Source organism: Oncorhynchus mykiss, chromosome 12, assembly GCF_057628025.1.
Source record: "Oncorhynchus mykiss isolate SJ-2025 chromosome 12, ASM5762802v1, whole genome shotgun sequence".
In the NCBI taxonomy this organism is placed as follows: Eukaryota; Metazoa; Chordata; class Actinopteri; order Salmoniformes; family Salmonidae; genus Oncorhynchus; species Oncorhynchus mykiss.
Window position 1 is genome coordinate 81,885,767 of NC_143033.1, and position 141,245 is coordinate 82,027,011.

The following is a 141,245-nucleotide window of genomic DNA, read 5'->3' on the forward strand; positions in this document are numbered from 1 at the left end:
AAGTGTAAAGGGATAAAGAATATGTACATAAGATATATGAATGAGTGATGGTACAGAACGGCATAGGCAAGATGCAGTAGATGGTATCGAGTACAGTATATACATATGTGATGAGTAATGTAGGGTGTGTAAACATTATATTAAGCGGCATTGTTTAAAGTGGCTAGAGATATATTTTTTCCATCAATTTCCATTATTAAAGTGAGTTGGATTTGAGTCAGTATGTTGGCAGCAGCCACTCAATGTTAGTGGTGACTGTTTAACAGTCTAATGGCCTTGAGATAGAAGCTGTTTTTCAGTCACTCGGTCCCTGCTTTGATGCACCTGTACTGACATCGCCTTCTGGATGATAGCAGGGTGTACAGGCAGTGGCTCGGGTGTTTGTTGTCCTTGATGGTCTTTATGGCCTTCCTGTGATATCGGGTGGTGTAGGTGTCCTGGAGGGCAGGTAGTTTGCCCCCGGTGATGCGTTGTGCAGACCTCACTACCCTCTGGAGAGCCTTACGGTTGTGGGCGGAGCAGTTGCCGTACCAGGTGGTGATTCAGCCCGACAGGATGCTCTCGATTGTGCATCTGTAGAAGTTTGTGAGTGCTTTTGGTGACAAGCCAAATTTCTTCAGACTCCTGAGGTTGAAGAGGCGCTGCTGCACCTTCTTCACAACGCTGTCTGTGTGGGTGGACCAATTCAGTTTGTCCGTGATGTGTACGCCGAGGAACTTAAAACTTGCCACCCTCTCCACTACCTCTGCTGTTTCCTGAAGTCCACAATCATCTCCTTTGTTTTGTTGACGTTGAGTGTGAGGTTATTTTCCTGACACCACACTCCGAGGGCCCTCACCTCCTCCCTGTAGGCCGTCTCGTCGTTGTTGGTAATCAAGCCTACCACTGAAGTGTCGTCCGCAAACTTGATGATTGAGTTGGAGGCGTGCATGGCCACGCAGTCGTGGGTGAACAGGGAGTACAGGAGAGGGCTCAGAACGCACCCTTGTGGGGCCCCAGTGTTGAGGATCAGCGGGGTGGAGATGTTGTTAACTACCCTCACCACCTGGGGGTGGCCCGTCAGGAAGTCCAGTACCCAGTTGCACAGGGCGGGGTTGAGACCCAGTGTCTCGAGCTTGATGACGAGTTAAGAGGGTACTATGGTGTTAAATGCTGAGCTGTAGTCGATGAACAGCATTCTCACATAGGTATTCCTCTTGTCCAGATGGGTTAGGGCAGTGTGGTTGCGATTGCGTCGTCTGTGGACCTATTGGGGCGGTAAGCAAATTGGAGTGGGTCTAGGGTAGAGGTGATATGGTCCTTGACTAGTCTCTCAAAGCACTTCATGATGACGGAAGTGAGTGCTACGGGGCGGTAGTCGTTTAGCTCAGTTACCTTAGCTTTCTTGGGAACAGGAACAATAGTGGCCCTCTTGAAGCATGTGGGAACAGCAGACTGGGATAGGGATTGATTGAATATGTCCGTAAACACACCAGCCAGCTGGTCTGCACATGCTCTGAGGACGCGGCTGCCGTCTGGGCCTGCAGCCTTGCGAGGGTTAACACGTTTAAATGTTTTTCTCACGTCGGCTGCAGTGAAGGAGAGTCCGCAGGTTTTGGTGCGTGCCGTGTCAGTGGCACTGTATTGTCCTCAAAGCGAGCATTGTCCTCAGCACCACCCCATCCTCAGACGATCCCACAGTTGAAGAAGCCAGATGTGGAGGTCTTGGGCTAGCGTGGTTACACGTGGTCTACAGTTGTGAGACTGTTTGGATGTACTGCCAAAATCTCTAAAATAACGTTGGAAGCGGCTTATGGTAGAGAAATTAACATTCATTTCTCTGGCAGCAGCTCGGTTGCCAGTTGCACCCTCCCTCAAAAGTTTAGACATCTGTGGCGTTGTGTTGTGTGAAAAAACTGTACATTTTAGTGGCCTTTTATTGTCCCCAGCACAAGGTGCACCTGTGTAATAATCATGCTGTTTAATCATCTTCGTGATATGCCACATCTTCGTGATATGTGTATATGGAAAATGTTGGGGAATATTATTTATTTCAGCTCATGAAACATGGAACCAACACTTTGCATCTTGTGTTTATATTTTTATTTAGTATATATTATTTAGATTATATTATAAAAAGGGACATGACACCATGCCTGGAGTTTGAAAAAAGGCACATGAAAGATTCTGAGAGCATAAGGCAAAATATTCTATAGTCTGATGAGACAAGAATTTAACCCTTTGGCCTGAATGGAAAGTGCTATGTCTAGAGAACCAGGTACAGCTCAACACCGATCTAACACCATCCCTACCGTGAAGCATGGTGGTGGCAGCATCATGCTTTTTAACAGCAGGGACTGGGAGACTTTGCTTTTTTTTACCTTAATTTAACTAGGAAAGTCAGTTAAGAACAAATTCTTATTTTCAATGACAGCCTAGGAACAGTGGGTTAATTGCCTTGTTCGGGAGCAGAACAACAGATTTTTACCTTGGGGATACAATCTTGCAACCTTACAAGTCCAACGCTCTAACCGCTAGGCTACGTGCCAACCTGTAAGGATAGAGCGAACAATGAATGGAGAAAAATACAGGTAAATCCTTGATGAGTACCTTCTTCAGAGTCTAAATTACCTTAGACTGGTGCAATGATTTACGTTCTAAAAGGACAAAGACCACAAGCATACAGCCAAAGCAACACTGGAATGGCTTCCAAACAAGAATGTGAAAGTCCTTCCGTGGCCAGCCAAAGCCCTGACTTGAATCCCATTTAAAATCTGTGGAAAGACTTAAAGATTGCTGTTCACCGCCACTCGCCATCTAATTTAACAATACGTGAGAAAATCTGCAAGGAAGAATGGGAGAAAATCCCCAAATCCAGATGTGCAAAGCTGATAGAGACATACCTACGAAAACTCAAAGCTGTAAGTGCCACCAAAAGTGCTTCTACAAAGTATTGACTCAGGGATGTGTATAAATTGCAAGTGTATAAATTGAGCAGTATTTTAAGTGCCTGGTAGCAGCAGTTGTGATGTGTGCTAAGGTGCAGAGAATCGGCAGGTGATCAGTCTAGTTCACGTGTTCAGCAGTCTGATGACTTGTAGATAGAAACTGTCTCTGAGCCTGTTGGTATCAAACCTAATGCTCCGATACGGTCTGCCTGACGGTAAGGGAGAGAACAACTCGTGGTTGGGGTGTGTGGGTCCATGATGATGCAGCGTGCCTTCCTCAAGCACCGTTTCGAGTAATGTCCTGGATGGGTGTAAGCACGTTCCCAGTGATGTACCGGGCTGTCTTCATCTCCCGCTGGAGGGTAATTCCACGATCAGTTCCTTCGTTTTGTTGAGGGAGAGGTTATTTTCCTTAGCAACTGTAATTTAGAACAGCGTAGTACACGAAGATTATTGTCTGCTAATGTGTCTCTGACTTCGAATCAGGAAAGGGGATATGAGAAGGGTTACTTTGCAAATGAGAAAGATGACATTGGTCATTTTACATACAGTATAAGAGCAGGAAATGTTTTTAAAAAATCTAGAGTATCGGCTGTTATTACAATACTACACTTATTAGATTACCATGATACAATAAACAGGTCAGTTTAGGGGCGTGTTTCATAGAAGATGAAGTATTGTAGCACACTAGTATGTTATGTCATCCTTTAACCAACTTTTAAATCTTGACAAAGTGGGAGCTGTAAAGCTTTCCATTTAATTCGAGCATTTATTTGAATTAGAATGAGTCTGGCATGTCCTGAGCAGCAGAGGCGTGAACTGAAGTGCTTTCATCAATGATGATGGGGAAAGGTGGTGATGGGAGGGGGCTTGGGGAATCAGTATCTATTTGCTCAGACAAAGGAATGGGTAGACAATTTTGGTAGTGTGATGGACTGTATAGGCCTAAACAGATTGTTTCTGTGGTAGCCTACAGCCAACCTTGACATTGATGTTATTTCGTAGATCCAAGCAGTGGTACACCACTCTGCATATTAAACCTGATCACATACAGTGCCTTCAAAATGTATTCACACCCTTTGACTTTTTCCACATTTTGTTGTGTTTTACAGACTGAATTTAAAATGGATTCAATTTAGATTTGTGTTACTGATCTACACACAATTACCCATAATGTCAAAGTGCAATTTTGTTTGTAAACATTTTTACAAATGAAAAACTGAAATGTTTGGAGCCAATAAGTATTTGTTATGGCAACCCCAAATAAGTTCAGGAGTAAAAATGTGCTTAACAAGTCACATAATACATTGCATCGACTCACTCTGTGTCAAATAATAGTAGTTAACATGGTTTTTGAATGAGTAACCCATCTCTGTACCCCAAACATACAATTATATGTAAGGTCCCTCAGTCGAGAAGTGCATTTCAGTACAGATTAAACCACAAAGACCAGGGAGAATTTCCAATGCCTCACAAATAAGAGCACCTATTGGTAGATAGGTGAAAATATAAAAAGCAGACACTGAATATTCCTTTGGATGGTGTATCAATGCACCCTCAGTTGCTGGAGAGGAAGGAAACCACTCAGAGATTTCACCATGAGGCCAATGCTTATTTTTAAAACAGTTACAGAGTTTACTGGCTGTGATAGAAATGGGATTTGTTTGATTTGCCACAAACATAATGCTTGTATTCAGGACAAAAAGTGAATTTCTTTGCCACTTTTTTAAAAAGTTTTACTTTAGTACCTTATTGCAAAAATGATGCAGGGTTCTGAATATTTGTATTCTGTACAGGATTCCTTCTTTTCACTCTGTCAATTAGGTTAGTATTGTGGATTAACTACAATGTTGTTGGTCCATCCTCAGTTTTCGATCACAGCCATTAAACTCAGTAACTGTTTTAAAGTCACCATTGGTGAATACTTTCGGGAGGCACTGTAATTAACGGCAGTAGTCTATTAAAGGCATTTTAGTGAGAGAAAAAATATAGACAACTGACCCAGAACTATACTAACAAGTTCGGAGGTTAGGGACTTTTTACTGTAAATCAACATTTTCACATTACAGAGTAGCTTTTCCAATTAAAAAAAAAAACCTTAGCAGTCTATTATTCATTAAAAACATGACATTATTAAGTGGCTTTAGGTCTACCATCTTTTACGCTAAAGTAATCAGCGGAATTCTAATTTTAGGGAGATTTTCCTGCAAATCAACTGCACTAGTTTGAGACTGCCGTCTAGCCATATTTTTTTTTCACTGGATGTGCTTTCTTTGAGCTCTGACGTCACTTATGGTAAAAGGATCAACCGGATCACAACTGTTTCTTTTTTTTTGTACATATGCTTTCGCCAACAGGTTCCATTAAATAATCCCAAGTGATACACCCAGAGAGCTATGTCTAAATATATCGCTCTGATACACCTAAGAGCGAGAATTTGTTTATTTGTCAAACTGCAGTCAAGCATCATGTCACCAGAATTAGACCCTCAATATTTATTGGAAAGGAGCATCAAGATCACCGTGCACTTTTACCAACCGGTGAAGTTCATAATAATTAATTTCATATGTAGCCCAATAAACTGAATGGTTTCCCGAGTCATACCATATCGTCGCGTGAATTTCTCACATAAATAATTGTACGGACACACCGTCGGCATTTATATCACAGCTGTTAATACGGTATGAATTTACTCGTGTAAAACTGGATGGAAACGTGGTTATTGTGATACAGCTGATAAAATGTGATAAATTGACAATACAAAATACCTAGCTAAATGCCATAAGTTGTGCACAATAGCATTCTGTCGTATTAGAGATTCAATTTGGAATAGCATTTGTTTCAACAAAAAAAAAATTATAATGGATTTTCATATGGGATACATATACGTTATCTATAAGGCGCCTTTAACATCCATTTCACACCATTTTCAAAACATAGACGCAAAATATGCACGTTTTCCTTCCAAATAGCTTTGAATGTGACGTTACGCAATGTGCTGCGGTGTAGTCAGTTCACGGCGGATTAATACTTCACTCAGACCGAGCGTGACACTTCCTCATGCAATAAAACCCGAATCTCTTTTTTGAGTTCACCGGCATTTCAGCATCATCACGGCAGTTCGGGTTTGATATCGGATTTTCAGGCGTAGTTTATTTATCGTTTTTATTTATACACTTTGTTTACAAGATGCCTGGATTTTCTGACAGAGATCGTGGTAGAGATAGAGGGTAAGTGTATGAATGAAATAATTTTTGGCGAATTTAACACCTCGTGTTTTCTCGCTAGAAATGGCTGACATGACGCACAGTAGCTACCTACATATATATTTTTTTCCCTTAAGAGTGTCGTAGTTTCCATTTTAAAAAGTTAATATCGACATGTTGTTGCTTTGAAGTTCACCGGCATATTCAGAATCAGAAGGGACAAACGTTTTTAAAGGCCTCGTTTCGTTATGAAACTAGCAGGAGGCCTGACCTGAATCCGAAAATTCTTAGATGGAGGCCTGTTTTATTAAAATACGAACCAGTTAGTCAGCTGTTGTGTTTTTCTAATTTACGTTATCACATTTTCATAACGTTAATCTTAACATTAATATTGTGCCTCTTCATACAGCATGTGTCCGATAACCGGCAAGCTAGCCGACTAAATGTACTTGTACGCCATGTGGCATCATTGCATGCGGATACAAAATGCCGGCCGGTTTTTTTCCACCCATTGTTCCTCTGCTGGATATACTTAAGATGGCTGTTTTAACGTGACGCAGAGTCCAATAAGTCAAGCATTTCTTCTAATTTGTATAACTTAAATCGCTGTCAGTACCTTCTGCATTGTATTGAAGTTGGTAATGTGTACGATGACGATTTTCTGTTAAATCTAAAATGTAAATTTCTTTGCTTGGCTTTTATTCAGGCGAGTAGATCCACTGGTAACCTATCTCTTTTACATTGGTTGGCATGACTAACATTACACCATTCACTTCCCCAGATATGGCAGTGGACCACCTCGTTTTGGGGGTGGTGGAAGAGGTGGTGGCGGTGGGGGGAAGTTTGGTAATCCCGGTGATCGACTGCGCAAGAAGCACTGGAACCTTGACGAACTCTCTAAATTTGAAAAGAACTTTTACCAAGAGCACCCAGATGTTACTCGGAGATCTCCGGTATGTATTCAAGTGGTCAACATCCAGATGCAGCTGATTTACATTAAATGTTAGGTAATGGCTACTGGCATGTGTTCTTGCACATGTTCCTGTTTTCCAATGGCCATTTGCTGTAGTTGTCTTTTGCATTGCCATGCCAATTGATCTGAGTCCATGTTACATTGCAGCAAGAGGTTGCACAGTACAGAAGTACTAAAGCGGTTACTGTGAAGGGGAGGGACTGCCCTAATCCAATTATGAAGTTCCATGAAGCCAGTTTTCCAAGTAGGCACATCCATTAATATCTGACACATTCAGTTGATATATTTATTTCTGATCAAAACTCGTCTTCAATCTGGGCTAGTTTTCATGTACCCCCCCCCCCCCCCCACACTTTTGCACAGCCTACGTGATGGATGTCATTAACAAAGCAGGCTGGTCAGAACCAACACCGATCCAAGCACAGGGTTGGCCACTGGCTTTGAGTGGCAAGGACATGGTTGGTATTGCACAGACGGGCTCTGGGAAAACTCTCTCGGTAAGTGTTGAGAATATTATCATTGACTATTCCAACAACTTAGAATTGCTCATAAAAATAAGAGGACTGATGGTCCTTTTTACTGTAATGCAATGTCATTATTTCTCCTGCAGTACTTGTTGCCAGCAATCGTGCACATTAATCACCAGCCTTTCCTGGAACGTGGAGATGGCCCTATTGTAAGTACCCATGGTTATTCAAAGACTTGTATCTAACCTCTCATCCACCCACCATGGGTTTATGATATTCAACCTTTCTTTCAGTGCTTAGTGCTTGCCCCGACCCGTGAGCTGGCTCAGCAGGTCCAGCAGGTGGCAGCAGAGTATGGCAGAGCTTCTCGCCTGAAGTCTGTCTGTGTTTATGGGGGTGCGCCCAAAGGGCCACAGCTCCGTGACCTGGATAGAGGTAAGTTCCACAACTGCTCTATGCATTTGGCTGATTTGAATCTATGGAATTTGGTGCTCATGATTGTTTATTATAGGTGTGGAGATTTGCATTGCCACACCTGGCAGGCTTATTGACTTCCTGGAGGCAGGAAAGACCAACATGCGCAGATGCACTTACCTGGTACTGGATGAGGCTGACCGAATGCTCGACATGGGTTTCGAACCACAAATCCGAAAAATTGTGGACCAAATCAGAGTGAGTTCTGTTGTGATGTCTTAGTCTACTGATCTCACTTGGGGACAGTTATCAAGGGAAATTCTGACATGTTCCTTCTCTCCAGCCTGACCGACAGACGCTGATGTGGAGTGCCACTTGGCCCAAAGAGGTGCGCCAGCTGGCAGAGGACTTCCTGAAGGACTACGTCCAGATCAATGTGGGAGCTCTGCAGCTGAGTGCCAACCACAACATCTTGCAGATCGTGGATGTTTGCAATGATGGCGAGAAAGAAGACAAGTGAGTCCTGTCTGACCTGTCATTTCTGTATATGTAATGGGTGGAAAATAAAACTTAGACACTTGTTTTGACAAGTCACTAATTGAATTCTTCCCTGCCTTTCCAGACTCCTCCGCCTTCTAGAAGAGATCATGAGTGAGAAGGAGAACAAAACCATAATCTTTACAGAGACCAAGAGGAGATGTGATGAGATCACTAGGAGGATGAGGCGGGATGGGTAAGTGGCATCAATACTTAGTTCTTTAAACTCAGGGTAATCATTTGTTTCTCTGGACTCAATTGACACTTGCTCCTTTTAGTTGGCCAGCAATGGGCATCCATGGAGACAAGAGCCAGCAGGAGAGGGACTGGGTGCTCAATGGTGAGTTTATCACAAGAACCATTTGTGACACGCCCTTTTATGGCTAGCTATCAATTTCTTTTCCTTTTTCAGAGTTCAAGTTTGGAAAGGCGCCAATTCTCATTGCCACAGACGTCGCCTCCAGGGGTCTAGGTTAGTTTCATTCTGTCCTTGGTCCCTTGTACCAACTTTTTTTCTGAAAGAAAGTGTTTCTTTCTGTAACTCTTCTGCCTTCTGAGTTTCTCCCCTATCTGAAGGAGTGGTCTTTTGAGGCAGGGCCTTGGCATGACACGCCCAGGTCTCCAGAGGGGGAAGGAGGACTCTTGGAGGTGTCCTGACTGGGACATCACCCAGTCACATACAGAGGTGGCGGGGCCCGAGTGCTGAATATCACGCTGGGCTGCCCAAATGGGGGCCTAAATGAGGGTTAGCTGCCGCACCCCTGTAAATGCAGCTGTTCTCTGGCATCGGTTTGGACTGCTTCACACCCAAGCTCATGGCTCCACCAGGCTCTGCTGTTTCCATGTCTTGCATGTCGGTTTGGGCATTGTATTGCAAGTCATCGAATTCTGGAAGGTGTCGCTTTTCTCAAAGCATGTGTGACAAATGTGGCAGTTTCCTAAACTTCTGTTTTGAGACCAGTTGTAAGTCCCATTACACGTTCACCTCTGTAATGATATGGCTACTGGCGCTTAGTGTCAGTGGGTCATGTCAGTTGGCTGGGGACAAAATCCAAGCTCGCACTCCTCCCTCACCTGTGTTTCAAGTCATGTCGAGACCTGCCAACGAGAGACATTTGATCACGTGAACACTGGTTCTGGGAATATCTTGCCTTGAGACTGGGGGTACTTTTGTTATGGGTCACAGGAGTAAGTGGCTCCATTTTTAGCTTTCCCCAATTGTTTATGGTCTTGGCAAGACGTTGCCTTTATAGCGAGCTTCTTATGAGTGTGTGGGAAGAAGGGGCCTTCATTATCACCATAAGGCCCTAGTTTTGGCACATGAAGAGGCAACAGGGCGCATAGTGGCCTTACTGTGTAGAAGCACCCTGCAGTCACTTGACATTGTGTGGGGAGTTTTCTGCAATGGGAATGGACTAGTGAATGCATACTCCTTTATGGTAAGACTTCTGATCCTTTTTGGGGGGAGGGGGCTGTTGAGAATTGAGGGGTTATCTGGATTGGAAGCATTTGGAGTGTGCATCGTTTCTCTCTTCCCACCGTAGTATCCCCATGGATTTAGTCTTTCTGGAGTTATCTAATACTATTCTTTACAGCCTAGTGGAAAAACCAGCTACATCCAGTGACTGGTTGTACTAACTTTGCTCTTTTGGTCTGGCTGTTGTGGTGTGCATCTTTGTGCGCTCCTTTTTGTTTTTTTGCCACACTGCAACACATCCTACAGATGTTGAAGATGTGAAATTTGTCATCAACTTTGACTACCCCAACAACTCTGAGGACTATATTCACCGCATCGGCAGAACTGCCCGGAGCCAAAAGACTGGCACAGCCTACACCTTCTTCACCCCCAACAACATGAGGCAGGCCAGTGACCTCGTTGCTGTGCTCCGTGAGGCCAACCAGGCCATCAACCCTAAACTCCTCCAGATGGCGGACAGAGGAGGTAAATCTAATTGGTGAGATACAGGAACTGTGGTTCAGCTGCAGCCATTTTTTTTCCCCCCTTTTTTTGTTGACGTGGATGGGTTTGGCACAGTCAAAGCTATGGGATCTTGATTCATTTTTGTTAGCCATTTATTTACCCCCTACAGTGTTTTCCCATGTACCCATTTCATATCACTCGAACTAGCATGAAAGCCCAGTCTAATTTGTTCTTGTTTTTCCTTTCAGGTCATTCAAGGGGAGGCAGAGGTGGTAGTGGATTTAGGGATGACCGCCGGGACAGGTACTCCTCTGGGGGCAGGCGTGACTTCAGTAGCTTTAGGGACAGGGAAAACGATAGAGGTTTTGACAGTGGACCAAAGAAAGTCTTTGGCACAAATTCACAGAGCGGAGGTTATGGGGCAAGTGGCTTTGACAAAAGCGGCAATGGTTTTGGCGGCGGCTACGGCACCAACGGCCAGTCAAACTATGGTGCCAGCCAGGCCGGGGTGTTCCCAACACAGAACTTCCAGGCCCCACAGTTTAGTGCCAACCAAGGTGGTGCACAGAGTGGCATGAGCCATCAACAGTTCCCCTTCACACAGCAACAAGCACCACAGCCCATGGTGCCTTACCCAATGCCCCCTCAATTCCCACAGTAAACATGAAAGTAAAGATGGTAAATTATTGCTTTTTGTCTTGTTTAGTCCTACACTCTATCCAAAATTGTACTGTTTAATTTTTTACACCAGGTTTCAACCAATTTTTGAACCTCTAAAGTCCCTGTGGCGGGGTGGTCCTGCAGCGCAGCAATAGCGATGGCGCACAATTTTGCTTTCTTTTACTTATTTAATTTGTTACATTCCTCAGTAACGTTTAGTCTTTTGTACTAGTTATTGCAGATGTATTGTTTTGTCCCACCTGTACCATTTAAAGTGATGTCAAGATCTTAACTGGGAGGCACTGCATGGCCTTTCGCAATAAAAACCAAAAATACCTATCTTGTCTTATTCTTTACACCATTACATGAGTTTCAGAAAATGCTTAAGTCTGTTCCACTTTGCCTCAATAGGTAAATGGATTAATTCTCAGGTGCAGTATGGAATGACTATTTTGTCTAGAGGGATATATGATCATGGTCAATTGCTTAAATTAGTCAATGCTCACGGTTGACTATTACACTTGACTATGTAGCACTTATGTTGAGGCTTGCAGTTATGCAACATCGGTGTACTTGGATTTAAAGACTTCATCCAGAGATTTAAAAAAAAAAAAATTTCAAGGCGTTCTGGGTATTCTCATTGGCCTCATGATAGAACACCCCTTGTGCTATTGTGACTTTGTCAGTTTGATGTGCCTTTTATGTAAATAAAGTGTGAATCAAAGCTTAAACAACCTCTGCCCTTAGTGGCAGGTTGCAGACAGTACCCAGTTCAATTTCCCTCATTTACCAGATGGCTAACACTGCGCAAGGATGTCTGCAGATACCCATTTTGTTGTGCTCGATATGCTGAGGCAAATATGCACATTGTAAAATGTCACCCATCGGTCTTGCGTCTGCTTTCCAATTCTAGGAAAGGCTCTGACCTGGCTGATTTCATTAACATTTAGTTCGGCTTCATGGTTTCTTCCACTTAGTAGTGCGGTGTATATAATACTTAATGCAGTAAGAATCTGTACTGGACACACTGTACTAGCTGTCTTGAACACAACCTAAATATTGATTGGAGTGGTTGCTATTGGAAGGAAAAGTGTCAGTCAATTTCATGAGGCCATCCCATCCATGAAGGCTTTTTATGGCCTGGATTTACTCATTTACCAAACATGTTTCTCTGCCTGCTTTTACTGCACAGCACATGAAACCATCCTCTCCCATCCCTCTTAGCAAGCTGGTGAGGGTTGGGTAACTGGTTTGCCCTGTCTGTCTTCCCAAAGGTGTTGACAGGGACTTGTTTGGGTGGAGTGACACACATCTATTAAAGCTCAACCCAGCTCAAACTGTATTAAACATGTTTTGACAGCTTGTACTGTATCCGTTCTAGATGGCAAACAATGCAAGCAGATAGTGACTATATTGTGATGTCTGACCCTGCTGGAGAAAAGCACTGAACTCATGGACAAATTTTCACAGCCGTGATCTGACAAAGTATGTGGACACCTGTTCTTCGAACATCTCATTCCAAAATGCTGGCCGTTAATACGGAGTTGGTTCCCCCTTTACAGCTATAACAGCCTCTACTCTTCTAGGAAGGCTTTCCACTAGATGTTGGACCATTGCTGTGGGGATTTGCTTCCATACCTCCACTAGAGTATTAGTGAAGTTGGCCACTGATGTTGGGCGATTAGGCCTGGCTCGCAGTCGGTGTTCCAATTCATATCAAATTTATTTATATAGCCCTTCACATATCAGCTGATATCTCAAAGTGCTGTACAGAAACCCAGCCTAAAACCCCAAACAGCAAGCAATGCAGGTGTTGAAGCACGGTGGCTAGGAAAAACTCCATAGAAAGGCCAAAACCTAGGAAGAAACCTAGAGAGGAACCAGGCTATGAGGGTTGGCCAGTCCTCTTCTGGCTGTGCCGGGTGGAGATTATAACAGAACATGGCCAAGATGTTCAAATGTTCATAAATGACCAGCATGGTCAAATAATAGGTCTGGGACAGGTAGCACGTCCGGTGAACAGGTCAGGATTCCATAGCCGCAGGCAGAACAGTTGAAACTGGAGCAGCAGCACGGCCAGGTGGACTGGGGACAGCAAGGAGTCATCATGCCAGGTAGTCCTGAGGCATGGTCCTAGGGCTCAGGTCCTCCGAGAGAGAGAAAGAGAATTAGAGAGAGAATACTTAAATTCACACAGGACACCGGATAAGACAGGAGAAGTACTCCAGATATAACAAACTGACCCTAGCCCCCCGACACATAAACTACTGCAGCATAAATACTGGAGGCTGAGACAGGAGACACTGTGGCCCCATCCGATGATACCCCGGACAGGTTCAAACAGGAAGGATATAACCCCACCGAATTTGCCAAAGCGCAGCCCCCACACCCCTAGAGGGATATCTTCAACCACCAACTTACCATCCTGAGACAAGGCTGAGTATAGCTCACAAAGATCTCCGTCACGGCACAACCCAAGGGTGGACACCAACCCAGACAGGAAGATCACATCAGTGACTCAACCCACTCAAGTGACGCACCCCTCCTAGGGACGGCATGAAAGAGCACCAGTAATCCAGTGACTCAGCCCCTGTAATAGGGTTAGAGGCAGAGAATCCCAGTGGAGAGAGGGGAACCGGCCAGGCAGAGACAGCAAGGGCGGTTCATTGCTCCAGAGCCTTTCCGTTCACCTTCCCACTCCTGGGCCAGAATACACTCAATCATATGACCCACTGAAGAGATGAGTCTTCAGTAAAGACTTAAAGGTTGAGACCGAGTCTGTTTCTCTCACATGGGTAGGCAGACCATTCCATAAAAATGGAGCTCTATAGGAGAAAGCCCTGCCTCCAGCTGTTTGCTTAGAAATTCTAGGGACAATTAGGAGGCCTGCGTCTTGTGACCGTAGTGTACGTGTAGGTATGTACGGCAGGACCAAATCGGAAAGATAGGTAGGAGCAAGCCCATGTAATGCTTTGTAGGTTAGCAGTAAAACCTTGAAATCAGCCCGTGCCTTGACAGGAAGCCAGTGTAGGGAGGCTAGCACTGGAGTAATATGATCACATTTTTTGGTTCTAGTCAGGATTCTAGCAGCCGTATTTAGCACTAACTGAAGTTTATTTCATGCTTTATCCGGTAGCTGGAAAGTAGAGCATTGCAGTAGTCTAACCTAGAAGTAACAAAAGCATGGATTAATTATTCTGCATCATTTTTGGACAGAAAGTTTCTGATTTTTGCAATGTTACGTAGATGGAAAAAAGCTGTCCTTGAAACAGTCTTGATATGTTCTTCAAAAGAGAGATCGGGGTCCAGAGTAACGCCGATGTCCTTCACAGTTTTATTTGAGACGACTGTACAACCATTAAGATTAATTGTCAGATTCAACAGAAGATCTCTTTGTTTCTTGGGACCTAGAACAAGCATCTCTGTTTTGTCCGAGTTTAAAAGTAGAAAGTTTGCAGCCATCCACTTCCTTATGTCTGAAACACAGGCTTCCAGCGAGGGCAATTTTGGGGCTTCACCATGTTTCATTGAAATGTACAGCTGTGTGTCATCCGCATAGCAGTGAAAGTTAACATTATGTTTTCAAATGACATCCCCAAGAGGTAAAATATATAGTGAAAACAATAGTGGTCCTAAAACAGAACCTTGAGGAACACCGAAATTTACAGTTGATTTGTCAGAGGACAAACCAATCACAGAGACAAACTGATATCTTTCCGACAGACAAGATCTAAACCAGGACAGAACTTGTCCGTGTAGACCAATTTGGGTTTCCAATCTCTCCAACAGAATGTGGTGATCGATGGTACCAAAAGCAGCACTAAGGTCTAGGAGCACGAGGACAGATGCAGAGCCTCAGTCTGATGCCATTAAAAGGTAATTTACCACCTTCACAAGTGCAGTCTCGATGCTATGATGGGGTCTAAAACCAGACTGAAGCATTTTGTATACATTGTTTGTCTTCAGGAAGGCAGTGAGTTGCTGCGCAACAGCCTTTTCTAAAAAAAATTGAGAGTAATGGAAGATTCGATATAGGCCAATAGTTTTTTTTATATTTTCTGGGTCAAGGTTTGGCTTTTTCAAGAGAGGCTTTATTACTGCCACTTTTAGTAAGTTTGGTGCACATCCGGTGGATAGAGAGCTGTTTATTATGTTCAACATAGGAGGGCCAAGCACAGGAAGCAGCTCTTTCAGTAGTTTAGTTGGAATAGGGTCCAGTATGCAGCTTGAAGGTTTAGAGGCCATGATTATTTTCATCATTGTGTCAAGAGATATAGTACTAAAACACTTGAGTGTCTCTCTTGATCCTAGGTACTAGCAGAGTTGTGCAGACTCAGGACAACTAAGCTTTGAAGGAATACGCAGATTTAAAGAGGAGTCCGTAATTTGCTTTCTAATAATCATGATCTTTTCCTCAAAGAAGTTCATGAATTTATTACTGCTGAAGTGAAAGCCATCCTCACTTGGGGAATGCTGCTTTTTATTTAGCTTTGCGACAGTATCAAAAATAAATTTAGGATTGTTCTTATTTTCCTCAATTAAGTTGGAAAAATAGGATGATCGAGCAGCAGTAAGGGCTCTTCAATACTGCACGGTACTGTCTTTCCAAGCTAGTTGGAAGACTTCCAGTTTAGTGTGGCGCCATTTCCGTTCCAATTTTCTGGAAGCTTGCTTCAGAGTTCGGGTATTTTCCGTATACCAGGGAGCTAGTTTCTTATGACAAATGTTTTTAGTTTTTAGGGGTGCAACTGCATCTAGGGTATTGTGCAAGGTTCAATTGAGTTCCTCATTTAGGTGGTTAACTGATTTTTGTCCTCTGACGTCCTTGGGTAGGCAGAGGGAGTCTGGAAGGGCATCAAGGAATCTTTGTGTTGTCTGTGAATTTATAGCACGACTTTTGATGCTCCTTGGTTGGGGTCTGAGCAGATTATTTGTTGCAATTGCAAACGTAATAAAATGGTGGTCCGATAGTCCAGGATTATGAGGAAAAACATTAAGATCCACAACATTTATTCCATGGGACAAAACTAGGTCCAGAGTATGACTGTGACAGTGAGTAGGTCCAGAGACATGTTGGACAATACCCACTGAGTCAATGATGGCTCCGAAAGCCTTTTGGAGTGGGTCTGTGGACTTTTCCATGTGAATATTAAAGTCACCAAAAAATGTAATATTATCTGCTATGACTACAAGGTCCGATAGGAATTCAGGGAACTCAATGAGGAACGCTGTATATGGCCCAGGAGGCCTGTAAACAGTAGCTATAAAAAGTGATTGAGTAGGCTGCATAGATTTCATGACTGGAAGCTCAAAAGACGAAAACGTCATTTTTTTTTGTGTAAATTGAAATTTGCTATCGTAAATGTCAGCAACACCTCTGCCTTTGTGGGATGCACAAGGGATATGGTCACTAGTGTAACCAGGAGGTGAGGCTTCATTTAACACAGTAAATTCATCAGGCTTAAACCATGTTTCAGTCAGGCCAATCACATCAAGATTATGATCAGTGATTAGTTCATTGACTATAATTGCCTTTGAAGTAAGGGATCTAACATTAAGTAGCCCTACTTTGAGATGTGAGGTATCACGATCTCTTTCAGTGATGACGGGAATGGAGGAGGTCTTTATCCTAGTGAGATTGCTAAGGCGAACACCGCCATGGTTAGTTTTGCCCAACCCAGGTCGAGGCACAGACACGGTCTCAATGGGGATAGCTGAGCTGACTCTACACTGACTGTGCTAGTGGCAGACTTCACTATGCTGGCAGGCTGGCTAACAGCCTGCTGCCTGGCCTGCACCCTATTTCATTGTGGAGCTAGAGGAGTTAGAGCCCTGTCTATGTTGGTAGATAAGATGAGAGCACTCCTCCATCTAGGATGGAGTCCGTCACTCCTCAGAAGGCCAGGCTTGGTCCTGTTTGTGGGTGAGTCCCAGAAAGAGGCCCAATTATCTACAAATTCTATCTTTTGGGAGGGGAAGAAAACAGTTTTCAACCAGCGATTGAGTTGTAAGACTTTGCTGTAGAGCTCATCACTCCCCCTAACTGGGAGGGGGCCAGAGACAATTACTTGATGCCGACACATCTTTCTAGCTAATTTACACTCTGAAGCTATGTTGCGCTTGGTGACCTCTGACTGTTTCATCCTAACATCGTTGGTGCCGACGTGGATAACAATATCTCTATACTCTCTACACTCGCCAGTTTTAGCTTCAGCCAGCACCATCTTCAGATTAGCCTTAACGTCGGTAGCCCTGCCCCCTGGTAAACAGTGTATGATCGCTGGATGATTCGTTTTAAGTCGAATACTGCGGGTAATGGAGTCGCCAATGACTAGGGTTTTCAATAAGTCAGAGCTAATGGTGGGAAGCTTCGGCGTCTCAGACCCCGTAATTCATCCCAAAGGTGTTGAATGGGGTTGAGGTCAGGGCTCTGTGCAGGCCAGTCGGGCTCCTGAGTGGCGCAGGGGTTTAAGGCACTGCATCTCAATGCTAGAGGCGTCACTACTACTGGTTCAAATACGGTCTGTATCACAACCGGCTGTGATTGAGAGTCCCAAAGGGCAGTCCACAATTGTCCCAGCGTCGTCCGGGTTTGGCTAGTGTTTGCCGTCAACTGACTTGTCTAGTTAAATAAATGTTGTTGTTTTTTATCCTATGATGGTGCCACCTTGAAAGTCACTGAGCTCTTCAGTAAGGCTACTGCCAATGTATGTCTATGGAGATTGCATGCCTGTGTGCTCGATTTTATACACCTGTCAGCAACAAGTGTGGCTGAAATAGCTGAATCCACTCATTTGAAGGGGTGTCCACATAATTATGTATATTTAGTGTATGTTTGGCACGTTAACTGTAAATACTGCCTGCTTTTTCCTTTGTTAGTAGCCTACGAAAGCTGGTTATATTTATTTATCTTTCCTTGTTTGCTGCAGCCTCGCCTCTCTTATGGCAGGTGCTTTCTCATGATCCAGCAGTGAGAAATAAACAGTGGCAGGTTTAGAGGTCCTGTCCCAAGCAACAGGACACAGTGAATCACAGACACAGGTATTATGTTCTTCTGCATCCATTCATGTCTCAATTTGTAAATGTGCAATTAAGAAGTGTTTCAAAGAGAGCGATTCTTTAGAGCTCTTTGTCAGGGTTGAAATGACACGTTAGCGGAGATGGCGCCTACGAACATGGTCGCCGTGTTCCTCGCTCTTAACCAACTTTGCAGTATATTTTTGTGTGTGTTATTTCTTACATTATTTGCTCAGAACGTTTCTTGCATTATTACCTACAGCTGAAAATAACGTTTGGTTATATCGGCGGTCTCTCACCAGCATTTGGACCAGAAATTCAACGTTCCGAATTCTGACATTGCTCATTCTAATATTTCTATATTTATTTTTTATTTATTTTTATTTTGGGGATTTGAGTGAATTGTTTTGTATTGTCAGGTATTACTCCACTGTTGGAGCTAGGAACATGAGCATTTCTCTACACCCGCGGTAACATCTGCTAAATACAGTGCGTTGCGAAAGTATTCGGCCCCCTTGAACTTTGCGACCTTTTGCCACATTTCAGGCTTCAAACATAAAGATATAAAACTGTATTTTTTTGTGAAGAATCAACAACAAGTGGGACACAATCATGAAGTGGAACGACATCTATTGGATATTTCAAACTTTTTTAACAAATCAAAAACTGAAAAATTGGGCGTGCAAAATTATTCAGCCCCTTTACTTTCAGTGCAGCAAACTCTCTCCAGAAGTTCAGTGGGGATCTCTGAATGATCCAATGTTGACCTAAATGACTAATGATGATAAATACAATCCACCTGTGTGTAATCAAGTCTCCGTATAAATGCACCTGCACTGTGATAGTCTCAGAGGTCCGTTAAAAGCGCAGAGAGCATCATGAAGAACAAGGAACACACCAGGCAGGTCCGAGATACTGTTGTGAAGAAGTTTAAAGCCGGATTTGGATACAAAAAGATTTCCCAAGCTTTAAACATCCCAAGGAGCACTGTGCAAGCGATAATATTGAAATGGAAGGAGTATCAGACCACTGCAAATCTACCAAGACCTGGCCGTCCCTCTAAACTTTCAGCTCATACAAGGAGAAGACTGATCAGAGATGCAGCCAAGAGGCCCATGATCACTCTGGATGAACTGCAGAGATCTACAGCTGAGGTGGGGACAACAATCAGTCATATATTGCACAAATCTGGCCTTTATGGAAGAGTGGCAAGAAGAAAGCCATTTCTTAAAGATATCCATAAAAAGTGTTGTTTAAAGTTTGCCACAAGCCACCTGGGAGAAACACCAAACATGTGGAAGAAGGTGCTCTGGTCAGATGAAACCAAAATTTAACTTTTTGGCAACAATGCAAAACGTTATGTTTGGCGTAAAAGCAACACAGCTGAACACACCATCCCCACTGTCAAACATGGTGGTGGCAGCATCATGGTTTGGGCCTGCTTTTCTTCAGCAGGGACAGGGAAGATGGTTAAAATTGATGGGAAGATGGATGTAGCCAAATACAGGACCATTCTGGAAGAGAACCTGATGGAGTCTGCAAAAGACCTGAGACTGGGACAGAGATTTGTCTTCCAACAAGACAATGATCCAAAACATAAAGCAAAATCTACAATGGAATGGTTCAAAAATAAACATATCCAGGTGTTAGAATGGCCAAGTCAAAGTCCAGACCTGAATCCAATCGAGAATCTGTGGAAAGAACTGAAAACTGCTGTTCACAAATGCTCTCCATCCAACCTCACTGAGCTCGAGCTGTTTTGCAAGGAGGAATGGGAAAAAATGTCAGTCTCTCGATGTGCAAAACTGATAGAGACATACCCCAAGCGACTTACAGCTGTAATCGCAGCAAAAGGTGGCGCTACAAAGTATTAACTTAAGGGGGCTGAATCATTTTGCACGCCCAATTTTTCAGTTTTTGATTTGTAAAAAAAGTTTGAAATATCCAATAAATGTCGTTCCACTTCATGATTGTGTCCCACTTGTTGTTGATTCTTCACAAAAAAATACAGTTTTATATCTTTATGTTTGAAGCCTGAAATGTGGCAAAAGGTCGCAAAGTTCAAGGGGGCCGAATACTTTCGCAAGGCACTGTATGTGTACGCGACCAATAACATTTGATTTGATATTCACTAGACAGTTCCCTAAAATAGGGGCCTGGGCAAACATAAGTATTAAACACCTATTCTTGGGGACCCTTTTGATATTTTCAACGATTAAGAGGATGCCATTGTTTGCTTTGTTCCCATAACCCTTGTAGTTCAAGCCCTGCTCTTCAGTGTTACTTACCTTGGCTGAAATGTGTTCTCTCTGTAAATTATTTGTGTGTTCTTGGCTGAGCCTCTCCCAGATGAATGGCAGCCGGGCTTGCACAATGTGCAATTTAACCAGGTATGTGTTCTGCCCTGTGGTGTAGTGTAGTGTAGTGGGATAGGGGAGGGGTCTGGTGGGGTTTCATGTTAAGTCAGTAAATGAGATTGGACATTTACAATGCAATAATATGCAGCCCCGGTAGCCCACACCTTATGACCACATTAGGAAAACCTGAACTTTGAAAGATGCTGCTGCTGCTTTACTCAGAGTGAGTATTTTTTAACTGGGATTATGAAGTGAGATAGGCCTACATCTTTTTTAAATGAATGATAAACGGACTAATCTGGGTTTGGCGGATGCCAGGAGAACGCTACCTGCCCCAATGCATAGTGCAAACGGTGAAGTTTGATGTAGGATCAATTATGGACTGGGACTGTTTTCATGGTTCGGGCTAGGCCCCTTAGTTCCAGTGAAGGGAAATCTTGATGCTACAGCATACAATGACTTTCTAGTCGATTCTGTGCTTCCAACTTTGTGGCAACAGTTTGGGGAATGCCCTTTCCTGTTTCAGCATAACATTTCCTCATGCACAAAGCAAGGTCCTTACAGAAATTGTTTGTCGAGATCGGTGTGGAAGAACTTGGCTGGCCTGCACAAAAGTCCTGACCACAACCCCATCAAACACCTTTGGGATGAATCGGAACGCTGACTGCGAGCCAGGCCTAATCGCGCAACATCAGTGCCCAACCTAACTAATGCTGTTATGGCTGAATGGAAGCAAGTCCCCGCAGCAATGTTCCAATATCTAGTGGAAAGCCTTCCCAGAAGAGTGGAGGCTGTTGTAGCAGCAAAGGGGGGACCAACTCCATATTAATGCCTATGATTTTGGAATGAGATGTTCGACAAACAGGTGTCCACATACTTTTGGTAATTTAGTGTATTGCAAAATATAGAAAACCAGTATAGTGTCTAAATAGGGTGTTTGGTCACCACGAGCTGCCAGGTTCAATGCGCCTTGGCATAGTTCTACAAGTGTCTGGAACTCTATTGGAGGAATGCGACATCATTCTTACACGAGAAACTCCATTATTTAGTGTTTTGTTGATGGTGGTGGAATCAGGAATCTCTCATAGGTGTTCAATTGTGCTGAGATCTGGTGACTGAGACACACACACCCCCTTTAAACCCCCTATGTATCTTTGAGACCCCTCTTAAAAAGTAATGGTAACCAAAATAATAAACAGGCCTTTTTATACATGACCCTAAGTATGATGGGATGTTAATTGCTTAATTAACTCAGGAACCACATCTGTGTGGAAGCACCTGCTTTCAATATACTTTGTATCCCTCATTTACTTAGGTGTTTCCTTTATTTTGGCAGTTACCTGTAGTTCCCTCTTCATTCATCACTCTTCACTTTTTGTATCTTTAGTATCTTGCATGTTTCTCCACTGGCATGTTGCCGTTGGTCAGGAGAGTACTGTACCCAATATGGATGTGAGCCAGACACACCTACTTCAAGCCTGATGCTCAACAGCAGGCTAAACCACAGCTTTGACTCAGCCATAGACATCACATTATGAGTTAGTAGCGTTAATATAACTCAGACATAAACTCCCACCTCCCACTTTTCTATTAATTGCACATGCTTGTGTAATTATATACCAAGCGGTGTCAGAAGAAGGTCCTAAAAATGGTCAAAGACTCCAACCACCAAAGTCATAGACTGTTCTCTCTGCTACCGCATGGCAAGAGGTACCGATGCACCAAGTCTGTAGCCAATGGGACCCTGAACAGCTTCTACCCCCAAGCCACAAGACTGCTAAATAGTTAGTTAAATCACAAACTTTTTTTTACTCATTGCGTATGCTGCTGCTATTGTTTATTATCTATCCTGTTTCCTTGTCACTTCATTCCTAGTTATGTGTACATGTCTACCTCAATTACCTCGTACTCCTGCACATCAACTCAGTACTGGTATAGCCAAGTTATCTTTACTCATGGTGTATTTATTATAACTTGTATTATTACGTGTTATTATTTTTATATTATTTCTCTATTTTCTTTCTCTCTGCGTTGTTGGGAAGGGCCTCTCAGCATTTCACTGTTGTTTACAAGCATGTGATGAACACAATTGTATTTGATTAGATTTTTTTGATTATGAGGGTACAATGCACATACACTCATAAATGTTTATCTATCTACTGTCAGCAGAGGACCCAGCTCTTCCCTCAGCGGTAAGTGTACTCTGCATTCCTCTCTGAGACCTTGACTCCTTATACTAGGGGCGGCAGGTAGCCTAGTGGTTAGAGCTTTGGACTTGTAACCGAAAGGTTGCAAGATCCAATCCCCTGACAAGGTAAAAATCTGTCGTTCTGCCCCTGAACAAGGCAGTTAAGCCGCTTTTTCTAGGCTGTCATTGAAAATAAGAATTTGTTCTTAACTGACTTGCCTCGTTAAATAAAGGTAAAAATATATATATATATAAATACCAAGAGTGGTAATTCAACAGGGCGTGTGTCTGATAATCACTCATACTCAGAAGCCTGGGGAACTTTAGCCTACTGTACTGATGTCTGATGCTGTACCCGATGGCTAAGCTACAAACAACAATGCAAACCAGCACGACCACTCACTTTGGTCTGCACAGTTTTGACTTCCTAAAATAAAGGATCAATGGTGATGTCAAATGCTTGTCACGTTTGTCACATTTTGTTTATTATCTCCGGTAAGGCCTGTTTTAACTTGTCCAGTTTCACTGCACCCTTTCTGTCTTTCTGTAGTGGGCTAGCGTGTCAGGCTAACACAACATTTAAATAGGTGTCATCATAACTACTACAAATATCTATTACATTTTCCTTGCATATTTTTGTGATATTATTACTACCCACAGATCACACCCCCTTAGTCTGATACTCTCTAAACATTATTGACCTTCACTGTTTGCTTGTTGGGTGGATAGCACAGTTGGAATGTGGTGTGCCCAACCTTCAATAAAGGTGTATGTAGTAGTAACTATTACGATTCTTGTTGGATATGTTTTTATGCAGTGTGAACTTTGGGCATTGTTTGGCATTACACTACAGCCTTTTGGTGTTCTGGCATTTCATCCCAAATATGTCTAGAATCTAGATATTCTGTTTGTAATAACAACTAATCAGTGGTTTAATGTCATTACTAGATAATTCAATCTCCAATGTTTCAAGGTGGGAATGAATTTAGATTGGTTTGATTGAAGTCAGTAAATGTGAGTGAGTAGCACCCTGGAATCTATCAGGGGACTGGCCCTGCCACATTCCAGTGTTTCTCCATTGGAAGTCTACCAATGAGGAATCACACTGTTATAATAATGTGTATCTCTTAGTGTTGATTCCCTTGATTTAGAAAAGCAGTGCCTATTCAACATTGTCTATAACAAAACTATCTTTATTGATTATGCCCAGGTAAGGCAAAGTAAATATATTAAAAGATAGGAATGCAGGTGTGTAGGAATGGAGAGAAAGTGAGAGAGAGACAGAGAGAGCGAGAGAGAGAGTGGGATGGAGAACAGGAGAGAGGAACAGGTCTACCCGGTCTGTTCCTCTGGTCTAGTGCCTTCATAATGACACACCTGTTCATTGGGGTGGAGCTGAGGCAGGTGGCTGCTCTTTAACTAGAGAGAGGAGACACGGCTAGAGAGAGAGGTACAGCGAGGAGAGGGAAGTGAGGAGTAAGGTAATTGCACTGGGACTGACAGAACACACAGCCTCCCAGGATGTTTAGCAAGAAGAAGGAGTACGACCTGGTGAAAGTGGCCCAGTGAGTTTGCCCTCCGTTGCCTGAACTTTGATGTGTCATGTTTCCTTCTCTTTGCTTCTCTTTTCTCTGTCTCTTATTTCTCTTTTTCATTTCATCTCAGCCTGCTTGTATTCCCTGTTGGGGCAACCTGGAATCTAGTCCACTGCACATGGGGGCATTTGTTGACTGGTCTTTTCTATGTCCAACTTGGAATGATAGTGTATTTTAAGAGTCTGCAGTTTTCCATGAAAATGCAGGAGATGATTTAGATGAAGTATCAGATTTGATCTATGAGCACTTAGTATTGGTAACGCCTCATTGCTACCTTACATAAGTGTAAAATCAATCTTATCTGCCACTGATTGATGATGACACAAGACAATAATTTCTGTAGTAACTGTCACAATTTGTTAACTTTACTGAGAAAAGAGTAATTTCACTGGTTTTTGGACTGTGTTGTATGTAACCACTGATGTGTGCCTTTAGCAATGGGGTGTGACATTAAGGTGCATTGATCTTCCACATTGCTCTCAGTATTCAGTAGATGGCTGCTCTGACTAATTATGTAGACAGAGCAACAATAGCTCTGATGGATAATACTATGTTACACTAAAGTGGCCTGGCCCGGTAACAAAGAGCCCAGAGCACATAAAAGCACTGTTTGAAGAAGTGTGATCTCACAGAAGTGAGTGACAGACAGCAGATGTGGAATGTGTTTCGGTACATCGCTGGAACACTCAGGATTTATGTTTATATAGAGAAGAGGGTATGTACTGTGTGTTCTGTTGCTTAAACAGGTTCTATCAGATTTGTGTATCTACAAAGTTGCGTAGAGATTAATAGATTATATGTTTTTGTGAAATATGTGCTATGTTCCTTTCAAGTGTGCCTTGATAAATCAATAATCTGAGCCTTATCTTTCAGTTCCTTTACATCACTGAACACTGTGTCACTCACCACATGCAGGAACACCCTCCACATCACTCCTACACTGGGGTGTGTCTTGGAGCGACAGGGTGTATAGTCTGGATCCTTTTCAGCTCTCTATCTTATAGAACCAGCAGGGTGACTTTTAGGCTTCCCTTTAGTGTCTGCCTGTCACACTCCTACTCACCCTGACATGTATGTGTGCTGTTTGCTTTGGTACGGTAGCTATGCATTATCTAACTCCTTTGAACCTTTTTTAGGATGTGACAGGGTATGACAGGATGTTTCTGCCAAACCTAGATGGCTTCTACAGCTATGTGGACTTTGTCATTTTACCACATATACTAACAGAGATAAGCAGTTGCCTAAAGTTGCCTGACTCAGAACTGTCAACAAGGCATGTATGAGACACTGGATACCACAATGTTGAAACAGTAAATCTCTCCCCCACTATCACTATTCATTTATTGTCCCATTGGAATGTAATTGCATTCATCAGCTATTAACTTGGATCAAAGCGATTCATGGGGACATCAGTAGAATTCCATGTGCTATGTCACCCATTCACTGTAAATTCCTGAGGACACTCCTCAATAATCCATCAATGTGAGGGTGTGTACGAATAAATAGCTGACTTTCATAACAGCGACTACGAGTAGGAATGACAGAACAATAAGTACAAGAACATACAGACTTAAAGATTTGTTGATTGCTAGATGAGTGTAGATGATTGACAGTCCTTTGTGGAGTTGTTCTGCCTGAGTCTGGTTCTCATTTGGATTATTCTACCAAACCTGGAGTCTGGTTCCTGAACATTCAGGTTGCTCTACTGATCTCTCTTAGATAGGCCTACTGGTTTCAACAATGTGCCAATTACACTGATGTGAATGGAGGTTTGTCTTTTCTCTTCCCAGGAGCCAAGGTAATGATGTGGCCGTGCTGGTGGCACGCATGCAGAGCAATGCAGACCAGGTGGAGAAGAATGTGCTGCGCTCTGAGGAGCTGATGGCTGTGGTAAGAGGTCCTACCATCCCTACCCACACACTGCCTGTGTATGTAATTACACAGTTATACGTACACTTTTACCTAACACGTTACAATGCCCAACTTAATGAAATACGCATCCCTTAATTCCACTTGATCAAGTAAAAACTTTTCAATCCCCCCACAGATATTTTATCAATGTGCAATTCAACACAAATGTGTCATGATGAGTGGCTTTCCGTTTCTGTTCCAGGACACAGTGAATGACAAGAAGGACAGGCCCTTACTGCACCAGAAGGAGAATACAGAGATCCTAGCTGAGGCTGAGGGGCTGCTGAAGGATCTGTTCCTGGATGTGGACCGGGCCAAGAAGATTTCACACCCACAGGCTGGAGAGATAGAGATTGAGTGAGTTCCAGCAAGAACACACACACACACACACACACACACACACACACACACACACACACACACACACACACACACACACACACACACACACACACACACACACACACACACACACACACACACACACACACACACACACACTCACACTCACACACACACACACACGTTCTCCCTTTCCCTCTTTCAATATGCCTCTTATTTCTCATTTTTTTCTGGTCCTCAGTGTGAGAAACCTCCATGACCGCTGGTCTAAGGACTGTACCATGTACCGGGACCTGTATGAGGCAGTGCAGGAGGTGGAGCTCACTCCCAGGATTGACTGGTCTCAGGTGCTGGAGGAGAAACAGGTGAGCCTGCCATATCCTTGGTAACACTCTATTCAAGACCAGTATGACCGTAGACGGTACTGTCCTGCCATTATATAACAACTTTGGTTGACCACTGCTTTCTGCTGGTGCAACCAAACCTTTGGTATTACCTCCTAGTTGCTTGGAGTAACATATCTTTCTGAATGTAGTAGTAGTGGTACAAAGCTGTATTATCCCCAGAGGGAAAACAGCCAAACAAAGTTAACAAGACATGTGGTTGAGGTAAACATACAGCTGAACTCTAGAGGATTTACTATACCTGTGTGTTGTGTTGTGTGTTATAGAAGCAGATAAGTGCAGAGAGGTACGGGCCCAACCTGTCTGATGTGGAGAAGCAGATTGCCTCTCATAACATCCTGCACCAGGAGATCGAGGCCTACGGCTCCCAAATGAACCGCAGCAGCACTGGCTCTCCGGTAACGACTACAAAGCCCTCGGCTGCTTTCTTCATTCTGAATCTCACCAAAACTAGGGATAAACTCGAAACAATGATTATCATGGTTTGTTTTCTGTCCACAGTCAAAGTTGTCTACCATTCAGAGACAGTACACAGATCTCTTGGTGAGTCCAGAAGTTATTTAATACATCTGTGTGTGCATTAAAGTATGGCTCTGACATGTCAAAGGGGCTCAGAATGCTACACTGTTGTGGTTGTATTTGAACCTTTGTGCCTGTGCTATCTCTCCATCGTTGACTATAAGATAGTCCAGGTGTGACTGATCTGTCTCTCCTCATGCTGTGTGGTGCAGGAGGCATCCCTGTGGAGACACAGGTACCTGGCCTCTCTGTATGACTACATGCAGGGCTGCAGTAAGGAGCTGGTCTACCTGAGCGAGTACCAGGAGAGGATCCTCAGGAAGGACTGGAGCGACCGCATGCTGGACCCCCCAGGGGTGCGCATGGAGTACGAGAAGTTCAAAAACAACACTCTGCTAACACATGAGAGCGAGACCAACCAGCTACAGATGGATGGGGATCGTCTCGTTGAAATGAAGCACCCTGCCAGCTCCACAATACGGGTATGTTTATATGGCTACAAAATATAAACCTTTCCCATTGTAATAGCTTAAGTATAGGACTCACATTGAGTTACACATGTGTTACTCACCTCATCATCTACTCTGATCTTCCATGGGGCAACATGCTTGGTTTGTCTCAGGCACACAGCGACGCATTGCAGAACGAGTGGCAGAGCTTCCTAAACCTGTGTATCTGCCAGGAGGTACACCTTGACAACATAGACAACTACAGGAAGGTACATCATCTCTTAACCCTGGGAAAGGACGTTTCTTATGGCTCGTTGTCATGGCTCAATGTAACATTACTCCCATGTGTGTTCCTACCCACAGTACCAGCTGGATGTAGAGACCTTGTCTGAGTCCATGAAGAGACTCAACTCTAATCTGGACCCCAAATCACTGAACAACAAGAACAACCCAGAGATCCTGCTACAGCTTGAGGTGAGATTTGGTTTATTCTTTGTATCTAAGTTCAGTCGTTTCTATGACGTACAGCATTATTTCAATCTGTTCTCTAATATCTTCTGTACCTCATATCCTCAGGGTGATGAGAGAGCGATAGAGAGGAACGAACAGCGCCTCGTAGCCCTGAGGGAGTTCAGCAGCACCATCGCCCCTCTGAAGCTGCGGCGTCTCCGCCCCACCAAACCCACCCCTGTGGTGTCCCTGTGTGAATGGACCAATGGAGAGGTAGAAAATAGCTTCATAGAATAGCATTGTGAGAGTTCTGAGAAATTAAAGGGCAAGCTAATGTCCTGTCAATTGACAGCTGTAGCATAATATAATGATGCAAACTCCTGTCACCCTTAGGACTCAGTGTCTCAAGCAGAGAAGCTCATGCTAAAGTCCAACTTAGACGATGAGAACTGGGAGGTCCAGACCAGCACTGGGAAGACCAAAACCCTGCCTGGGGCCTGCTTCCTGGTCCCACCGCCAGACACTGAGGCCCTTGAGAAAGTGGAAAGGTAAAGAGAGAAAACAAGACTCCTTATTACAATGACCCAAAACTTAACCACCATCCCAGGCGAACTGTAATGACATTGTGTGTTTGTGTGTCCAGTCTGGACAGAGAGCTTTCTAACCTGAAGAGAAAGAGAACTACTCTGATGGCCTCCCTGAGGAGCCCCGGTGTGGAGGTGGTGCGCTCAGTGAGAGCAGGTGAGTGGAACATCCCCCCACTTGCTAAGAACTTTAGCAGAAATCACTTAGTTTGAACTCACAGTGGGACCCTAGTCGATACAGGGGACTAGACTCAGTGTGGCCCTCTCCTGTCCCCTTATTTCTCACTGTACCCTCTGCTTGTCCTCAGCCCCTGTGGCTAATGCCCAAGTGGACCCAAAGACCACAGTGCTGGCCAGCCAGCTGGACAAGATCAGCAAGAACCTGGACCACAGTGAGAAGGACATTCTGAGCCGGCTGAGGGCCCCTCTGGATCGCAGTGACCCCACATGTGACCTGGCCAACAGGCTGAAGGAGCATGAGGTGAAGGGATTGTTTTTTATTTCAGACCACTGCAGCCTGCTACATAGCATCATTATAATGGACAGTGTGGTTCCAGAGTGTGATATCCATGGTGTGTTTTGCCCTGCAGAGGGCCACCCTGACTGTTAGGAACCTGGAGGCAGAGAAGACAGCGGTCCAGAGAGATATGGATCCCATCCTAGCCCAGAAGCCCCTTGAGCCCACCACCTCCGCCCTGTCCCTCAAACTGAGTGGTCTTAACAACAAGTTTGACGACACCAACGTCCTCTGTGACCTGTACAACAAAAAGTAAGAATTTAGTTTACAATGTGAAATAAATAAAAACCTATGTAAAGGTTGTGTTAGCTATATGTTCTGATTTTTTACCTGTTTTTATTTTATTTACATCCAATTGCTCAAGATTATTCTCACTCACTAATTTGTTTTATCTTGACCAGAGCCACAGCTTCCATGTTCTTGGAGAGGCAGATCAATACGGTGGACAACTCAGTCTCTGGCTTTGAGGAGCAGCTGGCTGAAGATGCTGCCATCCCTGATGTTCCCAATGTCCTCCAGACACGCATCCAGAAGCTTCAGGTAACAGTATTTCAGTCATATGACTACTTAAAGTTCATCACACATCATGTCATTGTGATGGACTCTTACAAGTTGCAGTGAGTGTTTTGCTTTGATTGACCCATCCTCTTTGATCAGTCCCATGTGTTTCTCCCTTGTCCTACAAACAGAACATGCGCAAGGATGTAGCGTTAAAGCAGGACGAGATGCTGAAGCTGAGCAGGGACTTGGAGTCCACAGAGCAGCTGAGCAGCTCCCTGCAGAAGGGCTTCCATGAGTACTGCCCAGACATCCGCCGCCAGCAGACAGAGGTCAAACACCTGAAGAACCGCTATGCCAACGTCAACAGTCAGCTACAGGAGAGGTGAGAACCCCATCTGTCACACAGCTAAACTCAGCAAAAAAGAAACGTCCCTTTTTCAGGACCCTGTCTTTCAAAGATAATTAATAAAAATTAAAATAACTTCACAGATCTTCATTGTAAAGGGTTTAAACACTGCTTCCCATGCTTGTTCAATGAACCATAAACAATTAATGAACATGCACATGTGGACCGGTCGTTAAGACACTAACAGCTTACAGATGGTAGGCAATTAAGGTCACAGTTATGAAAACTTAGGACACTAAAGAGGCCTTTCTACTGACTGAAAAACACAAAAAGAAAGATTCCCAGGGTCCCTGCTCATCTGCATGAACGTGCCTTAGGCATGCTGCAAGGAGGCATTAGGACTGCACATGTGACCAGGGCAATAAATTGTAATGTCCGTACTGTGAGACGCCTAAGACAGCGCTACAGGGAGACAGGACAGACAGCTGATCATCCTCGCAGTGGCAGACAACGTGTAACAACACCTGCACAGGATTGGTACATCCGAACATCACACCTGCGGGACAGGTACAGGATGGCAACAACTGCCCGAGTTACACCAGGAATGCACACTCCCTCTATCAGTGCTCAGACTGTCCGCAATAGGCTGAGAGAGGCTGGACTGAGGGCTTGTAGGCCTGTTGTAAGGCAGGTCCTCACCAGACATCACCGGCAACAACATCGCCTATGGGCACAAACCCACCGTCGCTGGACCAGACAGGACTGGCAAAAAGTGCTCTTCACTGACGAGTTGTGGTTTTGTCTCACCGGGGTGATGGTCGGATTCAAGATTATCATCTAAGGAATGAGCGTTACACTGAGGCCTGTACTCTGGATTGGGATCGATTTGGAGGTGGAGGGTCCGTCATGGTCTGGGGCGGTGTGTCACAGCATTGCAGGCAACCTCAACGCTGTGCGTTATAGGGAAGACATCCTCCTCCCTCATGTGGTACCCTTCCTGCAGGCTCATCCTGACATGACCCTCCAGCATGACAATGCCACCAGCCATACTGCTCGTTCTGTGCGTGATTTCCTGCAAGACAGGAATGTCAGTGTTCTGCCATGGCCAGTGATGTCTCAATCCCATTGAGCACATCTGGGACCTGTTGGATCGGAGGGTGAGGGCTAGGGCCATTGCCCCCAGAAATGTCCGGGAACTTGCAGGTGCCTTGGTGGAAGAGTGGGGTAACATATCACAGCAAGAACTGGCAAATCTGGTGCAGTCCATGAGGAGGAAATGCGCTGCAGTACTTAATTCAGCTGGTGGCCACACCAGATGCTGACTGTTTCTTTTGATTTTGACCCCCACTTTGTTCAGGGACACATTATTCAATTTCTGTTAGTCACATGTCTGTGGACCTTGTTCAGTTTATGTCTCAGTTGTTGAATCTTGTTATGTTCATACAAATATTTACACATAAAATAAACACAGTTGACAGTGAGAGGACGTTTCTTTTTTTCTGAGTTTTTATGTCACAGTTATACAGTGCCTTGCGAAAGTGTTCGGCCCCCTTGAACTTTGCGACCTTTTGCCACATTTCAGGCTTCAAACATAAAGATATAAAACTGTATTTTTTTTGTGAAGAATCAACAACAAGTGGGACACAATCATGAAGTGGAACGACATTTATTGGATATTTCAAACTTTTTTAACAAATCAAAAACTGAAAAATTGGGCGTGCAAAATTATTCAGCCCCCTTAAGTTAATACTTTGTAGCGCCACCTTTTGCTGCGATTACAGCTGTAAGTCGCTTGGGGTATGTCTCTATCAGTTTTGCACATCGAGAGACTGACATTTTTTCCCATTCCTCCTTGCAAAACAGCTCGAGCTCAGTGAGGTTGGATGGAGAGCATTTGTGAACAGCAGTTTTCAGTTCTTTCCACAGATTCTATTAACTTAAGGGGGCTGAATAATTTTGCACGCCCAATTTTTCAGTTTTTGATTTGTAAAAAAAGTTTGAAATGTCCAATAAATGTCGTTCCACTTCATGATTGTGTCCCACTTGTTGTTGATTCTTCACAAAAAATACAGTTTTATATCTTTATGTTTGAAGCCTGAAATGTGGCAAAAGGTCGCAAAGTTCAAGGGGGCCGAATACTTTCGCAAGGCACTGTATATGTCTTGTGTCTGTGGTTACTTCTGTGGTCTATGATATACTGATGCTTAATAAAAAATCTATTGTTATAGAACGGTTCTGCTACAAGAGGCAACCAATAAGAATCAAGGCTTCCAGAGCTCTGTCCAATCATTGAACTTATTTTTGACCAACCTGCCTAATAATACGATCAATCCAAGTGATGGACTTTCTCAAATTAACTCCAAGCAGAACTCTCAGAAGGTTTGTGGGTTTATTTTTGTGTTATTTTATCTCAAAAATTGTCCCTGCTATGAACATCGTTAGTTTTCTGCAGTACATTATCTTGTTCTTATTGTGTGTTTGCTTTCTTTTCAGAGAGTGGTGGAGGATATAAAAAGGAAATCAGATGATGTGGGCCTAGCAGTGAAACAGTCCCGTGACTTGCAGAATGTCCTCAATGTGAGTAGAAAAAAATTAATATAAACAGAGCTACCATTAAAAATGTCCTTATCCGTTGAAGGGTTTTGGTCAATGTTGTTCTTAAAAGAGAAAATAAATATTCACCATGTCTCGTAGGAGTATGAGGCCAAATCTGATAAGTACCGTGGTACACTGAAAGATGTGGATGATGAAGATGCCAAAAGACGTCACACATCCGCCATGGCTGACGCTGTGCTTAAAAAGGTATTGTGGACCTGGGAGACTGCAACAATCCTCATCCTATAGTTGACTTAATTTGCATTCAAGTTTGGGCATTGATTCAAGGTCCATGATCTGACTAGAGACTGTATTTTTCTGTTTCAGGAAAGAGCTCTACTGAACCTCTACTCAGAGGTGTCTGCAGAGAATGATCAGCTTCTCAACAAGATGGGATTCGCTAAGAATATAATTGCCCAGGTATGACACAATTACTTTGTAAAACATCAACACAGTGGATTCTGTAATTCCTTATAAAAAAACACTAGTATAGGTTAAACTATATTGTCCACTGTTACCTGCTCTGAACAGAATGAAGAGAAGGTGAGCCAGGTGGAGGTGAAACAGCAGCGGCAGCTGCAGAGCCAGCAGAAAGACCTGGAGGAAACAGACGTTCTAAAGAGAGAGCTGGCGGATGAGACCACCAGGCGCTCCCATGCTGAGAATGACCTAGCAACATACAGAAAGAGGTTTATTTCACTGAAAAGCCGTAGAGGTGTGGAACGAATGGAGGAGAGGGAAGTTGTGCAGTACTACCGTGACCCCAAACTAGAGGGTGACCTGGTGTCCCTGAAGAGTCGAATCCAAGATGAGACTATAAAACACTCTGGCACCCAGACAGAGATAAAGGTTGTCAATGAGAATATCATCCGCCGGGAGACTGAGCTGACAAATGTCACACCTAGGCTGTTGACCAGGGTGTTGACTGAGTTTGAGAGGGACCCCCAGCTTGACAAGGAGGCCACCAAGCTGAGAGAGGAGATGCGCAAGCTGGAGCAGGAGGTCCAGGTGAGAGATACAGAGACGGTCCACATGAAGACTGAGATCACAGTTCTGGCACAGAAGAGACCGACTATCAAAGAACGAGTAGTGAAAAAGGAGGTGGTGAGACTAGAGAAGGACCCGGAGATGCTGAAAGCAGTTCTGACCTTTCAGACCGAGATCTCAGAGGAGGGGTTAAGATCCAAGTCCCTCAATGATGACATATTCCGCACTAGGAGCCAAATCAACACACTTGAGAGGATCATTCCCACTATCCAGCCTAAGATTGTTACCAAGGTGCTGAAGAGGGTGGAACAGGACCCAAAACTCATTGACGAGGTTAAGACTATCCACACCAGCCTGGAAGAGGAGAACAAGATGAACAGTGATTTGATGAAGGAACTCACCCTCCTCCAGATCCGCTACAGTGAAGTGGAGAAGGTGCGGCCCAAGCTTGAGGTCAAGGAGATCGTCAATGAGATCTACAGGGTGGACCCTGAGACAGAGGTGGAGCTGGTGAGGCTAAGGAAAGAGCTGCACGACTCTAATCGAAACCACACTGATCTGGAGAAAGAAATCAACTCAGTTATGGTAGATCTTAAAACTCTGCGTTCCCAGAAACCCAAGTCGGAGTACAAGGAAGTGACCCAGGAAGTGATTAAAGAGGAGAAGAGCCCAGAGGTCATCAGGGAAATCAAGAGGTTGAATGACCAGGTTTCACTTCTGCGGGTCTCATATGACAGCACCCTGGATCTGCTGAGCCGCCTGCGCAAAGAGAGAGATGAATGGAAGGTTGAAAAGTCTAAGTTAGAGACAAAGCTTGTAAACAAAGAGGTAGTCAAATACGAAAATGACCCCCTACTGGAGAAGGAGGCTGACCGTCTGAGGAGAGATGTGAGGGAGGAAATCCAGCAACGACGCAACATGGAGGAAACTGTCTTTGACCTGCAGAACAAGTACATCATGGTGGAAAGGCAGAAACCAGAGGAGAAGATTGTGATGCAGGAAGTGGTGCGTCTTGAGAAGGATCCAAAACAACTCCTGGAGTATGAAAAGCTGAACAAGAACTTGGATGAAGTGGTTAAATCCCGTAGAAAACTGGAATTGGAAGTTCGACAGTTGAGAGCCCTGGTTGAGGAGAAAGAGAGAAACTTGGCACTGATGGACGACCGGCAAAAGAAGATCCAAGTAGAAACAGAGCTTAGACAGATCAAATCTCGCATCCTTGAGCTTGACAATACCCCTCAACCCATTGCGGAGAAGATCATTATTGAGGAAGTTCTCAAAGTGGAGAGAGACCCCAAGCTTGAGAAACTAACCAGTGGCTTACGCACAGACATGGATATGGAGGAAACCAACATCAGTCGGTTGGAAAGGGACATCCGAAACCTGAAGATCAAGTTAGACATCTTGCGCAAGGAAAAGTCCATTGAAAAGACTGTATATAAAGAGGTGATTCGGGTGGAGAAGGACCAGAATGTGGAGGCTGAGAGGGACCATCTCAGAGATCTAGTGTTGCAGGAAAGAAGTTCCAGACGGGATCAAGAAGATGAAATCCAGAGGCTTAATACCAAAGTGACCCGGCTCCAGACCACAAAGTCAAGCACCTCTCATGAAGAAACAAGCATCACCCTCAATAGAGATTCCCTGATGAGAGAGAAGGAAAATTTCCTCAAAACACTGAGGACTTTGGAGTCTGAGAAACATGATTTAAGCATATCGTTCCAGCTGCAATCCAAGCTGATGAGTGAGAGAAACCAGATTAACAGGCAAAGGGGCTTCAAGATGGATTCTGAGGTACAACGTCTAGAGAAGGACATCCTGGATGAAAAAGACCGGATACACCAAAAGGAGACCTACATTATGGAGCTGCAGAACAATCTTAAGAAAGATGACCACTCTGAGACACACACCAGAGAGACCAACCTCTCCACTAGAATCAGCATCCTTGACCCCGAGACTGGCAAAGACATGTCACCATATGATGCCTACTTAGAGGGTCTGATTGACCGCAACCAGTACATCCACCTTCAGGAGCTAGAATGTGACTGGGAGGAGATCACCTCAACGGGTCCAGATGGGGAGACCTCGATTCTGCAGGATCGCAAGAGTGGAAAGCAGTTCTCTGTCAAGAATGCTCTAAAGGATGGCCGCTTGACTCAGTCCGATCTGCACCGCTACAAGGAGGGTAAAATGCCTATTTCAGAATTTGCTCTCCTGGTCGCTGGGGATTCCAGACCAAAGCCTTACATTGGTCCAATCGCAACACCAAGGACACCGACAAATACCACTGCAGCATCTTCTTTGAGCACAATGCCATCATCACTAAGGTCTTCCTACTCAAGTCTCACAAACAATAGATACGGCAGCAATAGCAACCTGAATATTTCTAGCGGTGATGAGCTCTTCCCAATCTCTGGGGTGCTGGACTCCACCACCAACAGTCGTATGTCTGTACGTAGTGCCCTGACTCGAAACCTTATTGACCCAACCACAGCCCAGAAGCTCCTGGAGGCACAGGCAGCCACGGGTGGCATCGTCGACCTCAACAGAAAGGACAAATTCTCTGTTCACAAAGCAGTTGAGCTGGGTCTCATTGACAAAAGTCACATGCATCTGCTGCTGAATGCTCAGAAGGCCTTCACTGGAGTGGAGGATCCTGTGACTAAGGAGCGTCTCGCAGTAGGGCAAGCGGCTGAGAAAGGCTGGATACCTCAGGATAGTGCCGTGAGGTACATGGAAGCACAGTACCTGACTGGGGGGCTGGTGAACCCCCATAAAGCTGGTCGCATCAGTGTCCAAGATGCTCTTAACACCAAGATAATCGACAGCACAGTAGCCAAGAACCTCCAAGACAAGTCTGCCCACACCAAAGAGTTGATTGACCCCATCACGAAAGAGAAGATCTCATACAAGGAGGCAATGGATCGCTGCAAAAAAGATGTCACTACAGGGCTCTTGCTGCTCCCTGCAGCCTCCAGCGGTGACTCCAAAGATGCACCATCATACTCCAACTATCGATTCCCTGGCTCCTACAGCCAAGTCTAGACATGTGGCTGACACACATGCCAGATCTAGAGAGATGCTACAGCTCCACGTGCTAAATAGAAATTCACATCACAACAACACAAACACATGTTCTTATGTCTTTATGGTAAAGGTAGAACATTTTTATAGTTCTGATTGTTTAAGTCAGAAAATGTCTAGGTTGTACTGTACACATTTACCTGTTCTTTATTGATGCTATGATTCTCAAGAGTTGATGTACACATAATTTAAATTCATGTTGGGTGAAGAGCTTTCTTTGATTTGTTTTTCAGTATTGTGAGAGCCATTTCTTCCAATAAACTTCCAAATAAGCACTCATTACATTTTTCAAAACAAGTGTTGGTCTCTGTGTATGATTACTCCAATATGGTGGTAATTGTTGAAGTTCAAGTTGTTTTTTGTCATATGGACAGGAACACATTGTGGTGTACTGTACACAGTACATGGACATTCTTACTTGCATGTTCACCTTTAAACAATGCAACAATAATAGAAAAAGTGAAAAATGAATAAAATCAATTTCACTTCTGTGACCCAGCTGAGACCACATGATAACATGAGAATGTCCGTGTTTTGACATTCTCACGAGATGGCAGAACCATACAACAAGGTAGCATGCTAATGAAATACACAGTGGATTTCATCTGGAGAGCTTCTGCGCTGCTGTGTGTCCAACCGAAACGGGCCGTTATGCCAGTAACTAAGGATCTACAGATGTAAATGTCCCTCCCCTTGTCCTGGTGAGAGGTGAAAGGTGTTGTGGGGACTGGTGAGAGTCCCCTCTTATGGGATGTCTAGTAAACAGATTAGTTGGTTACAGACAGGGCTTTATGGGATTACTGGACATGAGCCTGCCTGGGGGAGGAAATGGCCCCCTCCTGTAAAATGAGGTTGTAAAATTAGTGACCTGGTGCCATAACTGGTTAAAATGATATAGGGATTAAAAACAGAGCGATTACAAAACACAGCCTAGCTATGAGAAGAATGCATTTGACAATGGTGAATTTTTCCAATAGGTCCAAATGTTACATTGTATTTTGCACTGGTTGGTGAAATGACTTACTGTGGTTCCATGCTGAGGTAGATGATCCCTAAATTCCAAAATTGAGAAAAATACATCAGGCAACAACTTGAATGCCCTGGTTGGCAGATTGATCATTGTAATATTGTTCTTTTAAACAGCAGTCAAAGGTCTAAGGGACCACTTTGTTGATTTGTCCATGCTGTCTGAATAACTGTCATGACTGAAACGACACAAATTATGGTGTACATTAGGACGACAACTCACTCATTCACTAGCAGTACGGAAGTTGGTGTGGCATGGAATCGTCCGTCCACCTCAATGAAAGTACAGTAAGTATCATGACTCAGGAGAAGATCCAGATGTAGACAGTTCGAAGTAACAAAGGTTTATTACAAAAAAACGGGGCAGGCAAACGACAGGTCAAGCAGAGGTCAGTAATCCAGAGCAGAGTCCGAAACGTACAGAATGGCAGGCAGTGTCCCGATGGAATAAAGGGATCGGGAGACAGTCGCAGGAATGCGTAATAGGTTTTTTTATTGACCCAAATTACAGAGTGCCATGTAAAGGCACGGGGACGAAGACCAAACAAACACATATACAAAACACAGGGTAGAAACCCAAACAAAAGAGCGAGGAGTACCTTGAATAAATACACCGGGACGGGACCCGTAACATACACGCACACAATGATACCACACGGGATGAGACCCGTAATCATCTGTGCAATACAAGCGGCACGAAAGCCAAAACACAGCACAGGTACTCACACGACCAACGGACATTGGAACAATAACCGACAGCCCAATGGTGTGAACCAAAGGGCACATTTATACAATTACAATCATTGAAATGGGCACCAGGTGTGCGTAATGACACGGTTCCAGAGGGATCTGTGACAGGCAGGCTCAGGGCAAGCAGAGGTCAGTAATCCAGGGTAGTGTCACAAGGTTCAGAACGGCAGGCAGAATGGTCAAAACCGGGAAAACAGGGACTAGAGCAAAAACAGGAGTGTGGGAAAACCGCTGGTACGCTCAACAAGATGAACTGGCAACAGACAAACAGAGAACACAGGTATAAATACACTGGGGATAATGGGAAAGATGGGCGACATCTGAGGAGGTGGAGACAACCACACAGACAGGTGAAACAGATCAGGGTGTGACAGTAAGTTGTTTTCAGTCATTGTAAACAAAGCATAATGGATGATGAAAGTAATTGCAGGCCCTTTTGTATTACTGTGTGATTATTGCCATAATGCCATACAACGGTCTTTGGCACTGATCCTGTGCCCACTGCACACAAGAGGAAGCATTTGCACCACTCTGTTTCCACTGTTGGGATGAATAGGCGTCACTGACACCTGTCTTTCATTGAATACAATTTAGTGCCGCTCATGCTTCTAACTCTGATGGCTGGGGGAGTCGACCTTCTTTCATTGCTATGACCTCAGCAAACACATCATACAGCAGCACTCCTCACTAACGGCTAGAAAATATCCCAACACTATTACATCCAGAGCAGCAAGGGGAAATGCACACATTTCTAAACAAAAGGATGGAATTAGGTGATCTGTGGCTAGAATTAGTTCAAACACACCATAGCAGTGTTTACATGGCTTTGTTGACATGTATGGTGGTGGTTGTCTTCCCTTTGTAGATGGGATTTAAAGAATTTGTCATGATAAAATTTTAGGATGAAAAATCGGATCATGTTATAATTGAGCTCTATTTGTAAATTTGGTTCTAAATAAATGAGTGAGGGGAGTTTATTTCCTTGTGCCAGATTTACCCTTCCGTGTGGGTTCAGCTGTTCACCTGGCAGGTCTGTGGATGAAGACTGACAGGGTGACAGTATGCCTTAATTGGGGAAAATGTACTCTGGAAGGCTTTGTCTAATAAGCTGCAGGGGTTTGATGGCACAAGCGGGGAGCCCAGTCAACAGTGAGTTGCAGTAGTCCAGACGGGAGATGACAAGTGAATGGATTAGGACCTGCACTGCTTCCTGTGTGTGGTAGGGTCATACTCGATGGATGTTGAGCATTAATCTGCAGGAGCGGGTCACTTCTTTGATGTTTGCAGAGAACGACAGGGTGTTGTCCAGGGTCACACCAAGGTTCTTTGCACTATGGGAGGGGAACACCGTAGAGTTGTCAACCGTGATGGAGATGTCTTGGAGTGGGCAGGCCTTCCTTGGGAGGAAGAGCAGCTTCGTCTTGTCAACGTTTAGCTTGAGGTGGTGGGCCGACATCCAAGCTGAGATATCGGCCAGGCATGCAAAGATGCGTGTCGCCACCTGGGTGTCAGAAGGGGGAAGGAGAAAAGTAGTTGAGTGTCATCCGCATAACAACGATATGAGAGATCATGTCAGGATATGACGGAGCCGAGTGGCTTGGTGTATAGAGAGAAAAGGAGAGGGCCTCGAACCGAGCCCTGGGGGACAACAGTAGTGAGAGTATGTGGTGCAGACACAGATTCTCTCCATATCACCTGGTAGGAGCGGCTTGTCAGGTAGGATGCAATCTAAGAGTGTGCAGAGCCTGAGACGCCTAGCCCTGAGAGGGTGGAGAGGAGGATCTGATGGTTCACTGTGTTAAAGGCAGTGGACAGATCTAGGAGGAGGATGAGAACAGAGGAGAGAGAGTCAGCTTTGGCAGTGAGGAGAGCCTCACTGATACAGAGGAGAGCAGTCTCAACTGAGGGACCTGTCTTGAAGCCTGACTGACATTCTGAGAGAGCTAGCGAGAGAGTTGGTCAGAGACAGCATGCTAAATTTTATTGGAAAGAAAATAAAGAAGGGATACCAGTCTATAGTTTTTGATGTCAGAGTTGTCAAGTGTTGGTTTCTTGAGGAGGGGAGAGACTCCGGACATTTTTAAGTCAGAGGGGAGGCAGTCAGTGGCCAGGGATGAGTTGATGAGGGAAGTGAGAAGGTCTCCACATAGATGTTCAGGAGAAGGGAGGAGGGGATGGGTTGATCGGGCAGGTTGTCGGGTGGCCGGACCCCACTAGTCTCAGGACCCCACTAGTCTCAGGATTTTATCTGGAGAGAGAGTGGAGAAAGAGGTCAAGGCGTAGCGTAGTTGTTCTGTGTCAGTGGGACCAATAGACTCAATAGGCTGAGTGGATGAGGAGCTGATGTCATCAACCTTATTTTCAAAGTGGTTGACAAAGTAATCTGCAGAGAGGGATGAGGAAGGGGTGGAGGATTAAGGAGGAAGGAGCAGGTGGAAAATAGTTTCCTAGGGTTAGAGGAAGAAGCTTGAAATTTGAAGTGATAGAAAGTGACTTTCGCAGCAGATACAGAGGAGGAAAATGTAGAGAGGAGGGAATGAAAGGAGGATTGGTCCTCCAGAAGTTTAGCTTTCCTCGATTTTCGCCCTGTTCTGTATGATCACAATGATTTTCTCAATGGAACTGGAGGGGAGGGCTGAGCCGGCCGAGAGGAAAGTGGACAGTACGAGTCATAAGATACGGAAAGGGAGGAAACTAGGGTTGAAGAGGCAGAATCAGGAGACAGGAGGGAGAAAGATTTAGCAGAAGGGAGAGATGATAGGATAGATGAGGATAGAGTAGTGGAAGAGAGAGAGCGAAGATTGCGACGGCACATGACCATCTGGGTAGGGGCTGAGTGGGTTGGGTCAGAGGAAAAGGAAACAAAATAGTGATCTGAGACCTGGAGGGGGGTTGCAGTGAGATTAGTAGGCAAACAGCCTCTAGTAAGGATTAGGTCAAGCGTATTGCCTGCCTTGTGAGTGGGAGGGGTCCGGGAAAGGGTGAAGCCAGAAGAGGCAAGGAGAGGAAGAAGGAGGTGGAAAGAAATTAACCGAAGGTAGACGTAAGTAGGTTGAAGTCGCCTGGAGATATCAGGAGTCCTCTAGCTATAGATTGAAAGCTGCTGTCCAGTAGTCTTTGCTGTCCAGTAGCTGGCCATGTTCACGCAAGCTTTAGTTCTGGGTCGTGACAAATGGTAGGCTGCGTTTACACAGGTAGCCCAATTCGGATCTTTTCCCACTTATTGGACCAATAATTTTGCAAAAGAACAGAATTGGGCTGCATTTGTAAACACAGCCAAAGTATGCGTATGATGTTGTACATTCTTATGAATAAATATAGTTAAATGAATCAACAGTAAATTTAATTATTATACTGAAGTCATGCAAATTGAACATGCTCAGAACGTTAATACATTATCATCTTTATTATATTTTTGAATAACAAAAACAGTACAAAAACATATTTATTAAAGATATGATTGGTTTCAAGGGTAAGACAGGTTCTGGTGGAGTAAGAGAAGATATTACATGGTTTGATTAACGCTCTGCACATGTGACCCAAAGGGAAATGAATAGACAAACAGTTTCAGTAACAAATGAATCCAAATTGGTGTGGATGTAGCCTACTTTTCTCATCGTATGAAAACAGGCTTGTTAAGTCACTAGATCTACTGGCAGTCCAATGAAAGGATCCTCTTGTAAATCCTCAGATGTTTACAGTATACCTAATGCCCACTAATAGAGATAAAGAGGCACGGTTGAGCTGCTAAAGCCTGGTAGTCAGTGACGTCAGTCCATATACCGTCAGAGAGGAGGGGGCTTGCAACCCAAACCTTCAGACAAAACTTCCAATAAATAAAATGGGAACATTTGCAGTAAAAATATAATCTCACACAGACAAAAGTCACACAATATATGTTCTAACATTCATTAGCATGTAGCTAGTTAACATTGAAATATTCACATATTAAATAACGTTAAATTAAAACATTGTAATAAAGCTTAAAGACTCATGGTCATGCTCATGCGTGTATGGTGTGCACTTTAGACTACCATCTTAGATATAAATGTAAATGTTTACATCACTTTATTTTACATCATAGTTGATATGTACAACAGGAATCTAATATCTTACTGAGTAAAAAAAGATTTACACATCAGCAGGCTCAGGCTCAGTCCTCTGAGTCTGTTCCTCCAATAACAATGCAGACTCACTCCTCTGAATCGGTTCCTCCAATAATAACACAGTCTGAGGAAAACCAATAGCTTCACTGTTGCGCCGCATCAGTGCATGGCCCCTCACAGGGTACTGCATCTCTGTGAAGGTCAGTGATGCCACCGTGATGGAACAGCGGCCCTGCACCTTGAAGCCAGACTTCTGGTAGAAGGGAACCAGGAAGTCCTCGCACATGAGCACTGCACGGCGCACATAGGGCAGGCAGCGTAGGTACTGCAGGTAGCGCCACATCAGGATAGGGCCCTTGCCCTGCTGCCGGAAGGTCCGGTGGACCGCCAGCACATGGATATGAACTGTGGAACCTTTGGGCTTGTGAAGAGTTAGGGCGTCCTGCAGCAAAGGAAAAATGCAAATGTAGCTCAAGTAGAGTTCATTCAAGAATATGTATGGTGATGTAATACAGAGCACCTGATTGAGAAAAAATATCAGTGAGCGAATAAAAACACAGTAAGATATAGAGTAAATTACCTATGAATCAATACGAAATTATATAACATCATAGAAGTGTCTTACTAGGGTGAGTCTGTCCTGGTCCCATTGGGACCCAATGATGAAGGCTACTAGTCTCCCCTCCTCAAACCAGCCCATGGACAGCTCTGGACACAGCGTGAGGAAATGACGCACCTCATCAAGATGGAGCGGGCAGTCTCCTGACACAGATATAAAGGCTGGCGGAGGAAAAGAGAGACACGTTTTCATCATCCTTGGACTCACTGTATTTAAGAATGCCAAGGCGGATCCGTATCAGTGCATTAAACCTATAACAAGGGATTAATACAAAGTGTTATGGAAAGGAAGAGACAGACTGGCGCGCCCAGTCAACGTGCGTAAAGCCCAAGGAGAGGCTGTTGGCACGAGTTTTACGCGCGATTTAAGTACCCCTGATAACGCTCATACATTGTATATTCGTACCATTAATTCATAACACATAATACATACACACATTTATAACTGAATTTATGGACAACTTACCCTCTTTCTCGATTTCGAACACGCTGATGGCATCTTGCGTGTTGAGCGGTCGGAACTCGCTTGCTGGCAGTGTGTGTCTTCTTTGGCGCCCAGGAGAAACAGAAGGGGAGAGGCGCGGTTTCAGGAAAGGCAAGGCGCCCACTAGAGACATTTTACAACTTTTATAACTCCAGTTGGATTACTTCGATATTCTTCTGTTCCTTCTATTGTTGTTTGTTTGCACAAGTCTTCTCTCTTGGCTGTTACACGAAGGGTAATCTTCAGTTTCCTCCTCTTGTTGGGACAGCCTGTGCACAGATGACCAAGAGGGAGTAGAATCCGTATTTATAGGATGTGGTCCATGTAGATGTGAGTCATTTTACAATTTAGAATATGAATAGTACGACGTCGGTGCTCATGAATGAAATAATAGCATTTGAAGCGAGGGAGAGTGGAGAGCAATTAACTAGAACCAGAAATTAAGCGACCTGAGGTCAGCTGCTTTACGCACAAATGGCAGTGTTGTGACAACCTGTTTATTAATTGCCTAGAGAATTAATGTACCACAAAATAGAGAATTAACCCACTGAATGTAATGAATTTACAATATGTTTTTTCCTCTGCCATTCGATATTTGTTTGCCATGATATGCAGATACTTATATGCAGATACTCTGAATTTATATGGTAACCAACAAGAGCACTGTAACTGAAAATAACGTTGCTTTACTTACCTGATGCAATCTCATCCGAACACTCTCTCTACCTGCCTTATTGTCTTATCTCACCCTCTCTTTCTCCTCCCTCCTCTCTCTCTTGCGTGCCCTGAAAGACGTCCACCTCTTCATTATAAAGCCAGTGACTATTACTATGTCACGTGACAGATTATAGAAGTTGTTTCCACAACTCGGCGTATTAGCTTCTATCTTCATCCCTTGAGTTTGACTGACACATGGCAAAGTGGATATTCTCCTGTATATTTGGGAGATATAGTAGGCATGGGGTAATTGTGGTCAACTGTTGCTCCAGCCAGGTTCTCTATACCGGTCTGGTAAGTATAGGCCTACAAATTATATTATTTAGTGGTTACTCTCTCAACAGGTGGATATTTAGAATGGGTATCCATGGTTAGAGGGAGAGAAGCCTTCAGCAGTACTGACATTGGAACACTGCTGTCATAAAGATAAGATTAGTCTGGTCCTACAAGCAGAAGTTTAATACACCCTCAAATACACAACACCTGTAATGGACAATATTAACCACTGGGTTATCATTTTCACTTTATATAAAAACGAAAAAGACAATTAACAGTGTTAATGCTCTCTGGAAAAGATGGCTGCTAATGATGAACAAGACAGATTCTCTTGAAAATTTGGGAATTTTATTACAATTCAGACAGTCGATACTTCATGATTCATGTATTTAGCTGTGGTTCTTACTAAATGAAACCCTGGAAAAATATAGATCTCTCTCCTACACGGGAATGATGACATAAAAAATGACATGAATGCAATGAGAAGACCACAGCAGTATTTGAATATTAATAACAGTACTATGATGTAGTCACTCCATAGTCCACCCTACCAGCCAAGGGTACAGGATAGAGAAGATAACAGTAGTTCAACACAATTGCAATTACTCCACTCAGATGTGTTGAGACCAGTTGTTTTTTATACATATTACATAACAGTCACTAGGGTCAACAATGGATGTCCGCTTGTCTGTTCGGTTGAGGAGAGATTATATTCGACTGAAGAGAGATGATACTCAGTATACACAGTCTAGCATGAGCTACCTGAAGTGATTCAAATGGAGGTTTTTGATATTCAGATGGCAATAGGCAATATGATAAGTGATTGTAGTTTAATTAAAATGGCTTGTAATTGTTTTCATAACCTGGATACCAGTATGCTAGTGAATCAATGCAACCAAACATACAAATAATGAAAGTGAGCTATCATAATATTTTATACAGTACTACTGTTGTACCATAGAAACAAATGTGCAAGTACTATGTCAGAACTTCCACCACTTGAACTGCAATGACTGGTTAAGGTAAATCCACTAGGGGGACCCCTCCCACTGCATAAAGAGCAGTGAGGTGTCCCAGAACGGGCCACATTGAAAGAATTTGCATAGCTAATCTCTTAATTTGGATATGTGCTTTAATTTGTGTATGCATGGTCTATGACCTTGTCAACACCACCAGCAGAGCCTGACAAATGAGGATTAGGTAGGTAGATAGGTATGTATGGGGTAAAAGGTAACATACAGTATGTTTAATATTATAATAACAAATGATTTATCCTGCTTCCAGTCCCTTTCTCTTAATCCCTGCCTACATTTTCCTATCTACCTCAATACTCCAGTATCTCTGTACGTTGTACATTTGGCACTGACGCTGTATATAGCTTCCTCTCTTCTTTCTTATTTCTTGTGTTTTTTCCCCCTTGTTGTTTTTCTTATTATTAATTATAATTTTTAAAATATATATACTACTGCACTGTTGGGTAGGGCTTTCTGGTTAAGCATTTCACTGTATTTGTGCATGTGACAAATAAAACTTAAACTTGTATTTATCTAAAGGCATATCAAAGTCAGGTACAGGCACAGACATGGAAGATTGAAATCAGAATGGGAGAAGTTAATGTTACATCTGCAGTCAGCATACCTTCAAGTAGAGTCATTTTAAGCATACTTTTAGATTCATTATACAGTAAATTAAAACCCTTCAACCCATATGGCATTTTGAGCCAAACCAAACCAAGTGTGTGCTCTAGGATTAGTTAAACCAGTAATTATTATATCTCTGGGGTGAACCCGACCTGGCATGAACTGGTGCGAGTAGAACTGATGATATAATGCTCACATTTGTGCTTGTCTCTGCTCCAGTGCACTAATGCTCCTGTGCACTAATGCTCCTGTGCACTAATGCTCATCATCTCCACCCCGACAAGAAAAAGGCCCCAGTAGAGAGCACAGCACTCTGGCCTGGTCGCTCCAACTATTATTGATCGAGTCAATGTGCAAAACACACTGACCCATGCAGTGCTGCGTAGTGCAAAACCCTGTTTCCCTTCTTAGTGTGTGCTTGGACAGAAAACAACAGAAATATTTATATTATTTTATCTACAATAGAACCGTTCATAAAAATCGACAATGGTTCTGTATCTTCTTCAACTGCTTGTAGTTCCATCAGCTAGTATTTTTCATTCGCCCATAAAGCTTCAGAATAAGGACACATTAGGTGCTGATGGCTCCAACATCTTGTGAAGGAGGAGGGAGTACAACCTTAACACAGCTAGAAGAAAGGAATCATATGTAGCAGACGAGACCATCCCCCTCCTTGCTGAGTGCTCCAGATCTGAAAGGGAGTGTCAAGCCTGTGTGTTTGTGTCAGGAAGAAGGTGGTCCAAGAAGCTGGTTGGTTTGAGCTGCAGCAGCAGCAGGGTAGGAGATAGGCGAGATATATAAGAAGGTAACCTCAGCTGGCCAGGTTCCTGAACCTCCATGCTGCTTTAACACGACCTCACTAGCACCTAACCCCTTCCACCCCATCCATTAAACACAGAGGTAAAGGGGAGGTTTTCACTGGTGAGAGGGAGAAGAGTAACCTAATATCATTGGTGGAGGTCTACAATGCTGCATTCTCCAACGTTGTGCTTCTCCATAGAGAACCTACACCCATGACTCGAACAGTATATCCTGAGGGGGGAAGGCCTACATGTCAGGCCCGTGTCTCATCCTCCACAGAATGATTACCCCGGGGCTAGATAGCGGACGTAGAGCTGGTTGCCTGCCACATCCTCGCGGGACAGAAGAATGTGCTTCTCTTCACGTGTGTCACACTCATTAAGTCAGACAGCGGAGCACACAAGGTACTCCTCAGCAGTGGGCCCCTCCCTACTAAACACACCGCTCACAACACACTATCATACACACACTGTCATACACACACACTCTTAGCTGAGACCAGCCAGCTGCAAGAACATCCATGGCTTTGACCCTGAATGAAGCATGGAGAGGAAAGGGAGGGATCTCTAAACAACAGGACACAGAGATAGATACTGAATGTATCTGTAGAAAAAAAGAGGGGGGATTTTCCAAAGGCTGATATAATGTCTTTGGCACTTTGTATATACAGTAGACAGAGTAAGAAAGGGGGCGAGAAGTCAGAGCTGTGGGGAGGACAAACTCTCAGAGTAGATTCTCAGCCTGAGATGAGCCTGGCGATTCCTTCATGAACCTGGGCCTGTACTGGCCCGTACTCCACCATCTCCCCGTCCACAGTGATCGCTCCCTCGGGGGACAGAGGCTCCAGGCGAAAGGCCTTCACCCTCTCATACACAAGGTGTGGGCAGCCAATAGCCAGGTGCCCCCCCTTCTCCATGGTCATGAAGAGTGTGAGCAGGGCTAGTCTGGAGATGCCTGCACGCACATACAACAGGTGGATGAAGCCGTCGTCTGCTGCGGCCCCAGGGGCGGCAAACAGGTCCTCAGCCAAGTGGGACTGGAACATGGCCAATACCAGTACAAAGTCTTCCTCATTCACTACTGTCCAATGATCAGGCACCGGCTGCTCCAGGTCTGCTAGGAGCGAGTCAGGAGGCCCCTTCTGGTTGACTGGTTGGGGCTCGGTCCTCATGGTTGTGATGGCAATGTTGGAGGAGTTGTGGGCGGTGTTGTGGTTGGAGTTTGTGCTGTGATTGGAGTTTGTGATGTGGTTGTGGCGAGAGTTCTGATTGGGGGAGCTGTTGGGCCCACAGGGTAGAGAGGAGCAGAGGGAGGAGTTCTGGGGTGTGAAGGGAGGAGCAGGCAGGTATGCCAGCCTACCCTGATATACCTTGAGGGAGGCCAGGCGCATCAGCGTACCAACCAGGAATCGCATGGGGCCAACGAGGCGGTACTTCTCGCTCTCAATGTCGACGTCGGCCACGAAGCCCCAGGCCAGGGAGAGGAAGGAGAAGATGCGCTGGCTGGAGGCCAGGTGGACAGAGACCAGGTCCAGCTGAGTCACCAGGCCTTTACACAGCAGGAAGCCACAGCTCAGCAGCAGCTCCTTACCCCAGACCGGGGGAGACCTGAAGGGAGTAGCAGTCAGCTCACAGTAGACTGAGGCAGTTAGGTATCAGTCTGTGGTTCAATTGAGCCGGAGCTACTCCTTCACTTAAAAGTAATGATCCTAATCCTAACACTAGAATGGTAATACATTGTACTTACAGCAGTAACCCTAACCCTCGCCATAACCCTAACCCTAGGTTCATGTCCACACGCCGGTTAAACCCTAATCCCATTGTTTTAAAGTAACTGTCTAGTGAAAATCTCACATTTAATTTAATTCATATTCATACCCAAATAATGTTGTTGACTCGTCCTATACTCGTTTCAGTGGCCAAAGTATAACTGGGAGAAAAACTTAAACTGACCATTTCAAAAATGCTTGCCATCTCCTCATAGAGTATGATGTCATACTCCTGAGGAGGATGAGCTGGCCAATCAGCAGTCTAGAGGAGGATGAGCTGGCCAATCAGCAGTTTACTCACATTCATATTTTTAATGACCGTACACTGTACACCCATTTATTCCGTTGTTGGGGTATGCCCACACCATTCCGTTGTTGGGGTATGCCCACACCATTCCGTTGTTGGGGTATGCCCACACCATTCCGTTGTTGGGGTATGCCCACACCATTCCAACACAGAACAGCTGCTTTTTAACATTCTTAATTACAATTATTTTGGAAGGAACACTATTTAACTCAGATAGTAATTAATTATAGGTCATATTTCATAGAGATCTGGAAACACTGGACAGTTACAGTACTTTAAACATAACCATCTGCACTGTCTGACAGTAAGATAATGGGGTTAGGGTTGAACTGGGGTGTGGACATGAAGCTAGGGTAAGGGTTGTGGCTAGGGTAAGGGTTGTGGCTAGGATAATGGTTGTGGCTAGGGTTAGCTTGGTTTGAGTTGAACAGGGGTGTTAGGGTTAGGGTTGTTCATAGGCTGCAAAGCTTTATTCAACTGTGATAGATATCTGATGTTATACAACTCGCTGTGTATTTTGTTGTTGTTTTTCTGTTGATGTTGTACATGTAGGGGGCTCATATTTCACAAACAGCAGTAATAAAGGCGGTCCAGACACTACCTCAGTAGTAGTCCACTGAATTTCCAGTTGCTCTAGAACCCATTACATCACTCCATTAAAAGTAGCTATCAACTACCCTCAAATAATGACTCTTCTTGGACTTTATGAAGTGTGAAGCTGAAGCAGACACTATCTCTCTCCCTTGTCTCTGGAGAAATGTGCCTACTCTGCCCAGTCAGCTAATGTGATAATTACATCCATAGAAAAGGGATAAATCACCTTCTTTGTCGCATTCCATTCTACTGTACTCTATGCATTTAAATGTCTCATTAGTGGACTTACTTAGTGTAGTGGTGAACAGAGGCTGCCAGGGCGTTGCCCGAGCCCCCCGGTAAGATGCCCAGTGGGGTCTGGATGGCCTCCTCCCAGTCCTCTCTCTCCAGAAGACCATTCAACACCTGACCGGACAGGCAAACACACACAAACAGCATCAGGCCACGACCCTCCAACTGAGAGTTGTACCCCACAAACCCCACTGCTTTTTCAGTCTTAGGGAAACTTTAGACAAGTTAGCTATGCTGGAAACGTGTTCATGCAGTGTCTATACTTGGCGCACCTCGAACAGCAGCCCGTCCCCTGACAGGATGACCAGAGCGTCCCACTGTGACAGATCAGTCTCTCTCACCAGGTCCCTCGCATGGTTCTGGTGCTCTATGGGGGACAGAGAGAAACGCCATGAGAGAGAGGGACAGGGAGGAAAGAGAGAAGGAATAAGGTCCGAGAGATGGCATCCCTTCACCAGAAGCCCCCAGGGAGGGATCAGTGGGATGGGAGAGAAAAGGGATTCAATTTCCCTCTATCAGTCCATACATATCACATTAGACCGTGCAGTAAGCACACTGTCTAGCACCATTCTGCCAGCTGAGACTTGTGTTCTGCAGCAAATATCAGCTCTGCTAAAGGCAGTACTGTGTTTGTTTGTTTTTGCAATTGTGTGTGTCTATGCCTGTGTCTCTATGGGTTTTGTTGAGGCATTGTCATCACAAGGGCATTACTTTTCTGCTTGAGTTACCGTATGTGTTGAGGTTTGAAAAATGACCAGACACTCCATTACTACATCCACCCCCCCTCCTCCTCCTCCTCTTCTCCTCCTCTCCTAGCATAACATGTACCTGTCCCCTAGCCCTCCCTCACCCACTGAGTTTCCTTTAAGTCCATGCTGTTTGGTATGTATGAGGAGACTGAGAGCGGAGTGATGTGGTCCTGTGCTGTCAGGCAGAGGGAGGCTGCTGCGGCTGACTCAGCACTCTATGCTGCTGGCTGGAGGCTGAGGCTGCACTTCCCAGCCCTCTCCTTATTCACGGGGTCACTGCCACACACAAACACACATAGACAGGGGCTACCTCACTATCTCTTGACTTTCTGGATTTTATGTAATCCTCTCTTCTGATGAGCTATAGCTTGGTAGCTACTCTCTGTTAATGTGATATGAACCAAGGTCCCTTTTTGGTTAGGATGATACATATCACATTAGATGCCCAATATAACGTTTTTCTGCTCTCAGTTTCTGAATTCATACCTACTTGAACATTGAACTGTTTTCCACATGAGCTCCCTCAGTTTCTGAGGGAGACAAACATGCAGGTGCACACAAGCACATGAACACACACCACAGAAAACCCCAGATTTACTCGCTCGCTGAAAGACGATCCTCTCAGTGTGCCTTAGTCCTCTGGCATAGACTAGTAGATGACATGATAGTTCTGCAGGGCTCCATTCTCTAAGTGGAGGCAGGCAGGGCAGCGAGGTGGCGCTGGTTAATCCACTCAGACAGGCTAGCTACAGTACCCAGGCAGTGGAGGGGAGTGCCGTGCTATTCTCCCAGTCCCAGCTCCCAGCAGTCCCAGGTCGGCATCGTCACGCCGACCATCGGTAATTAGACTGTCTTTTTTCATCACCACCCAGATGCTAACCTGGGGCCTGGGTCCCCTGGGACTGAACTCACACTCTTTCTCCTCTCTCTCTGTTCTCTCCTTTTTCAGTTGTTTCAAAGATTAAGAAGGCATTGAACAACTCATAGGTGTCTTGGTGATGGTTTGTAACGCTGGCAGAGATAGCTTATTGTCAGCTATACTGGGTGATGGTGAAGTATAGGTGGTGGTGTTAATGTGTAGCTGAAGTGATTTTTAAAAGTCTTTCTGGCTCCTTGGATTGTTCCTGCTGCTCAAAGATACCTGACTTTTATTCAGTGAAAGGTTATGCAGAGTTCAGTGACTTTGAACTCATTGCTACTGTTAGTGAAAAGCAGTTGAGAGTATATAATACTGGGAGCAGGGGATCCGACAAGGCAGTGCAGAGTCAAACACTGTGTGTGTGTGTGTGTGTGCGTGCGTGCTCGTGCATGCGTGCTCGCGTGCGTGCGTGTGTGCGTGCGTGTGTGTGTGTGTGCGCAATCAGGACAGTGAGATAATAGGGCTCAAGCAGGTAGGTGTGTAAGGGACTGAGTGTTGACCAGTGTGTGTAGGGGACTGAGTGTTGACCAGTGTGTGTAGTGGACTGACCAGTGATGACCAGTGTGTGTAGTGGACTGACCAGTGATGACCAGTGTGTGTAGTGGACTGACCAGAGATGACCAGTGTGTAGGGGACTGACCAGTGATGACCAGTGTGTGTAGGGGACTGACCAGTGATGACCAGTGTGTGTAGGGGACTGACCAGTGATGACCAATGTGTAGGGCACTGACCAGTGATGACCAATGTGTAGGGACTGACCAGTGATGACCAATGTGTAAGGGACTGAAGCCTCGGTGAGCATGGGCTCGATTTGCCCGGAGAAAAGCTGGAGAGCCTGGCCCCGCCCACTCTGGGGGTTCACCAGAACCATGACCCTGCAGGGCCGCCGTACCTCATAGTACTTCACATCTGAGAGAGAGAGAGAGAGAGAGAGAGAGAGAGAGAGAGAGAGAATAGAAAAAGAGAGCAATGGAGTGAAAGATGTAGATAAACAGAAGAGGGAAAAATGAATAGTTTGTGAGTTGGTATTCTCAAGTTGTCATGGGAATAATTGCTCCACTTAATTTTCTAGTATCAAGGAAACATCAATCATGCAACTCTCCATTGTCTTCCAAAATGTTTTTCTGACATGTCAAAGAGGTTATGAAAGGAGTCTCTACCCTCTCGATCCCTTGGCAGAAAACCATTGTTCAAAAAGATAGCATTAAACAGTGATACCAAGCGAAGTGACACCATTCACTCACAGATGGTGCTTAACGTTATTGTTTTTGTGATCCACTTATTTTTCCCCAGAAATTTAAGTCTAACAAAACACATGCCACCTCAACTCATTCGCCTAATGTTATAGTTGAAGATATGCTCCGGAACTTTTAAACCTCCCGCTTTGGGCTGGATGTGTCAATCTGCAGTTTTACCTAAATTAGCCACAAATCCCTAGTTTTAAAGCGACAGTTTTTCTGTGCTGCGCCATTTTCCCTACATTTTCCCACACGTGAGCCAGACACCTAGCAATTTGAGTTTCAGCCAATGAGCTTCAGCCCACTGCAATATGAGTGAAAGCTAGCAAGATGCACACAGAGCAGAGCGAGAGAGAAAGCAATGACATGGTGCACATATCTGCACATATGTGAGGTAGTACACCATTTTCGGGGACCACTTTTGGCTCATGAGTGCTACTTTCAGAACTACTGGCTAAAAAGTATACACAAGTACCGGATAATTTCTTTAAGTAATGCTACTCTGTTATGATCTGTGTGGTTATCTTTAGAATTATTACCAGACACCAACGGAATAATTAAAAGTTGGCAGAACTTGTTCAGATGTTGCAGAGTGCCATGAGAGATAATTTCAGAGACAGTTGTTTTTAACTCAGGATGAACTCCTAGCCTCTGATACTGTAGTTACTGTAGATGCCCTTGTCTTTCTGCACACTGTCTTCTAAATCATAAGAGAGATTTAGGGCTGTCCCCGACAAAAACAAATCTTAGTCGAGAGTCGTCTGTTCTTTCGACCAATAGATTGTTCCAAATTTAAAAACATGTATTTTTCCATTTATAGACACACCCTATGTTTGAATAAAAACAACTATATGCAGGCTACTTAGCTTGTCTGATGCTTTAAGCACTGCGATTAAAAATGAAGACACACAAATTACTGAAGAGGAAGCCAGAGATTAATAAGCCTAACCTGTTCCTGACCCTCCTCTTCTCGCTGCTGCTGGGCTTCGCAGATTCTGCCATTATGCTCCTGAAGTTGCCAGTAATAGAATACACCAGCGGTTGGCAGCCTTTTCCATTTGGAGTGCCAAGTTATCATACCATTTCTCCTGATCTGCGTGCCAGTTATGATTTTCATATGCACATATTCGTGGAAAAGTTTCATTTAATTTATATTAAAGTCCTCGTGTCTCAAAATCAATGTCATGTGGTTAATCACAATTCTATCTAAATGAAAATTAATCAAATAAAAAAATTACTTCTATTGCCATTGCCAATATGTAAAAATATCCTGGGCTCTAAGAGTTTCCCAAACAGACACAGCTGTAGGCTATTTGCGCAAGGGATAAGAAGTAATCAGGCAGGCCTATTTTATGACGTTTCAACTGGATCAGAGCATGAGATTTTTTCACCCTTTCATGCTGAGTGGTTATCAAAAGGGAGCGAATTTCTCAATTAGGCTACGTTAAGGAACTATTGTGATTCTCAATGGATGTAAAAACAGAGTGTTTATTTGCTGTTTGAGGCGAAGGAAAGATGACTTTGAGAAGCTCCACAGTGATTGTGAGTTAAGACAATCAGAAATAGTATCAGATCCCCAAATGGGCACATTTATAGGTCTACATTTGTGTGCAGGCCAGGTAGCCTAGGCCTACTTCTATGTGTAATCAGGTGCATGTCCTTACTCAAGATTGACAGGAGCGCTTCAAACAAAAGACAGTGAATAAATTGACAACTCGGAAATGGAATGAAATAAACCAAAACTTAGGATGTGCATTCTGCCAACAACGTTTCCACTCCTACAATGACAACGGTAAGACTGTAATAATAATATAGTTTTTAGCACCTGGTATTCCCACGCGATCTCCCGTCCCAGTACTAACTAGGCCCGACAGTCACAAGCATATTTTTTTTACCCCGTTTTCTCCCCAAATTAGGTCCCTTGGCTCCTCAATTGGCTCGGGAGAGGCGAAGGTCCTCCGAAACATGACCCGCCTGGCCGCCTACTTCTTATCACACTGCTCACTTAACCCGGATGTCAGCCGCACCAATGTGTCAGAGGAAACCCCATTCAACTGATGACCGGAGTCAGCTTGCAGGCGCCCGGCCCTGTCACAAGGAGTTGCTAGAGCACAATGAGCCAAGGGAACCCGCACTAGTGAAACCTTCCCATACCCCGGATGGCCAATTGTGAGCAGTCCTATGGGGCCCCGGTCACGGCCGGTTGTGACACAGCCTGGGATCGAACCCCGGGCTGTAGTGATGTCTCAGTACTGCGGTGCAGTGCTTTTTGACCGCTGTGCCACCCAGGACCTGTAATTATGATAAGATATTGAATCTATTAACATAAATTACCATAAACAAACAAACATTCCAAATGAGAAATTATGGTAATTAATACTGTGGTCTGCCATCCCTGAGGCCTCAAAATGGATTAGTCCACATAATTTATTTTAAATGTATTTTCCACTGCTCGACTAAAAAAATCTTGGTCAAGCAACAGCCTATCGACCAATCGACTAATTGGGGTCATCCTTACAGAGATTACACTTGTTTGTGGTTATGAGTAGTACTTCAGACTCAAATGAACCCTGTCAGACATTATCAATACCGGATCAAGGTTGGCAGTTGAGCATTATCCTCTGAACCCTGCATGTGCCACATGCGGAAGCAACTTCTCACCAGTGAGTGTGAGTCCGGTTCTGCTGGGCATTGGGACCGGTCCCATGGGCCTAATTGGACCCCTGGGAGCAGTGAAACAGCCATCGCGCTGCTCTGTGAATTCCATCCTGTAGCCTCATGCCAACAGGACTGGCACCAGTACACCCTTACCCTGCTGTGCCACTGTCCCTCCACACAAGGCCCCTCTGTCTTGTTCATGCCCAGTGCCGTCTGAGCGGAAATGGCCTCCCCTGTCCCTGCCCAGAAATCCAATTACCAGCCGGCTGACCTGGAGTGGCACCTCCTACTCATTTGGCTCCTGTGCAGGGACAGCAGAGGTACCAAAATATCTCAAAGTGAAGTGTGAAACCATCAGAAAGAGCAGTATTAAGACAGTATCAAAACACAGTCTTGCTAACTCTTCCCCATTCATACAAAGGGTTGCCATTGTATTTTTTTCTTCACACTACACAATGTGGCTTTTATACACAAAAGGCTCTGACTACATGTCTTTCAGACACACTGGTGGATGCTGCCTTTTGGTACATAACTTTTAGGGTCCGTTTTTCCACTCAAGTGAGGTCAAATGAGCTCTATAAAATGCTCTCAATACAATGAGCCAAATAAAGGCTTCGATAAAACAGTTCAGGGATGACAGAACAATCGCTGCCTCCTCAGGGGTCAAAGCCAATGCTGTAGTCCTTGTGCCTCAAATACAGAGGCGGTTTAACATCCTCCCCTGACAGCTTGTGAGTAGGAATTCAGTACCGCCTTTACCACCACAGAACATGAGATATTTCCATGTAAGCAATATCATGCTCTGCTGTATTCTGCTGTGTTTCCTGTCTCCTGACTCCTTCAGTCTCCTTTAGCAGTACATTAATGGTTGCTTGGGGCTAAAACTAAAGACGCAATCTGACGTTGGTCTACTCATTAACTTGGTAACGTTACTTTCAAACATAGGGCCTCCCATTGTTCAAAAGCCTTCAGCTCCCAGAAGCCTCAGAGTATATGTCAAGGAAGCATTTCCATGGTTCCTGGGTCAATAAGAGGTGGGCTCTAACATATGTGCTCACAGGTGATCTAATCAGTCAAAGACCGGTTATCATTATTAGGTCTATCTATGGTAAAATTGGGTATAGAAAACATATCGAGTTGACATTAAAAGAAGTGTACGTTTGTGCACCTATGGACAGCAACTAGAAATACTGTATAGCTCTGTATTTCACTTATCACAGGAAAAAAACTCCTTCACATGGATACAGCACGAAAGCAAAGCTATCCGAATTGAAGTTGGTTATCAGAGCTTGATAGTTACAAAAGTTTCAGTTGCAGTCATACATGGTTCATTATAGCATTGTTTACACCTTGCGCTAACATGTGATCTGATCAATATGATCCAATAACTATGTGATCAAGGTTTGTCGTGTCTACACATTGTATTAAAATGTGTCTCTTATCCGTTCACTGTGTCCGCATTGTGACCAGATTAGCTGGTGCCTCCCTGTAAGCTAATTATTTGACAGATATTCTTTCAAAATAACATGAATGTATTTATTTTAAGACAATTACTGATGCCGTAAATCAATGGTGGTATCTGTCATTGATGTTTGAGGCTGGTATATTGATCATTTAAATAGTTTGACCATTCCAGATCTGTTTACACTTGACTGATATCCAGACACAATCCGTGCCTGACTACCTCAGGAAGATCTGATTACAATCAAATCACAATGTGTCTTTTCATCGTCTACACCTGTCTAAAAATGTGGGCACAATCAGAATGTTGACAAGATCAGGACAAAAGGCGCATGCTAGAACTAGGTATGAACAGGGCTTCTGTTGCAGGCGGTGATCTTCACCAGTCAAGTTGGTTACAGAAACAGTGTGGACCCTAAATGCTAAGTCATATTTTGTAACATGCTGCCCAGAGTCATTTCTGTGGAAACAACCTTTTAGGTCCTGTGTGTGTGTGTGTGTGTGTGTGTGTGTGTGTGTGTGTGTGTGTGTGTGTGTGTGTGTGTGTGTGTGTGTGTGGTTAAGTGCCTGTGGGCAGATGTGACCCTGACTCATGCTGAAGGGCTGTCTGACAAGCAAGCTAGTGTGTGTGTTTCTCTGAGGAAATGGGTAAACAGAGAGGTGAGGTGGCTGAGTGTGAGTACTAACAAGTACTGAGGCTGGGATCAAATGAATGGAACTGATTAGCTGATCAACTTTGCTGTGTATGTTCAATCTATTACTAAAGCAATAAATATAGCATTACTAAACACATGAATTTAGAACATAATATCTCTCATTATGTCCACACATTATTGCATTATTGGTATGACACATCACTATAAGTGAAAACTAGCCAGAACACTGAGGAAAACAAAAGACAATGCTGGTAGAAATGGCTTTAAGTGAAAGCTTGCTGTCTCAGGTGTCCCCAAGGTGTAACACTACCTCCATGACTCAGACATAGCTGGCATATCTGCAAACAAGCTTGAGTGAGTCCAAGATTAGGGTTGGGGGTTAGACACCCAGCCCACAGAGGTAGAGCCAGGGGCCCTGACAGCCTGTCACCGGCAGGCCTGTCTGAGGGAGCAGAGCAGGAGATGAGGGCTCCGGGGGACCAGCCTGGCTAGGGTGAGAGGCCACTGATGTAGCAGGGGCACCGTTCAGCTCTTGTCTCCATCACTGAGAGACACTGTGGCGTCAGAAGAGCATTGGGCCATAGAGCGATATCACAGTGACAGATACATACCCTCTCCGTGGAACACACACAGAGAGACAACATTTTGACGTTTTAAAGCTAATTTCCTGCAATTTTACACATTTTGCCATGGCTTATGTTGTGTTCTTATGCTATCTGAGTGACTCAAACATTATAACAAAATCAATGGGGGCCATGACATTTTTTTTACATTTTAGATTCTCCCTGACTTTTTATTTTGGTGATTGTTAGTTCTCAAAGATGATCTTATTAAAAAATATATAGGTCCATTATCTTTTCTATCTGGTTTTAGTCGTTTAAGTTCACACTGAAAACATTTTACCTTCCTGAAAGTCAAGACAGACTGAATTTCCTTACAAAAATGCAGACATTCATTTTATGGTACCTCTAAGCATTGCAAATAGCAGGATATTACCTTCCATGGCCTTTGATGTGCAAAGGTACATCACATTGTTTGAGGATTTCATTATTTACACCTCATTCAGTCCGATATGGCCTGGCTGCGACAGGAACTGAATGGTAGACTATAGATACGTAAACACACACTGTGCAGTCCTTACCCAGTCAAGCTGTGACTGAACCACAATAAAACAGCTGGAATATATCTACAGTCTCAACAAATTGATGTGGTATTACGCACCGAAAGTGTCTGATAGCTTTCCCTAAACATTAACCTTATAGGAAAAAAAGAAATGACCTTCTTAATCCAACCTATCCAGCTGCATCACCAGATAAAATGTAATTAATTAACATAAATATCCCTTCAGGGATTAGTCGGTCCCTCAGACGTTCATACACCCTCTAGAACAGGGATTAGTCGGTCCCTCAGACGTTCATACACCCTCTAGAACAGGGATTAGTCGGTCCCTCAGACGTTCATACACCCTCTAGAACAGGGATTAGTCGGTCCCTCAGACGTTCATACACCCTCTAGAACAGGGATTAGTCGGTCCCTCAGACGTTCATACACCCTCTAGAACAGGGATTAGTCGGTCCCTCAGACTTTCATACAACCTCTGACTTTCATACGCCCTCTGTCCCTCATACATTAAGGTCACTAATTAGTAAAGAACTCCCCTCACCTGGTTGTCTAGGGCTTAATTGAAAGGCAAAACAAAAACCTGCAGACACTAGGCCCTCCATGGAATGAGTTTGACACCCCTGCTCCAGAACAAAAATTAATGTGGCGTATTTTGTTGCATCTATTAGCTTCCCAATACTCATTTAAAATACATTATATATTCTGTTGAATACTGTATTATTGTCTGGCCCGAATCTTGAATGCTAAAAAAAAACATATCAATTAATGATATCATTGCATTATGCAGTAGTCACTGTACTACAGATGGGGAAGCCTTCTTGTACTAGAGCAGGAATCCTGAGTCATGCCACAGTTCATCAATTGTTAGCATTTCAATGGCTTATGATCAGTAGCTATCGAAAGACACTTCATTAATATGTGCGAATTGACATTTAAAAAATGTTCTTTGGTGGCTTTTGAAGTCCAGTAGGCCAGAGAGAATGCTTCCAGTTACCTCTCAGGTCAGGTTACCATCTGTCTTCTTGGCAAAGCTCTGAAACTCCAACTCCTGATGGCTCCAAGCCTAAGGTGCAACTCACACAAAGACCCTTGTCTCAGTTGCCTTGGACACCTAAAGGGCAATTCACGGGGCGACCTCATTCCTTATTCCACCAACACCTGACTCCATTTCTGGCAACCAACATTCCAAATCCGTCACTGCCAAATCAAATATCCGTTTCCTCTAGAACTATGCCACTGAGGGGTCTAGAGAGTGCCCCTAAGCATGGGCCCCTAAGCATGGGCCCCTAAGCAGATAATAGGCAGGCACCCCTGTTTTATGGACAATTATCTTCACTCTGTAATGGGAAATATTTAAGATGAATAAAGTTGCTATTCAGTTAAGATAATTAACACAATGCTTAGCATATGTATATGTTTTCCCGTTCTGTAATACATGATTTCCAGTTCTCTATTTATGATACTCATTTGTGTAGGGGTTGATGGTCACTAGACCTGTCACTGAATGTTATGGATTGTTCTCATATCGTTCGATAGTGATTGATGCCAGAGCTACTGAAGAAACAAGGACTAGGGACACAATGACATTATGAACACTGTGTGATTCTGTAGCAGATGGCAAAGTCACTGTCTTTTATTTTGACTTCATTACAAGGCTCCCGGGCTGATGTTTAGAGAATATTTGCTACTGTTTGATTAATATATAAGTGCCTTCCCAGAGAAGGACCGTTAGAAGTTTTTTATGTTTCTATGCTGGAGGGTGTCTCCTTCTTGCAACTTAAACCGATTAGATTTATGATTGACTATATCCTCGACAGCTCTCCTTTTTGTTCAGATGGAAATTCCCTTACATTCTGCCTATTTAGGCCCATGGCACATTCACTCCTATCTTATTTGTGTGACTGTTCTTGTCTATCAGCGTATCAGTGTTTTGTTCCTTGTCATGTTCTATGTTTTTGTGTGGAGCCCAGGAAGAATAGCTGCTGCTTCGCAAGAGCTAATGGGGATTCGAATAAACTAATAAAACCAATCTAATAATGCAATTTAACGAAGCACACATTAATGTGAGACATTTCATCTTGTAGCAATAACTTGGATAAACTCAATTCAAGATAATGTGCGATATTTTGACAGAATGTCATATGCATAGTATTTTGCATATGGCTCTCCCTATGGCAGCTTCATCCACACCAAATGATCTCCTCAGTGAGTGATAACTGGGTAACTAGCATCAGCAGCACTGTTTCATGTTCAGAACTGATTCAGTAGGGTCAGTCGGGTCTCTGCACATGGACCTAAGTCTATGACATGGACTGAAGATTTCAAAAGCAGGCATTTGAATACGGTTGTGTTGTAATAAGGGTTTTCCTGATCCAAGACAACCGGCATACTAGATGCATATTAGATGAAAAACTATGAGTTTAATCACTTGAGTACTTGGGTTCAGCTATGTTGCTTTTGCGATGACTAATTTACCCCTGACAAATTATACAGAAATGTCACAGTTGCAAATCTATGCAAATGATTTCACTCTTGAGAAAGGTAACTGGCAGTCATCCTCCCACAGCAGGTAATGCTGGTTCTTGGGTGTGAGAGATGAACAACATTCCATTTCTAGGACATTCCATTTCCTTCTCCAAGCTTGCCCAGTCAGTTGGCACTTAAGCCTATCATATTCTATAGAAACCGAGTAAGCAGGTTGTGAATTACTGGACCTTAGGTGCAGTATGGGATAAAGGGGATGGAAAGTTACCCTCACATTTTGAACTGAATTTATAAGCCCCATTTCCCTGGGCAAAGTATACAATTCCTCCGAAATAAATGAGGAAACATATAGACCCACAGTATATGGCAATGATGACAGACTTTTCAGGTTATTCATATAAATAGCCTAGAGTTTGATGCCATTTGGCAAAATAAATTAGAACCTACGCCCTCATCAAACATAACTATACCAGAAAGAAACAACTGTTTTATTTAAACTATGCAGCCTTGCTTCTCACCATGTCGTCGGGGTATCTGGCGGATAGAAGCCTCTCTGATGGCACGCGCCCATCGCTCTGCCTCTTGAAGATTAGTGAGAGGGTCCTGGACCAGTGCGACCCGAAAGCACTGCTCTACTTTCTGCCGGGCCATGCCTGTGCTTATCCATCGCCTCTTGAACGGGTAGAAATAGGCTGTAAAGAACGCCCCAACGTCCGCTTCGTCCTCCACTTTATAAGCCCGGCAGCCAAGACAGTCAGCTAAATGGAAAACCACCTCATCCTGTCCAGGTGACGATGAGATCTTTTGTATAGTGAGAGCACTCTCAGTCAAGCTCACAGAATATCTGACCTTTGAATTGAGCGAGTCCGTGAATTCTCCATAAAGCCCTTCCACGACACCATTGCGCTGACGGGATGGGTCCGGTTCGGCCATGTCGTTATCCATCCCGTGGACGATGTGATCCGCAGATCGACGTGCGGTTGATGAGGATGACTGCGGCTGGCTGCCCCTGCCTGTTTGACTGCTGTTGGACCCGGAGTCAACCAGCTGTTTTCCTTGTTGAAAGGTCTCTCCCTAGTGACTAAAGGGGGAATCACACACTGAGAAATTAAAGTTGGACAAGGTGCCCCATGTCAGGAATCCACCTTTTCTCATGGAATATAATAAATGTTTAGCATCTTGAGCAAATATTAGCAAAGCGGTAAATAACCAATTTTGCTGCAGGCTAATGGTTACATTGTTAATCAGTTAGGCCCAATTACTGCTTTGCTATTTACCTCGTGGAAAATGAATAGGCTAGGCTACTTCAAGGCCCTATTTTACCAGTAGCAAATAATATGATCTATTGATGTTAGAATATTATTAGGAAAGACGAGATGCAATGCTTTAGATTGATTACTATCTTATAGCCTCACCAAATGCAATTAGGTATTTTCAAACCAAGGCACTCATTTGTCTATTTGAAGGCTATATGGTCAGAATATCCCATGTTGTTCAATCATTTAGGTCTAGACTACCGGTATATATATTTCCATTATTATTTCACAAAGTCGGATATATGCCTGCTATGTCCTGGAGTTTATGCCCCCCAGTGTGCCAAACGTGCATAAATGTGCACCAAGGGACACTGGCTTGCAACAGAGGGCAAAGAAAGAAGAAAAATATGGAAATGAAATCACAAATATGTATTAATAGGTGCATTCACTGAGACCGATTGCAACCACTGATTAAAACATGAAGTCACCCAACCCAACGGCTGACTGAGTAGCCTTCCTGATATGTGCTCCACTTGAGGTCTGCCCCTGGAAATTCAAACCCCACTCCCTACTGGTCCAAGATTGGTCACAAGATTGGTATGACGTATGAAATGTATAAATACCTACCCTAAGCACAATTCCAGTCTTTCGAACGTATGTACTGTAGAGAATATGTGAGAATATGTGGCGGGCTGAATTTTTTTTTTTGGGGGGGATAACTATCTGCACCAACTCATAGCAAAATGCTTAAAAGACACTACGAACTCCAGTGTCAACCAGCCACCATGAGTGTAAATTGTAAGTAACCACTGTTAGCCATGTGCAAAAGGAGGTAGCTCGCTAACTGCTAGCCACATGGCTAGCTAACTTTCTGACAACGTCTAGGCCTGGCCTGTTTAAATTACATTCAGAACCCTGGTGTTTCTGTAGATCAGGTTCGAACATACGTTACCTGATTTTCCTTATCACTTAACGGGTTTTAGTTAGTTGGGGTTTTTAGTAATCACTGGTGCAGGTCGCCTGAGGTGTGGGAACGTGGTCTGCGTCAACATTTGCGGCAGACTTATGATTAATTTACTAGCGCGGAAACATTGTTTCCACTGTAGATTGTATGTGGTTAGCTATGTATCCGTCTGATCTTTGTCGGCACCTTTCAGAGCCGTTTGAACGGCATTTGACAGTTGTGCTAATTCGAACCAAACATGGTAATTTCTTTACAGGTCTGCCAACCTGGGTGTGATCCCATAAATGTTCCAATGAAGTCACTCCCATGTGAGCAGGTAACCACTACTTTTGACATTAAGTGGTCAGATTGGTGTTCAATCTGTGGGGGGTGTAGTAACAAGTCTGATACAAGTTATCCCTGTCTGAACAACAGTGTTGACCTATAGAAACCCCTGAGACTTGATGGGAGATTCATATTGTAGGATAATGATTCATTAAAGTATTACCATGATGAACATGTATTAAAATTTCAAATGTTTATAGTGCCGGTGGGTCAAGAGGACAGTTAATTGGTAAGTGCTCAACTAGGTTTTAGGTTTACTTTACAGTGGATATAATGGTGACTGTGGTTTCAGAGATGAAATGGCTGCATAGGAAGTGCCGTCTGATGCGATAACTGACGCTGGATAAAGCTGCTCTGAGAAATTCACAGCCCTGAATGTCACCATGCTTTTGGCAATTGTAGCATTGAACCAAATTAATGTAACTTCTTTACAGGTCTGCCAACCTGGATGTGAACCCCTGAAAATACAGCAAGTAATGCCATTGGATCAGGTAACTAACTACATGAACTGAATTAGTCTTATGGTATGATTAATGGTGGCGCAGATGTGAAGAGGGTAACAAGCCTGTGATGAAACATGTTATCCCTGTCTGAACAGCAGTGTTGACTTATAGAAACCCCTGAGGCTTGATGGGAGATCATATGTATTCACTTTCTGGTTTTATAAGGTAACAGTTGCCTGTTGGAGCCCTTCCTTGGCTTACTAGATGTTTTTATTTATTTTAGGTAATGGGGTCAAAGACGTGCCAAGGACCCGACTCAAGAACTGAAATTTACCAAATGAATGATCAGTGACTGACTAAAAAACTAGTTCAATGCAAACATTAGAAAATGTCAAGTTTAATGGCGTACTTAAAACCAGAAAGTCACAGGGCTTTAAGCTCCACAGTTAATCAGTGTGAAAGGCTGAATTGTAAGGTGCTTTGAGTGTGTCCAGGAAGAACTGCTCGTCCTGCAGAAAGTCACGATCCTAAGAAGATAAATCAAGTACATTTATCTACAATAAAGATTTGAAACTAATCTGCTTCCATCTTTACTAGACCATCAACAGTAATTTAAGCTGACTTCTGTTGTAAACTGCGTTGGCCCTCAAATTGGCTCAAACTGTCCGTAATGTAAGCACTCGATTTGGTTAGTAATGTATTACCTTCTCTGCTGTGTGCCTGAGCAGGGCCAACCTGGCCTGGAGAACGGGTGAGGGCTGGCAAATAGCCTTGGTGGAGGCCATTTGAGGTACTGCCAACAACGGTCTGAAGTCTACAGTATTGAAAATATTGTAAAATGTGTTCTGTGTTAATTTGTCGAATTAACAATTTGTTTTGTAAAAGGCTCAGCCCACCTGTGAATATAGGGGCCATATATTGAGGGGAAGAAGTGATTGGGAGGCTGTGCTTGAGTCTCCATTGCTCTACGCTGCTCAGTCATCTTCACGCTCTCCTGCAGAAGGGGAAATGGTTAGTTGATACACTAACATTTCCATGAGTCTGGATATGATTTGTACACAACTCAAAGGTGCTATAGGAGGGCTGGCTGGAATGAAACCATTCCATCTGGGAGTGGATGCTCCTCAGCCTGGTCTGATGCTCAGTCTCTACCTGTCTGGACTCCTGTAGGGCCTTCTCCCCCTCATATTTTTCTGATGCCAGCTGCAAATACCGCCGCAGGGCACCCAGTCACAACATTGTGCTACCTCCACTATCGCATACAACAGTAATGTATATAAATCATTGGTTGTCAACCCAATAGCTAGCTAACAGTGATGAGGTTGTGGTCCAGACCTTGCTGAAGGCCTCTACCTCCTGGGCACGTGTCTTCAGCTGCTGGCCTGTACCACTCAGCCTGTCCAGTTCCTCCTGTCTCTCCAGAGCCCCCCTCTCCCGTGCTACAGCTGCTTTAGCTCCCCAGCGCGCAGCTTCAGGTCCACCTGTTCCTGGTGATTACAGAAGACAGCCTGTTTCAAAACTCTGCAAATCTCAATTGCTTGAGATCAAGTGAGTGAAATGTAATGACGATTGGGTTAGGTAAACTCCATTGCCTGAACATGGTAAAACTCTGGCATTTTGCATGCGACAATGCTAGACATACAAGCCTCTTTTCCTATCTTAGCCCCTAGTCTGCAGTACCGGTGCCATGCTGATGATGGAGCCCTCTCTGTGAGCATCCCTCTCCAGTGCCCGGCTGGCCTCCTGCTCTGCTCGGTCCTGCCTCTGCTTCTCCTGGGTGTGGAACTGGGTCCACTCAGCCGCCAGCTTCCTTCTCTCCTCTGCACAGCATTACATTACCTGCTGCTGCTCCTCCAACAAGGCACTCTAGACATGGAGGGGTCTTCAAAGTCTGTTTCCCAACCCTGGTCCTCCAGTACCACCAACCTGACACATCATTCAGGGCTTGATGATTAGTTAAATCAGGTGTACTGTAGGGGGTACTTGAGGACCAGGGTTGGGAAACACTTGAGTAGGGATCTGGTGGATGTCTTGAACCACTTCTCCCTCAGTATATGTATTTTGCTCTCTCCATGCTGAATTAAAGAGCGTCTCTCCTTGTCCAGGCCTCGCTGAGATGAGTCGGCCTTAGCGTGCTCTGCATTCACTCTCCAGCGCTCCTACAACACAATCGTCATATTTAACATTCTGGAGAAATGGAAGGAAACGTTAACTATTTATGCAACTCAAGACAACCTCTCGTGAATATAATATTGATTTGGCTGTACAAGTACATCTTATTGGTGGCACTGGTGTGAGCTGCACATTCTACCTGGTCACCTCAATCAAAACATTCCATTTTGGGGTGGATAAAACCATGAAGTTGTTCAACAGTGAAGTGCATTAACCTCATGTCTGCTGTGCCACTGGATGCTGTAATGAACGAACCTCATGCATTTGCGGTGAAAATCACGTTGGAAGCAAGCTAGTTATGTTAAAAATGGAGGGGTCTCTGCTTTCTGTAGGTATAACATTTAATGATCATTACTGAGCTCAAAGTGCACTGTTTTTTAGGACGTTACCTTTACTGTTAGATGAATGCATGCTTCTAGCAATAGGTGTGTATTTAGATCTAGCTAATGTGTTTTGGGTTTCCTTAGGTGGTGAATTAGCGGCAATTGAATTAGGCCTACATAATATTGGCGCACAAAGATGAAGGTACATTCATGTCTATATTCTGGAGCCCTATTTTGACTTGTGAACCAACAATTCATGACATCACTGGATTAGGCCGCATATAAAACATTTGAATCCTGCTTGGACATGTAACTTATTGAATAACATGTCTGTTACACTTAAAGTTATCACATGTGCAGAATACAACAGGTGTACAGTCATGGCCAAAAGTTGAGAATTACATTCATTTTCGAAGTCTGCTGCCTCAGTTTGTACGATGGCAATTTGCCTATACCCCAGAATGTTATGAAATCATCAGATTAATTACAAAGTCCCTTTTTTGTCTTAAATGAACTGAAACCCCCAAAAAACATTTCCACTGCATTTCAGCCCTGCCACAAAGGGACCAGCTGACATGTCAGTGATTCTCTTTTTAACACAGGTGTGAGTGTTGATGAGGACAAGGCTGGAGATCACTCTTATGACGATTCAGTTCAAATAAGACGGGAAGCTTCAAAAGGAGGGTGGTGCTTAGAATCATTGTTCTTTCTCTGTCAAACATGGTTGCTTCTCAGCCAAGAGAGCGGGCTCACTCACAATTTTGCCTAAGAACACAGCCATGAATAAAGAATGGTACCAAAACATCCTCTGAGAGCAACTTCTCCCAACCATCCAAGAATAGTTTGGTGACAAACAATGCCTTTTCCAGCATGATGGAGCACCTTGCCATAAGGCAAAAGTGATAACTAAGTGGCTTGGGGAACAAAACATACAGATACAGTGCCTTGCGAAAGTATTCGGCCCCCTTGAACTTTGCGACCTTTTGCCACATTTCAGGCTTCAAACATAAAGATATAAAACTGTATTTTTTTTGTGAAGAATCAACAACAAGTGGGACACAATCATGAAGTGGAACGACATTTATTGGATATTTCAAAGTTTAACAAATCAAAAACTGAAAAATTGGGTGTGCAAAATTATTCATCCCCCTTAAGTTAATACTTTGTAGCGCCACCTTTTGCTGCGATTACAGCTGTAAGTCGCTTGGGGTATGTCTCTATCAGTTTTGCACATCGAGAGACTGAAATTTTTTCCCATTCCTCTTTGCAAAACAGCTCGAGCTCAGTGAGGTTGGATGGAGAGCATTTGTGAACAGCAGTTTTCAGTTCTTTCCACAGATTCTCGATTGGATTCAGGTCTGGACTTTGACTTGGCCATTCTAACACCTGGATATGTTTATTTTTGAACCATTCCATTGTAGATTTTGCTTTATGTTTTGGATCATTGTCTTGTTGGAAGACAAATCTCCGTCCCAGTCTCAGGTCTTCTGCAGACTCCATCAGGTTTTCTTCTAGAATGGTCCTGTATTTGGCTCCATCCATCTTCCCTGTCCCTGCTGAAGAAAAGCAGGCCCAAACCATGATGCTGCCACCACCATGTTTGACATTGGGGATGGTGTGTTCTGCTGTGTTGCTTTTACGCCAAACATAACGTTTTGCATTGTTGCCAAAAAGTTCAATTTTGGTTTCATCTGACCAGAGCACCTTCTTCCACATGTTTGGTGTGTCTCCCAGGTGGCTTGTGGCAAACTTTAAACGACACTTTTTATGGATATCTTTAAGAAATTGCTTTCTTCTTGCCACTCTTCCATAAAGGCCAGATTTGTGCAATATACGACTGATTGTTGTCCTATGGACAGAGTCTCCCACCTCAGCTGTAGATCTCTGCAGTTCATCCAGAGTGATCATGGGCCTCTTGGCTGCATCTCTGATCAGTCTTCTCCTTGTATGAGCTGAAAGTTTAGAGGGACGGCCAGGTCTTGGTAGATTTGCAGTGGTCTGATACTCCTTCCATTTCAATATTATCGCTTGCACAGTGCTCCTTGGGATGTTTAAAGCTTGGGAAATCTTTTTGTATCCAAATCCGGCTTTAAACTTCTTCACAACAGTATCTCGGACCTGCCTGGTGTGTTCCTTGTACTTCATGATGCTCTCTGCGCTTTTAACGGACCTCTGAGACTATCACAGTGCAGGTGCATTTATACGGAGACTTGATTACACACAGGTGGATTGTATTTATCATCATTAGTCATTTAGGTCAACATTGGATCATTCAGAGATCCTCACTGAACTTCTGGAGAGAGTTTGCTGCACTGAAAGTAAAGGGGCTGAATAATTTTGCACACCCAATTTTTCAGTTTTTGATTTGTTAAAGTTTGAAATATCCAATAAATGTCATTCCACTTCATGATTGTGTCCCACTTGTTGTTGATTCTTCACGAAAAAATACAGTTTTATATCTATGTTTGAAGCCTGAAATGTGGCAAAAGTTCGCAAAGTTCAAGGGGGCCGAATACTTTCGCAAGGCACTGTATTTTGGGTCCATGGCCAGGAAACTCCCCAGACCTTAATCGCATTGAGAATTTGTGGTCAATCCTCAAGAGGCGGGTGGACAAACAAAAACCCACAAACTCATTGATTATGCAAGAATGGGCTGCCATCAGTCAGGATGTGGCCCAGAAGTTAATTGACAGCATGCCAGGGCAGATTGCAGAGGTCTTAAAAAAGAAGGGTCAACACTGCTAATATTGACTCTTTGCATCAACTTCATGTAATTGTTAATAAAAGCCTTTGACACTTATAAAATGCTTGTAATTATTCTTCAGTATTCCATAGTATCATCTGCCAAAAATATCTAGACACTGAAGCAGCAAACTTTGTGGAAAATAATGTGTCATTCAACTTTTGGCCACAACTGTAGACCTTAGAGCCTGTAAGTAAGCATTTCACTAACCAATAGAGCAAAACTGTATTAGGTGAATAATAGGTAAGTAAAGAAAGGCTATAAAAGTAGCGAGGCTATATACAGACACCGGTTAGTCAGGCTGAGGTTGTATGTACATATGGTTAAAGTGACTATGCATACATGAAGAGAGAGTAGCAGTAGCTTAAAAGAGGGGTTGGTGGGTGGGACACAATGCAGATAGCCCGGTTAGCCAATGTGCGGGGGCACTGGTTGGCCAGCCCAATTGAGGAAGTATGTACATGGATGTATAGTTAAAGTGACTGCATATATGATAATAAAGCATTGTGAATGATTTTATAAGATGGTGCCAAATTGTAAAAAATTAGGGGCGTGGTGCCACCAACAGAAAACGTTAGTCTGGAGCCCTGTGTTGACACACACAAGACCTCAAATGAAGTCACTCAAGACATGTTTTCCTTTACAATCCTATTTTCTTCCAGAGTGACATGGCAACATTTGTATTTATACAAGTCAATTAAGAATCGTATTTACAATGACGACCTGTCACAGAAGCACAGTCAACAAAGACCTAACCTCAGTGACTCCTGACCTTCTCTAGTTGCCTCTGCTGCTCAGCCAGCTGGGTGTCCATCTTGGCGATGACTTCTTTGAGCCTTGTTCTCTCTTCTGCCATGGCCCTCTGCTGCTGGCCCAGACGGTCTTGCATCACTGAAACGAGTAGACAAGCTGACTTTCACAATGTCATTCTCACTGACTGAAGGGAAAATAAATAGAAACTACTGTATTATGAAAATCATTGTTTTCTTTTCAGAAAACTGAGTAGTGGTATGATACCTCGGAGCTGTTCGTCTCTCTGCCGTGCCCCCTGCTCCAGCCCCTGGGCAGTGTTCTCATGGGTGCTCTCCACCCGAGACGAAAGGTCCCCCAGCATGCTCCATCTGCTCAATCACCACTGTCAGGGACCTACAACACCAATACACAGAATGAGAGATGCTAATATGATGTCAACTGTAGTAAGTTACAAGTTTGGTTACATGTAGCATGTCCTCTGTATAATTCTTATGCAACGGTCAGAGATTTAGCAGAGTATGGTTAAAAATGAGTATTGAGTAGAAATGCATGTTTGACCTGGTTTGTGATGTGGCACTGGTCACAGCATCAATCTCCTCATCCTTCAATCTCTTCAGCCTCTGGACCTGATCCTCGTGGTCTTTCTTCATCTCAAATAGACTTCCTAGAGGAAGTAAACCGTGACAGAGCAAATAAAAATTAAGAAACATTATGGAAATATAAAGATAACATACATTATTTTATCCACAAGCAGTGAAAATAGCTGGGCTTTAGGGAGAAAATACAGGCATCTCTTGTTCTCTAATGTGGTATCTTGCAGCCCCCTACCTCTGTAGGTCTCTGAGTCTCTCCACCTCTCGGTCTCTGTCCTGCTGGGTTTGGGCCAGTCTGCGCTGGTGCTGTGCCTGCAGCTTCATACACTCCTGTTCAGCTATATGTGTGACCGTGGCTAGGTGCTCAGCTAGGTCCTCGCATTCCTGTCGTGCCCGTGATTCTCGCTGTGCCACGGAATCGTCAAGCAGCTTCACACGAGCCCTGGTGGATGCACACACATTCTTTTGGGTAAAGAGGTAGTGATTCAGTGGTGGTGGCAGGACCTCTATAGGTCTCCGAGCTCCTGTCATACCTGTGTGTGTTCTCCATGAGCTCAGTGTCCTGCTTGTGTCTCTGCTGAACACTCTCCAGCAACATCTGGTTCTGGTCTAGCTCCTGCTGTAGAGATCTCACCTGGAAGAGAAGACGCAGTTTTCAGAGCTGAATGTTGTTTATGGAAGTGGCAGAAAGAGGAAGAGCACTGTCAAAAAGACAGTTGATAGATACCTGTCCCTCCAGTTTGATGATGCGGGCCTGTAAAGCTAGATGTCCATTCTGCTTCTCAGTGTCTCTCTTCTGTCTCTGCAGCTCAGCTACATCCACAGCTCCCCCTAACCCCAGCAGCTGGGACGCCAACTACGGTCAGAGACGGATACCAAAGTAAAGTTAACGAAGACTCTCAAAAGAGAACATCTGATAAAACCTGAGTTATCTGTGTTCACATTAGTAAAAACAAATGAATGGGGAAGTGTTTCCATCAAATGAAAAGGTAATTGTGATTGGAGAATTGTTTTACCTGCTGCTGTTGTAGTAAGAGCTGTTGCAAACTGTTGGCTGAAAGAGACATCTGTTTAAAAGAGAGGAAGAGTTAAATAATGAAATAAGTGACTTATGGTTTCCAAACAAATCATCCATAATGACAACAGGGCATATAAATGAAAAATAGAAAAGCCTCTACATACCTGTGGTTGGACAGCTGGTGCAGTGTTCTGCATCTGGCTTTGCTGTGGCACTGGGAAACCAAGAACAGTATGTGTCAATCAGGACAATCTGCCCATCATCAATGCCAGTGATTGATAAGAAACTAGAGGCATAACTATTAGAAATATGAATACAGTTAGAAAGTTATTCAAATGACTACTGTCCATAAGCTATCCATCCCTATGTTTCCCTAAGAGTACCTACACCGCATTGAGCCAGGCATCATAGCATGGGGCATGGGGCCAGACAGACTGCCATGGCTGGGCAGGGTAGTTAGGGGGCAGCTCTGCTTGACTTGGCCATCCTGGCTCCCTGTGATTGAGGTTGGCAGGGGAGAGGGGTCTGGGGTCTGGTCAGGATAGAAGCCTACTCTAGCAGACACAGCTGTGGATAGAAAGGGGGAGACTAGTTGAGAGGAAGAGAAAGGTTGAGGTTTGGTGGGCGGATTTTGGATGACTATTGTGGGGGATTGTGGAAGAGATGAGTGGACTGGTATCTGTGGGGAGTGGAGAGCTGATGTGTGCCTTTGACAAGACTGTGGGTTGTGGATGTGAGACAAGCTCAGTACGGGTCTTAGGTGTTGGTGAGTGAGGGGTGTGGTCTGTGTGCGAATTCTGCCTGATAGTTTCTTCGGCAGTGGAATGAGCTGGTCAGGGCTGGGCATGACTCTTTGTCCCTATTGGCTCAGCTGGGTCACTAGTGAATGTGTGATTGGTTTCCTGTGTCTGCTCAGGAGGGTCAGTTGGGATAGGGATAGACATTCTAGTAGGCTCTGGGTCAGCCAAATGACTAGAAAGGGACGTTTGTTATAAAAGATGCTTCCCGTGTGGTAGAAGTTGAATAGCACAACGTAGAGGGAAAAGGGACATGGTTAGCTGGGTCCTCTAAGATGGGAGTGAGTAACATACCAGGCCTGAACAGGACCTCTCTCACTGGGGTAGAATGAGCAGTAGGGCTGGGCTGTCTGTGGGAGGGCTCCCTGGTCAGATGAGAATCTCTTGAAGAGAAGGAACATAATCCTGACCTCAATGTCCAAAAGCACCAGAACTCATATAGCACATTGGGGCAATATTGCAGTGGTAGATATTATACATCACAGCTATTTAGATTAAGGTTGATCATACCCTGGTTCCTTGTTGGGGGGTGGATGCATCTTTCCTCCTGGAAGCTGGTGAAGAACCACGTTTGCTGAGGAAGTAACAGACAACCAATGACAACATACTGAGATGTAACCAGTTGCTTCTAATGTAGGTGTTTCTCTAGAACTGTAGTAGTATGACCCAGCCTTCAATGTAGAGTACCCTAGTCCTAGCCTAGTCCTATAGCCTTACCTGAGAAACGACTCCAGATCCACCTCGTCTCCAAACCCCAGAAAGTCTTCCTGGGTTGTCCTCTTTTCCTTTGACCGTGTGAATGATTGAGTGTTCTTCCTGCTCAATGGAGTCTCTGTCGATGGCTGTGGAATGAGGTTGCCAGACGAGGAGGGTTTGCTTCCCACTGACGAAGAGGAGGGGGTCTTCAAGGGTTCTGGTACAGGCGGGGGCTCTTCCTTCTCTTCCTCCTCCTCATCATCTACCTGCGAGAGCCCCAGCCAGTCTGCAGCAGGTCGGGGGAAGGTAGGGGTGAGCGTGGTGGGGGTGATGGGTTTGAGTTTCTTCTCAGGAGAAGAGGCACTGTTGTCCTCAGTGGAGAATCTGAAAAGGAGTGGCTAATCTTAGATGGTGGGCCATTTCCTTTGACATACACTCTGGTCCATTAACTTACATAGATAATCTTCAGGAACTCAGATTATATCTAGATATGATGGACGTTTTATTGACCCAACCTTGGTTGATCCAGGCTTTGACCAAAACAAACTATGAGGACTAGAGCTCTGACTTACCTGACCGACTGTCTGCATGAGTGGCGTCCCTCAGGTGTAGTGACCAGTGTAGGTTGATAGGAACCAAACGTCAGCTCTTCTTCTAGGAAGGGGTCTGACAAAGGGAAACATCAACTCTCATTTCATTCAAGAATACCATATCACACTTTAAATACAAAAACATGGAGTGTTAGCTACCTTTAGTAGTGGGGGTCTCCTGATGATGTTTCTGCTTTTCCTGCTCCTGCGGAGGGTCCTTTGTCTCCCCTGTTAGAGGGCGCTCCAGAAGGCGAGGGGACGTCCCACGCCCCAGAATCTCATCTAGCCTGGTGCGTGCTCTTTGAGGGAGCTCACTGCTGCTAGAGACAGTCAGCGCAGAGGAACAGGGAGGGTGCATTTCCAATGAACTTTTTGTTGGGTTTATCATAGTCCATAGGTTTTGTGATAGCCTTGGTTGGAACTGATGATGTTGACTGAGGCATTTGAGACCCTACCTCTCGTTCTTTGGTATGAGCACGGTCTCATTCTTCTTAGGGCTCTCTTTGGGCCTCTCCCCAAACCCCAATGCATCCATTAGGTCATCCTCGTCGTCATCAAACGTAAGCTCGTCCCGCTTCTTTGGAACTGGAGCTGGTGAGGCTACAGGAGAAATATATGCATTTGATACATTCTGGCTCGCTCTTCTTTTGGGTATGTTACAATGTATAAATTCACAAATAAAACACACAAAAAGGTTCACCAACCTGTTTCTTTATGATAGGGGAGTCTGGGGGCAGCACTGATCTTTCTGGAGGAGCTTTTTTGATGATTTTTGGCTCATTTTTGTCTTCTATGGGTAGATTATCTAACAGGTCAGCCAAAGGGTCATCAAAGTCTGTAGACAACAGATATGATACCAGAGCTGGGGATTCTGTTTTGATATTAATATGCTTTATGGTGTGTTAAGAACTCTACACTTAGGGCCACTCTAATGGATTTTACAGTTGACCTGATATTTTGTGGTCTATACATGGGTCCAACTGTTAGCTTTGGTACCTTTTGTGTTAGTTGTTGGGGCAAGAACATCATCATCATCATCTGAAGCAATGCAGCAATAGGAAGAAATAATGTACAATTATGTATATTTGCATTGTATTAATACTAATTTGGTGGCCCGGGTCATTGATAACCAATGGTGTAGCCAGACTAGCCAAAGACCCAGACAGGACAGTCACCTCACCAGTGAAGCTGAACCTCTTGTAGCCACGTGCTGTCGATGCAGGAGCAGAACTTGGCTTCTTCTCCTCAATGTGTAGCTCATCTGAGATTCCTCCTCCTTTTAACTTGTTTCCTGATTTAGGAGGATTTTTCGTAGGTCCTCCAATGCCGGAGCCTTTACTCTGAGCTGGGGCTGAACTGGGCTTTTTCTTTGATCCAAAGAGATCAGCGTCCATATCATCTATGTCCTATGTAAGGATAGAACAGACATAGCTGGGTTATGAACGTTCACACATAAAGCCTGGAGTCTTACTCCCTGGGGAGGCGTCATTAGAACAAGGCATCATTACCTTCATGCTCTCCAGTAAGGCTGTGGGATCAGCCTCAGAAACATCAGAGCCCTGGATTGGAAGTGAATATAAAAGATGTATATGGAAAACAGTCAACAGCCTCCCTGCCATACTTAATGTATGACCTGCCAACTCACCTCATTTTCAGCTTCCTCGGCCAGTTTGCTGAAGAAGTCGTCGCCCAATAGTGAGCTGGAGAACCAAAACGCATAGAATTAGCAAGCAGACTGACAGTATCCTCTGTCTAAATGGTCAAGAAAGAGTTGAGACTACTCTCTGATCTGGCAGTACATTTTTTCAGTCCCAGTTAACTCACTGTTTTCCACTGCGTGATGGTAGAGGAGGTCCTAGTCTGCCTGCTTCACGGGCCAGAGCTTTGGCCTTCACTGGGAAATCTGTACAAATAACAGGACAACTTTACCATCACTACACAGTGTGTACTTGCAGTATATTATACTAATGATTTGTCATTTTGAATTGTCATAGATCTGTTGTAGGGATGTAATCACATACCATCATCTCCCAACAGGTCTCCTAACATATCATCAATTGAACCTGTAGTACAAAAACATCATATTGAATGAATCTGTGAGCTCCATTCAAGTTTTATTGTGCAGGATTTAAATGGGTAAATAACAACATCAGAGGGACTTACTCTTCTGTCCTTTCTTCTGTTTAGACTGTATCGATTAGGAACACAGGATAGGGGGTGGGTTTAATTTGTGGAACTTTCCAACAGGAATCTGTTCCAAAAACTTCGTACAAGATTGCCAAACAACGCATACAAAGTAGCACGATAAAGTCACCTTGCTAACTAGCTGTCGAATAGGCATCAACTCACCACATTGCTTATTCTTAATGTTTGTCCATAGGCTACCAGAGTGAGGAAAGACATTTTTCGGAATAAACGTGATGAGTGAAAAACTTAATGACATACCCGGTAGGGAGTGGGCTATCTTATTCGGCCGCTATACAACTTTGTATGCGTTGTTTGTTGGCAACCTTGTTATTTACGAAGTTTCTGGAACAGATTCCTGTTGGAACGTTCAATAAATTATACCCACCCAGGTTAGGGTTTTTAAAACAAAGTTCACTGCAGTCAATGGGGTGACTGGCACTTGAATAAACTAAGCTTCAACTAAAAGCTATCTTGTTGTGGGGAATTATCTAGCTCTCAACAACCTATACTGAGCACTATTACATTTTAAGAGGGTTAATCTTGCAGAATGACCAATAATGTATTAGGAGACTTGTGATAAAATACTCGTATCTTGATTTAGATAGTATACGATACTTACCATGATGTTTCTCTGACTGCAGCAGCGTTAAATCTGAGCCTGGTGACTAATGGTAACCACAGCGAAGGGAAATCCCAACAAGTCTGCAAATTTGCTTTGGCTAGACGACTAGAAGCTACTGTCTGTAGCTATTCGTTCACAAACTTAGCTAGTATATTTGGTCACTAGCTACCTTTTTAAAAATTTGGAAACAACCGACAAATAATGCTGAGTGTGGACTCAGCCTGGTGTTGTAACGTTACCACCAGCACTAGCTACATTCAAATGACATGGAAAGGCGGTTGTCTCATCATGAAGGCATTTAACGTTAACCATGTAGCTAACGTTAGCTAGAAAATCAAAACATACTCCCTCTGATTGACCAGGTTGAATGACTGAATACTAACTTAGATATTTAGAGTAAATCTAACCATCCCTCAATTTAAGTTAATATAATACCAATCCATATGCTTTTATCAGAGTGTTTTACCCGCAGGTTCCTCTGTTGTAGCATTTTCAACGTACACTCCCTGTTTACCAGTGAATTATTGGTAAACATTATGTTTGGTCCCCACCAGGTGGCGTTTCAGGTTAGAACATTTCAAAATATCTGTTATTATTGTACATAATAGCAGAATATAGAATAACAAATATTGCTTTTATCTAGCTAAATACTTTTTGTTTAATTGCAGGTCAGTATTGGTGTATATAAGCGAAGTAAATGATTATATAACAACATTGTTAATGGGTCTACATAGCTAATCATTCAGTCAGTGGTGGTGATGGACTGTAAAAACTATACCCAACAAAATCTCAGTGGCACGAACAGATGAATTAAAGGAAAACTCCACCCAAAAACCATCTTTTGGTATTTGTTTCTTTAGTCCATTGTTGATTTAGGCCCTTATGTTAGGCCCTGATCTGGCTATGCAATATGACTGTAGGCTACACTAGTTCATTTAGCGGACAAGATTAGCTTATAATTCCTATGGCATTATTTTATATTATTTTATAGTAAGAGGAATACAATTGAATTGAATATAGCTGAATAAAATAGAAAATATATTTTTCCAAAACGGTTTCAGAGGGAGTGCGCACATACAGTTATTCTGTATTGAGCACAGTTAACAAAGTGATCATTAGAAACAGGCCTTCCTATATGCTTAATTATTTATGCAACTTTAGTTGTGATACAAATCTTAAGCTATATGTTTGGATTTCTAATACATTCTAAGGCTGCATGATGCGACTCCAATATTCAGAACAGGTCAATAATTACTTTAAATGTTTTTAGTTTTTTAGTTGGGACCCCGCAGGTAGCATATGAACACGTCATAAGCAATGGCAAAATGTAGGAAATTAACTTTAAAGGTTGACTTTGGGCACAAAAAACAGTCAAACTCCTCTTTCTCAATTTTCAAACATTAATTATAATGTAAAACTTTTTTTTTTAATTAAGTTCATCGATTTGTCATTCTGGTCATGCGCTCTGTAGCCGACGTAGCTAGTTGATTAGCTTAGCTAGCCAGTAACTCCTCCAGTATGTGTTGAGGTCATTTCACAGGATTTGTTTTTGCACAGAAATTGTAGAGATTGGTAAGAAATGGCACTTCTGTAGCCAAATATCTCATTCATATTTTGTTTTTGTTTTTAAGCATTAAATGACCTGATATAATGACGCATTGATCAGCTGTACCATTTAAAGCCATCATATTTGTGGTTTTGTCCAAAGTTGACCTTTAAAGTAACTGTCCAGTGTTTCCAGATTTCTATGAAATATGACCTATAATTAATTACAATATGAGTGAAATCATTTTTTAAATTATTTTGTATGTTAAAAAGCAGCTTTTCTGTCACAACCTGATCTGTTTCACCTGTCCTTGTGATTGTCTCCACCCCCTCCAGGTGTCACTTGTTTTCCCCAGTGTGTTTATCCCTGTGTTTCCTGTCTCTCTGTGCCAGTTCGTGTTATATGTCCAAGTTAACCAGTGTGTTTTTCCTGGTCGCTTGCCTGCTCTATTCTTTTTGCTAGTCCTCCTGGTTTTGACGCTTGCCTATTTCTGGACTCTTTACCCACCTGCCTGACCATTCTGCCTGCCTTGACTTCGAGCCTGCCTTCCACTCTGTACCTCCTGGACTCTGAACTGTTTTTGACCTTTTGCCTGTCCATGACCATTCTCTTGCCTACCACTTTTTGGATCAATAAACATTAAGACTCCAACCATCTGCATCTGGGTCTCGCCGTGTGTGTGTGTGTGTGTGGTGTGTGTGTGTGTGTGTGTAACCCCAACAACAGAATGGTGTGGGCACCAGCCATTAAAAATATTAATGCGAGTAGACCAGGTAGCCTAGTGGTTAGAGCATTGGGCCAGTAACCGAAAGGTTGCTAGATTGAATCCCTGAGCTGACAAGGTAAAAATCTGTCATTCTGCCCCTGAACAAGGCAGTTAACCCACTGTTCCTAGGCCGTCACTGTAAATAAGAATTTGTTCTCAACTGACTTGCCTAGTTAAATAAAGACCGCTGATTGGCCAGTTTATCCTCAGGAGAATGACATCATCCTCTGAGGAAATAGCAAGCATTTTTAAATGGTCTGTTTGAGATACAAGTTGGAGGTGGGGTGTTTTTTTTTCTCAAATTCATGCTTTGGTCACCAATATGAGTATAGGATGAGTCAACAACATTATCTGGGTATGAGCTTACAGAATATGAACTTTTAAAAGTGAGATTTTCACTTTAAAACTGCAACATTTTCTCTCCGCATCATGGCAAAATGTGAAGAGTAGCAGAAAATTAACTTAACTGTACATTTTTCTCAGACTCATGAAAAGATATGTAGAATAGCATTATAAAACTGCAGATCTCTCTGCCCCATGGCAAACCGTGTTGAAATGCAGGAAGTTAGCTGTTTTCCTAAAACATATAACATAATTAGTGGCCAGTCAAAACTCTGTTTTCAGATGAGATTGCGCAATGACTGGGTTTATAAGAATACAAGTTTCACCAAGCTCTGTAGGCTATGGGCTCTCCAACCCTGTTCCAGGGGTTATTTGGACACTTTAGGTGTGATACAAACATTATCAAAACATATAAGCCTATGGGCTAGGATACAAGTCGCAAAAAAATGCATGCACTGTTTCTTTAGACTGCACACCAGGGCCGTTGCCAGAATTAATCCGTTGGACGGACCTTTGATTTTCATAGGTGGGCACGTTTTTTCACGGGACATCCTGTGTGTGCGTGCATGTGCTTGCGCGTTCATAATTGTTTTTATGGGTGTTATAGTAAAGACCATTAGCAGCTCCTGAGTTTCAAGTTTGGGGAAGCTTACAATTTATCCTACCATTTCTACCGATCTGCGTGACAAGTTATGATTATTTTTATATGCGCATTTTCGTCTAACAGTTTCATTTCAATAATAACGTTTTATTTATTCAAACCCATTCTCACATGGTTAATCATAAAATCTGAAGTAAAATCTAAAAGTTCAAATATGGGCAAATTGATACACTGTGGTCCACTGGCGGCTAGAGAAATTAGTGCATAGAACTCAGAGATAGCCTATAGCCCAACGCAGCAGTAGACCTACCATGTCAACTAAGTAAAACACAACTAAGTAAAATACAGAGGCCTAAAGCCAACAAATAAAGACAGCAGAAAATATCTTGATGAAAATTCTGTTTCTTTCAATCACATTCATCTCTCTATTCCGACTGTCTGCCTCCCTTTCTATATAATCTTACTAGTGAAGTGCCACGTTGTATCAAAACATCAACTTGATCAAGAACCTCATGCTCCGTCACTCTGACAGAGCATGAGAGATGGGAGAAACTTCCAGAAGGATAACCATCTCTGCAGCACTCACCCAATCAGGCCTTTATGGTAGAGTGGCCAGACGGAAGCCATTCCTCAGTAAAAGGCCCACTTGGAGTTTGCTGAAAAGCACCTAAAGACTCTCAGACCATGAGAAACAATATTCTCTGGTCTGATGAAATGAATGCCAAGCATCATGTCTGGAGGAAACCTGGCACCATCCCTGCGGTGAAGCATGGTGGTGTTTTTCAGCTGCAGGGACTGGGAGACTAGTCAGGATCGAGGGAAAGATTAACAGAGCAAAATACAAAGAGATCCTTGATGAAAACCTGCTCCAGAGCGCTCAGGACCTCAGGGTGAATGTTCACCTTCCAACAAGACAACTACCCTAAGCACAGAGCCAAAACAATGCAGGAGTGGCTTCGGGACAAGTCTCTGAATGTCCTTGAGGGGCCACACAAGAGCCCGGACTTGAACCTGGTCAAACATCTCTGGAAAGACCTGAAAATAGCTGTGCAGCGATGTTCCTCATCCAACCTGACAGAGCTTAAGAGGATCTGTAGAGAAGAATGGGAGAAACTCCCCATATACAGATGTGCCAAGCTTGTAGCGTCATACCCAAGAAGGCTCAAGGCTGTAATTGCTGCCAAAGGAGCTTCAACAAAGTACTGAGTAAAGGTTCTAAATACTTACGTAAATGTGTTATTTCCATTTTTCTAAAAACCAATTTTTGCTTTGTCATTATGGGGTATTGTGTGTAGATTGATGAGGAAAAAAGGATTTTAATCTATTTTAGATTAAGGCTGCAACGTAACGTAAATTAAGACAATCAGAAATCAGACATTGCCAAATGGGCACTTTCCTACATTAACTTGTTTCTCACAAGTGTAGGAGGTTGTGAACTTTGCAAACAACGTTTCCATTCCGAGAATGAGAACTGTACTTTGAATCAATTGGAGGTGTACCTGTGGATTTATTTCAATGCCTACCTTTGCTTGACATCATAGGAAAATCAAAAGAAATCAGCCAAGACCTCTGGATTTTTGTTTGTTTGGCCTCCACAAGTCTGGTTCACCCTTGGGAGCAATTTCCAAACGCCTGAAGGTACCACGTTCATCTGTACAAACAATAGTACGCCAGTATAACACCAAGGGACCATGCAGCCTTCATACCGCTCAGGAAGGAGACACGTTTTGTCTCCTAGAGATGGACGTACTTTGGTGCGAAAAGTGCAAATCAATCCCAGAACAACAGCAAAGGACCTTGTAAAGATGCTGGAGGAAACAGGTACAAAATTATCTACATGCACAGTAAAACGAGTCCTATATCAACATAACCTGAAAGGCCTCTCAGCAAGGAAGAAGCCACTGCTCCAAAACCGCCATAAAAAAGCCAGACTGGTTTGCAACTGCACATGGGGACAAAGATCGTACTTTTTGGAAAAATGTCCTCTGGTCTGATGAAACAAAAATAGAACTGTTTGGCCATAATGACCCTCATTATGTTAGGAGGAAAAAGGGGGAGGATTGCAAGCTGAAGAACACCATCCCAACCGTAAAGCAGCATCATGTTGTGGGGGTGCTTTGCTGCAGGAGGGACTCGTGCACTTCACAAAATAGATGTTATCATGATTAAGTAAAATTATGTGGATATATTGAAGCAACATCTCAAGACATCAGTCAGGAAGTTAAAGCTTGGTCGCAAATGGGTCTTCCAAATGGACAATGACCCCAAGCATATCATGCTGAAACATGAGGTGATGGCGGCAGATGAATGGCATGACAATGGGCCTCAGGATCTCATCACGGTACAGTATCTCTGTGCATTAAAATGCCATCAATAAAATGCAATTGTATTCGTCGTCTGTAGCTTATGCCTGCCCATACCATAGGCACTTTGTTCACAACGTTGACATCGGCAAACCGCTTGCCCACACGACACCATGCACGTGGTCTGCAGTTGTGAGGCCAGTTGGACGTACAGCCAAATTCTCTAAAACGACATTGGAGGCAGCTTATGGTAGAGAAATTATCATTCAATTCTCTGGCAAGGGCTCTTGTGGACATTCCTGCAGTTAGTATGCCAATTGCACGTTCCTGGAAAACTTGAGACATTTGTGGCATTCGGTTGTGTGGCAAAACTGCACATTTTAGAGTGCCCTTTTATTGTCCCCAGCACAAGGTGCACCTGTGTAATGATCATGCTGTTTAATCAGCTTCCAGATATGCCACACCGGTCAGATGGATGGATTATCTTGGCCAAGGAGAAATGCTCACTAACAGAGATGTAAACAAATTTGTGCACAACATTTGAGAGAAATAAGCTTTTTGTGAATATGGAACATTTCTGGGATCTTTTATTTCAGCTCATGAGACATGGGACCAAAACATTTGTTATATTTATATTTTTGTACAGTGTAGTAGGCCTCGCCTATAGAAAGCTTATGGGATCCTCCTCTTTTTAATATAGGCCATCAAAACTATTTTTTCAAAGCATAGCCTGTAGAAATGTTGTTCAACATGGGCTTATATGAACACAATATATTCCGCTCAAATTCTGAATGGCAGGGCTCTCATGAAGTGTTTGATTTGATTTTCAATCGCATTTGCATTGATGCCAGAGTGATTAGTGGGACAACAGAGTGCTGAGTACCAGGCCATTAACGACTGGCTGTTAGCAAGTTTGGTAGGCTGCTAATGACCATCAGCAAGCAGTTTTGGAGAAGCCTATATACCTCAAAAGTCACGTGGAATTTGACTGTGGTCATGACTCGTGATTGCTGGTGTGGCGGTTGGTTCAACGTAATTTCATTGAAGTAACATGGAAACAATGTTGATTCAACTAGAGTGTGTCTAGTGGGGCAGTAACAACCCCCCCCCCCCCCCCCCCAGAGGTAATGAAAGTCTTCTATACCTTATTCTATACCTTATTTTCAATGCCGTCATTGAAAATAAGAATTTGTTCTTAACTGACTTGCCTAGTTAAATAAAGGTAAAATAAAAAAATACCCTCTCCCAAAGTCTGCATTTGCAAACTATTTATTCAGGAACATCTTGCCATTGTCATGAAACTGGTGTTATTATCTTTGCTAATATTGTGTTGCCTGTAACACCATAGGTGTTTTCGTTTGGCTTCTTGTTGTTTTTTTTTTGTTGTTTTTTTACCCATTCTTCTCTCCAATTTTGTGGTATCTAATTGGTAGTTCGTCTTTTCCCATCGCTGCAGCACCCGTATGGACTCGGGAGAGGCGAAGGTCGAGAGACGTGCGTCTTCCAAAACACGACTCGTTTGGCTTCTTTATGGACCTTTTTCAATGTCCTTCAATCAATTTGTGGGGTCATTTGTCAGTCTAATGATTTGATAGTAACCACTGTCATGTTGACGGCTGGTGAGATTGGAAGTAAATAACACAAGGCTGTTGTGTCAGCGGCAAAGCTATATTTACCTGCTCACGTTTGTGGATTAATACTGTGGAGTGGAATGATCACTGTTTTATCCTTATGAGGTCAGGTGACGTCTTGCTGAGGTATCTGCTTAATTCTTCTTGTTTGGAGTGGTTAAAAAAACAAGCATGTACAGATTCAATATCTCAGACTGTGTATGTTACATGTTGAAGGGTCTCTTATAAGTGGTAATACAGTAATGGTCATCATGCTGTCATGTACTGTCATGTTGTGTCTTGTCTCTGTCCTTTCCCTTCACCCTGTCTCCCTCTGCTGGTCGTTGTTAGGTTACCTTTTCTCCCCCGCTTTCCCCCAGCTGTTCCTTGTCTCCTCTGACTACCCATTCACCCCGTTTCCCACCTGTTCCCTTTTTCCCTCTGATTAGGTCCCTATATCTCTCTCTGTTTCTGTTCCTGTCCTTGTCGGATTCTTGTTTGTTGTGTTTCATGCCTGAGCCAGACTATCGTCATGTTTGCTGTAACCTTGTCCTGTCCTGTCGGAATCTGCCGGTCTATCTGAGCCTACCTATGTTTGGTTATTAAAGAAGCTCTGTTTAAGTTAGTTCGCTTTTGGGTCCTCATTCACTCACCCTAACAGAAGAATCCGACCAAGAATGGACCCAGCGACTTCGGATCCTCTCCACTCAGCCGTCGGGATCCAGGGAGCGATGCTAGGCAGACACGAGCAGGAAGTGTCTGCTGCTCGACATGCCGTTGAGACCCTGGCCACCCAAGTCTCCAACCTCACAGAACAGGTTCACCATCTCCGCCTCGATCCACCGGCCACTTCCAGGGCTTTCGAATCTCCGGAGCCCAGAATCAATAACCCGCCGTGTTACTCTGGGGAGCCCACTGAATGCCGCTCGTTCCTCATCCAGTGTGATATTGTGTTTTCTCTCCAGCCCAACACTTACTCCAGGAGCACTGCTCGTGTCGCCTAAGTCATATCTCACCTTATTGGACGGGCTCGTGAGTGGGGCACGGCAATCTGGGAGGCAAGGGCTGAGTGTACTAACCAGTATCAGGACTTTAAGGAGGAGATGATACGGGTTTTTGATCGATCTGTTTTTGGGGAGGAGGCTTCCAGGGCCCTGTCTTCCCTATGTCAAGGCAATCGATCCATAACAGACTACTCTATTGAGTTTCGCACTCTTGCTGTCTCCAGTGGCTGGAACGAGCCGGCCTTGCTCGCTCGTCTTCTGGAGGGTTTCCGCGCAGAGGTAAAGGATGAGATTCTCTCCCGGGAGGTTCCTTCCAGCGTGGATTCCTTGATTGAACTCGCTATTCGCATTGAGCGACGGGTTGATCTTCGTCACCGAGCTCGTGGAAAGGAGCTCGCGCTCTCCGTCGCCTCCCTCTCCGCATCACTACCATCTTCCTCTGCCGGCTCGGGTGCTGAGCCCATGCAGCTGGGAGGTATCCGCATCTCGACTAAGGAGAGGGAACGGAGAATCACCAACCGCCTCTGTCTCTATTGCGGTTCCGCTGGTCATTTTGTCACTTCATGTCCAGTAAAAGGCCAGAGCTCGTCAGTAAGCGGAGGGCTACTGGTGAGCGCTACTACTCCTGTCTCTCCTTCAAGATCCTGCACTACCTTGTCGGTCCATCTACGCTGGACCGGTTCGTCAGCTTCCTGCAGTGCCTTAATAGACTCTGGGGCGGAGGGCTGTTTTATGGACGAGACCTGGGCTCGGGAACATGACATTCCTCTCAGACAGTTAAAGGAGCCCACGGCCTTGTTCGCCCTGGATGGTAGTCCTCTCCCCAGGATTCAGCGTGAGACGCTACCTTTAACCCTCACTGTTTCTGGTAATCATAGTGAAACCATTTCTTTTTTAATTTTTCGTTCACCTTTTACACCTGTTGTTTTGGGCCATCCCTGGCTAGTTTGTCATAATCCTTCCATTAATTGGTCTAGTAATTCTATCCTCTCCTGGAACGTCTCTTGTCATGTGAAATGTTTAATGTCTGCTATCCCTCCTGTTTCCTCTGTCTCTTCTTCACAGGAGGAGCCTGGTGATTTGACAGGGGTGCCGGAGGAATATCACGATCTGCGCACGGTGTTCAGTCGGTCCAGGGCCACCTCTCTTCCTCCACACCGGTCGTATGATTGTAGTATTGATCTCCTTCCGGGAACCCCCCCCCCCGGGGTAGACTATACTCTCTGTCGGCTCCCGAACGTAAGGCTCTCGAAGATTATTTGTCTGTAGCTCTTGACGCCGGTACCATAGTCCCCTCCTCCTCTCCCGCCGGAGCGGGGTTTTTTTTTGTCAAGAAGAAGGACGGGTCTCTGCGCCCCTGCATAGATTATCGAGGGCTGAATGACATAACAGTGAAGAATCGTTATCCGCTTCCTCTTATGTCTTCAGCCTTCGAGATCCTGCAGGGAGCCAGGTTTTTCACTAAGTTGGACCTTCGTAACGCTTACCATCTCGTGCGCATCAGGGAGGGGGACGAGTGGAAGACGGCGTTTAACACTCCGTTAGGGCACTTTGAATACCGGGTTCTTCCTTTCGGCCTCGCTAACGCTCCAGCTGTCTTTCAGGCATTAGTCAATGATGTCCTGAGAGACATGCTGAACATCTTTGTTTTCGTTTACCTTGACGATATCCTGATTTTTTCACCGTCACTCCAGATTCATGTTCAGCACGTTCGACGTGTCCTCCAGCGCCTTTTAGAGAATTGTCTTTTTGTGAAGGCTGAGAAGTGCACTTTTCATGCCTCCTCCGTCACATTTCTCGGTTCTGTTATTTCCGCTGAAGGCATTAAGATGGATCCCGCTAAGGTCCAAGCTGTCATTGATTGGCCCGTCCCTAAGTCACGCGTCGAGCTGCAGCGCTTTCTCGGCTTCGCGAACTTCTATCGTCGTTTCATCCGTAATTTCGGTCAGGTGGCAGCTCCTCTCACAGCCCTTACTTCTGTCAAGACGTGCTTTAAGTGGTCCGTTTCCGCCCAGGGAGCTTTTGATCTCCTCAAGAATCGTTTTACATCCGCTCCTATCCTTGTTACACCTGACGTCTCTAGACAGTTCGTTGTCGAGGTTGACGCGTCAGAGGTGGGCGTGGGAGCCATCCTTTCTCAGCGCTCCCTCTCTGACGACAAGGTCCACCCATACGCGTATTTTTCTCATCGCCTGTCGCCGTCGGAACGTAACTATGATGTGGGTAACCGCGAACTGCTCACCATCCGGTTAGCCCTAGGCGAATGGCGACAGTGGTTGGAGGGGGCGACCGTTCCTTTTGTCGTTTGGACTGACCATAGGAACCTTGAGTACATCCGTTCTGCCAAACGACTTAATGCGCGTCAGGCGCGTTGGGCGCTGTTTTTCGCTCGTTTCGAGTTCGTGATTTCTTATCGTCCGGGCTCTAAGAACACCAAGCCTGATGCTTTGTCTCGTCTCTTCAGTTCTTCAGTAGCCTCCACTGACCCCGAGGGGATTCTCCCTGAGGGGCGTGTTGTCGGGTTGACTGTCTGGGGAATTGAGAGGCAGGTAAAACAAGCGCTCACTCACACTCCGTCGCCGCGCGCTTGTCCTAGGAACCTTCTTTTCGTTCCCGTTCCTACTCGTCTGGCCGTTCTTCAGTGGGCTCACTCTGCCAAGTTAGCCGGCCACCCTGGCGTTCGGGGTACGCTTGCTTCCATTCGCCAGCGTTTTTGGTGGCCCACCCGGGAGCATGACACGCGTCGTTTCGTGGCTGCTTGTTCGGTCTGCGCGCAGACTAAGTCCGGTAACTCTCCTCCTGCCGGCCGTCTCAGGCCGCTTCCTATTCCCTCTCGACCGTGGTCTCACATCGCCTTAGATTTTGTCACCGGACTGCCTTCGTCAGCGGGGAAGACTGTTATTCTTACGGTTGTCGATAGGTTCTCTAAGGCGGCTCATTTCATTCCCCTTGCTAAGCTTCCTTCTGCTAAAGAGACGGCACAAATCATCATCGAGAATGTTTTCAGAATTCATGGCCTTCCGTCAGACGTCGTTTCGGACAGAGGTCCGCAATTCACGTCTCAATTTTGGAGGGAGTTTTGCCGTTTGATTGGGGCTTCCGTCAGTCTCTCTTCCGGCTTTCACCCCCAGTCTAACGGTCAAGCAGAACGGGCCAATCAGACTATTGGTCGCATCTTACGCAGTCTTTCTTTTCGTAACCCTGCGTCTTGGTCAGAACAGCTCCCCTGGGCAGAATACGCCCACAACTCGCTTCCTTCGTCTGCGACCGGGCTATCTCCTTTTCAGAGTAGCCTGGGGTACCAGCCTCCGCTGTTCTCATCTCAGTTCGCCGAGTCCAGCGTCCCCTCCGCTCAGGCTTTTGTCCAACGTTGCGAGCGCACCTGGAAGAGGGTCAGGTCTGCACTTTGCCGTTATAGGACGCAGACTGTGAGGGCTGCTAATAAGCGTAGAACTAAGAGTCCTAGATATTGTCGCGGTCAGAGAGTTTGGCTCTCCACTCAGAACCTTCCCCTTAAGACGGCTTCTCGCAAGTTGACCCCGCGGTTCATTGGTCCGTTCCGTATTTCTCGGGTCATTAATCCTGTCGCAGTTCGACTTCTTCTTCCGCGATACCTTCGTCGCGTCCACCCGGTCTTCCATGTCTCCTGCGTCAAGCCCGTCCTTCGCGCCCCCGCTCGTCTTCCCCCCCCCCCCCATCCTTGTCGAGGGCGCACCCATCTACAGGGTCCGTAGAATTTTGGACATGCGCCCTCGGGGCCGTGGTCACCAGTACCTCGTAGATTGGGAGGGGTACGGTCCTGAGGAGAGGAGTTGGGTTCCCTCTCGGGACGTGCTGGACCGTGCGCTGATCGAGGATTTCCTCCGTTGCCGCCAGGTTTCCTCCTCGAGTGCGCCAGGAGGCGCTCGGTGAGTGGGGGGGTACTGTCATGTACTGTCATGTTGTGTCTTGTCTCTGTCCTTTCCCTTCACCCTGTCTCCCTCTGCTGGTCGTTGTTAGGTTACCTTTTCTCCCCCGCTTTCCCCCAGCTGTTCCTTGTCTCCTCTGACTACCCATTCACCCCGTTTCCCACCTGTTCCCTTTTTCCCTCTGATTAGGTCCCTATATCTCTCTCTGTTTCTGTTCCTGTCCTTGTCGGATTCTTGTTTGTTGTGTTTCATGCCTGAGCCAGACTATCGTCATGTTTGCTGTAACCTTGTCCTGTCCTGTCGGAATCTGCCGGTCTATCTGAGCCTACCTATGTTTGGTTATTAAAGAAGCTCTGTTTAAGTTAGTTCGCTTTTGGGTCCTCATTCACTCACCCTAACACATGCAGTACATACAATGCAACATTTGGGAGTAGGTATTCTACAACAAGGGAAAATTAAAACCAAGGCCATAAAAGTACGTACAAACTAAATACATTTTTCCAATCTCTTTATTTGATCAGGTGGGGAGAGCAAAGAACAGACATACTTTTTGCTTTAGAGAGAAGAAGCAGGTTGTAAGATGACATGTCAAAGGAAAGTCGATACTGTAACAAACCGTCCTACCAGTAACCACCATCATCACCAAGCTCTGACTCAAAGCAGACGTTTACTAAGGTGACACCTAGCTGCTTTTAAAAATGTAAAGTAAAGTTGGAGCTGTGTTTTGAACATAGGCAGACTAGTAACACACCTCTTTCTGACTGTTGCTCCTTCAATGGGACCAACGGGATGCTAAAGGTGTAGGGGAAGAGGTGATTCATTGCATGCTTTCTTTCATCACATAGCAATGCATTGTGACTGGAGAGGGTTGACATAGAGGTACAAAACAGAGGCCTCTCTCCATTGCTCTTTAGATTTAGTAGCCACGGCACACACATCTTCACTACAAGACATTTATGTTCTCTGACATTTGGTCAAATATTTATGGGTTCAAGCGATTCATTTGAAATATATTGCTTATCCAAAGCTCCTTGTTTCAGTCAAAAACAATATTTAAGTCACTTTAGGAATGTGAAAGATTACCAAAAACATCCTACCATTTAAAGTGCATAATTTTAAAGTTTTGCCTCTTCTTTAAAAGCCATTATAATTTACTCAATGGACACAAATCTGTACAGCCCTATTTGCTCAAAGACAAAAAATGACAATAAACAACAACTGTTTGTTGAGGCACAGAACACTTTCCAACAGTTTTACATTGACCATTGGCCCACTTTAAGCCTTAAGAAAACGTCCAACTGTACAAAACAAGAAACCCATAATAAACCAAGATGTTGTACTGTAGATTCAGCTCCACCAAGATGTTATTGGTTGAGGTTTCATTCCCAGAAATGGAATTCTCCTGCCTCAAGAAGGAGGAGGGATGCTTCCTGGGACTCCTCTAACTTTAGAGGGATCTGCAGGACAGATGGGGATTGAAGATGTGATAAAAAAAAAAATCTTGTTGTGCTGGCCTGCCCTGGCCTGTTATTAATTCCAGATGCTTTTCACATGGCAATGCACAGTCTCTGAACACTGGAGAGACAATGGCGCCAGCTGCATCAATTCTAGATGACTGAGATGGAGCTGCTGCTGTTGTCTGTAACATATCCATTTTGGGGTTTAGGTTATAGGATGTTTGCCTGTCAAACTAGACTGGAAAAATACCCAAAGCACAGGAGTTAACATGTTAGCAAGGAGCTTCACTCAGCAGTGGTATATTCAGAGGTGGAAAACTATTCAATTATCATACTTGAGTAAAAGTAAAGATACCTTCATTGAAATTGACTCAAGTAAAAGTGAGACACTCAGTAAAATACTGCTTGAGAGTAAAAGTCTAAAAGTATCTGGTTTTAAATGTACTTAAGTACAGTGGTGGAAAAAGTATACTTGTCATACTTGAGTAAAAGTAAAAATACATCAAATTCCTTATATTAAGCAAACCAGACGACACGATTTCCTTATTATTAGTATTATTTTTTGACAGCCAGAGGCACACTCCGCCACTCAGACATAATTTACAAATTAAGTACAGATACCCCAAAACTTTAAAGTATTTTTTACTTACTGTAAATACTTTACACCACTGGTTAAATTAGCCCTCATGAAAAAGTACTACTGAATTGTTACACAAAACCTATTCGTGCAGTAGTGACTATGTAGAGACTTGTAAGGATTGTGTAGATTATGCACGACTCAAGATACACAAGTAGAGTTTTGTAGTGTTCAGCATGAAAACAGTAGTTATTACAGTAGTAATCAGGTAGAGCTTTTTACTACATGTTGCAGGTTGTAAATATGTAGTCAAAATTCTACAGCTTTTCCACACAGGGTTTTCAATAGTAATCAGGTATAGTTTTTACTACTTGATGTTGGTAGGAAATAAGTAATTTCAAAACTATTGCCAGATTACACAGGCTTTTCGCAACCGCAGATGAAGGCAAAACAGGAAGTAGTTGGATGTTGTTGGCTAGCTACTGTTTTTGACAATTCCGAATGTAATCATCTTCCATCCTTCTCCATCCTGTCTTTCATAGCCTTTATGCTGGCACCATCTATAAGTTTAACTCTTGTTTATGTTTTCTGAATAGTTTCATGTTGTTGTTTAGCAGTTTAAATAACTTTTTACCACATCAAAAAGAATGCTAGCCAAAACAGTGTTGTGTTTAGCCTAGTTGTTTGCTAGCCCCATTGGAATGTAGCTATGTAGCCTCTCTTTTCGTCATGCTAGCTAATAAGTATGTGTGTTTGTATGCAAATGTTTTTCTGTGTTGTCTTATGATCTCTGACAGCAAATTATTGATAATGACTTATATTTTGTTGTCTCTGTTGCTTGTCTTTATTTTCTAAAAGATTACGTGGTGGAGAAACGTGGCTGCCACAAAAAAAGAGGATCTGAAGATAGTTAAAAACCTCTTAAGGATCGGACCCTTTTTTTCAATTTTCACCTTAAATGACATACCCAAAACTAACTGCCTGTAGTTCAGGCCCTGAAGCAAGGATATGCATATTCTTGAAAGGAAACACTTTGAAGTTTGTGGAAATGTGAAAGGAATATAGGAGAATGTAACACATTAGATCTGGTACCATCATCTTTGAAATGCAAGAGAAAGGCAATAATGTATTATTCCATCCCAGGTGCAATTTAGATTTTGGCAACTAGATGGCAGCAGTGTATGGGCAAAGTTTTAGACGAATCCAATGAACCATTGTATTTATGTAAACATTTTGGATCAAGACTGCCCAAATGTGCCTAAATTGTTTATTAATAAATAATAAAACTGTGCACTCTCCTCAAACAATAGTGTGGCACTATTTCACTGTAATAGCTACTGTAAACTGGACAGTGCAGTTAGATTAACAAGAATTTAAGATTTCTGACAATATCAGATATGTCTATGTCCTGGGAAATGTTCTTGTTACTTACAACCTCATGCTAATCGCATTAGCCTATGTTAGCTCAACTGTCCTGTGGACACCGATCCCGAAGAAGTTTAAGTAGCAGATACCCAAAAGCTCAGTAGTCATCAAGGAATAATTATATATTGACTTGAATAGGAAATATGTAGTGTTCACCAGTAGTGAAACGTCTCAATGGATCACTCATTACTACTTAAATTACTACATAAATCACTACTGGGTTACTACACATCTCAATAGCAATCAAGTAGTAAAACCAGTAGGTTTTGTGTAGATCTCAGGTAGTAGTAATGAGTAGTAATTCAGTAGTACTTTTCCATTTCTGGTGTTTAAGTTTGAGACATAGAATGCAGCCATTGAGAGAACTCACCCGATTTGTAGCCATTAAGGTGAAGACCTGTCTTCAGTTCGTGTCTGGAAGAAAAGAGAGAAAAGATGGTGCATTAAAGCTTACATGCGGGGGACATTAATCATTTAGGGAGATATCATGCTATGAATAAATGAATAAACTCACGTCTCTTCATTTGAAAAGACCCGCCTCAGATCTGAGAGCTTCTACGCACAGGTAGGGTGAAAGTTCCCACTAAAACAATAAAGCCTATTTCATTCATCCTGAGTCTTTTGTGTGTGCCTTTATTGACCCATATTTATGAGGCCCTGCACGACTCCATTGAACTGGTAGGCTTGGGGAGGTAATGCATTTATAATAACCTTCCACAGAGCTGATGGATTGTTGTTCTGCCACTAAATTATTTAGTGGGAGCAGCATAGTGGTGAGTACTTGAAAGCTAAATGTGGAACGGGCATACATCTTCTCACTTCATGCATCTCTACTTCTGCCACATGTTCCATTTTCCCTCCCTCTCTCTTCCTCTCCTCCTCTTGCATTCCTTTCCACATCTTGAAATATCAGACAGCATTCACTTCTGTAGGCTACTTTTATGTACCATGTAGACTGTAGACTAGAGCTACATCTGCTGTGAGGGTTGTTATTTCTTAGGGTCGACTCCATTGCTCTTCATGTAGGGCACCTCATTGGCATCATCAACATTGTGCCTGAAATGGGAGATGATGTTAGCACATATTGAAGCTTCATTATAATTCTTGACTTGCCAGTAAGACTGATACAATTTGTTAATATATAGTCACTCTGTCTGAGACATTCAAATTAGTATAATACTGTATGTTATGTTTGGTATGGTTACATAATACAGCAGGTTACTGAAGGCAAAAAAATGAAAGGCTGTATAATGCGAACGTCTAGCAACTCAAAGGTTGCGTGTTTGAATCTCATCATGGACAATTTTAGCATTTTAGCTAATTTGCAACTACTTACTACTTTTTAGCTACTTTGCAACTACTTAGCATATTAGCTAACCTCAACCATAATCCTTTAACCCAACTCCTAACCCCAAGATTAACCCTAACCTTAACCCTAACAGTAACCATAACCTGATCCCTAACCTTAACCCCTAACCTTAACCCCTAGCCTAGCTAACATTAGGTTAGCCACCTAGCTAACATTAGGTTAGCCACCTAGCTAACATTAGCCACAACAAATTGGAATTCGTAACAAATCCAGTGTTGTTAAAGTTAGCATATATTGCAGCTTCATTACAATCCTTGACTTGTCAGTAAGACTGATACAACTATGAATCCTAATCTGATATAATCAGATAATGAATATGTGTCCATGCTTTTGAGCTTGATATGTTGCTGCAGCCACATGACATTATTTGCCGTTGCCATGTGAGTGGTCATGCAGAGCCAAGGGGGCTGAGAGTCAACTAGCAGCCCTCTGCTCAAGAGCTCAGATGCATTTTTCTTTATTCATCCTTACATTAGATACAATTTTGTTAATATATAGTCACTCTGTCCGGGACACTCAAATTAGTATGATATGTTGCGTTTTGTGTGGTTACATAAGACAGAAGATTATTTAAGGAGGGAGGTATAACATGAATGTCTACCAACCCAAAGGTTGCGTGTTCGAATTTCATCATGGACAACTTTAGCATTTTAGGTAATTAACAACTTTGCAACTACTTAGCACCACAAATTAATACATACCATACCAAACGTGCATATCATTCTAATGTGAGTGTCAAAGATTTTTGTTTACTATGTTACGCCTACCCCTGAGTCCAGGTTGCAGCCGCAGCGCTAACCTGGAAACTTTCCACTTGATGTTAGATCAAGATTGTGTATTATTTGAGGAAGACAAGCTATGACTTTCAGGATAGTTTCAGTGATATAGCATAATTTATCTAGCATTTAGATGATTGCCCCTTAGAGTAATCACATTTTGATCAATGTTTGATTTCATGTTTGATTGGTAATTAGATATCTGTTCAAATAATTAACATTCAGTGCTATTGAGACATTTGCTGTAATGTTCTATGAAGGGCATGAGAACACTTACAAACAGTACACTAATCCCATGAGAGAATTCCATGGCAGTATCAAAATACACTACCGTTAACAGTTCTGATGCACTGTGTGACATAACACCGTGACATAAGAGGTAAGTACAAAGCAACCAAAAACTATAAAAAATAAAATATCGAACCAACCAAGATACATTTCACAAAATCTGTCAACCTTACCTGTACATGTGACCAGATACATGTGGCTCTGTGTATTATCAACTAGGTTTTCCCTCAAGAAGTGAACGTGACCAGAGCAAGAGGCAGAGGATGAGAAAGAGTAAAAACAAGAGTACTTACGGTTCGACTCGGTTTGAGAACTTTCTGTATAGGATGACAGCAATAGTGGTGAGGACCATTGTAGTGGTGCACATGGTCCTATCACATGTATCCCGTTTTGGGACTGCAGCTGGGTTAGAACACTGGGACTATTCCTCCCATTGAGGGAGAGTAGAATGATTCCTGTGGCTCTCAAGCTAGTGGCAAGATTAGCCTGTTGGATTAGCTCAGATCAGGGGAAGGCCCTGTTGCAGGGGCAGGAGGTGAACAGAAAGTAGTGTTTGTGGTCTGAGCTCAACCTTTTAATCCTCCATCGCCACTAGTATAGCTTTACAGGGGCACTATGTGCTGTGGCCATTCATGTGGTGTGGGTTGAACTAGCGCTGCAGGGCTGTCATGGACCCTGATTTTGCTGTAGTAGCATACTCTCATGCTTAACGTCATAATGAGTGTTTTGTCTTTATTGTGTAATGTCTCAGGGCTTTGACAGAGTAGATTGTGTAGCTTATATTAAACAAAGAATGCATACACTTGTAGGCTACTAGAATTATTGAGTTTACTTGAACTTGATCTTGTGTAAAATAATTTATGTAATGAAAACCTAGATTAAGCTTCCATTTTGGGGACAAAGCGTAGCTGTCTTAATGTTTGTGTGTGTTCATGTTCATGTCATTGTTTTCAGTATCAGATTCAGCATATACAGTGCCTTGCGAAAGTATTCGGCCCCCTTGAACTTTGCAACCTTTTGCCACATTTCAGGCTTCAAACATAAAGATATAAAACTGTATTTTTTTGTGAAGAATCAACAACAAGTGGGACACACTCATGAAGTGGAACGACATTTATTGGATATTTCAAACTTTTTAACAAATCAAAAACTGAAAAATTGGGCGTGTAAAATTATTCAGCCCCCTTAAGTTAATACTTTGTAGCGCCACCTTTTGCTGCGATTACAGCTGTAAGTCGCTTGGGGTATGTCTCTATCAGTTTTGCACATCGAGAGACTGACATTTTTTCCCATTCCTCCTTGCAAAACAGCTCGAGCTCAGTGAGGTTGGATGGAAAGCATTTGTGAACAGCAGTTTTCAGTTCTTTCCACAGATTCTCGATTGGATTCAGGTCTGGACTTTGACTTGGCCATTCTAACACCTGGACATGTTTATTTTTGAACCATTCCATTGTAGATTTTGCGTTATGTTTTGGATCATTGTCTTGTTGGAAGACAAATCTCCGTCCCAGTCTCAGGTCTTTTGCAGACTCCATCAGGTTCTCTTCCAGAATGGTCCTGTATTTGGCTCCATCCATCTTCCCATCAATTTTAACCATCTTCCCTGTCCCTGCTGAAGAAAAGCAGGCCCAAACCATGATGCTGCCACCACCATGTTTGACAGTGGGGATGGTGTGTTCAGCTGTGTTGCTTTTACGCCAAACATAACGTTTTGCATTGTTGCCAAAAAGTTCAATTTTGGTTTCATCTGACCAGAGCACCTTCTTCCACATGTTTGGTGTGTCTCCCAGGTGGCTTGTGGCAATCTTTTATCTTTTATGGATATCTTTAAGAAATGGCTTTCTTCTTGCCACTCTTCCATAAAGGCCAGATTTGTGCAATATACGACTGATTGTTGTCCTATGGACAGAGTCTCCCACCTCAGCTGTAGATCTCTGCAGTTCATCCAGAGTGATCATGGGCCTCTTGGCTGCATCTCTGATCAGTCTTCTCCTTGTATGAGCTGAAAGTTTAGAGGGACGGCCAGGTCTTGGTAGATTTGCAGTGGTCTGATACTCCTTCCATTTCAATATTATCGCTTGCACAGTGCTCCTTGGGATGTTTAAAGCTTGGGAAATCTTTTTGTATCCAAATCCGGCTTTAAACTTCTTCACAACAGTATCTCGGACCTGCCTGGTGTGTTCCTTGTTCTTCATGATGCTCTCTGCGCTTTTAACGGACCTCTGAGACTATCACAGTGCAGGTGCATTTATACGGAGACTTGATTACACACAGGTGGATTGTATTTATCATCATTAGTCATTTTGGTCAACATTGGATCATTCAGAGATCCTCACTGAACTTCTGGAGAGCGTTTGCTGCACTGAAAGTAAAGGGGCTGAATAATTTTGCACGCCCAATTTTTCAGTTTTTGATTTGTTAAGAAAGTTTGAAATATCCAATAAATGTCGTTCCACTTCATGATTGTGTCCCACTTGTTGTTGATTCTTCACAAAAAAATACAGTTTTATATCTTTATGTTTGAAGCCTGAAATGTGGCAAAAGGTCGCAAAGTTCAAGGGGGCCGAATACTTTCGCAAGGCACTGTATGTAAATAACATATCGCTACCTTCATAGAAGTCATGGAGTAATCCAGACTCATTATACTAATGTATTGTTACTGCACCTTCTATTGTGTAATGATATCTATATACAGTAGGTTGGTATGGGGGAGCACATACGGTGGTACACAAGTCTTTATTGATGCTGGCGTGAAAGTCCACATGTGCACTTGTGTTCCCACAACAATCATTGATGTGCAGGGAGAGGTGGTAGGATTCAGAACCGAGCAACACTGAGTGTCTCGTGACATGGGAGGTATAAATACCTTTAGGCCTCCTGCTAATCCACCTATCGTTAGGACTGCTGACTCACAGGGACTAGGCCATAGCAGGAGGAAAGAGAGTGCTAATACCTCACAGTGAAAAACAAGGGATTAAGAATAATATGCTTGTCATGATTTCCATTATAGATATCATTGTTTTGGTTTATTATGTTATTATGCAGATACAGGGATTGATTAAAAAAATCATTTACATTGCTTAAATGTGGACACCACACCTCACAAGTTATTTCTCATTTTGTGAGACAGTGAGGTGGATCTGATTCTGAAGGGTGACGGATTCTGAAATACAATATACTGCGCAGGAAACACCAACAAAGCATCACATGAAATGAACAAAGATCTTGATGTCAGTGTCAGAAATAAAGAAAGGCACAAAGCAGGTTAACAACTGAGTGATTAGCAGAAGACATTCTCTCCCCTGTATATCTGTTTTTGGTGTAAAGATAAAAATGTGTATGAGAGTGTACGTTTAGACTGTCTCTATGACATAATACAGTTCTTATGTCTGCCAATCCTCAATCTTCAACATAATCTCATGGCAATGTAGCTGAAGAGACATCCAAGTCTGTGTAGGGCTTATTCTCTACCTCAAACATAAATGCATACACACATATGTCCATTCACACACATTCCAACCAAAGTCAGCACAAACCACCACCCCATCGTTCATAAGAGAGTCCATCAGAAGAACACACCCCACAGTGGGGCATGGGAAAGATACAGGGATGGAGCCATGATGATACATAGGAAGATTCTATGAGCTCTGGAAAGATACATTTCTTCCCTTGAATGGTCAGAAGTAGATCGTCCTCCTCCTAAGCCAAGGCCCAGTAGTAGTCAGTCTCCGGGAGTCCACAGTAGTCACTGACTGCAACTTTGACCCAGACAGATGGTTCACACAGCAGAGCTGGAGGCCCAGCCCACCTCCTCATACACGCCTTTCACGTGCCAGTAGATGGCATCCAGCAGTTTGGTCCACGCCACTGCCACCTCTGGAGTGATGTAATCAGGAAAGTCTGCAACCAGCACCTCCAGAATCACCCCACACAGGATCTGAGAAAGAGAGAGAGGGAATACATTTGCTTTGGTGTGCCTGTGGGTAATGGTTATGTGTAAACATGTTGCCTGGTTCTTCCTCACCTTGAAGTAGACAGGCTCCACATTGTGTCTGAGTGCATGGGCCTTGCCCACCAGCTTCAGAACAGACACCATCTTGTCCCCGTCATGGAGGTTCTCCACCAGGGTGTTGATGGCGTTCATCACCCTGCGTGAGTGCTTCCTGAGCTGGGCACTCCTCTCCAGTTCCCCAGGGTCCTCCACCTGTTGGAACTGGCTAAAGTACTGCTTGGAGGAGGGGAAGTTCACAAAGAGCCTGTAGAAGAAAGGAGGTGCATTACTTGGCCCAGTGAGATATTATAAGTAAACATAGTTGGAGCGTATTGACACAGCTGCAGGGCATGTTTTCCCTTTTAATGTTTAACCACTGTCCAGGTTCTGTACAGGTTATGCTTCATTTACTCAACCATGGCCTGAGCACAAGCATGTGCTATACAAATACATGATAACAGTGTTTGTAAAAACACACATTTCTTCTAGCTGATAAGGCAGAAGAAATGTTTGTCAGTTAACAAAAAACCTGAGTTAGAGGGCCTTCCTCTGACTCCGCCTGGTGTAGAGGTCCTGGATTGCAGGCAGCTTAGCCCCAGTGATGTAGTGGGCCGTACGCACTACCCTATATAGTGCCTCGTGGTCAGAGGCCGAACAATTGCTGTACCAGGCAATTGATGTTGCAGCTGTAGAACCTTTTGAGGATCTCAGGACCCATGCCAAATCTTTTTAGTTTCCTGAGGGGGAATAGGCTTTGCCGTGCCCTCCTCCCGACTGTCTTGGTGTGTTTGGTCCATTCTAGTTTGTTGTTGATGTGGACACCAAGGAATTTGATGCTCTCAACCTGCTCCACTACTACAGCCCCGTCGATGAGAATGGGGGCGTGCTCGGTCCTCCTTTTCCTGTAGTCCACAATCATCTCCTTAGTCTTAGTTACATTGAGGGATAGGTTGTTATTCTGGCACCACCCGGCCAGGTCTCTGACCTCCTCCCTATAGGCTGTCTCGTCATTGTCGGTGATCAGGCCTACCACTGTTGTGTCGTCTGCAAACTTAATGATGGTGTTGGAGTCGTGCCTGGCCATGCAGTTGTGGGTGAACAGGGAGTAGAGGAGGGGACTGAGCACGCACCCCTGTGGAGCTCCAGTGTTGCGGACCTGTGTGGCCGATGTGTTGCTACCTACCCTCACCACCTGGGGGCGGCCCTTCAGGAAGTCAAGGATTCAGTTGCAGACGGAGATGTTTAGTCCCAGGATCCTTAGCTTAGTGATGAGCTTTGAGGGTACTATGGTGTTGAACGCTGAGCTGTAGTCAATTAATAGCATTCTCACATAAGTGTTCATTTGTCCAGGTGGGAAAGGGCAGTGTGGAGTGCAATAGAGATTGCAACATCTGTGGATCTGTTTAGGCGGTATGCAAATTGGAGTGGGTCTAGGGTTTCTGGGATAATGATGTTGATGTGAGCCAACCTTTCAAAGTACTCCATGGCTACGGACGTGAGTGCTATGGGTCTGTAGTCATTTAGGCAGGTTACCTTTGTGTTCTTGGGCACAGGGTCTGTGGTGGTCTGCTTGAAACATGTTGTTATTACAGACTCAATCAGGGACATGTTGAAAATGTCAGTGAAGACACCTGCCAGTTGGTCAGCACATGCCCGGAGCACACGTCCTGGTAATCCATCTGGCCCCGCAGCCTTGTGTATGTTGACCTGTTTAAACCTCTTACTCACATCTGCTACGGAGAGCGTGATCACACAATCGTCCGGTACAGCTGCATGCCTCAGTGTTGCTTGCCTCGAAGCGAGCATATAAGTGATTTAGCTCATCTTGTAGTCTCGTGTCACTGTGCAGCTCACGGCTGTGCTTCGTTTTGTAGTCTGTAATAGTTTGCAAGCCCTGCCACATAAGACGAGCGTCGGAGCCGGTGTAGAACGATTCAATCTTAGCCCTGTTGTCATGACTCCTACCGAAGGTGGCTACCCTTCCTGTTCGGGTGGCGCTCGGCGGTTTTTGTGCATTAAACGATATAGCACTACCCTGAACTCTCTGCTTCCTGCGCCTGACTTCTCACCCACTACACCCCGGGCGTTACACCTGTATTGACGCTTTTCCTGTTTGATGGCTCGTCGCAGGGCATTGCAGGATTTCTTGTAAGCTTCCGGGTTAGAATCCCGCACCTTGAAAGCGGCAGCTCTACCCTTTAGCTCAGTGCGAATGTTGCCTGTTATCCATGGCTTTTGGTTGGGGTATGTACGTACAGTCACTGTGGGGACGACATCCTAGATGCACTTATTGATAAAGCCAGTGACTGATGTGGTGTACTCCTCAATGCCATCGGAAGAATCCCGGAACATGTTCCAGTCTGTGATAGCAAAATAATCCTGTAGTTTAGCATCTGCTTCACCAGACCACTTTTTTTATAGACCTAGTCACTGGTGCTTCCTGCTTTAATTTTTGCTTGTAAGCAGGAATCAGGAGGATAGAATTGTGGTCTATGTACATCCTGTCATTTCGGTGGCTACTGCTATGTTTTCCTGAGTCTTGGAGACATGTTGGTCCAGGTGATTTATTTATTTGGAAAAAAGATGCACTGGGGCGATATACGGTATAACGATTCCACTTGTTTCCAATGTGGTCCCTGATGTCTGGTCTCAGTGGCTGACAGTGAATGTATACAAACTGCACAGCTCTCCCCTAAAACTCACAAAGCTAGTGTTTCATCATCTCCATGTCTGGTCATAGGATTAGCAGACCAACAGTGAAGTGCGCTAATGAAATTGAGATGGTTAGTTGGTTGCTTGTGTAATTACACACTGAAATAAACGGTCAGAATGGCTGTGTGTACTCAGGCAGCAGTGACTTCATCTGCTGCTTCCCTCTCACTGTGTTACTGTCGGGGTTGGAGACAATTAGCTCTACATCACAGGGATATACCATATGGTTGGTTTGGCCGGATGCACCTACACCCACACTCATGTTCAACATTGTTGTGCTACAGTATTTATGTATTCCTGTCAGCTCTTGTAAACACCCAAACAATGTATTAGGATAAGACATATATATATATATATATATACCTTACGTACCACACATCTAATTCTCTACCATATAAAAACAGAATAACTCCAATGATGAAATAGGTTATCTTTGTGGAAAAAACGAACACATTGTGAAAGAGAATAGTATTGAGCAATAAACTACAGCCTACGGTGACCAGGACAGATACAATACAGCTGTCTGTGTGTATATTTTCCAGATGTCCCATACCTCTATCCTTTTGAAACCCATAACAGAAAATGGAAGCTTTATGGGGAAGCCATTGTGTTTTGATGAAAGCACATGGCTTCCACTACCTTCACCTGTGAAATCAAGTATTGGGAGAAAGCAGACAAGGAAGACAGAGGAGGGGGTGTCTCATTTTCTTCTGCTTAAAATGGAGGGTCTATGCAATGACTTTCAATTGTAAAGCCAGATCCTCTGTTTCACTCATAAATAGTGAAGACAGTGGTGTTTAATCTCTCCCTTGATCTATGGTGGCTGCATATAAATAGCCTCATTTGTGTTTTATAATCATCAGCCTGTTAATCCTACTCTGGGATAGGGCTCATTTCTGAGATAGTTGACCGGCTGTTCTAAATGTGACATACTTGCCCTGAGTGGAAATTGTATAGGTATTTGATAAATGCAAATGCAACTACATATTTATACCCTGGAATGTGTTACAATGAGATGCATCCCTGACACTTTCAGAGAGCTATGGGTATTTCACATGGGATATTTTAGTTATTTAGATAGAACAGTTGAGGTTTGAGGTTTAACATTATACTTGAACATGCCTTCAAATCTCCAAAGATGCCAAAGATTCAAAGACCCCTTGACAGCTAAAGTTTGCTCCTTGTAAGTGTTCCATGTCACCATGTAATACTACAGGCATTTGGAATGCCCCAGAGCAATTTGAGGCTTAAGATATTTAAGTACAGGTATTAAAGTATTGCATCAAATGAAAGCATTGCAATTTATGACCAAGATGATGTCCTTTTAACTATTTAACTAACTATTTAGCAGATTTATGGCTTGGGGTGGAAGCTGTTCAGCGTCCTGCTGGTTCCAGAATATGTGCATTGGTACCGCTTGTCGTGCGGCAGCAGAGAGAACAGTTTATGACTTCGGTGGCTGGAGTCTTAGACAATTTTTATGGACTTCCTTTGACACAGCCTAGTATAGAGGTACTTGATGGCTGGGAGCTCAGCACCAGTGATGTACTTGGCTGTCCACACTACCCTCTGTAGTGCCTTGTGGTCGGATGCCAAGTAGTTGCCATACCAAGTGGTGTGCAGCCAGTCAAGATGCTCTCAATAGTGTGACTTCTGCAAACTTAATGATGGTGTTGGAGTCGTGCACGGCCACGCAGTCATGGGTGAACAAGGAGTACAGGAGGGGACTAAGCACGCAACCCTGAGGGTCCCTGTGTTGAGAGTCAGTGTGGCGGATGTGTTGTTGCCTGCCCTCACCACCTGGGGATGTCCCAGCAGGAAGTCAAGGATCCAGTTGCAAAGGTAGGTGTTCAGTCCCAGGGTCCTTAGCTTAGTGATGAGCTTGGAGGGCACTATGGTATTGAACGCTGAGCTATAGTAAATGAACAGCATTCTAACATAAGTGTTCCTTTTTTCCAAGTGGGAAAGGGCAATAGAGGTTGCGTCATCTGTGGATCTGTTGGGGAGGTATGCGAATTTGAGTCGGTCCAGGGTGTCTGGGATGATGGTGTGGATGTGAGCCATGACCAGCCTTTCAATGCATTTCAGGGCTACAGATGTGAGTGCTAGTCATTTACACAGGTTACCTTGGCATTCTTGTGCACAGGGACTATGGTGGTCTGCTTGAAACATGTAGGTATTACAGACTGTTTCAGGGAGAGGTTCAAAATGTCAGTGAAGACACTTGCCAGCTGGTCAGCGCTTGCGCTGAGTACACGTCCTGGTAATCCGTCATGTGACCTTGTGAATGTTAACCTGTTTAAAGTTTTTACTCACATCGGCTATGGAGAGAGTGATCGCACAGTCATCTGGAACAGCTGGTGCTCTCAGGCATGGTTCAGTGTTGCTTGCCTTGAAGTGAGCACTGAAGGGATTTAGCTCGTCTGGTGGGCTTGCGTCACTGGGTTGCTCGTGGCTGGGTTTCCCTTTGTAATCCGTGATAGTTTGCAAACCCTGCCACCTCCGACGAGCAACAGAGCCGGTGTAGTAGGATTCTTAGTCCTGTAAGCGGTAGCTATAGCCTTTAGCTCAGTGCGGATATTGCCTGTAATCCAGAGACTGATGTGATAAACTCATCAATGTCATCAGATGAGTCCTGGAACATATTCCAGTCTGTGCCAGTGAAACAGTTCTGTAGCTTTTAATTTTTTTAAAATTCTAATAAAGATCTGCTGGTAGAAATGAGGTAAGACGGATTTCAGTTTTCCTGTATCAAAATAACCAGCCACTAGGAGCCTCTGGATGTGCATTTTCTAGTTTTCTTATGGTCCTATACAGCTCATTGAGTGAGGTCTTAGTCCCAGCATCAGTTTGTGGTGGTAAATAGAAGTCTGCGAAAAACATCAATTGAAAACTCTCTTGGTACGTAGTTATTGACTCGTGAGGGGCAATGCTGTCTCATGGTGCAAAAATCACCACTACAAAGACCTTGCTCATCACAAATGGTCACAGAGGTTAGCTACTGCTTGTCTGCTGTAATATATATACAGTAAGTCATGGACGGTAGTATACCCAAAGCTATCTGCCTTTTAATGGTTTGATACAGTATAATGACCTCCTGTCCACTATGTAATGATGAATGGAGGGAGTGTCCCTGATCACTGATCTTCACAGGGCTCAATGAGGGATTAGACAGAGACGTCCCTGTGAGGGTTCAGTGAGTCAGGTCAGAAATCCCTGGTCTGCAGATATGTGAAACATGATCTGCCCTCAGAGAGGGAGCACCTGCAGAGCCAAATATGTCAGATTGGAATAAGCAGCAAGATGGATTGAGCTGCACCCTTTCCCCTCTGATTCTGCCAACTGATAGGAAGGGAGACAATTTGAGATGCAATAGCTCAGATATGAGTGATGGCGCTCTCTCTAACAGACTGAGAGCATGCAAGTCAAGTCAATCGTCATGTTACAATCTTCACACGTTGTTAAAATTACTTTCAGTTCCCTTCATTTATAGTGGGGATCATGCAAGGGTCACGGAGAGATTGTAATCTAGGTTGCAAGAACATTGTTATTTATTACACTCAACTATTGCAACACAAATTGGTAAAACAACCAGTGAGCAAGATAAGGAGCCATGTGCAATTTCCATGTTGGCAATGTAATAATTAAGGAGAAGCAAACTTTAGACTGGTTCTAAAATCAGCCTTGGTTGAGGCCCTGAACATCCCTATGATAACAAGATCCTGCTGAGAGTTTTGCTCCCTGTGGTGGCAGAAGCTGTTGCCACTGGTCAGGGGACTGCAATCACCAGCTCTCTGTGTGTGTGTGTGTGTGTGTGTGTGTGTGTGTGTGTTTGTTATATTGTTCAGCAATGTGTGCTGTGTGTGCTGTGTTGAAACAGCCAGCATTCAGTAAGTTACAGCTCTTCTGTCATCAGCCCTCCATAACTCCCCAAATGGAAATGGGTGCACCTAGGCAAGTTTTTCAGTGTCTCTAGACTGACAATTTCAAGATGTTATAGGCAAGAAACAAGGGAAAGAGAGTATAGGTAAAGTTTACCTGATGAGAATGGCCACCCCAACATCATCACAGTTCTGGTAGACTTTGGCCCAGGTGTCCTTGATCATCTCTCTCTCTGAGTCACAGAGCGGATCTAGGCGCTCCAGGCGATCTGCCGTTACCTCTCCCTGCTGCCTCTCCATCCAGGAGTCCTATAATGCTGCAGGAGTGGTGTGTTGTAGACAGGTGATAAGAGTCCCCAAGAACACAACCCAGTTCCCTTTGTTTACACAGTCTCTCTGTTCAAACAATCCCCTTTTTTTTATTACCCTTCTCTTGCTGAGAGACCCTCTCACAACCTTTTCTGAGTGAGTGAATGAGGAACACACTAAAAAGCGAGAGGAAGAGAGCACACACAGAGTGAGGAGGAGCCACACACCTCTCCCCCCTCTCTCTCTTTCTCTCCCCTCTCCCACCCCACCCAAATTGGTACTTGCCTATTTTCTATTTTTGTGTGTTCATCAAATCAAATTGTATTGGTCACATACACATGTTCAGCAGATGTTATTGTGGGTGTAGTGAAATGCTTCATGTTTGTGTGTGAGTGTGTGTGTGTGTGTGTGTGTGTGTGTGTTTGGGAGGGGATATTGAGAGGAAAAGCATTAAGATTTTTAGGGCATTGTGAAAATGATCTGCATTAAACAAAATGTTCTGTTTGCTCTCATATGAGCACAGATAAAGGGCATTGCTCAAAAGATGAAGGTATGCTAGAATGGAGCAGTCTTTTGTTGGTTTAGTTTTCCTCTATATAAAGGAAAGATCATATCAGTAACTATAATTGTATTTCTGTTGTCCACAGGTACACTCCCTGAAGTATCAAGTTGCACATTTACAAACCTCGACAATTCATGGCTTGTTTACTGTTAGCAGTGTTATTTCCAGACATGTCTTGTTATGAATTAAGTTTGATCCTCCTTTTTCTTTTGAGATTGTGCTTTGACATTGGTGTAGAAGTTACCTTATTATCTCACAATCTCCTTCTTTCCGTCCTTGTGGTTTGGTAATAATAGATACAGTAACAACAGAGGGGGTTGGGGACCTAATCAACAAGAGACTTGTGGATTGGATGTGTAAGCAGAAAGTAGGTTACATGGGAGTCAAAAAATCACTATCGTATAAGGGTTACAAGCTTGAGCTGATACATGTTCAACACCTTGCTTTGTGAGGTCCAATTCCTGTAAGAGTTATTCTAAACTTCTCCATCAAGGAAATCTATGTAAAACATGAAAGATGTCCATAGAGAGGACAGTTTTTCATTTGTACTTTCTCATATAAGAGGGATCGATGTTTTGCAAGATATAAACTTAAAGGAATTTGTCATCTCAATAAAGTAGTGTGAACTTGAACACATACCCAAGGATTAAGGGAGGGTTTGCTCGGTGTGGACGTTGTCTTGTCAATTAAAAATATATGGGGAATAGGTTAGTCAAGCGGTGAGCAGTGCAAGCTGAAGCATGTGCCACTGTGACTCTGTACTTGATATTGTGAATTTGGTACACTGGACTGCTTTCCACATGATGTTAATGATCTTCCAGGATCTTCAGTAGGCATTAGCTTACACTCACAAGACACGGCTTGCAAAGTGTTTCACATAAAAAATATCTTTGCTACAGCACTTATCTTTCTCCTTATGTCCTGGCATATTAGTGTGTAGCCCAAACTGTTTGGACGCTACAGACAGAAGTTGGCAGATCGCCCAAAATGTTTGAGAACACCATCGTGTTCATGAGAGTCTCATCTTCTCATAGAGGGGTTATAATTGTTTTCAAGGCCAAACCGTTTGGAATCTATATACGATTTTGTGAGAATAGTCTGACAAACACCGCTCTAGCTTGGTCACCTTTTACTGCAGATGCGGAAGTGCGACATAGGCAAATGCAGTGGATTGAGACACATCCAATGAAAAATAAACAGATCTCTAGCTGACATCAACCTTAGGAGGTGACGGATTTTGATAGGCATTTTTTTATTGTGTTACTTAGATTGACTTACGGGTCTGATTACAACTTGATAGTTGTTGACCTCTTGAGGTTATTTTGAGCAATTGCAAGACGAAACCAAATGAATAGGAACCACACACACACACACACCACACACACACACAGACATCACAGGTGCTAAAATGTTTCCATGCTTATTTTATAGATAGCCTAAAGGAAAACATAATGTATTGTTTTGGGTATCCTTTGTAGGATAGATAGATCAGAGATGTCCTGTCAACACAGCAGTAGTGCATCACATCAGCATGATGATTGTTGCAAGAAGCAAATCAGATGTTCAACTAAACTCTTGACTTCAAGCACAAAGTTCGGCAGATGGCGATATTGAATCATTTCATTTTACCGTCCAAATGCATTGTATGCAGCCGGCAATAAATTCATATCCGTAGTGGACCTTTTTGTACCTGAAACATTCTCCATGAAGGCTGCATAGGCGTCACCTTCCTCATTAGCTTTATTTAATGGAGAGAAGGTGGAAAAAATTGGGAAAATATGCGTACTTTTATAAAATGATGTTTTGATAACCATGTAAATCTCTCTCTGAGTTTTATCAACATATTCAGCTCTATTTATTCTCAAATAATCAAAAAAGCTCATTAGCATCAAAGTAGACATCATACAAGACTACAAATCCCTGCAAGCTCCTGATCTTTTCAACTCATTCAGTCAAAATAACAAATCTTTTGACTAATTTCATTCATTTGAGTAAGTAATGCCCAGAGCACGCAGGACCAGCAAATGATGAACTAAATTCTCCAAAGAGGCATGCTTCTTACAAGCCTCTCATTCACGTCTAATAAATTCAGCCCAGTGGCGCAGTGGTCTAAGTGCAAGAGGTGTCACTACATTCCCTGGTTCAAATCCAGGCTGTATCACAGGCACTCACATCTGGCTGTGATTGGGAGTCCCATAGGGTGGTGGTACACAATTGGCCCAGTGTCGTCCGGGTTTGGCTGGGGTGGGCCATTATTCTAGATAAGAATTTGTTCTTAACTGACTTGCCTGGTTAAATAAAATACAACATTAGAATAAGATGGACGGTGAAATGAAACGACTTAATATCGCTGTCTGCCAGCCTTTGGGCTATTTGACTCCCAGTGCATGAATCTATATAATTTATTGATTAAAAAACACTCCCGTTTCCAACAAAAAATACATACATTGCTAACTCAACTAATAACAGGCGGCAGGTCTGTCAAATAAATAAAAAAAATACCTTCACCCGATTGGTGTTATGATTCGGTTCAGGATTCTTTTTTTTTGTGTTGTTCATGTCTTGCACAGCCAGCCAACCACACACAGTCAGACAGACAGCAAAGCTAAAGAGGAGCTAGCCGCAAGCAATTTATTTCATTCAACGAGCATGACTATCTTGGGAGATTATATTTATACTGGATTTAATAAGGTCTAATAATAACAAAGTGCATTTTAACATCAACGTCGCACGTTTTTGTATCTTTCTTCGTATGACTACCTAACAGTTAGCTTAGCTTGCTAGCAAGCTGCAAGTGTGGTAACGTTAGTTTGAGAAGAAGCTAGCTAGCGGGTTACACAGGTGCTAGCTAACCAGCTGCCAGAATGAATGTCGCAAAAAGTGGTTATCGGGTCTTTTCTGCCAATTCTACTGCAGCATGTACAGAACTAGCCAAGAAGATAACTGAGTATGTATATTTGATTGTTCTGGCTAAATGTACGTGTTATGATAGATACCTAACCAGATAATGTTGCTAGCTAGCTCGCTAAAATGTGTATGCTGGTGTTTGCAGGTGCATGGCCACAGATGAAGTCATTTGAATTTAGCCAAGGGTCTTGCTTACTGTCATTAATCGATTGGGTTTATGAGTTGGTCATTTGCTAGATGTTGACAATGACATTCAGAGGCTTAAGGGAATTGATTTAATGTGAGACAATGTTGGGTGTCTCGGCTGTGTGAAACTGGGAACTGTCTGTTATTAACGTTAGTGACATTGAAACAGGGAGCGAGTGCCTGTGATCTAGCTGAACTCTTCCCATGTCTAGATATGCAAGGTAGTAGGCCCACTGTCTCTGAATTACAATGTGACACATTACAACATGTTGCTTGTTTGCTTGGGTTTCAAATGGTAGCGGTACAGCAGGCTTAGTCAGAGTGGGATCAGTTTCCATGCAGGGCCTCTGTCCTGTCTGAATAAGACACATCACAGTGTCATACCTCTTGTACTGATTTGTCTGGTGTTTTTTCACAGACGACTAGGAGTTGAATTGGGCAAGTCGGTGGTCTATCAAGAGTCCAATAGAGGTGAGTTGAAACCGATTATGTATATAACAGGGGAGGCTGCTGAGGGGAGGACAGCTCATAATAATTGGAATAATAACATGGAAACCATGTGTTTGATACCTTTCCATTGACTCAATTCCAGACATTATTCAGAGCCGTCCTCCTCTCAGCAGCCTCCACTGGTATACAGTGCATTCGGAAAGTATTCATACCCCTTCATTTTGTTACGTTACAGCCAATATTCTAAAATTGATAAAAAAAAAAAAATTTAACTCCTCAATCTACACACAATATCCCATAATGACAAAGTGAAAACAGGTTTTTAGAAATGTTTGTAACTGAAATCACTTATTTACATAAGTATTCAGACCCTTTGCTATGAGACTCAAATGTATCTATAACCTGTGGTAAATTCAGTTGATTAGACATGGAATGGCACACACCTGTATAAGGTCCCACAGTTGACAGTGCATGTCAGAGCAAAAACCAAGCCATGTGGTCAGAGGAATTGTCCGTATAGCTCCGAGACAGGATTGTGTCGAGGTACAGATCTGGGGAAGGGTACCAAAACATTTCTGCAGCATTGAAGGTCCCCAAGTGGCCTCTATCATTCTTAATTGGAAGAAGTTTGGAACCACCAAGACTTTACATAGAGCTGGCCACCCAGCCAAACTGAGCAATCCGGTTGAAGGGCCTTGGTCAGGGAGGTGACCAAGAACCCGATGGTCACTCTGACAGAGCACCAGAGTTCCTCTGTGAAGATGGGAGAACCTTCCAGAAGGACAACCATCTCTGTAGCACTCCACCAATCAGGCCTTTATGGTAGAGTGGCCAGACAGAAGCCACTCCTCAGTAAAAGGCACATGACAGCCCGCTTGGAGTTTGCCGAAAGGCACCTAAAGACTCTCGGACCATTGTATGCCAAGCATCACGTCTGGAGGAAACCTGGAACCACAGGGGTGAAGGTTCACCTTCCAACAGGACAACAACCCATAGCACAAAACCGATACAATGCAGGAGGGGCTTCGGGACAAGTGTCCTTGAGTGGCCCAGCCAGAGCCTGGACTTGAACCTGATCGAACATCTCTGGAGAGACCTGAAAGTAGCTGTGCAGCGACGTTCCATATCCAACCTGAAGAATTGGAGAAACTGCCCAAATACAGGTGTGCCAAGCTTATAGCATCATACCCAAGAAGACTCAGGGCTGTAATTGCTGCCAAAGATGCTTCAATAAATTACTGAGTAAAGGGTCTGAATACTTATGTCAATGTGATATTTCTGTTTTTTATTTGTAATATATTTGCACTAATTTGTTACCTTTTTTCTTTGTCTTTATGGGGTATTGTGTGTAGATGGGGGGAAAAACATGTAATCAATTTTAGATGAAGGTTGTAACGTAACAAATGTGGAAAAAGTGAAGGGGTCTGAATACTTTCCGAATGCACTGTATTTTTGTAGGTTTGGAACCAAAATTATTTTCCAATCAATTTTGTTCTGAACAGAACCATCAATTTTATTTTTCATTCTTTTGCAGTGTTCCGACAGCAAAATTAATTTGTGAACTGTTTCTAACCCCAAAAACGGTTTATATCATTCCTTTCTGTTCCTTTTTTAAACCTCCTGAAATTGAAGATTTTTTAAAACATTTAGTTCGACATTAAATCACCACCAATTAGTGCGGATAGAATAGCTTGCTATGGAGCAGGCAAGCTTTTTACATGGATTGGACAGACAAGTGTAGGGTGCGAGATGGGACTGAAATTGAAATTGAGAGCGAGAGAGGGAGGGCTTTGCATAGGCACTTTGTTGCATTTTTTTGTGGGACTGGAAAAGAATACCTGGAACATAAAATTATGTTATTAACCGGTTCCCATACTTTTAAAATAACTGTTCTGTTCCGGAACAGTATAGATCACGTTTGTTCCCGATTCTGTTCCTCAAAAAAAAACATTGGTTCTGTTCCCTGAATCAGTTCCAACTCCTAGTTGAAACCCAGTCACTCTGCCTACTCTGCTAATACAAAATACAACTTATTTGTTTGGCCTGATACAAAGCATTTTTCTCTTTTGGAAAACATGACATGTTACAGATGAGTATTTACAATGGCTTGATAATTATGCCTGAACTGAATGTTATGCCCTAGTTGACATAAACAAGTCTAGGCACATTTGGGGAGCTGTAAGTGTAAAGTTAGCATTTTACCCACACTTGCTGTTGATTCAACTTTATGTGACCCTTGATAGAGACCAGAGTAGACGTGAAGGAATCTGTTCGCGGCCAAACTATCTTCATCATCCAGACCATACCCAGGTGAGTAGACTGAAATATGTCATCTCCTCCACACTTCTGTTCTAGGACACACACACACACCTATACTGTGTGTAATGTGGTGCAGCCTTTAGGACTATGCATATCAATGCAGTGTTGTAGGAGGGGTATTCACACAGTCATATCACGTGTTAGGTTGCATTACCCATATTCAAACCTGTTTGATTCACACACTATAAATCAGGCACAAGCTCATCTACCATAATATGAATAGCTACCAGTGTTATTAATAGCCATCCTCTTATCTGTCATCTGACTTGGCGGGCACAAGCTGTACTGAGCATATGCTGTTGCCCTCTGCTGGAGAGTTGCTCAGTATGAGTTTGCACTGACCGCACCATAAATGTGACCATTATTTGTTATTGACACTTTTCCCTTGTTTTAACCAGAGATGTCAACACGGCCATCATGGAGCTGCTGGTCATGGCCTACGCCCTTAAGACCTCCTGTGCAAAGAACATAATTGGGGTCATTCCCTATTTCCCCTACAGCAAGCAGTGCAAGATGAGAAAAAGGGGTTCCATAGTGTGCAAGCTGCTGGCTTCCATGCTAGCCAAAGCAGGTAACAGCCTGTACAGCCTGTATGCAAGTGTTAACAGTTTACTGTTTACATTGCCCTTGACCATCTGTGTTAAAGGAAAATGTCTACATATTTCAACTTCATATTTGTAAGCAGCCCCACCCCAACATCAATATATGTGAAAATGGTGCACTTTTTTTGTTTTGTGGAAAAAATTATAGAGGAAGACAAGTGTTTCCAAAGTCGTCAGCGGTGTGCGTCATGTGATTCTAACCAATAATGAGTAGGCATTGACTTCTAATTGTCTACTAATTGGTTGATGATGTCATTGGAAGCACGTATCCACCTATTTCTTTTACTACAAAACAGAAACGTGCCATTTTCACGTGTTGATGTTGGGGTTGTGCTGGAGAGGAATTCAAAGTGGGAAATATTTTACATTTCCCTTTAAACTTGCCTCTGTGGCTGATTTCTCATTCTGCACCCTCTCTTAAAAGCAGTCTGCTGTTTCTTCAGTCTCTTTTCTCATCCTCTCTCTTTCTCCTTCCAGGTTTAACTCACATCATCACCATGGACTTACATCAGAAGGAGATTCAGGGCTTCTTCAGTTTTCCAGTGGACAACCTGCGTGCCTCCCCCTTCCTGCTTCAGTACATCCAGGAGGAGGTAACCATCTCACTGTAGCTCATGTGCCATGCCTGGTAGTAAAGTTGTAAGATAGTAAACTACACTCAGCAGCCTATTCAATGTCAAATGTGGGCTCCTCTCACTTCCCTTCAGGTCCCAGATTACAGAAACGCCATTATTGTTGCAAAGTCACCGTCTGCTGCTAAGAGGTAACATATTATTTAGTTACGGAGGCCTGGAGTGTGATCATCTAATGTAAATAATGTAAAAGGGTGTCTGCATTTCTCCGGTGTTTTCTTGCTGTTGTCTTTCAGAGCTCAGTCCTATGCAGAGCGACTGCGTTTGGGCCTGGCAGTGATGCATGGCGAGGCTCAGTGTTCAGAGTCTGACATGGCTGACGGACGACACTCTCCCCCCTGTGTCCGTAACACCTCAGGACACCCTGGGCTGGAGTTGCCTTGTAAGACCTCTCTAGAAGCCCTATATAGCTTATAGCTTGGTAACTAGCCAGGTGTAGTTGTCGTTAGTCTGCCATCAGATCAAATTGAAACTGTATCTTTGTCTGTAGCTTCCCCAATTCTTTAGTGTTGGTCAGGCTGTGTCTGTAAGATATAGATGGATGCATAGATGCCTGTACTCGTCAATGGTTGCATCCAAAAATATAATATAAGTGTAGTGTGAAATGTTCAAGTCTCTGAATTATTTGAATAATTATTTCAAACCCCCAAAATATCCATGGCAAAATCCTCATCATATGGATTTAATGTCAGCACTAACAGCTTCATAAGTGATGATTCTGCTATAACCATTTCAACACCTGACATTATTTTTAAAGGATCTTGAATTGTGTAACCTATTTACTGCACGTTCTAATTCCACACATACACTGCCTCTACTAATGTTGCGACCTTAGCCTCCCTAAAATGTAAAGGCATTCATACCAAATCGTTTTAGAATGATTTGCATGTTTAAAAATGACATTTTGAATAAGAGAACATACATTTTGTTTTTCATTTTGAGAGAATGACAGTAACTTGTTATTGGAGATGTCTCATTTTCTCAGTACATTTGCGGTAAGGCTGTTAAAACAGTCGGGTCTGACAACATGGTCAGACTTTCTGTCTGGGCTTTGTGTCATTGGCAAATGACTCCAGATTATTTATTATGCCAACTGGCTGTGTCCCCCTTCAGCTTTAGTGTTTGTAATAATATTTGTATTATTTACTTAATTAATTATCCTTGACTTTAAAAATCCTCTTATTGTAAGCCTGGGTCAGTTGCAAACTGTCCTACACATTTCTTGAATGAATAAGCTTAGTGGAATGGTTTTGGATTCTTCACGGGTTAGCTTTAAAGATTTTGCTTCATGTAAGAGGATTTTCCCAGTCCTGGCTTTATGTCTTTGTAGTCTGTTATGTCCAGTCTCTGTGGATGTGTGTTAACGTGGTGTTTATTTGTTGATAATAGCTGGCAGCAAACAACAAGCTCCGTTCCCAGGCATAGAGCTCCCAAGTACGACCGTAAACTTAATTCCCTTTTGACCACCAAATGGTTCCTCTCCAAATGGTTCCTAAATGCGTGCATGTAGTGATCAAGGGTTTTCGAATCATCTTGCCAACAAACAGTCTTAAGTGCAAGGTCCTCAGTTGTGATTGAGGAAAGCATAACAAAGACAATCAATGGACCAATTACAAATGATCTGGATCAGTTAGTTGATGTGGTCCAGCGCTACAGATCCATAATAGGTGTACTGACGCCTATATACCCTCACTGCATACTGTAGATGAGATCCTCATCAGGAATGAATCAATGTCTTCCTTGATCCAGAGTCAGGTCTCCAGCAGTGGGCCGATGTCAGAGGCAGAGACTTCAGACTGTTCTGCAAGATGTCCTGAAAGCCCTCCGTTAGTTGCTTTGTGAGACTCTCTTCAATCATCTGACAAATGGAACCATTTCTCCCAGATACATGTTTATATTTTCATCCGGACTCATCTTGCCAATCAACACATCATGCTTCCCTATTGAAGCCTCGCCCGAAGGAGTCTGATTAACACCTGGCCTTCAGAAATGCATGTTTTGAATACTAATTAAGCATGCCGTTGATATATAGGCCTAATACATCATGATAGGAAGAGGAAACAAGATAATCATTTTTTTCAGAATCTAAAGCAAAGATCCAGATTTTTGGGTGGGTGGCAACATGTTGTTCTTGTGTGTGCTGCTGAACACACAGTACAGTACACCACAGTAGGTCAGGTCAGAGTTATGTTGTGTTCACCCTCTTCCCTGCTGCCCATACAAACCAGTGGGCTGCTGTGTCACACACCTTGGGCCTTCCCACATTTAAATAACTGTAAATCCTAAACGTGGACCCTACATGTCAATAACAACACATCTACTGGTTTGGGTGTGAATATGACCTGCTTATAACCTCAGACCATGACTATCACATATTAGTTGTATTATAGCATATGTATTCCTTAGCCCAGCAATGCTGGCTTCTAGCATCATTGAGAGGATTGCTGAGATCTTCAGGCTTTTCAACTCTTGCCTCATATATCCAAGACAAGTTTATCTCTAACATATGTGTAGGCCTAACTATAGTTTTTACTAGATCATTTTGATTAATTTCTATATTCTACCTGAAAATATTCTAGGTAGTACCTCTTCAAGACTACAGAAGGTTTTAAGACCTAGTGGTGATGTTGATGCATTTTGAAAAGCTGAAATGTTCCAGTGCTTATTATTGCTTGTGTGTGGTCCCCTGTAAGGAAGGCATGTGTTCCAGGAAGGAATGTGTTCCTGGCATGAACCTGTGTTCCCTACTCATCTCTAGCTTCCACTCCCACAATCAGCTTCCCCACTCTGGCTGGCTGATTGTCCATCCGCTGATTGTGCGCTTCCCCCATTGACTGACAACAGTGGTGTTCAATAAGACAAACCTGGAACATTAGTAAGCGTGTGATTACCTCATCAGTGCTTGTCTGCCTCTATCGTTTTTGATGGATTAACGACAAGATTAGGTTGTGCATATTGTCATATGCAAACTGTTGCCAAATGTCTGCACTGAGCTCTGAGCAGACAGTGTGTAGTGGAGGCAATTTAATATCAGCGTCTGATTGGGTATGCTGGGCAAAAATCCTGTCATTTTGATTATCCTTGTGCTGGAATGAGTTTGGCATTCCATTTAAATCTATAAGGGTATAATTGGGACAATTGACAGAATTTATCTAATTTCCCAATTACATCTCATTTTGAAAAGAGTCAGTTACCCAGTAGGGGGGGAATTGCATGGAACATCAACTATTAATTGAAGAATACATAATCATAACAGTGATTGAAATTGGACTTTGTAATTGTGGAAAGCTCATACTTTTGAACCCATTTTACCCAATCTACTCTGAGATGTATCCTCATTAGTTTGACTGTTTATGCCTATGGATACTGTATGTGATGACTAGCAGTGACCAGTTTGTTCTTCCTTTTCAGTAATGATGGCCAAGGAGAAGCCCCCGATCACTGTTGTAGGAGATGTGGGAGGAAGAATCGCCATCATTGTTGTAAGAAATGTGCCCATTTGTTTGGGCCATTTGTGGTTTTGTCCTGCAAGGCCTGTGCTAAAATGAGGCAATTGAAATGAATTTGCAACATTTTGCCACATTGTATTTAATAACAGAATATGACAGCCTTAGATTATGGATGAAGGAACTACAGGCGCACATAATTTCCAATCCCGTGGTTGCCGTTCTTTCCCAGGATGACATCATCGACGACGTGGAGGACTTTGTGGCGGCAGCTGAGATTCTGAAGGAGAGAGGAGCTTATAAGATCTACATCATGGCTACACATGGGCTGCTGTCTGCCGATGCCCCCCGTCTTATTGAGGAGTCCGCCATCGACGAGGTGAGATACAGATGTAGGATCTTCATTTCAGACAGTCTGCTACAGCAGGAAAATAATCCTGCAGCAACAGGAAATGTGAATTATTATGTGGATTATAATTAAGAGGTTTTTTGAGGGGTTGATACATTTTTCATGAGGGGAAAATCAAGTGGAAATGATAAACTTCAGAAGCCTTTTTAAACTTCAATTACACTACAAGTTTTAGATTTCTTGCATTACATTTCCTGCAACAGGGTGATCAAATTAAGATCCTACATCTGTAACAGCAGCCCTGTGTTCTGAATTTATCACTACATCTTGAATGGGGAAGTGCTCAGTTCCTCATCGTAAAAGCTTTTCAGTCACTTTACAAAAGAAAGGCACTGGCAACACTTTCTATGTACCACCTGTGTGCAAGCTATTGCAACTTGATTCGTAGGAATGTTTCATCGCCTGTATAAAGGCTGTTATAAGATATGGTAGTCAGGCACAGTTCAGTCTGGGTATGAGACTAAATAGACCACACCAACGAATGGTTGAAAGCAGCGGGTGATCTACTGCACACGGCCAACCTTCATTATGGTGTTTCCTACTCTGTGCCCTGTCTGTCTGCCCCCCAGGTGGTGGTGACTAACACCGTCCCTCACGAGGTACAGAAGCTCCAGTGTCCCAAGATCAAGACAGTGGACGTCAGTATGATCCTGGCCGAGGCCATCCGCCGCATCCATAACGGGGAGTCCATGGCCTACCTGTTCCGCAACATCACGGTGGACGACTAGGGCCAGAGACAGGGTTGAGTTTGTGCTAGGTGAGGTGTTAGGAGAAAACCGGTGGTATACACGCTATGCTCCCCTCCTCTCTCCACAGTGCTAGAAATGCATACTGTCCCTGTTGTCTGCACCTTCACACACAGCCTAGTTCTGATGACTAGGACGAGGGGGAGTACCGTCATCATATCCCCTCTTACAAACCAATAAAATGCATTTTCATCAGCTTTTAGTGCCCGAAACATAACATGGAGTTGCTCAATAAAAGTGATAAAAGAAACAAAAAGTTAAGCAATACTAAAAGGTTGATTTAACATGCGTATTTGTTGTCAGGTCTTTTGTGTTTTTTTTTTTGCCTTACTATGCTAAGGTCTGGCAAACCAGCAATGCATGAATTACTGTACCTCACCTCCATGGTAGTTTCATGTCTTTTTTAATTCCTCCATGCTTCAAGATATGAAGGGATTTGTTATTTTGTTGGTTCACTGTTCACTGTTTTTCCCACCTGAGTAAAAGGTGTAGGGTGAGTGTTATGATAACTAGCTTTTCTTGTCTAGCCCAGGGGTGGGAAAAATTGTATATTGTTTTGGGTCAAAAACTCCAGGCCACTCTTGAACGTCTGAAGCTAGATAAAAAAGTATGTAGATATTATAATAGACTGATATTTTTTTCAAACTGACCTTTTTCTGGCCCACAAATTGCTTTTGAAAAAAATCTGTGCGGCCTTCTGATAAATGTTGAAATCCCGATGTGGCCCTCGAGCCAAAATGATTGCTCACCCCTGGTCTAGCCACTGTCAACATATCTAATGATGGCTTTTTCTTCAGTTCTCCGTTATGAAGGAGGTTGACCCTATTTCACTCTTTTTAAGTATCTTCCCAATAACATCACTTATTGCTTGAATCATTTCCCCCTACTCCCCTGGCCCTCCAGGCCTACTGAGCACTGTGACTGCTTTGCATTTAGATGCAGGTGTGTTAATGCAAAACCTACTGAGAACAAAGCTAAATGAACCCTAGTACAGCAGCTCCCAACCAGTTCTGTGTGACACCTAAGCCTCGTGAATTCAGGCTGACTCACCAAATACATCTAATAAGACCACATGTATTGTCTACCACCACACATTAGGCCACAGATTAGGACATTTTGACCCACCATGTTTGAATCCCAAACACTGTCCTAGTCATTGTTACTGTATTGGTCCAGTCAGTCAACTGTTCTCTGTGTAACTAACAAATGTCATGATGATCTGAATGGATTTAACCTTTTATATTAAAGGGGGATATGACATCCTGACTCTGAAGTAGACTTTCCTATATAGTCTTGTTGCTTCTCATTGGCATTCAGAAATACTGACAATATATGCATTATGTGTCCATGCTGAGGTCATGGTTTTGAATATAGAAATTGTAATCGTGACCCTTTACCATTTAGTGTCCCCTATGAAAAGATGTGGACTAATAGTCAAACTGATGTTCAAGGGAAGTCGTGTCTGAACCCTCTGTTGGAGCTTTAAGCTCAGGGAGATATGTTTCTGAGGCAAACGCATAATGTATGTGAAGAAAAAGCGCTCTTAATGCTTGTGCCTATGTCTCTGGTACAGCAAAGTCTGCAAATGTAAATGTGTTGCATTCCGTTCCGCAGAACTTTCTCTTTACCATTCTTTGTTACTTTTGTTGTTGACATTCGTTCCTTTGTTATCCTGTAGGATGTGCTAATTGTAAACCGTTAACTATACCTGTGTGTGGTACAGACATGAGGAAAGGTCCTTCTTGGAGAGAAATAGCTGTTGCTATGCCATCTCATATCCATGTCTTCCGATAGCACATTGATTTGTTACTTCACTCTCATTGTCTGATCTTGATGTAGCCTATTTTATGGGTTTATGATTTAATCGAATAATTGGTGTCTGCATCCAATTTTTTGTAAGTTAAAATAAACATTTGGCTTCATTTGTTTTTGCCAGACTTTTTATTGGTGAACAAAATTGTTATGTGTTTAATAATGTAACCAGTTACATTTTATTCTGGAGAATTGTAGTATCTCTAGTCTTAACAATCAATTTACTCTTCTGTTAAAATGAACCCTTCACATTATTCAGGTCAACCTTCATCAGATCCCAGAACTATTGATTTGTAGTTACACAATTTTTTGACCATCGTACAATCCCAATATTGTCAGTTGTTATACTTGATCAGGGGAAAATACCATTGAGTTTTATCTACGCTTTGATCAGAGAACATTACTTCTGGTTTGTGTTGTAGTATAGCTACCTAATGCAGTGAGTGGACAGTACAGTGAGACAACTTCTTCAGATGAAGTCAGGGACCCTTTACTTGTTCCAAACTTCTCAGGTTTCTACTCATCACTGAGGAGCTTTGACCAAGTCGAGGGGCAGAGACGGACTAGAAAACTCTTATCCCATGCAGTGGAGGCATTGGTAAGGATGCACATTCTAAAATTCTTCACCACCACTCCTAAGAACTGTAAAAAGGTATGACAAAGAAATTATAGACTAGTAATAGAATCTCTTAACTAGAAGTGCTGACTTCTGATGTTGGCCCTTTGAAGTCTTGGATCACAGAAAATAATTTGCATGCATAATATTTATGAGCTGTAAGTAGGCCCATCACCTATAAAATAAATTGTACATTTAAGTTTTGATAGATGGTAAACAGAAGCCCTTCCAACCCCGGAGAGAGTGGTACGCACCTGAGTGTGGGTCTCTGTCGGTGAGTGTTGATGGTGTGAACTAGCTGGTGCATCGACAGCTGTGTGTTTAAACAGGACCCAAAGAGGAACTAGAGTGTCACAGATCATAGGTCACTTCCTCGTCTGGGCAGAGGGAAACAATGCACCATGTCTCTGTGTGTGGTTGGAAAGGGGAAACATATTTATGTGTGTGCACAGTACTATATATTAGAATTATCACTAGAGCACAGTTGTTACAGTCTTAACTTTCATTAAGTACACTTATACTGGATTCTGATTGTTACTATGGAAACATTATCTGCTGGTAATTGTTGATACAGATAGTTACAGGAAGTTTACATAGATAGCTAATGTCCATGCAACCATATTATATAACTGACATTATTTGTGTCAGTGTCAGGTTAATGATGCATTGATCAGGAAAGTAGATCCTTATGTGAGAATTTCACACTTTTCATATGGAACCTAGACATGATTCCCTGCAGAATGGTTTCTGTTACTAGCCATGTCAATGATCTGGGCATTGGAGGAACAAGTTGACATCCTGCCGAGCTGCACAAACAATGGTCTTTTGTCTGGCACAGTGAGAGGTTCCCTAGTATTTTATTTCTGCTCTGGCCAGGTTTTGTATTAACTAACAGGTTTCCCCATAGATTTCAAGGTGCGTTGTGTGACAGACTAGCAATGTCAAAAACATATAGGCCTACCACTAGAGGGTAATGTGAGACAACTTACTGTAACTGGTGACATTTTAACATTTTAATTTAATATTTTATTTAGCTAGGCAAGTCAGTTAAGGAGACATTCTTATTTACAATGATGGCCTACCAAAAGGCCTCCTGCGGGGACGGGGGCTGGGATAAAAAATATAATATAGGACCAAACACACATCACGACAAGAGACACCACAACACTACATAAAGAGAGACCTAAGACAACATGGTAAGGCAGCGACACATGACAACACAGCATGGTAGCAACACAACATGACAACAACAACATGGTAGCAACACAACATGGCAGCAGCACAAAACATGGTACAAACATTATTGGGCACAGACAACAGCACAAAGGGCAAGAAGGTAGAGACAACAATACATCACGCAAAGCAGCCACAACTGTCAGTAAGAGTGTCCATGATTGAGTATTTGAATGAAGAGATGGAGATAAAACTGTCCAGTTTGAGTGTTTTTTGCAGCTTGTTCCAGTCACTAGCCGCAGCGAACTGAAAAGAGGAGCGACCCAGGGATGTGAGTGCTTTGGGGACCTTTAACAGAATGTGACTGGCAGAACGGGTGTTCAATGTGGAGGATGAGGGCTGCAGTAGATATCCCAGATAGGGGGGAGTGAGGTCTAAGAGGGTTTTATAAATAAGCTTCAACCAGTGGGTCTTGCGACATGTATACAGAGATGACCAATTTACAGAGGAGCATAGAGCATGTGTTCTTTAAGGAGCATTGGTGGCAAATCTGATAGCCGAATGGTAAAGAACATCTAGCCGCTCGAGAACACCTTTACCTGCCGATCTACAAATTGCGTCTCCGTAATCTAGCATGGGTAGGATGGTGAAGATGCTTGAAGAGGTAGGATACCTGTTGACGGTTTTGGGAGGAAGTGAATTTTGAGGAAGTGGATTTGTGATATTGGTATGTTTTGGGATGATTCTACACCCCTGGTACTGAAGCTGATTTTATTGTCAGCATAACCACATTTGTGTCTTGTTGATTGTATGCTTGTTTATGTTATTTTTATTTATTCCAGAGCTTGGCCAGGTCTCTGCTGCAATCATACTGGAAATTGACAGATTTTTGGGGGTATTGCTTTGTAAGTTGTTCTAAATATTATCTCTGGCTAGTCTGTTATACAGTCTCTGGCTTGTTGAGTTTTGACTTGGGTAAAGAGATTTGATGTTTGCATGATAAATAAGTCCTTGTCACACCTCATACCAGATGTGTTATTACTTGGCCATTAGTTTATTGCACTTTCGTTTCCAATAAGCCCCTGCCAAAATGAGTCCACCGAAAATGACCATGACTAATACTTTGATATATAATAATTATTTATTTATCATGAATAGACAATATATATATATATATATATATATATATATATACAACAAGTAATAAAGCCATAACGTATTTGTTATACTGTTTTGGTGAATAAACATGATTTAATTATCAACATGTACTTCAAATATTCATAGAAAAACAATACACTCTATATAATTTATATTTTAACACATTTTGTACGTTTTTTAATAAATAATGATATCTGTGCAAAATAACTCCAAGTGCATATGAATATTGCCAAACAACAAATTGGTATTATAGAATGAGGAACGCAACCAGAGTTGACTCAGAACATACTATGCTTTGTTGCCATGACAAGCAAAATAAAGATTTGTCACAAAGAAACTTCACTTGATGAATAAAAAAGCTCTCATGACACATTGTCCAAATGCAGCTTTTGCCCAATTAGTCACAACTGTCTATCTTCACAGTTATTGCAAGTGAACACCGTCAACACTTACAAAAGGCAAACACAACAGTAACATAGTAGGACATAGATTGAAAACTTGACAAAGTAAGCTCATTGCCACTTTTGCACTGTTACAGTATATTTTTAACAATGACACCACCACATTCAGGACATTCAGTGCACTTTTTTCATTTATTTTCAGCTTTATCAATGTCCCGCACCTGTGTGATGTCATTAGTTCCGCTTCCCCTTTAACAGTCAGTGTTCCTTTCCTGTACTTCAGTGGAAATGCTGTGGTGGAGATACTTAGGATGGTTAGATGAGGAGGCTTACAGGGAATTGAAGCCGTCAGACTCCAACTCAGCAGCACGGTCTATAGCAGCAGCAGTAGTAGCACATTCAACACCACTGTGTTTGTCTTTAACAATGACCCAGCTTCGGGTCCCCATCCTCAGCCTCTCTGGCCCCTGTCTGTCTTTGTCTGTCTGTCAGACCCCTCCAGCCCCTCTGCCTTAGGAAATTAGGCAGCTGTTGGTCTTGTTCATGGGGGGCCGTTTGTTGCCGTCTTTGGGGAAGGTCTCCCTGCGTCGTCTCAGTGCGGGGCTCAGCCGGCTGGGCAGGTTGGCTTGTTGCAGCAGCACCCTGAACACCTCCAGTACGTTGTTGTTCTCCTTGGCAGACGTCTCCAAGAAGCTGTTGTTCCAGTCCAGCTCCACAGTGGACAGCACGTCTTCGCTGGACACCGTCCGCTCGCCATGCCGGTCCGTCTTGTTGCCGACCACCACGATGGGTGTGAACTTGTCTTCTTTGACCGCCAGGATCTCGTCTCGCAGGCTCTTGACAGCCTCCAGGGAGTCAGGGTCATTGATGGCGTACACAAGGGCGAACGCGTCGCTGTTCTGAATGCAGAGCTTCCTCATGGCCGGGAAGGAGTAGCTGCCGCTGGTGTCCATGATGTGGATGGTGACCTTGGCCCCTCCGATGTCGAACTCCTTGCTGTGCAGTTCCTCCACGGTGCGCCGGTGCTTGGGTTCGAATGTGTCCTGGAGGAAGCGGCTGATCAGGGCTGTCTTTCCCACGCCAGCCGCCCCCAGGAACACCAGACGCACCTCCGTCTTCTCCTTCACTTCTAGAGACATGATGACTTCCTCTGACACACTTCCTCTAACACTGTCTCTCTCTCTTCCTCTGTCTTCTTTTTGAAGACTTAAAATTCTGATTTTGTTACAAAATAACTCTCCTTGATCATTTTGAGAGGATGGAGAAGTTGGACTCTGCTGCAGAAGCTGCTGGAGTTAGTCAGTAAACAGGGACAGTGTGGTAGGTTGTAGTAGTAAATCACTGAGAGTAGCTGGCAGTTGCATCTGTGTATGTCTGGTTGCCTGTGCATGCTATTTATGGTCTTTCTCAATCAGAGATTCCAAGCCCCCTCCTGCTCTCGTCCAATCAGGAGAGTGGAGTGTCTCTTTGAGTGAATTCAAAGCAGCCAATCAGAAAGACTCATGCAAATGACAGAATCCCATTGCGAAGGAGGGAGGAGATGGATAGGAGTGAGCCCAAACCAGCAGGTGTATGTAGGATGCATTGTTTGCAGTGAGATGATTTTTGTATACCCATGATTTTTGTATACCCATGATATACTTTCATAAGACCTTTTGCACACAAACAAGCAATTGTCTGCTCTGTGTATGGGATTGTTAAATCAGCCTATGTGTTTGTGTACTATAGAATCTATGTTGACTGTTCTTTTATGCAATATGTATGTACAGATCTTAATTTGACCTGTTTCTCACAGTAGGAAAATGAATCCTGCACCAACAGGAAATGTGAATGATTATAATTAATGGCCATTTTTGTTGGGGTTGATACATTTTTTGTTAGGGCAAATCAAGTTTGAAATTGTTAAGTGGAAATTACACATTTTTGTAAGCCTTTTTAAACCTCAAACAGTACAAGTTTGCATTCCACATTCTCTGCAACAAGAGATCAAATTAAGATAACACAAGTTGCATGTTAATTTCTTATATGACATCATTGGTATGCCATGCTGATCATAAAGGACCGGCAACTAACCACTCATCTTTTACAACACTTAGGAACTTGAGTGAGCACGGCAGAATGAATTTATTGAAAGCTCACTTGCTTTTATGCCTACGAAAGTGTTGACAAGGGAGCTTGCATGTTTGATGCATTGTGTGATACATTCCAATATCTTTGTGAGTATGGCTTCTGCCTTAGTACATACTGTACTTTGAGCTATTGATAGACATAGATACTGTACGAAAGAGTACATATGTGTATCTATGGATACAGCTACTTCTTTACCACAGCCTGGTTATCAAGTGGTTATCAGGCTTCTGTGTCCTTCTGCTCTCCATTCCTCAGCTCAGTGTGAGAGAACGCCTTCAAGAGCTCAGTTTTTTTTTATAAAGCAGCTCTACTCATTCTCCAGTAAGACCCTAGCTTTTCCTGTAAACCTTTCCAGCAGTCTGTGTGGTCAGTCGAGCTCAGCCCTCCACCTCCCACAGGATCCCGGTTAGTTATTTGATGCTCATCGTTCTGTGACCCGCCAGATCCAAACGGTCAGCACGTTTCGAAAGGTTGTGGTCTCAAATGAACCACACCACTCGAGGAATTGCCGGTACTGCGTCACTGTCTCAGAGAAAATGGCATAGAGATCTGTAAAAGAAAATGTTGTTAAATATGCATGATTTCCTCTCCATTAGAGAATTGTCAATGTATCCGTATTTCTAATAGCAGGTAAAGTGGAGGTTGTTGTAACAGCGCTGTAAAAGGGATTCTGTCCTGGAAACGTCTGTGTTAATCGCTATTACTGTTTATAGGAATTTGTTGAAGGATCCTTTCTTTGACTTCCTTGACTTCCTTTCTTTGACTGAGTCAAATCCCAATGCATTTTTATGCAATTCGTCTTGCATGCAATTTATCTCTATGTCTTTGTCATCCTGCTGTGTCCCAGTTAAGCCAGAGTCACAGTGGGAGTTCCCCTTACATTGAGAGGGTATTGCATCACTCAGTGGGATTGCTCATCATAGGGGTCATTCCATAGATTGGTGTATCCCAGTGCCCAGCTCACATGTCTGGCACTGAGGACCAAGTCGAGTGGCTCTTTCATCTCTCCCTTTGGTCCTGTGTGAGGCGGCCTGGACCTGGGAGCCCCACTACGTACGCCCTCAACTGGCCGTGGCGTGGGAGGCTTTCTCTCAAATCACCCTCATGGCCACTTAGGCTCTCGTTAAGCCACATAGACACTGAGTGAGAATTTGCATGGAATGACAATGAGTGTGTTGTGCAGAGAGGGCTTTATTTTCCCATTGCCCTCCCTCCTTCACCAGCTGGCTTTGTAGTCTCTTTCCTCTCCACTAAAGTTCTCTTCTGGAGGACTTCTGTCTTCAAAGCTCAGATAAGGAGTCTGTCTGTGTGTCTTCATGGGTGGACCCTCCTGCTATATTACATGCAATGGCACACTAGTCACTTTAATAATGTTTACATATTTTGCATTACTCATCTCATTACTCATGTACATATGGTATTCTATCCTATTCTACTGTCTCTTAGTCTATGCCGCTCTGACATTACCCATCAAAATATTTATATATTCTTAATTCCATTCCTTTACTTTAGATTTGTGTGTATTGTGTGCATTGTTGTGAAATTGTTAGATATTACTTGTTAGATATTACTGTACTGTTGGCGCTAGAGAAAAAAGCATTTGCTACACCCGCAATAACATCTTCTAAACACGCGTATGTGACATAACATTTGATTTGATTTGCACTCAGCTATCATACTCAATTATTAACTTGAAAGAGCCTCATTACAATGTCTTATTTATTTATTTTAAACGTTGCAGTCACTGGTGTTGGTTTTGCATACATTTGAAAGTGAAAAGTCTCTGTTACCGTGGAATTGCCCATCTACTTTAGCTGGCTTCGCTCGCTCACTCACTCACTGTGCTGTGATTATAAAATGTTGCTATGATACAACAGATACAATTATTTAATGAGCAGGGATTTGTGCCTTATTAACCTCATCATTATTCACAGCGTTGATTACTGATGTGCTGTTCTCTGAATTATTGTAATTTTCAGTAGCATTATGGCAGCATTGTGATATGAGGGGGTTATAGAGTGATTGCCATCTCATTTGAGTACTATTGTGCTAAATGGGATTGAGACTGTCTGTAGTAGTCTTATCACAGTTTCTCACGTTTCATGACTAGGGTGAAAACTAGGGTGAAAACCTTCCCCTTTTGAAGATCTTATGAGAAGAAGAAGTAAGTAAGTTGAGGAACTGGTAGCTAGACAAAACATCCAGGCTGCTTCTCAAGGCAGATGTGATGCCTATTACTAATGGTGAGTGGAGTTGGGTAGAAAGTGTATGCCTTTAGCTTAATCTAGCAGCCTTGCTTCGCACTGTTGTCTCAAGTCATCATCTCTGTCATCCAAAGGCATGTTTTATATATTTTCTGGTGCAGAGTTGTCACATACAGGAAGTTGTCAAATAAAAAAAGTCCTCCCTGGGCTCCAGACATTCAACCTGAAGGTCAAATCTAGTTTAATTAATCTCCTGTTTAGTTGAATGTTCTACGTTTCCTCGCTTAGTCTGGCCTCATTTCTGTTACTTTTTGGCCCTTTCAAAAGTCCTGTCCTTTCCAGACCGAAACTTGTGTTTACTGATGGCTCGGTGTCCCCCAGCAATTCAGCTCCCTCTCAACTCTGTCAGTTATTAAAGAGTCCAGAAAGTAATATTAGAGTCCTGTCACTATATGTGTTTGCTTAGAATTTCCCCCTAAATTCCCCTGTATGTCTAACACTACTAGGAGAACGACAGCAGAAGAGAATATATAGTCCCCCGGCGGCTGTGATACTGAGCTGGTGTGTTGCTCTCACGGCCCCAGAGGTGTAAGTGATGATGCATGGGTGTGAATGGGTGATGTTAGGAACAGCCTGTTCTAAGAACACACTGTTGAAGGGGGATGGGCTCTCAAAGCATTCAGCAAGCAATCCTTTTTATTTGTTTATTTTATTTGTATTTATTTATTGAACCTTTATTTAACTTGGCAAGTCAGTTAAGAACAAATGCTAATGAACAATAACGGCCTAGGAACAGTGGGTTAACTGCCTTGTTCAGGGGCAGAACTACAGATGTTTACCTTGTCAGCTCTAGCAACCTTTCGGTTACTGGCCCGCGCTCTAACCACTAGGCTACCTGCGTGTGTGTAGCTCACGATGCTCGCATGCACAGAAAATTGGCATTGAAAAACAGGGGGTGCACATGTATGGCAGGGAAATGGAATAAATGATGTAGGCTAGAGGATCAGTTGCCAGTAGCAAGCAGCTGTTCCTTTGCTGAAGATGTAGTGCAAAAATGATCTAGTAACCTGATCTAGTAAGCCAAAATACCAATATACACAGGTGGTGAAGTACTGTTTAGCTGGTAGGATTATAGGCCTTTGTTATAGGATGTTATTTTGAGTGCTAACAGGATGTATGTATGTTGATGTGAATACACCACATCAGTCGCACGCTCTATCGGCTCTATCGGCTCTTATTGTTCCATTGTGTTTGGGTACTTGGTCCTCTGTCACTTGTGTTGGCAGAGGTGACCAGGCTTATTATCAATTGGTGAAAAATAAATAAAATAATCAGCTCTATCTGCGACAAAACTCTGGTATTTATCATCCTATAGCTTGTTCTCCATCTTCCTTTTAAATGGTGTGCCAACATCTTTTGAGCAGTTCTAAGGCTCTCTCTTGTTCCTCTGCAGCAGACGTACACTATACTGTGCATTCAGAAAGTATTCACACCTTCACTTTTTCCACATTTTGTTACGTTACAGCATTATTCTAAAATGGATTAAATAGGTTTTTCCCCTCATCAATCTACACACAATACGCCATAATGACAAAGCAAAAATAGTTTTTTATAAATTGTTGCAAATGTATTAAGAATGAAAAACTTAAATATTACATTTACATAAGTATTTACAGAGTACTTTGTTAAAGCACCTTTGGCAGCGATTATAGCCTTGTGTCTTCTACAAATTTGGCACATCTGTATTTGTAGAGTTTCTCCCGTTCTTCTTTGCAGATCCTCTCAAGCTCTGTCAGGTTGGATGGGGAGCATTGCTGCACAGCTATTTTAAAGTCTCTCCAGAGATGTTCAATCAGGTTCAAGTCCGGGCTCTGGCTGGGCCACTCAAGGACATTCAGATCCTTGTCCCAAAGCCACTCCTGCATTGTCTTGGCTGTGTGCTTAGGGTCGTTGTCCTGTTAGAAGGTGAAACTTCACCCCAGTCTGAGGTCCTGAGTGCTCTGGAGCAGGTTTTCATCAAGGATCTCTCTGTACTTTGCTCCATTAATCTTTCCCTCGATCCGGACTAGTCTCCCAGTCCCTGCTGCTGAAAAACATCCCTACAGCATGATGCTGTCACCACCATGCTTCACTGTAGGGATGGTGCCAGGTTTTCTCCAGATGTGACACTTGGCATTAAGGCCAAAGAGTTCAATCTTGGTTTCATCAGACTAGAGAATCTTGTTTCTCATGGTCTGAGAGTCTTTAGGTGCCTTCTGGAATACTCCAAGCAGGCTGTCATGTGCCTTTAACTGAGGAGAGACTTCTGTCTGGCCACTCTACCAAATCACATTTTATTAGTCACATTTAAAAATATATATTTTACCTTTATTTAACTAGGCAAGTCAGTTTAGAACAAATTCTTATTTTCAATGACGGCCTAGGAACAATAGGTTAACTGCCTGTTCAGGGGCAGAACGACAGATTTTTATCTTGTCAGCTTGGGGATTCGATCTTGCAGCCTTTCAGTTACTAGTCCAACGCTCTAACCACTATGCTACCTGCCGCCCCACATGTGCAGAATACAACAGCCTTACAGTGAAATGTTTTACTTACAAGTCCCTAACCAACAATGCAGTTTAAAAAATACGAATAAGAATAAGAAATAAAAGGAACAAGTAATGGCAGTGCAGCAGTAAAATAACAATAGCGAGACTATATACAGGTGGTAACGGTAGAGAGTCAATGTGCGGGGGCACCGGTTAGTCTGTAGTTGCACCGGTTAGTCTGTAGTGCCTTGCGGTCGGAGGCCGAGCAGTTGCCATACCAGGCAGTGATTGCAACCAATGCCCTCGATGCTCTCGATGGTGCAGCTGTAAAACCTTTCGAGGATCTGAGGACCCATGACCAATCTTTTCAGTCTCCTGAGGGGGAAAAGGTTTTGTCGTGCCCTCTTCATGACTGTCTTGGTGTGCTTGGACATGTTAGTTTGTTGGTGAAGTGGAAACCAAGGAACTTGAAGCTCTCAACCTGCTCCACTACAGCCCCGTCGATGAGAATGGGGGTGTGCTCGGTCCTCCTTTTCCTGTAGTCCACAATCAGCTCTTTTGTCTTGATCACATTAAGGGAGAGGTTGTTGTCCTGGCACCACATGGCCAGGTCTCTGACCTCCTCCCTATAGGCTGTATCGTCGTTGTTGGTGATCAGGCCTAGCACTGTTGTGTCAAATCAAATCAAATCAAATGTATTTATATAGCCCTTCGTACATCAGCTGATATCTCAAAGTGCTGTACAGAAACCCAGCCTAAAACCCCAAACAGCAAGCAATGCAGGTGTAGAAGCACGGTGGCTAGGAAAAACTCCCTAGAAAGGCCAAAACTTAGGAAGAAACCTAGAGAGGAACCAGGCTATGTGGGGTGGCCAGTCCTCTTCTGGCTGTGCCGGGTGGAGATTATAACAGAACATGGTCAAGATGTTCAAATGTTCATAAATGACCAGCATGGTCGAATAATAATAAGGCAGAACAGTTGAACGTTAAACTTAATGATGGTGTTGGATTTGTGCCTGGCCCTGCAGTCATGAGTGAACAGGGAGTACAGGATGGGACTGAGCACACACCCATGAGGTGCCCCTGTGTTGAGGATCAGTATAGCAGATGTGTTGTTACCTACCCTTGCACCTAGGTGCGGCCTGTCAGGAAGTCCAGGATCCAGTTGCAGAGTGAGATGTTTAGTCCCAGGGTTCTTAGCTTAGCTTTGAGGGGACTATGGTGTTGAATGCTGAGCTGTAATCAATGAATAGCATTCTCACATAGGTGTTCCTTTTGTCTAGGTGGGAAAGGGCAGTGTGGAGTGCAATAGAGATTACAGGGATAATGTTGTTGATGTGAGCCATGACCAGCCTTTCAAAGCATTTCATGGCTACAGACGTGAGTGCTATTGGTCGGTAGTCATTTAGGCAGGTTACCCTAGTGTTTTTGGGCACAGGGACTATGGTGGTCTGCTTGTAACATGTTGGTATTAGAGACTCGAACAGGGAGAGGTTGAAAATGTCAGTGAAGACATTTGCCAGTTGGTCAGCGCATGCTCGTTGTACACGTCTTCGTATTCTGTCTGGCCTTGTGAATGTTGACCTGTTTAAAGGTCTTGCTCACATCGGCTGCGGAGAGCGTGATCACAGTCGTCTGGAGCAGCTGGTGCTCTCATGCATGTTTCAGCGTTATTTGCCTTGAAGCGTGCATAGAAGTAGTTTAGCTCCTCTGGGAGGCTCGTGTCACTGGGAAACTCTCGGCTGTGCTTTCCTTTGTAGTCTTTGATCTTAGTCCTGTATTGATGCTTTGCCTGTTTGATGGTTCGTCGGTGGGCATAGCAGGATTTCTTATAAGCTTCCGGGTTAGAGTCCCGCTCCTTGAAAGCGGCAGCTCTAGCCTTTTCCTCAGTGCGGATGTTACCTGTAATCCATGGCTTCTGGTTGGAGTATGTACAGTCACTGTGGGGACGACGTCATCAATGCACTTATTGATGAAGCCAGTGACAGATGTGGCATACTTCTCAATGCCATCAGAAGAATCCCGGAACATATTCCAGTCTGTGCTAGCAAAACATTCCTGTAGCTTAGCATATGCATAAATGTGGTTGCACATTTAACATGCTGATAGAAATTTGGTTCAACAGATTTAAGTTTCCCTGCATTAAAGTCCCCGGCCACTAGGAGTTCCGCCTCTGGATGAGCATTTTCCTGTTTGCTTATGGCTGAACACAGCTCACTGAGTGCGGTCTTAGTACCAGCATCGGTCTGTGGTGGTATGTAGACAGCTACAAAAAAATACAGATTAAAACTCTCGGTAGATACTGTGGTTTGCGGCTTATCATGAGATACTCTACCTCAGGCAATCAGAACCTAGAGACTTCCTTAGATATCGTGCACTCAGAACTCATCCGAGTAGCAATGCAGGTTGCTACTCAGACACCTCCACCCCTCCTTTCCAGGGGGAACACTCAGAAAATAGTGGAATGAGACATATCGTTTTGGGACAAACTAACAATGTTTCTCAGATTTTTAGTGTTTATTGGAATAGACTATTTAAAAAAATTGAGAAGATCACTTACAGATGTCGGATCTTAACTTGGTGCATCGGGAATTTCAAATGAGCCCCGTGAGTGCCTGAAAAAGAGAATTCTCTTGCTATCCAAATAATTTTCTCTCTCGGTCGCTCAAACGCTAGGCCTAGGTCCTATTACCGCAACATTGAAATGTACAAAAATGAAATGCAGCCATACACATCAAAAAACGTTGTTTTATAATAATTTAATAGCATTTTGATTTGCCGTGGTAAACAATTAAATACGTTAGCTCTGTTGTACAAAATGCTTGTCAAATAGATAAATCACCCTTAGATTGTTCAAAAAGGAGTAAGTTCCGATTACAATACCAACCAGAGGGCAAACATATCTTAAGAATTTGGTTGCAAGCAGGACTAAGGGTTACACCGACATCATCTTTTAACGAGCGGTAATGAGGTGACCAATAATGGTATTGACGGTATAATGAGACATCAGCTGATGATAATTTAGTGCCATCGATGATTGCAATAGGCCCCTTGTTATTTGATTATATGCCAACAGGCTACATTCTGTAGGCTACCCATTGTCACATAATGAAAGGTGTGAAAACCCATAATAGAATTGAGCTGCCTGTGTAAACACAGCCTATATCGCCCAGCACTGGCTGCAAACTCATGAGGCTCGGAGCTGGAGCGCACTGCTTAGACCGCTGTGCTACAATGCTCTAGCAAGCACTAAGAATACCTAACTCAGCATAAAAAGAAACGTCCCTTTTCAGGACCCTGTCTTTCAAAGATAATTTGTAAAAATTCAAACAACTTCACAGATCTTCATTGTAAAGGGTTTAAACACTGTTTCCCATTCTTGTTCAATAAACCATAAACAATTAATGAACATGCACCTGTGGAACGGTCGTTAAGACACTAACAGCTTACAGACGGTAGGCAATTAAAGTCACAGTTATGAAAACTTAGGACACTAAAGAGGCCTTTCTACTGACTCTGAAAAACACCAAAAGAAAGATGCTCAGGGTCTCTGCTCATCTGCATTAACGTTTCTTAGGCATACTGCAAGGAGGTATGAGGACTGTAGATGTGGCTAAGGCAATAAATTGCAATATCCGTACTGTGAGACGCCTAAGACAGCAGTACAGGGTGACATTACGGACAGCTGATCGTCCTCGCAGTGGCAGACCACGTGTAACAACACCTGCACAGAATCGGTACATCTGAACATCACACCTGCGGGACAGGTACAGGATGGCAACAACAACAAGTTACACCAGGAACACACAATCCCTCCATCAGTCCTCAGACTGTCTGTAATAGACTGAGAGAGGCTGGACTGAGGGGTTGTAGGCCTGTTGTAAGGCAGGTCCTCACCAGACATCACCGGCAACAATGTCGCCTATGGGCACAAACCCACCGTCGCTGGATCAGACAGGACTGGCAAAAAGTGCTCTTCACTGACGAGTCGCAGTTTTGTCTCACCAGGAGTGATGGTCGGATTTGCGTTTATCTTCGAAGATATAAGCGTTACACCGAGGCCTGTACTCTGGAGCAGGATCGATTTGGAGGTGGAGGGTCCGTCATGGTCTGGGGCGGTGTGTCACAGCATCATCGGACTGAGCTTGTTGTCATTGCAGGCAATCTCAATGCTGTGCGTTACAGGGAAGACATCCTCCTCCCTCATGTGGTATCCTTCCTGCAGGCTCATCCTGACATGACCGTCCAGCATGACAATGCCACCAGGCATACTACACATCCTGTGTGTGATTTCCTACAAGACAGGAATGTCAGTGTTCTGCCATGGCCAACGAAGAGCCCGGATCTCAATCCCATTGAGCACGTCTGGGACCTGTTGGATCGGAGGGTGAGGGCTAGGGCCATTCCCCCCAGAAATGTCAGGGAACTTGCAGGTGCCTTGGTGGAAGAGTAGGGTAACATCTCACAGCAAGAAATGGCAAATCTGGTGCAGTCCATGAGGAGGAGATGCACTGCAGTAATTAATGCAGCTAGTGGCCACACCAGATACTGACTGTTACTTTTGATTTTGACCCCCACTTTGATCAGGGACACATTATTCAATTTCTGTTAGTCACATGTCTGTGGAACTTGTTCAGTGTATGTCTCAGTTGTTGAATCTTGTTACGTTCATACAAATATTTACACATGTCAAGTTTGCTGAAAATAAACACAGTTGACAGTGAGAGGACGTTTATTTTTTTGCTGAGTTAATGAATACTGATGAAACATAGGCATGCATTTTTCATTATTTTGTTTTAACCCTTCCCCAAACCATAGCCCTAACGTTAACCACTCAGAATGAATGCCTAAACTGTTAACCTTTTGAGTTGTTTCTGTTTTAACCCTGTAACCACACGGAATGAATGTGCCAGAAATATAAGTTCATCCATAAGTCAAAGGGAAGTGAGCCTGATTCAAGCCCATGCCGACTTGGGCCTATGTGTGCCGGGGTCAGTTGCTGTAACCACTGGACCCACAGGCACTGAGGAAATCAGTCATTTATTATGCTTATTGCTTGCATTCAACATATAATGAAACCATTGTTCTAAAAAAAACTATTTTCCTTAACAAAATATACATTTACCTCCAACAAATATGTTAATTTATTATAATCCACATAAGAATTCACAAGTGACGCGCTGTAGCCTGCACCTAGCCTGCAGAAGATACAATGGAGGTATGGTACTGCATTGTATACAAACACTCCTTCCAGCTGCCCCCTGGCGACAATTCTAAATATTTCTCCAGATATTCAAATCTTCCTGCTGCGGGATTATTCTCCTCCTGCGATTAAAGGGGTCAAATTAACATCCGACATCTGTAGGTCACACACAGGAATCCAAGATGAGGAGAGCAGGAGAGCCTGCTATAGAATATGTACAATAATGAGGTCATTCATCATTAGTCACAGACTTGAGAAGCTCCATGATTCTGAGTAGTTATCTCCTTTTTGGTGCATCGGATGATATAAAGCACACTCTGGAATCTTCTCTATTCCGCTGGCAGGGAATTGACCCCGTATGAATCATCCAGAATGTAACGTCAGAGCCATCACGTGAAGCCGCGCCTCTCTTTAGGACTGACCCACTTTGGGATCGTTTGAAGACTTCTAGCTTTAATTGGATTTGTATGATATAAGTGTTGCAGTCTGGAGTCCTGATAGCACGGCAGCGTTATTAGATTAGTTTAGATTAGGGCCTAATTTATTTAAATTGATTTCCTTTATTTCCTTATATGAACTGTAAATCAGTAAAATTGTTGCATTTTGCGTTTATATTTGTGTTCAGTATTGAATACAGAGTGCAAGGGCTATTCAGCAATCATCTGCAAAATCTGTAAAGTCTAGCTGGACTCCTTGAACTATATCAATATTCACAGAATGTCATATCGGGTGGAACTTGGGTTAAAATATTGATATTGAAAACGTCTGTTTTCTAACAGCCCAAAGTTTACACTGAAATGTCTGTGGTTTGACCAGCAGCAGTTTCACACTGTGTTGTTTTGCTACTCTATTTCAATGTAGAAATGATTCAGAAAAGTCTGAACATGAAGTCAGAGCTGTTATTTCTCCATTGTATTTTATTAAACAAATTGTGACCAAGTTTCTCTGTGGAACATGTTGAGAGAGGTTACTACAGCACACCAGACAAATGTTTAGTTTCCCCCTCAAACATTTGAATGAATATCTATCAAAACTTTGGGATCATTACAAAAAATAAAGCTGCAGATTACTTCTGATTAAATGGAAGATGGACAAATTCACAGTCACCTCACTACCACCTAATCAAAAGTTTTCCTTCAGCCTAGTTCTCTTTAAGACCCCGTGGCCACTGAGCCAGTATAATTAGGTCATTATAATGTTTAGAATAGTATTATTCTTCTGAATGTGAGAGAATCTAGTGCTCTGTCTATTATGACTGATCTCAGCCTGTGCCGTTAAATTAGCCTGTTCTGACTAGGAGCCATTAAATGATCTGACATCGTAAGATAAAGCTCCTCGTGACCTCTGCTTCTCTCTCTTTCGTTTAGATAATGATCTGAACTGATGTGGTGTCCATGGCGCCCAGCAGTTTCTCATAGCATCGCCATTTTCATTTGAATTACTTTGTATTGTTCAAAAACATGTATTCAATCCACAGAAATACATACAGTGGTAAAACTGTGTGTGCGGACTTCCAAACCCATTTGCCTCTGCCCTCCTAGTCCTCATACAAACCTTCCCCCAATCACCATAGTAGTAATACAGTACAGTAGCTCAGACACAGTTCTCACAGTCTTTACAGTGCCAATCAGCAGTTGAAACAATAACAAACCATTCTCCTGCCACTGTTTCGGTAAAAAGCTGAGGGATGGGGCTGGAGAAATGTAAACATTCAAATTCATAGATATAGCTATGGATGCAAGGACTGACCTTCCATGATATCAAACTTATACTTGAACATTTTTTTTTTTAACTTAAAAGACGTGGAAAAAAAACAGCAAATCATCTACAAGGGATTTTAATTTTGGAAATCTGTTCCAAAATATTCCCACGCATATTTAAAAAAAAAACATTTATTTATCTAGGCAAGTCAGTTAAGAACAAATTCTTATTTGAAACTAGTCGATGATCCCTGCTATTGTGTTTGTTTACATTTACATTGTTTACAAACATTGGAGTAAAACAAACTTATATTTTTAGTTCTGATGGGGTACGACAGTTGAACTAAGTTATATTCTTCAATAATCAATGGGTACATATTATTAATTTATTAGTCCAAAAATGGAGGGAGTAACTGCAGATTGCCCCTTTAACACTCCAGTGAGGGTTAAATACATCACACCAGCTCAGTAGGAAATGTAATGGGCCCCAGGTTACTATGTCAGTTTGTGTTGATGGTGTACTGTACCTAATATAACCCCTTTTGATTAGAAATTTGCTGACAGTGACTCCTCTTTGATTTGACTCCTCGTGAGGGTCAGTTCTGTTCTTAACATAATATTTGGCATGAGCAATAATTTTTCCAAACTGCCTACGAGGGAATAGAGACCTCATAAATGTCAATGGTATGTTGTTGTCTGTTTGTGTTTGTGTCTGATAGGGCACTACTGGAGCTCTGAGACATGAATGACCTTCCTTTGTCCCTCTCACATGTGGGTACTACTTAGGGGCTGTGTGTGTGTGTATCAAGTGCTGAGACGTGTTAATCGGTAATGAGTGCCTGCTGGGTGATTTCGTTGTCAAGCCCAGACCCTGAGGACTGTGTTGCCATGGTACCTGAACAACAGCAGCAGCATCTGAACATCTGTTTATCTGTTTGCCACAGGGATCAACATTTCATCTTTATTTTCTTTTACAATTTCTTGCTATAGATATGAATATAAAAAAAAAAAATGTATCCCATTTTCTCCCCAGTTTCGTGGTATCCAATTGTTTAGTAGCTACTATCTTGTCTCATCGCTACAACTCCCGTACGGGCTCGGGAGAGACGAAGGTTGAAAGTCATGCGTCCTCCGATACACAACCCAACCAAGCCGCACTGCTTCTTAACACAGCGGGCATCCAACCCGGAAGCCAGCGTGCACCTGGCGACCTTGGTTAGCGCGCACTGCGCCCGGCCCGCCACAGGAGTCGCTGGTGCGCGATGAGACAAGGATATCCCTACTGGCCAATCCCTCCCTAACCCGGACGACGCTAGGCCAATTGTGCGTTGCCCCACGGACCTCCCGGTCGCGGCCGGTTACGACAGTGCCTGAGTGCGAACCCAGAGTCTCTGGTGGCACAGCAGGCGCTGCAGTACAGCGCCCTTAACCACTGCGCCACCCGGGAAGCCTAGATGTGAATATTTTGACAATGCCAAAGAAAATATATTGCACAATGCATTTCTGTATCTCTGAAAGTTTCTCCTTGTTGATAAAGGTATGCTGATCAACATTTCAAAGATGGTGAAACTTTGCTATTTAAGGGCTAACATTCTGTCCCTGTGTTTCGGTCGTCCTCGTCCAAGGATGTATCATACACATGCAACATTTTACGTTTCTATCCAGTTTATAAGAACACCGACGACTCAATCCTCACTGTCAATACACTCATAAATTAACATATGAATATGTTTTGAAGAGGCTAGGCAAGTAAAGGCTGACAAACATACTAGTCTTATCTCTAATATGTTCTTTGATGAATGCTAACCCTTGACTTGGACCATAGATCACCGCACAGTGGAGGAGGGTTAGGCATCTCACTGTGATACATTATGTACATCCAGTGTTCTAATATCCTATGAAACCTGTGTAGTTTGTGTGTATCGAAATCTGGTCACCCTCCAAGAGTGATGGCATCCCCCCCTTCCTGTGTAATGGGCTGTCCCACTGAGCGATGAGAACCATGATTGCCTGCACAGACCAAATGGGACCAGGGGGGATTACTCTGACAACTTGATGTAGGTGTACCTCACCCCCAGAGACAGCAGGCCTCTATATCTATAAAGTTAGAAAGCTGTCTTGCTTTTTTACATACATTTTTCAATGTCTGGGAGGTGACAGCATGCTGATGAAAGAAATAACAGCAACACTTGTCTGATTCCCTATAGGCTCTAAGTTTCAACAGCTGCTCTGCTTAGAAAACACGGGGAGAGGAAATGTATCAAGAACAGGCTAGGCAGTTGAACAGAATGGACACACCGTAACCGTGGTCCTTGGGTCTTGAATGAACAAGAGACAGGTAAGATCAACCATACTCTTCAAAGGGAAAATGAGAAAGCCATATGGATCATCCTTGCATACACTCTTAGAAAAAAAGGTGCTATCTAGAACCAAAAAGGGTTATTTGGCTGTCTCCATAGGAGAACCTTTGAAGAACACCTTTTGGTTCCAGGTAGAACCCTTTCCGCAGAAGGTAATACATGGAACCCCTAATAGTTGTACGTGGAACCAAAAAGGGTTCTCCTATGGGGACAGCCACAGAACCCTTTTGGAACCCTTTTTTGTAAGTGTTTATACATTGTGACATACAGGTGCTATATGTCCTGGGGTATGGTAATGTACAGTATTGAGTTGCCAGATTTCAGATGCGTCACCTCTACAGTTATACTCCAGAACAGATGACAAATGAAAGTTTGATCAAACGTTTTCCCTTATCCACCTTACTCCCTGAAGTTCAGAAGTACTTCCACATTCTTTTTAAAGACCTGAGGGATTTTCATCAATGTTTTATATCTCCTCACATTTAAACCTGCCTGCATATAGTGGGGCAAAAAAAGTATTTAGTCACCCACCAATTGTGCAAGTTCTCCCACTTAAAAAGATGAGAGAGGCCTGTAATTTTCATCATAGGTACACTTCAACTATGACAGGATTTTTAATGAATTTATTTGCAAATTATGGTGGAAAATAAGTATTTGGTCAATAACAAACAAGCAAGATTTCTGGCTCTCACAGACCTGTAACTTCTTCTTTAAGAGGCTCCTCTGTCCTCCACTCGTTACCTGTATTAATGGCACCTGTTTGAACTTGTTATCAGTATAAAAGACACCTGTTCACAACCTCAAACAGTCACACTCCAAACTCCACTATGGCCAAGACCAAAGAACTGTCAAAGGACACCAGAAACAAAATTGTAGACCTGCACCAGGCTGGGAAGACTGAATCTGCAATAGGTAAGCAGCTTGGTTTGAAGAAATCAACTGTGGGAGCAATTATTAGGAAATAGAAGACATACAAGACCACTGATAATCTCCCTTGATCTGGGGCTCCACGCAAGATCTCACCCCGTTTGGGTCAAAATGATCACAAGAACGGTGAGTAAAAATCCCAGAACCACACGGGGGGACCTAGTGAATGACCTGCAGAGAGCTGGGACCAAAGTAACAAAGCCTACCATCAGTAACACACTACGGCGCCTGGGACTCAAATCCTGCAGTGCCAGACGTGTCCCCCTGCTTAAGCCAGTACATTTCCATGCCCGTCTGAAGTTTGCTAGAGAGCATTTGGATGATCCAGAAGAAGATTGGGAGAATGTCATATGGTCAGATGAAACCAAAATATAACTTTTTGGTAAAAACTCAACTCATCGTGTTTGGAGGACAAAGAATGCTGAGACAAAGAACACCATACCTACTGTGAAGCATGGGGTTGGAAACATCATGCTTTGGGGCTGTTTTTCTGCAAAGGAACCAGGACGACTGATCCGTGTAAAGGAAAGAATGAATGGGGCCATGTATCGTGAGATTTTGAGTGAAAACCTCCTTCCATCAGCAAGGACATTGAAGATGAAACGTGGCTGGGTCTTTCAGCATGAAAATGATCCCAAACACACCGCCCGGGCAACAAAGGAGTGGCTTCGTAAGAAGCATTTCAAGGTCCTGGAGTGGCCTAGCCAGTCTCCAGATCTCTACCCCATAGAAAATCTTTGGAGGGAGTTGAAAGTCCGTGTTGCCCAGCAACAGCCCCAAAACATTACTGCTCTAGAGGAGATCTGCATGGAGGAA

The 141,245-nt window shown here is 43.5% G+C and overlaps 8 protein-coding genes, 3 long non-coding RNA genes, 1 other non-coding gene and 1 pseudogene across 23 annotated transcripts; 5 read left to right on the forward strand and 8 right to left on the reverse strand.

The window, feature by feature from the left end:
- Window positions 1-6,020: 6,020 nt before the first annotated feature.
- Window positions 6,021-11,444, forward strand: ddx5 (DEAD (Asp-Glu-Ala-Asp) box helicase 5). Of its 2 annotated transcripts, none has more exons than XM_021625376.3 (13): window positions 6,021-6,157; window positions 6,915-7,086; window positions 7,254-7,350; window positions 7,470-7,603; window positions 7,717-7,782; window positions 7,867-8,008; window positions 8,085-8,245; window positions 8,331-8,503; window positions 8,610-8,720; window positions 8,803-8,864; window positions 8,937-8,996; window positions 10,248-10,479; window positions 10,694-11,444. In XM_021625376.3, exons 1-13 carry the CDS (start codon window positions 6,117-6,119, stop codon window positions 10,719-10,721), a joined length of 1,479 nt encoding a protein of 492 aa, XP_021481051.1. In that variant the 5' UTR covers window positions 6,021-6,116; the 3' UTR covers window positions 10,722-11,444. The 2 variants fall into 2 exon arrangements, with proteins under 2 accessions (XP_021481051.1, XP_021481050.1); XM_021625375.3 differs by having other exon boundaries at window positions 10,248-10,466.
- A 12,516-nt stretch (window positions 11,445-23,960) lies between these two features.
- On the forward strand, window positions 23,961-37,242 carry LOC110538512 (envoplakin). The gene is made up of 21 exons (XM_021625377.3): window positions 23,961-24,232; window positions 26,053-26,152; window positions 26,376-26,530; window positions 26,757-26,880; window positions 27,186-27,317; window positions 27,421-27,462; window positions 27,651-27,920; window positions 28,061-28,156; window positions 28,251-28,361; window positions 28,464-28,610; window positions 28,731-28,885; window positions 28,981-29,078; window positions 29,230-29,402; window positions 29,512-29,690; window positions 29,840-29,978; window positions 30,128-30,321; window positions 32,514-32,664; window positions 32,779-32,862; window positions 32,980-33,087; window positions 33,208-33,300; window positions 33,412-37,242. The coding sequence occupies exons 1-21, from the start codon at window positions 24,189-24,191 to the stop codon at window positions 36,907-36,909; spliced, it is 6,093 nt and encodes a 2,030-aa protein (XP_021481052.2). The 5' UTR covers window positions 23,961-24,188; the 3' UTR covers window positions 36,910-37,242.
- A 4,869-nt stretch (window positions 37,243-42,111) lies between these two features.
- Window positions 42,112-44,735, reverse strand: LOC110538513 (serotonin N-acetyltransferase-like). Its single transcript, XM_021625380.3, has 4 exons — window positions 44,627-44,735; window positions 43,915-44,201; window positions 43,456-43,610; window positions 42,112-43,272 (listed from the first exon to the last, which is right to left on the reverse strand). Exons 2-4 carry the CDS (start codon window positions 44,063-44,065, stop codon window positions 42,856-42,858), a joined length of 723 nt encoding a protein of 240 aa, XP_021481055.1. The 5' UTR covers window positions 44,066-44,201; window positions 44,627-44,735; the 3' UTR covers window positions 42,112-42,855.
- A 516-nt stretch (window positions 44,736-45,251) lies between these two features.
- On the reverse strand, window positions 45,252-63,358 carry LOC110538514 (sphingosine kinase 1). Its single transcript, XM_090193679.1, has 5 exons — window positions 62,132-63,358; window positions 52,754-52,903; window positions 50,599-50,693; window positions 50,325-50,440; window positions 45,252-48,973 (listed from the first exon to the last, which is right to left on the reverse strand). The coding sequence occupies exons 1-5, from the start codon at window positions 62,556-62,558 to the stop codon at window positions 48,103-48,105; spliced, it is 1,659 nt and encodes a 552-aa protein (XP_090049805.1). The 5' UTR covers window positions 62,559-63,358; the 3' UTR covers window positions 45,252-48,102.
- A 110-nt stretch (window positions 63,359-63,468) lies between these two features.
- On the forward strand, window positions 63,469-65,177 carry LOC149979404 (uncharacterized). The gene is made up of 5 exons (XR_016485347.1): window positions 63,469-63,667; window positions 64,090-64,149; window positions 64,358-64,386; window positions 64,592-64,648; window positions 64,884-65,177. It is a non-coding gene; the product is annotated as an uncharacterized LOC149979404 (long non-coding RNA).
- On the forward strand, window positions 64,445-64,517 carry LOC118937919 (small nucleolar RNA SNORD49). The gene has a single exon (XR_005035328.1). It is a non-coding gene; the product is annotated as a small nucleolar RNA SNORD49 (small nucleolar RNA).
- Window positions 64,982-70,982, reverse strand: LOC149979405 (fas-binding factor 1 homolog). Of its 3 annotated transcripts, XM_090193682.1 has the most exons (5): window positions 70,856-70,982; window positions 70,595-70,729; window positions 66,281-66,759; window positions 65,936-66,087; window positions 64,982-65,594 (listed from the first exon to the last, which is right to left on the reverse strand). In XM_090193682.1, the coding sequence occupies exons 1-2, from the start codon at window positions 70,950-70,952 to the stop codon at window positions 70,596-70,598; spliced, it is 231 nt and encodes a 76-aa protein (XP_090049808.1). In that variant the 5' UTR covers window positions 70,953-70,982; the 3' UTR covers window positions 64,982-65,594; window positions 65,936-66,087; window positions 66,281-66,759; window position 70,595. The 3 variants fall into 3 exon arrangements, with proteins under 3 accessions (XP_090049808.1, XP_090049806.1, XP_090049807.1); XM_090193680.1 differs by having other exon boundaries at window positions 64,982-66,087; window positions 70,611-70,729; XM_090193681.1 differs by having other exon boundaries at window positions 64,982-66,087.
- Window positions 70,983-71,149: 167 nt separating this feature from the next.
- On the reverse strand, window positions 71,150-77,623 carry LOC110538977 (fas-binding factor 1 homolog; annotated as a pseudogene). The gene is made up of 21 exons (XR_016485346.1): window positions 77,092-77,623; window positions 76,449-76,473; window positions 76,307-76,348; window positions 76,110-76,188; window positions 75,931-75,985; window positions 75,794-75,844; window positions 75,462-75,691; window positions 75,282-75,325; window positions 74,986-75,120; window positions 74,741-74,885; window positions 74,445-74,602; window positions 74,268-74,361; window positions 73,717-74,079; window positions 73,510-73,573; window positions 73,294-73,382; window positions 72,367-72,416; window positions 72,201-72,251; window positions 71,912-72,040; window positions 71,718-71,818; window positions 71,420-71,626; window positions 71,150-71,255 (listed from the first exon to the last, which is right to left on the reverse strand). The product of XR_016485346.1 is annotated as a fas-binding factor 1 homolog (transcript).
- Window positions 77,624-89,665: 12,042 nt separating this feature from the next.
- Window positions 89,666-95,554, reverse strand: LOC110538515 (uncharacterized). 6 transcript variants are annotated; one of them, XR_002475765.3, is made up of 4 exons: window positions 95,360-95,554; window positions 93,148-93,689; window positions 93,004-93,047; window positions 89,666-90,869 (listed from the first exon to the last, which is right to left on the reverse strand). It is a non-coding gene; the product is annotated as an uncharacterized LOC110538515 (long non-coding RNA). The 6 variants fall into 6 exon arrangements; XR_016485351.1 differs by having other exon boundaries at window positions 89,666-90,813; window positions 93,581-93,689; window positions 95,360-95,540; XR_016485349.1 differs by having other exon boundaries at window positions 89,666-90,631; window positions 93,581-93,689; window positions 95,360-95,537.
- Window positions 95,555-98,844: 3,290 nt separating this feature from the next.
- On the reverse strand, window positions 98,845-105,950 carry cygb (cytoglobin). Its single transcript, NM_001124390.1, is given in 3 exon segments — window positions 98,845-99,003; window positions 99,091-99,322; window positions 105,808-105,950. Coding segments are annotated over 3 exon segments (534 nt in total).
- A 3,093-nt stretch (window positions 105,951-109,043) lies between these two features.
- LOC110538516 (phosphoribosyl pyrophosphate synthase-associated protein 1) lies at window positions 109,044-120,140 on the forward strand. Of its 3 annotated transcripts, none has more exons than XR_016485352.1 (11): window positions 109,044-109,468; window positions 110,033-110,085; window positions 112,308-112,374; window positions 112,782-112,954; window positions 113,463-113,578; window positions 113,693-113,748; window positions 113,854-113,999; window positions 116,376-116,492; window positions 117,029-117,099; window positions 117,296-117,442; window positions 118,042-120,140. XR_016485352.1 is itself a non-coding variant. In XM_021625382.3 (11 exons), exons 1-11 carry the CDS (start codon window positions 109,386-109,388, stop codon window positions 118,198-118,200), a joined length of 1,116 nt encoding a protein of 371 aa, XP_021481057.1. In that variant the 5' UTR covers window positions 109,044-109,385; the 3' UTR covers window positions 118,201-120,140. The 3 variants fall into 3 exon arrangements, 2 of the variants coding, with proteins under 2 accessions (XP_021481057.1, XP_021481058.1); XM_021625382.3 differs by lacking the exon at window positions 116,376-116,492 and adding an exon at window positions 115,007-115,051; XM_021625383.3 differs by lacking the exon at window positions 116,376-116,492.
- Window positions 117,181-121,006, reverse strand: LOC110538517 (uncharacterized). The gene is made up of 2 exons (XR_002475768.3): window positions 120,901-121,006; window positions 117,181-117,500 (listed from the first exon to the last, which is right to left on the reverse strand). It is a non-coding gene; the product is annotated as an uncharacterized LOC110538517 (long non-coding RNA).
- Window positions 121,007-122,941: 1,935 nt separating this feature from the next.
- On the reverse strand, window positions 122,942-124,814 carry LOC110538518 (GTP-binding protein Rhes-like). The gene has a single exon (XM_021625384.3). The coding sequence runs from the start codon at window positions 124,515-124,517 to the stop codon at window positions 123,891-123,893; it is 627 nt and encodes a 208-aa protein (XP_021481059.1). The 5' UTR covers window positions 124,518-124,814; the 3' UTR covers window positions 122,942-123,890.
- Window positions 124,815-141,245: the final 16,431 nt, after the last annotated feature.

Excerpts from the sequence above, each read along its gene's own strand:
- ddx5 (XM_021625375.3), top strand. The coding sequence starts at position 6,117 with ATGCCTGGATTTTCTGACAGAGATCGTGGTAGAGATAGAGG. Across the intron at positions 6,158-6,914 it reads GATCGTGGTAGAGATAGAGG|ATATGGCAGTGGACCACCTC; the intron begins GTAAGTGTATGA and ends TCACTTCCCCAG. Across the intron at positions 7,351-7,469 it reads CCATGAAGCCAGTTTTCCAA|CCTACGTGATGGATGTCATT; the intron begins GTAGGCACATCC and ends ACTTTTGCACAG.
- LOC110538512 (XM_021625377.3), top strand. The coding sequence starts at position 24,189 with ATGTTTAGCAAGAAGAAGGAGTACGACCTGGTGAAAGTGGCCCA. Across the intron at positions 29,079-29,229 it reads GGTGCGCTCAGTGAGAGCAG|CCCCTGTGGCTAATGCCCAA; the intron begins GTGAGTGGAACA and ends GCTTGTCCTCAG. Across the intron at positions 33,088-33,207 it reads CTGACGCTGTGCTTAAAAAG|GAAAGAGCTCTACTGAACCT; the intron begins GTATTGTGGACC and ends TTTCTGTTTCAG.
- LOC110538513 (XM_021625380.3), bottom strand. The coding sequence starts at position 44,065 with ATGTCTCTAGTGGGCGCCTTGCCTTTCCTGAAACCGCGCCTCTCCCCT. Across the intron at positions 43,611-43,914 it reads GTTCGAAATCGAGAAAGAGG|CCTTTATATCTGTGTCAGGA; the intron begins GTAAGTTGTCCA and ends TTCCTCCGCCAG. Across the intron at positions 43,273-43,455 it reads ACCAGGACAGACTCACCCTA|GACGCCCTAACTCTTCACAA; the intron begins GTAAGACACTTC and ends CCTTTGCTGCAG.
- LOC110538514 (XM_090193679.1), bottom strand. The coding sequence starts at position 62,558 with ATGGATAACGACATGGCCGAACCGGACCCATCCCGTCAGCGCAATGGT. Across the intron at positions 52,904-62,131 it reads CCAGATACCCCGACGACATG|ATGTGAAGTACTATGAGGTA; the intron begins GTGAGAAGCAAG and ends TCTCTCTCTCAG. Across the intron at positions 50,441-50,598 it reads GGGACGGGCTGCTGTTCGAG|GTGTTGAATGGTCTTCTGGA; the intron begins GTGCGCCAAGTA and ends CTGTCCGGTCAG.
- LOC149979405 (XM_090193680.1), bottom strand. The coding sequence starts at position 70,952 with ATGCTGGGGGACCTTTCGTCTCGGGTGGAGAGCACCCATGAGAACACT. Across the intron at positions 70,730-70,855 it reads GAGAGACGAACAGCTCCGAG|TGATGCAAGACCGTCTGGGC; the intron begins GTATCATACCAC and ends TACTCGTTTCAG. Across the intron at positions 66,760-70,610 it reads AGCAGAGGCAACTAGAGAAG|GAGCGCTGGAGAGTGAATGC; the intron begins GTCAGGAGTCAC and ends ATTGTGTTGTAG.
- LOC110538516 (XM_021625382.3), top strand. The coding sequence starts at position 109,386 with ATGAATGTCGCAAAAAGTGGTTATCGGGTCTTTTCTGCCAATTCTACT. Across the intron at positions 110,086-112,307 it reads CTATCAAGAGTCCAATAGAG|AGACCAGAGTAGACGTGAAG; the intron begins GTGAGTTGAAAC and ends GACCCTTGATAG. Across the intron at positions 112,955-113,462 it reads TTCCATGCTAGCCAAAGCAG|GTTTAACTCACATCATCACC; the intron begins GTAACAGCCTGT and ends TTCTCCTTCCAG.
- LOC110538518 (XM_021625384.3), bottom strand. The coding sequence starts at position 124,517 with ATGTCTCTAGAAGTGAAGGAGAAGACGGAGGTGCGTCTGGTGTTCCTG.